Source organism: Scyliorhinus canicula, chromosome 23, assembly GCF_902713615.1.
Source record: "Scyliorhinus canicula chromosome 23, sScyCan1.1, whole genome shotgun sequence".
Lineage (NCBI taxonomy): Eukaryota > Metazoa > Chordata > Chondrichthyes > Carcharhiniformes > Scyliorhinidae > Scyliorhinus > Scyliorhinus canicula.
The window spans coordinates 20083013-20227191 of record NC_052168.1 but is presented as its reverse complement, the minus strand read 5'-3'; the positions used below and the strand labels follow the sequence as shown (position 1 = coordinate 20227191).

Below are 144179 nucleotides of genomic sequence, written 5' to 3'. Positions count from 1 at the left end.
GCAGGCTATACCGCCTGCTACGAGTGGCTACGAGTTTACAGTCCTTTGTGGGATTGGCGAAGAGAGGAGGGGGGGCGGGAATTCGCAGCGTAGCGAGGCTGCAGATAGTGAGTGGGGGCAGGGGCCCGCCGAAGCTGAGGGTGAGGCTCTTAAGGTTACATTGAATGTCTAGGCCTAATAAGAGTGACGCGCAGAGGTCGGGCAAAAGGTAGAGTTTGAATTTTCAGTAGCTAGCGCCTCGGATTGTGAGTGTCGCGGCGGGTGCGTCCCTGGATCTGTACCGAATGGGAGCCTGAAGCGAGCGAGATAGTTTGCCGCACGGGGAAAACGGGGAGCGAACAGCGTCTTACCAGGTCTGGATGTATGAAGCTCTCAGTACTCCCGGAGTCGAAGAGGCATGGCGTTTTGTACCCATTAATTTGGACCTCTGCCATCGAATTTCGCAGATGCTTCGGGCGTGATTGGTCCAGAGTGACTACTGAGTTGCGGGTCGGAGGCGGCTTGATCAGCTGTGCTGGAGTGGCCCCGTGATGACTGCCCTCTGACTTCATAGTCGTACTCTTCCGATGAGTTGTCCGAGCGTGGAGATGCAGGTCGGGCCTGTGAATCGCACGTGGCGGGCGGCGAGGAAGATGGCGTCCAAGATGGCAGCCCCCATGAGTCGCACGTGGCCGGCCGCGTGGTGGAGGTTTGCCAAGATGGCGGCCCCCATGGATTGCACGTGGCGGGAGGGGGCGGAGTCGGGGCATAGGTCGCAGCGTTTCGGGCCCCGCGGACCTGCGAGTGAGGGAAGCGATTACTTCGTGCCGCTGGGGAGTTGGAAGCTGGGGCCCTTTTAGCGAGGCACACTCTTGCGTAGTGGCCTTTCCACCCGCAGCTGCTGCAGGTCGCGTTGCGGGCCGGGCAGTGCTGCCGCGGGTGCTGATTCTGCCCGCAGAAATGGCAGACTGGAGCAGCATGGTGGCTGGCTGGAGCAGCATAGTGGCTGGCTGGAGCAGCATAGTGGCTGGCTGGAGCAGCATAGTGGCTGGCTGGAGCAGCATGGTGGCTAGCTGGGACAGCATAGTGGCTGGGCGGCCGCGTAGCACAGGCCTGGGGGAGTCGCTGGTCGGGGGCCCATGATTGGGTCGTGGAGTCCACGGGGAACGAGTTAAGGCTGCGGAAGGAGACCTCCATCGTGGTCGCAGCTTCCACAGTTGTTTCTAAGTCCTGGGCCCCCTTTTCCAGCAATCGTTGGCGCACATAATTAGACCTGAGGCCCGCTACAAAAACATCGCGTACCGCAAGTTCCCTGTGTTCAGCCGCGGTAACCGCTTTATAACTACAGTCATTTGACAAATTATTGAGTTCCCTTAAAAATTCGGCGAGTGATTCTGTAGGCCGCTGGCGGCGAGTCGTGAACACATGGCGTGCGTAAACTTCGTTAATGGACCTTATTTATATCTTATCGAATACCGCTAGCGCTGCAGTATATGAACTGGCCGAGTTTAGTTGCGTAGAGATTCTGTGGCTCGCCTTGGCGTGCAGTAGACTTAACTTCTGATCCTCTGTAGTTTCGGCTGTGCTCGCTTCGGCCAGGTAGGCCTTAAAGCACCGCAGCCAGTGGGAGAAGATTTATTTTGCCTCTGCATCCTGCGAGTCGAGTTCCAGGTGTCCAGGCTTGAGGGCCAATTCCATGATCGATCTTGACTGTTCATAAGTCGATTAAATTGATGGAACCATCAATTCACCAGACACGTGTTTTCCGATATGAATATAGGCTTTAATCGACTTACTGCAGAGCCAGCCTGTTACCAGTTAATGAACTCTCGGTGAACTGCAGGCTGACTCTGGACAAGGGTATTTATACAGCAGCACAAGGGGGAGGAGTCGTGGGCGGAGCCAAGGGTGGAGCCCTGTACAAGCTCCTGAGCATTCCCAGAGCTCCTCCCCCTAGTGGCCGGATAACGCTACTGCGCTTACAAAGATACAGTGTGAATTACCATGTTACATCCACCACAGTGCCGCTGCTGTTTGTCATTTTTATAAATGACCTGGAGGGCGTAGAAGGATGGGTGAGTAAATTTGCAGATGACACTAAAGTCGGTGGAGTTGTGGACAGTGCAGAAGGATGTTGCAGGGACAGGAATGGTTGTTGCAGGTTCCAGGATTTAGATGTTTCTGTAAAAACAGAGAAGATGGTAAAAGAGTGGGTGGTGTGGCATTGTTAATCAAGGAAAGCATTACGGCGGTAGAAAGGACGTTTGAGGACTCGTCTACTCAGGTAGTATGGGCTGAGGTTAGGAACAGGAGAGGAGAAGTCACCCTGTTGGGAGTTGTCTATAGACCTCCGAATAGTTTCAGAGATGAAGAGGAAAAGATTGCAAAGATGATTCTCGACAGGAGCGAGAGTAACAGGGTAGTTGTTATGGGGGACTATAACTTTCCAAATATTGACTGGAAATACTATAGTTCGAGTACTATAGATGGGTCAGTTTTTGTGCAGTGTGTGCAGGAGGGTTTTCTGACACAGTATGTAGACAGGCCAACAAGGGGCAATGCCACATTTGATTTGGTACTGGGTAATGAACCCGGCCAGGTGTTAGATTTAGATGCAGGTGAGCACTTTGGTGATAGTGATCACAATTTGGTTATGTTTACTTTAGCGATGAGCAGGGATAGGTATATACCGCAAGGCAAGAATTATAGCTGCGGGAAAGGCAATTATGATGCTATTCGGCAAGATTTAGGATGTATAGGATGGGGAAGGAAACTGCAGGTATGGGTACAATCGAAATGTGGAGCTTTTTCAAGGAACAGCTACTGCGTGTCCTTGATAAGTTTGTACCTGTCAGGCAGGGAGGAAGTTGTCGAGCAAGGGAACCGTGGTTTACTAAGGAAGTTGAAGCACTTGTCAAGAGGAAGAAGAAGGCTTATGTTAGGATGAGACATGAAGGCTCAGTTAGGGCACTTGAGAGTTACAAGTTAGCGGGAAGGACCTAAAGGAAGTTAAGAAGAGCGAGGAGAGGACACGAAAAGTCATTGGCGGATAGGATCAAGGAAAACCCTTTCTATAGGTATGTCAGGAACAAAAGAATGACTAGAGTAAGATTAGGGCCAATCAAGGATAGTAGTGGAACGTTGTGTGTGGAATCAGAGGAGATAGGGGAAGCGTTAAATGGATATTTTTCGTCAGTGTTTACACTGGAGAAAGACAATGTTGTCGAGGAGAATACTCAGGTACAGTCGACCAGGCTAGATGGAATTGAGGTTCACAAGGAGGAAGTGTTAGCAATTTTGGAAAGTGTAAAAATAGATAAGTCCCCTGGGCCAGATGGGATTTATCCTAGGATTCTCTGGGAAGCCAGGGAGGAGATTGCAGAGCCTTTGTCCTTGATCTTTATGTCGTCTTTGTCAACAGGAATAGTGCCGGAAGACTGGAGGATAGCAAATGTTGTCCCCTTGTTCAAGAAGGAGACAACCCTGGTAATTATAGACCTGTGAGCCTTACTTCAGTTGTGGGTAAAATGTTGGAAAAGGTTATAAGAGATAGGGTTTATAATCATCTTGAAAAGAATAAGTTGATTAGCGATACTCAACACGGTTTTGTGAAGGGAAGGTCATGCCTCACAAACCTTATTGAGTTTTTTGAGAAGGTGACCAAACAGGTGGATGAGGGTAAAGCGGTTGATGTGGTGGATATGGATTTCAGTAAGGCGTTTGATAAGGTTCCCCACGGTAGGCTATTGCAGAAAATAAGGAACAATGAGATTGAAGGTGATTTAGTGGTTTGGATCAGTAATTGGCTAGCTGAAAGAAGACAGGGTGGTGGTTGATGGAAAATGTGCATCCTGGAGTTCAGTTACTAGTGGTGTACCGCAAGGATCTGTTTTGGGGCCACTGCTGTTTGTCATTTTTATAAATGACCTGGAGGAGGGTGTAGAAGGATGGGTTAGTAAATTTGCAGATGACACAAAGGTCGGTGGAGTTGTGGATAGTGCTGAAGGATGTTATAGGATACAGAGGGACATAGATAAGCTGCAGAGCTGGGCTGAGAGGTGGCAGATGGAGTTTAATGCGGAAAAGTGTGAGGTGGTTCACTTTGGATGGAGTAACAGGAATGCAGAGTACTGGGCTAATGGCAGGATTCTTGGCAGTTTCACCTGAGGAAGGAGCAGTGCTCTGAAAGCTCGTGTTTGAAACAAACCTGTTGGACTTTAACCTGGCGTTGTAAGACTTCTTACAGGATTCTTGGTAGTGTAGATGAACAGAGAGATCTCGGCATCCAGGTACATAATTCCCTGAAAGTTGCCAGCCAGGTTAATAGGGCTATTACGAAGGCATATGGTGTGCTAGCCTTTATAAGCAGGGTGATTGAGTTTTGGAGCCACAAGGTCATGCTGCAGCTGCACATAACTCTGGTGCGGCCGCTCCTGGAGTACTGCGTGCAGTTCTGGTCACCACATTATAGGAAGGATGTGGAAGCTTTGGAAAGGGTTCAGAGGAGATTTACTAGGATGTTGCCTGGTATGGAGGGAAGGTCTTACGAGGAAAGGCTCAGGGACTTGAGGTTGTTTTCGTTAGAGAGGAGAAGGCTGAGAGGTGACTTAATAGAGACATATAAGATAGTCAGAGGGTTAGATAGGGTGGACAGTGAGAGTGTTTTTCCTCAGATGGTGATGACCAACACGAGGAGACATAGCTTTAAATTGAGGGGTGGTAGATATAGGACAGATGTCAGAGGCAGTTTCTTTACTCAGAGAGTAGTAGGGGTGTGGAACGCCCTGCCTGCAACAGTAGTAGACTCGCCAACTTTAAGGGCATTTAAGTGGTCACTGGATAGACATATGGATGAAAATGGAATAGTGTAGGTCAGATATGCTTCAGATGGTTTCACAGGTCGGCGCAACATCGAGGGCCGAAGGGCCCGTACTGCGCTGTAATGTTCTATGTTCTATGTTCTATGTAGATTAGGATTGGTTTCTTTGGAAAGATGGAGGTTGAGGGGGGACCTGATTGAGGTCTACAAAATTATGAGAGGTAAGGACAGGGTGGGTAGCAACAAGCTTTTTCCAAGAGTGGGGGTGTTATTTACAAGGGGTCACGATTTCAAGGTGAGAGGGGGAAAGTTTAAGGGAGATGTCTGTGGGAGGTTTTTTACGCAGAGGGTGGTGGGTGCCTGGAACGCTTTGCCAGCGGATATGGTAGAGGTGGGCACAATAGCATCATTTAAGTTGCGTCTAGACAGATACAGGTGGGGAACAGAGGGAAGTAGTTCCTTGGAAAATAGGTGACAGGTTTAGGATCCCTGAGGCACACCACTAGTCACCTGCTGCCATCCTGAAAAAGACCCCTTTTTGGAGTTATGGGGATAGGGTGGTGTGGGCTTGAGTGGGGTGCTCTTTCCAGTGCAGATTCGATGGGCTGAATGACCTCCTTGTGCACTGTAAATTCTATGATCCTCACCCTCTGCCTTTTGCCAGTCACCCAATCCTCTATCCATGCCAGGATCTTACCCTTAACAATATGGGCTCTTATCTTATTTAGAAGCCTTCTATATGGCACCTTCTGGAATCCAAATAGATCACGTCCACTGGTTCTCCTTTGTGTAACTTCCTCGTTGCCTCCTCAAAGAACTCTAACAGAATTGTCAGACATGACCTCCCCTTGACAAAGCCGTGCTGACTCAGTGCCATTTTATCATGTACTTAATAATAATCACTTATTGTCACGAGTAGGCTTCAATGAAGTTACTGTGAAAAGCCCCTAGTCGCCACATTCCGGCGCCTGTTCGGGGAGGCCGGTAAGGGAATTGAACCCGTGCTGCTGGCCTTGTTCTGCATTACAAGCCAGCTGTTTAGCCCACTGTGTTAAACCAGCCCCTATACTTCTAAGTGCTACACGATCTCATCTTTAATAATGACTGATGACCAAAGTCAGGCCAACCGGCCTATAATTTACCATCTTCTGCCTCCCTCCAGTCCTCTGTGGTGTTACATTAGCCACCTTCCAGTCCTCTGGGACCCTTCCTGCCTCCAGTGATTCCTGAAAGATCATCACCAATGCCTCCACAATCTCCTCAATTATCTCTTTTAGAACCCTGGGGTGTAGTCCATCCGGTTCAGGTGACTTATCCAACTTCAGACCTTTCAGTTTCCCCAGAACCTTCTCCTTAGTAATGGTCAGTGCACTCACCTCTGCCCCCTGATTCTCCTGGAGCTCTGGCATCCCACTGGTGTCTTCCACCGTGAAGACTGATGCAAAGTAACTATTCAGTTCCTCTGCCATTTCTTTGTTTCCTATTATTACTTCACCAGCCACATTTTCCAGTGGTCCAATGTCTATTTTTGCCTCTCCCTTAATTTTCATATATCAAAAAAAAAGTCTTGCAATTTTCTTTTATATCACTAGCTAGCTTACACTCATATTTCATCTTCTCCCCCCTATTGTAAGGGTCGGTCTGCAGGCAGTGACGGGCAAGGAGTCCATGAAATGCAGGACAGTAATCACTTTGTCCGCCTTCGGAGGGTTTGCAGATTCGACCTGCAGGGGAAGACGGCTCAACGCATCACCTTGTCCCTGGTCCCCGGGCAGTGCTCAAAAGAGTATTCAGAAGCAACCAATAACAGCCAATAATCCTTGCTGACGCCATTGGTGGAATTGTCTTGTCTTCACAAAGAGGCCCAGCAATGGCTTGCGATCAGTGACAATAAAATAAATGGAGCAATAGACATATTGATGGAGATGGTGGACGCCGAATACGACAATCAGACCCTCTTTTTCGATTTGGGCATATTTTCTCTAGGCCACAGCCAGTATTTGGACAGTAATGGCCGTTGTCCACTTTTTGGGGCAAAACTGTTGCCCCAGTGTCATACAGTGAAGCATCACAAAGACATACACTGTGTTGGGGAGTCAAAATGTGTCAACACTCCTGAAGAAGCCAACTGTCGCTTCTCCTTGTCAAACACTGCATCCTGGGCTGGGCACCAAGTCCATCGGTGACGCTTTTTCAACAGCAAGTGGAGAGGGGTGAGGATGGCAGCCAAATTCGGAATTAAACGCCCATAATAATTCACTAACCCAAAGAAAGAGCGAAGTTCTGTGTTGTCACATGGAGCAGGGGCCATCTTGATCACTGGAACCTTCTCAGTGACTGGGTATAGGCCATTCCGGTTCACCCAATCTCCCAAATATATCACCTCTTTCGCATGGAACGCACTTCGCACAGCACAGGCAGACCCTGTATTGGGAAAACTGCTCACCGCCTAGGTTCTGCAAATGTTCATGTTCCGTGGCCCCTGTGACTAACGCGTCATCTAAGTAAACGGCAGCAATCTGCGCAGGATGCTTCCCATGACACGGTGGAAGACTGTACTCGCCGAGGAGACTCCGAATGGAACCGGGTGAACTCATAGAGCCCTTTGTGCATATTAATTGTGACGTACATCCGTGAGGATTTGTCGGGCTGCTGCTGCAGATAAGCCTTTCTCATGTCCAATTTCATGAATGTAGAGTGACTGTTGAGCACAGGACGAATGTTGCCCAAATTTTCCAAAGGCCGAAGTTCGATTTTGACTTTCTCCACATAGTAGGAAGTCTTACAACACCGGGTTAGAGTCTACCAGGTCTGTTTCGAATCACTAGCTTTCGGAGCACTGCTCCTTCCTCAGGTGAATGTCTGCTATAGCTTAGGGAACCGGACAGGCATGAAAATCTCGGGGCTGGGCTTCCTGGTCTACCTGGAATTTAGCCAGATTTGATGGTACCAGAATGGTGCTGGAAAACCTACAGGAATATGGTCAGTAGCACTTACAGACCGCCAGAGTGCACTTAGAGGATATGCTGCCAATCCAACAGTAGCTCTTGTACCGATCGCGGCCCCACATTCTTGGCCCCTTTCCTCACACTGAGGGAACGCTCCCTGATTGGTACTAATTAACCATGGCAATGAGGGTGGATGCCATGATATTTAGTCATTCCCCCGTATTAGTGACCAAATGAATTGCCATGTCAAAGTATGCACTCCTTTTAAAAAAAATAAATTTAGAGTACCCAATTCATTATTTTTCCAATTAAGGGGCAATTTAGCGTGGCCAATCCACCTACTCTGCACATCTTTGGGTTGTGGGAGCAAAACCCACGCAAACACAGGGAGAATGTGCAAACTCCACACGGACAGTGACCTAGAGCCAGGATTGAACCTGGGAATTCGGCGCCGTGAGGCATCGGTGCTAACCACTACGCCACTGTACTGCCCTGCACTCCTTATTTGATAAAATTAAAAGGAACGGACACTCCCGTATTCAAAGATAACCCCTAAACTAATACAACACTACCCAATCCTACAAACTGTTCTTTTAAACATCCAAAAGACTTCAACCCTTCAAAAATTGGAGCACAACAGGTTATATTCAATACATTATAGTCTTTGGATTTGCAGAAATCACCAGACCAGCTCGTTTCCTTCCTGCAGCTCTCAGCAAACTAGCCAGGCACTTTTCAGCTGCTCTCTCAAATTGAAACTAAAAACTTCAAAATGGCTGAGCTAAAGCCCAGCTCTACCCACACTCTGACATCACTGCCTTTCTTAAAGGTACATTGCTTAAACATCCAATTCTTAAAGGCACTCTCACATGACAGTAACCAGTGGGGTACTACAGGGATCGGTGCTGGGACCCCAGCTATTCACAATATATATTAATGATTTGGATGAGGGAACAAAATGTAACATTTCAAAGTTTGAAGATGATATCAAGTTGGGTGGGAGGGTGAATTGTGACGAGGATGCAGGGATCCTACAGCAAGATCTGGACAGGTTGGGCGAGTGGGCAAACCAATGGCAGATGCAGTATAATTTGGATAAGTGTGAGGTTATTCACTTTGGAAGCAAAAACAGAAAGGCAGATTACTACCTGAATGTTTGTAAATTGGGAGAGGGGAGTGTGCAGCGGGACCTGGGTGTCCTTGTGCACCATTCGCTGAAGGTAAGCATGCAGGTGCAGCAGGCGGTAAACATAGAACATAGAACATAGAACGATACAGCGCAGTACAGGCCCTTCGGCCCACGATGTTGCACCGACATGGGAAGTCAAAAACTAAAGGCCATCTAACCTACACTATGCCATTATCATCCATATGCTTATCCAATAAACTTTTAAATGCCCTCAATGTTGGCGAGTTCACTACTGTTGCAGGTAGGGCATTCCACGGCCTCACCACTCTTTGCGTAAAAAACCTACCTCTGACCTCTGTCCTATATCTATTACCCCTCAATTTAAGGCTATGTCCCCTCGTGCTAGCCACCTCCATCCGCGGGAGAAGGCTCTCACTGTCCACCCTATCTAACCCTCTGATCATTTTGTGTGCCTCTATTAAGTCACCTCTTAACCTTCTTCTCTCTAACGAAAATAACCTCAAGTCCATCAGCCTTAGAAGGCTAATGGTATATTGGCCTTCATTGCGAGAGGTTTCGAGTATAGAAACAGGGATGTGTTGCTGCAATTGTACAGGGCCTTGGTGAGACCACGCCTGCAGTAATGTGGGAAGTTTTGGTCTCCTTCTCTGAGGAAGGATGTTCTTGCTCTCAAGGGAGAGCAGCCAAGGTTTACCAGACTGATTCCAGGGATGGCGGGACTGTCATATGAGGAGAGATTGACTATCTCTCGCTGGAGTTGAGAAGAATGAAGGGGGGGATCTCATAGAGACTTATACAATTCTAACAGGGCTAGACAGGGAGGATGTTCCTTTGAATCCTCCTTTGATGGTTTGAGCCACACCACAGGTCACATCCTCAGTCTCAGTTGCTTCAATGAGAGTGAGTTCTGCCTTTCTATCACCAGTTTGTACCCTTCCCGATGATGCTCAATCAGCCGTCCAGCAGGAGAGAGGAAAGCATCACTGAGGATATTGCCATCTGTTTGGGTGATGTGACTCCCATGGTTGAATAGCTGGCAGGGTGAGAGCTGTGGCAATGAGGTTTACAGCAATGCTGGCCTGGGGGTGGGGTGAAGCTATCAATGTGAAGTATGATTTGTGAGTGATTGTGAATGTTTCGGGGTTTATAAAATGGAGCAGTGGCTGAGGGTAGCGGTGTAGTTGGTAGGATGTGGCATTTGAAGATGCGTTCACTGACCCTGACCATCGACCTGAGGTCATTAAACGTCTTGCAGCACTGCACCCGGGCCCCTGTTGCTCCATCTCCACCTTACTCAGCAATCCCTCAGGATTGAGGGTGACCGGCTTCCCCTCCAATTCAATGAGTTTTGAGATGGCTGACCTGCAGACTGATTAAAGGGTTGGGTAGGTGGGTTGTTTTCCTGTTCAGTGATAGCAGGAGCCCGCGTTCTGCCAATCTGCTGCCTTTTCTGCATCTAACTCACTGCTGGGATGATCTCCAGCAACTCCTGCACCTGCCCTTTGAGATGCAGGCTGTCTAGAACAGGCGCCAACTCTGCCCATCTTGGAGCTCCCTTGTTGGGGCTGGGCTGTGCACCACAATCACCGCATCACATTGACAGCTACCTGCATCAGAAGGAAGAGGCTCAGGTTCATCGTCAATTCCGATCCCCGTGGCTGGCGGCCGGTCCCCGCACAGTCTTTGCGCTCCACAAATAACGTGGAAAGAGAAATATTTCCAGCATGTAAATTCTCTGTGCGTGAATGCAATCGCAGTCACTTGCAGCTGTGTCATCTCCGGACATGTCTGAGGAGGAAACAGCTCAATCACCTTCCCTCTGGCCGGAGCGTGCAGTGTCACAACATGCAGCCCTGATTGAAAGTGCAAATTGGGCCAAAAAGGGACAAAAAGGGATGTGAAGATGATGAACAATTGCAGAGAGTTGCGGGAGAAAGGAACATGCTGCTCTCCACCTCAGTGGGGGAGAGGGTAAGGGAGAGGAGCAGAATTAACATGATAATTAGACAAGATGCAGAGATTGTACAAATTGCAATTAATTGCCTCAGTGGGTCTGTCACAACCTTATCTCCGCACATTTCCCCTCACACTAATTCCTTTCAATCAGCCACTGATTTTAAATTTCCACCACATTATGTCACAGAATAATACCCAGATGGGATCTGCTGTCCACCTATTCCCTTCTCCTCTGTTCTGTTGCCCTGAGTTTAAAAGGCTTGAACATGGGATTCGATTTCCTGGTGGTTGCTGTTATTGAAACTCTTGGGAGGCTCCAGGATTTTGGACCAGGGTTTTGAGGGTTCCACAATACCCACTCCGCCCAGCTGCAGGATCAGGAGCTCTGGAGTTACGGGAGGGGCCTGCATTTCAGTGAAGAGAGACAGACTTGAATCCTGATTGCGAGAGCCGGTCTGGGGTCTCCAGCTGCCTGTAATAGATACACTTTAAAAAATATTGGCATTACAGACTATTAGTCTAGTTTATTCCCTTATTTCCCTTTTTGACCGTGCATTTCTGATCCATGGATGAATGGTGGACACGTGTTTTTAAGACAGCCTGTCCCTTTAATTCAAACAGAAGGATCAAGAAGGCTGTGTTGTTTTAGACTAACAACACCAGGTTAAAGTCCAACAGGTTTGTTTCAAACACAAGCTTTCGGAGCACGGCTCCTTCTTCAGGTGAAGAAGGAGCCGTGCTCCGAAAGCTCGTGTTTGAAACAAACCTGTTGGACTTTAACCTGGTGTTGTAAGACTTCTTACTGTGCTCACCCCAGTCCAACGCCGGCATCTCCACATCTTGTTTTAGACTGGCAGACATCAGCAATGACTCGGTTTGGTTGATTTGGCCAATGAATTGGTCAAAGGGCTGTGCTCTCCACAGTAACAGGCAGTGATTGGATCTGATCCCGCAGGAATGTTTTCAGAGTCACGAGGATTCCAATTCTGTTTCACTTTTGATTCTGGCAGCCTGGATAGAGGAGTCTAACTAACTCTCTCTCCAAAAGGATCTAACTAATCCTCTCTATAAGTCAACTGTCAGGGTTGTCTCTCTCTCTCTCACTCTACCTCAAGACTGGGTGTCGCTTTCTCTCGAGACTGCAAAGCCTTGAAGTCAAACCACGAGCTCAAGGCGAGGTATGATGTAAATAAAGTGTCTGTACAGAAAGATATAGTCCTGGGTGTGACTGCGAGCTGGAGGCCTAGTTTGATAAGAACTAAAGCATCTCTCCTGAAATCCTGCTGCCTGTCAGGGCTGTATTGAATGAATGACTCAGAGGAAGACCATTACTGCTGTAAACCAGAGAATTTAACCATCACTGCTGTAAACCAGAGAATTTAACCATTACTGCTGTAAACCAGAGAATTTAACCATTACTGCTGTAAACCAGAGAATTTAACCATTACTGCTGTAAACCAGAGAATTTAACCATTACTGCTGTAACCCAGAGAATTTAACCATTACTGCTGTAAACCAGAAAATTTAATCATTACTGCTGTAAACCAGAGAATTTAACCATTACTGCTGTAAACCAGAGAATTTAACCATTACTGCTGTAAACCAGAGAATTTAACCATTACTGCTGTAACCCAGAGAATTTAACCATTACTGCTGTAAACCAGAGAATTTAATCATTACTGCTGTAAACCAGAGAATTTAATCATTACTGCTGTAAACCAGAGAATTTAACCATTACTGCTGTAAACCAGAGAATTTAATCATTACTGCTGTAAACCAGAGAATTTAATCATTACTGCTGTAAACCAGAGAATTTAATCATTACTGCTGTAAACCAGAGAATTTAATCATTACTGCTGTAAACCAGAGAATTTAACCATTACTGCTGTAAACCAGAGAATTTAACCATTACTGCTGTAAACCAGAGAATTTAATCATTACTGCTGTAAACCAGAGAATTTAACCATTACTGCTGTAAACCAGAGAATTTAATCATTACTGCTGTAAACCAGAGAATTTAACCATTACTGCTGTAAACCAGAGAATTTAACCATTACTGCTGTAAACCAGAGAATTTAATCATTACTGCTGTAAACCAGAGAATTTAACCATTACTGCTGTAAACCAGAGAATTTAATCAACCAGCATGAGGAAAACATGCTTAAAAACTACCATTTGAAGTTAATACCATTATCTTTTCACTTTCATCCTTATTATTTTTACCCCTTTCCATCTGCTGTGTTTGTCTGTCTTGTGTGTGAGGGTAGAGGGTGAGACAGTTGAAAGGGGTAGTAGGGTAGCTTGTCATTATCCAGTTGTGGTTACTGCATATTTCATCATCATTCTGGTTATAAATAAACTGTAATCGTGTTTACATTTACAAACCTGGTGATTGCAATTATTGGACAGCTAAAGGGTCAAAGACTTCCTGAATTTTGATAAGAATTATTGGTCAATTCACTTGTGTTGTGACTCCGGGACCTGTGGGGCTGGGACTGACCGTGCGGGGGGGCGTGCGCACCATTATTCCCCACGTTAAACCTTGGCAGGAGAGGGACTGGACTCAGAATGAACTGAGTGAGGCAGGAGATTCTGCAAAGAGCAAATGCGATTGTTAAGGGCAGCACGGTAGCATTGTGGATAGCACAATCGCTTCACAACTCCAGGGTCCCAGGTTCTGTCTGTGTGGAGTCTGCACATCCTCCCCGTGTGTGCGTGGGTTTCCTCCGGGTGCTCCGGTTTCCTCCCACAGTCCAAAGATGTGCAGGTTAGGTGGATTGGCCATGATAAATTGCCTCTAGTGTCCAAAATTTCCCTTAGTGTTGGGTGGGGTTACTGGGTTATGGGGATATGGAGGTGTTAACCTTGGGTGGGGTGCTCTTTCCAGGAGCCGGTGCAGACTCGATGGGTCGAATGGCCGCCTTCTGTACTGTAAATTCTATGAAATCTATTAACAAGGGGCCTGCCAGCTGGGAGAGTGATGCAGCCTCAGGGAGCATCCTTACAACATGCCGTCTGTCAGTCTAATCAGCTCACAAGTGGAGAGCTGCAACTATTCCTGGTAGGAATGATGTGTTCAGCCTCAGGCATTCCCGTCACTTTGATTCAGGATCAGATTTGGTTTCCTGGAGGACTGGGAGCTGGAGGTGGGAGATGTGAGCGACGGGTGAACGTTAGAAAGAAAGCATCTGTCCACTTTTATTTATTCAGTCATGGGGCGTGGATGTGGCTGGCTAGGCCAGGCACTAATTGTACATCACTCATTGCCCAGCGACCTGCACCCTGGGCCAGACAACTATGGACAAGGGGCAGCGGAATGGGACAGACTGGCCCATCTGCTGTAGGAGCCCTGTTGAGGCCCCAGACAACAAACCGAGAGAGTTGGAGAAGCAAACTTTCTGATCAGCTTTTCTCATTAGTTGCAAAGTCCTGGCCTGAGGAAGAGGAAATGTGTGTGTGTGTGTGGGGGGGGGGGGGGGGGGGGGGGGGGGGGGGGGGGCGGGGGGGGGGGGGGGGGGTGTGGGGGGGTGGGGGGGGGGGTTAGCCCTCTTCCCAACAACAATTTCTATGGAATATCTCATGAAGAAACGGCATTGTAATGAGCTTGCTTTCAATAGGAACTCGACAGGCTCCTGGGGAGAATTAAGGAGGGTCTGTTTTAAGAGACAGAATCTTTATAGAGCAGAAGGAGGCCGTTTGACACTCTGAAAGAGCATTCTATCGAGACCCACTTATCCCCGTATCCTTGCACATTCTTTTCAGAGAGCAATCCATCTCCCTGTTTAACACCTCGATCGAAGCTGGCTCCGCCACCCTCTCAGGACGTTTGTTCCAGCCTCAAACCACCCTCTGGGTGAAAACATTTTTCTTCACATCACTTGTCCTCCACTTGCCCATTATTTTCAATCTGTGTCTCTAGTTCTTGGCGTAACCTTGAGAGGGAACAGCTTGTCACTATTCACTCTGTCCAGACCCCTCAGCATCTGGAATGCATCCATCAAGTCTCCTCTCTTTTCTCCAAGGAAAACAGTCCCAACCTCCCCAATGGCCGGGCTAAAGTACGGGGACAGATTGAGTCGGTTAGGATGGTATTCGCTGGAGTTCCGAAGAATGGGATTTCTCATAGAAATCTATAAAATTCCAGCGCGTCCTGGACAGGAGACATGCAGCAAGGATGTTCCCGATGGTGAGGGTTGTCCAGAACCAGGGGTCACAGTCTGAGGATACGGGGTAGACCATTTCGGACAGAGATGAGGAGACATTTCTTCTCAGGATCTCTTCTCAGGCAGGATCAGGCGATTGAGTTGGATGATCAGCCATGATCATAATGAATAGCGGAGCAGGATTGAAGGGCCGAATGGCCTCCCCCTGCTCCTATTTTCTATATTTCTATCATCATCGACTTATCAGTGATAGGCAGCATGGTTTTGTGCAGGGAAGGTCATGTCTTACAAACCTAATAGAATTCTTTGAGGAAGTAATTGAGGGAAGGGCTGTAGATGGCGTTTAATAAGGTTTCCCATGGCAAGTTGATGGCAAAAGTGAAGTCGTATGGGGTTCAGGGTGTACTAGCTAGATGGATAAAGAACTGGCTGGGCAACAGGAGACAGAGAGTAGTGGTGGAAGGGAGTGTCTCAAAATGGAGAAGGGTGACTAGTGGTGTTCCACAGGGATCCGTGCTCGGACCACTGTTGTTTGTGATCTACATAAATGACCTGGAGGAAGGTATAGGTGGTCTGATTAGCAAGTTTCCAGATAATACTAAGATTGGTGGAGCTGCAGATAGCGAGGAGGACTGTCAGAGAATACAACAAAACATAGATAGATTGGAGAGTTGGGCAGAGAAATGGCAGATGGAGTTCAATCCAGGCAAATGCGAGGTGATGCATTTTGGAAGATCAAATTCAAGAGCGGACTATATGGTCAATGGAAGGGTCCTGGGGAAAATTGATGTACAGAGAGATCTGGGAGTTCAGGTCCATTTTACCCTGAAGGTGGCAACACAGGTTGGTAGAGTGGTCAAGAAGGCAAATGGCATGCTTGCCTTCATCGGACGGGGTATTGAGTACAAGAGTAGGCAGGTCATGTAACAGTTGTACAGGACTTTGGTTAGGCCACATTTGGAATACTGCGTGCAGTTCTGGTCGCCACACTACCAGAAGGATGTGGATGCTTTAGAGAGGGTGCAGAGGAGGTTCACCAGGATGTTGCCTGGTATGGAGGGTGCTAGCTATGAAGAAAGGTTGAGTAGATTAGGATTCTTTTCATTGGAAAGACGGAGGTTGAGGGGGGACCAGATTGAGGTCTACAAAATTATGAGAGGTATGGACAGGGTGGATAGCAACAAGCTTTTTCCAAGATTGGGGGTGTCAGTTACAAGGGGTCACGATTTCAAGGTGAGAGGGGGAAAGTTTAAGGGAGATGTGCGTGGAAAGTTTTTTACGCAGAGGGTGGTGGGTGCCTGGAACGCTTTACCAGCGGAGGTGGTAGAGGCGGGCATGATAGCATCATTTAAGAGGCATCTAGACAGGTATATGAATGGGCGGCAACAGAGGGAAGTAGACCTTGGAAAATAGGAGACAGGTTTAGATAAAGGATCTGGATCGGCGCAGGCTGGGAGGGCTGAAGGGCCTGTTCCTGTGCTGTAAATTTCTTTGTTCTTAGTTCTTGTTCTTTATCACCGTGACACCGCCCATCACTGTGACATCGCCCATCACCGTGACACCGCCCATCACCGTGTCACCGCCCATCATTGTGACACCACCCATCACCGTGACACCGCTCATCACCATGACACCACCCATCACCGTGACACCGCCCATCACCGTGACACCGCCCATCACCGTGACATCGCCCATCACCGTGACACCACCCATCACCGTGACATCGCTCATCACCATGACACCACCCATCACCGTGACATTGCCCATCATTGTGACACCACCCATCACCATGGCACCGCCCATCACCGTGACACCGCTCATCACCGTGACACCACCCATCACCGTGACATCGCTCATCACCATGACACCACCCATCACCGTGACACCACCCATCATTGTGACACCACCCATCACCATGACACCGCCCATCACCGTGACACCGCTCATCACCGTGACACCACCCATCACCGTGACACCGCCCATCACCGTGACACCACCCATCACCGTGACACCGCCCATCACCGTGACACCGCCCATCACCGTGACATCGCCCATCACCGTGACGCCGCACATCACCGTGATGCCGCCCATCACCGTGACATTGCCCATCACCGTGATGCCGCCCATCACCGTGACATTGCCCATCACCGTGATGCCGCCCATCACCGTGACATTGCCCATCACCGTCACACCACCCATCACCGTGACACCGCCCATCACCGTGACATCGCCCATCACCGTGACGCCGCCCATCACCGTGATGCCGCCCAACACCGTGACACCGCCCATCACCGTGACATCGCTCATCACCATGACACCACCCATCACCGTGACATTGCCCATCATTGTGACACCACCCATCACCATGGCACCGCCCATCACCGTGACACCGCTCATCACCGTGACACCACCCATCACCGTGACATCGCTCATCACCATGACACCACCCATCACCGTGACACCACCCATCATTGTGACACCACCCATCACCATGACACCGCCCATCACCGTGACACCGCTCATCACCGTGACACCACCCATCACCGTGACACCGCCCATCACCGTGACACCACCCATCACCGTGACACCGCCCATCACCGTGACACCGCCCATCACCGTGACATCGCCCATCACCGTGACGCCGCACATCACCGTGATGCCGCCCATCACCGTGACATTGCCCATCACCGTGATGCCGCCCATTACCGTGACATTGCCCATCACCGTGATGCCGCCCATCACCGTGACATTGCCCATCACCGTCACACCACCCATCACCGTGACACCGCCCATCACCGTGACATCGCCCATCACCGTGACGCCGCCCATCACCGTGATGCCGCCCAACACCGTGACACCGCCCATCACCGTGACATTGTCCATCACCGAGACACCGCCCATCACTGTGACGCCGCCCATCACTGTTACACCGCCCATCACCGTGACGCTGCCCATCACTGTGACACCGCCCATCACTGTGACACCATCCATCACTGTGACACCGCCCATCACTGTGACACCATCCATCACTGTGACACCGCCCATCACCGTGACATCGCCCATCACCGTGATGCCGCCCATCACCGTGACACCGCCCATCACCGTGATGCCGCCCATCACCGTGACACCGCCCATCACCGTGACATCGGCCATCACCGTGACATCGCCCATCACCGTGATGCCGCCCATCACCGTGACGCCGCCCATCACCGTGACATCGACCATCACCGTGACGCCACCCATCACCGTGACGCCGCCCATCACCGTGACACCGCCCATCACTGTGACATCGCCCATCACCGTGACATCGCCCATCACCATGACGCCGCCCATCACCGTGACACCGCCCATCACTGTGACATCGCCCATCACCGTGACATCGCCCATCACCATGACGCCGCCCATCACCGTGTCACCACCCATCACCGTGACACCGCCCATCACCGTGACATCGCCCATCACCATGACATCGCCCATCACCGTGACGCCGCCCATCACCGTGACACCACCCATCACCGTGACACCGCCCATCACCGTGACACCGCCCATCACCGTGACATCGCCCATCACCGTGTCACCACCCATCACCGTGACATCGCCCATCACCAAGACATCGTCCATCACCGTGACACCACCCATCACCGTGACACCGCCCATCACCATGACACCGCCCATCACCGTGACGCCGCCCATCACCGTGACACCGCCCATCACCGTGACACCGCCCATCACCGTGACATCGCCCATCACCGTGATGCCGCCCATCACCATGACATCGCCCATCACCATGACACCGCCCATCACTGTGACATCGTCCATCACCGAGACACCGCCCATCACCGTGACACCGCCCATCACCGTGACACCGCCCATCACCGTGACACCGCCCATCACCGTGACACCGCCCATCACCGTGATGCTGCCCATCACCGTGACACCGCCCATCACCGTGTCACTGTCCATCACCGTGTCACCGCCCATCACCGTGTCACTGCCCATCACCGCGTCACCGCCCATCACCGTGTCACCACCCATCACCGTGACACCGCCCATCACCGTGTCACCGCCCATCACCGTGTCACCGCCCATCACCGTGACACCGCCCATCACCGTGACATCGTCCATCACCGCGACACCGCCCATCACCGTGACACCGCCCATCACCGTGACGCCGCCCATCACCGTGACATCGTCCATCACCGAGACACCGCCCATCACCGTGACACCGCCCATCACCATGACATTGCCCATCACCGTGACGCCGCCCATCACCATGACATTGCCCATCACCGTGACGCCGCCCATCACCGTGACATTGCCCATTACCGTGACACCGCCCATCACCGTGACATCGTCCATCACTGTGACATCGTCCATCACTGTGACACCGCCCATCACTGTGACATCGCCCATCACCGTGACGCCGCCCATCACCGTGACATTGCCCATCACCGTGACGCCGCCCATCACTGTGACATCGCCCATCACCGTGACATCGCCCATCACCGTGACGCCACCCATCACCGTGTCACCACCCATCACAGTGACACCGCCCATCACCGTGACATCGCCCATCACCATGACATCGCCCATCACCGTGACGCCGCCCATCACCGTGACACCACCCATCACCATGACACCGCCCATCACCGTGACACCGCCCATCACCGTGACATCGCCCATCACCGTGTCACCACCCATCACCGTGACATCGCCCATCACCAAGACATCGTCCATCACCGTGACACCGCCCATCACCGTGACACCGCCCATCACCGTGACACCGCCCATCACCGTGACATCGCCCATCACCATGACACCGCCCATCACTGTGACATCGTCCATCACCGAGACACCGCCCATCACCGTGACACCGCCCATCACCGTGACACCGCCCATCACCGTGACGCCGCCCATCACCGTGACACCGCCCATCACCGTGACACCGCCCATCACCGTGACATCGCCCATCACCGTGATGCCACCCATCACCGTGATGCTGCCCATCACCGTGACACCGCCCATCACCGTGATGCTGCCCATCACCGTGACACCGCCCATCACCGTGACACCGCCCATCACCGTGATGCTGCCCATCACCGTGACGCCGCCCATCACCGTGTCACCGCCCATCACCGTGTCACCGCCCATCACCGTGACACCGCCCATCACCGAGACATTGCCCATCACCGTGATGCTGCACATCACCGTGTCACCGCCCATCACCGTGTCACCGCCCATCACCGTGACACCGCCCATCACCGTGACGCCGCCCATCACCGTGACGCCGCCCATCACCGTGACATCGTCCATCACCGAGACACCACCCATCACCGTGACACCGCCCATCACCATGACATTGCCCATCACCGTGACGCCGCCCATCACCATGACATTGCCCATCACCGTGACGCCGCCCATCACCGTGACATCGCCCATCACCGTGTCACCACCCATCACCGTGACATCGCCCATCACCAAGACATCGTCCATCACCGTGACACCGCCCATCACCGTGACACCGCCCATCACCGTGACACCGCCCATCACCGTGACGCCGCCCATCACCGTGACACCGCCCATCACCGTGACACCGCCCATCACCGTGACATCGCCCATCACCGTGATGCCGCCCATCACCATGACATCGCCCATCACCATGACACCGCCCATCACTGTGACATCGTCCATCACCGAGACACCGCCCATCACCGTGACACCGCCCATCACCGTGACACCGCCCATCACCGTGACACCGCCCATCACCGTGACACCGCCCATCACCGTGATGCTGCCGATCACCGTGTCACCGCCCATCACCGTGTCACCGCCCATCACCGTGACACCGCCCATCACCGTGACACCGCCCATCACCGTGACGCCGCACATCACCGTGACATTGCCCATCACCGTGATGCTGCACATCACCGTGACACCGCCCATCACCGTGTCACCGCCCATCACCGTGACACCGCCCATCACCATGATGCTGCCCATCACCGTGTCACCACCCATCACCCTGATGCTGCCCATCACCGTGACACCGCCCATCACCGTGTCACCGCCCATCACCGTGTCACTGCCCATCACCGTGACGCCGCCCATCACCGTGACACCGCCCATCACCGTGTCACCGCCCATCACCGTGACGCCGCCCATCACCGTGACATCGTCCATCACCGAGACACCGCCCATCACCATGACACCGCCCATCACCGTGACATCGTCCATCACCGAGACACCGCCCATCACCGTGACACCGCCCATCACCATGACATTGCCCATCACCGTGACACCGCCCATCACCATGACATTGCCCATCACCGTGACGCCGCCCGTCACCATGACATTGCCCATCACCGTGACGCCGCCCATCACCATGACATTGCCCATCACCGTGACATCGCCCATCACTGTGACATCGTCCATCACCGTGACACCGCCCATCACTGTGACATCGCCCATCACCGTGACGCCGCCCATCACCGTGACATTGCCCATCACCGTGACGCCGCCCATCACTGTGACATCGCCCATCACCGTGACATCGCCCATCACCGTGACGCCACCCATCACCGTGTCACCACCCATCACCATGACACCGCCCATCACCGTGACACCGCCCATCACCGTGACATCGCCCATCACCATGACATCGCCCATCACCGTGACGCCGCCCATCACCGTGACACCACCCATCACCATGACACCGCCCATCACCGTGACACCGCCCATCACCGTGACATCGCCCATCACCGTGTCACCACCCATCACCGTGACATCGCCCATCACCAAGACTTCGTCCATCACCGTGACACCGCCCATCACCGTGACACCGCCCATCACCGTGACACCGCCCATCACCGTGACGCCGCCCATCACCGTGACACCGCCCATTACCGTGACACCGCCCATCACCGTGACATCGCCCATCACCGTGATGCCGCCCATCACCGTGACATCGCCCATCACCATGACACCGCCCATCACTGTGACATCGTCCATCACCGAGACACCGCCCATCACCGTGACACCGCCCATCACCGTGACACCGCCCATCACCGTGACACCGCCCATCACCGTGACACCGCCCATCACCGTGATGCTGCCCATCACCGTGACACCGCCCATCACCGTGTCACCGCCCATCACCGTGTCACCGCCCATCACCGTGACACCGCCCATCACCGTGACACCGCCCATCACCGAGACATTGCCCATCACCGTGACGCAGCCCATCACCGTGTCACTGCCCATCACCGTGTCACCGCCCATCACCGTGTCACCGCCCATCACCGTGACACCGCCCATCACCGTGATGCCGCCCATCACCGTGACACCGCCCATCACCGTGATGCCGCCCATCACCGTGACACCGCCCATCACCGTGATGCTGCCCATCACCGTGTCACCGCCCATCACCGTGTCACTGCCCATCACCGTGTCACCGCCCATCACCGTGTCACTGCCCATCACCGTGACGCCGCCCATCACCGTGACACCGCCCATCACCGTGTCACCGCCCATCACCGTGACGCCGCCCATCACCGTGACATCGTCCATCACCGAGACACCGCCCATCACCGTGACACCGCCCATCACCGTGACGCCGCCCATCACCGTGACATCGTCCATCACCGAGACACCACCCATCACCGTGACACCGCCCATCACCATGACATTGCCCATCACCGTGACGCCGCCCATCACCATGACATTGCCCATCACCGTGACGCCGCCCATCACCGTGACATTGCCCATCACCGTGACACCGCCCATCACCGTGACATCGTCCATCACTGTGACATCGTCCAACACCGTGACACCGCCCATCACTGTGACATCGCCCATCACCGTGACGCCGCCCATCACCGTGACATTGCCCATCACCGTGACGCCGCCCATCACCGTGACATTGCCCATCACCGTGACGCCGCCCATCATTGTGACATCGCCCATCACCGTGACACCGCCCATCACCGTGACACCGCCCATCACCGTGATGTCACCCAGGGCCAGAGGGGCAGGGTACGAGTATCGGGAAAAAGCGAGCAGGATGTTGGCACCAACTGAGGAAGCAGGCAGTGCTGAGAGAGATGAGAAGGATGAGAGATGAGAAAGGCAAGGTGGTGTCTGACCCAGAAGGGCGAATGGGGTGTTTCAGGCCTTTTTAGAAAGTTGAGGCCATCTACAGAAGGGTGTCTCCTGCCCCGCGAGGAAGATACGAGGCGGTTCTTGGATGGGTTGTAGTTCCCAAGGGTGGAGGAGGAGAAGGTGCAGGGGTCTGGGGCCCCGATTGGGCTGAGGAAGTTGATGGACTGCGTAGGCTCAATGCAGGCGGGGAAGGCCCTGGGGCCGGATGAGTTTGCAGCCGAGTTTTACAAGAAGTCTGGAGCAGCGCCGGGGCCTCTGTTAATGGGGATTTACAATGAGTCGAGGGGAAGGGGGGAGCTCCCCCCCTCCACATTGTCGCAGACGTCCATCCATCTCACTGATCTTAAAGAAAGATAAGGACTCAGCGTAGTGTGGGTCATAGCGTCCGATTTTGCTGCTAAATGTGGATGCAAAGCTGTTAGCGTCAGAGATAGAGGACTGAGTGCTGGGGGTGATAGGGGAGGACCAGACGGGGTTTGTGAAGGGGCAGCAGCTGTCGACGAATGTGCACAGGTTGCTCAATGTCATTATGATGCCCTCGGAGGGGCAGGAGGTAGAAGTTGTGGTGGCAATGGATGCGAAGTAGGCTTTTGATTGGGTGGAGTGGGAATATTTATTGGAGGTGATCGGTTGGTTTGGGTTTGGTCAGGGCTTGGTGGATTTGGTTCGGCTGCTGAAGAGGGCGCCGATGGCTAGAGTCTGGATGAATAGGAGTTTGGGGTACTCGGGCTCAATCGGGGTACTCGGCAGGGGTGCCCGCTCCCCCCATTGCCGTTGCCTTGGCGATAGAGCTGTTGGTGATGGCACTAGGGGGCCGAAGGACTGGAGAAGGATTGGGCAGGGTGGGGTTGAGCACCGAATCTCGTTGTATGTGGCGATTTTGGACCTGATGGGCAGCTTTGATAGGATCATGGAGAACCTGAGGGAATTTGGCCATTTTCCTGGGTATAAATTGAACATGGGGAAAAGCAAGGTGTGCCCGATTAATACCAGGGGGCAGGAGAGGGCGAGAGGAGAGCCTTCTAGGTAGTTTAGAGTCAGATAGTCAGATAGTCATAGATGTCTACAGCACGGAAACAGGCCCTTCAGCCCAGCCTGTCCGTGCCGCCCAGTTTCTATCACTCAGCTGGTCCCAATTGCCCGCATTTGGCCCATATCCCTCTATACCCTTCTTACCCATATAACTGTCTAAATGCTTTTAAAAAGACAAAATTGTACCCACCTCTACTACTGCCTCTGGCAGCTCGTCCCAGACACTCACCACCCCCTGTGTGAAATAATTGCCCCTCTGGACCATTTTGTATCTCTCCCCTCTCACCTTAAACCTCTGCCCTATAGTTTTAGACCCTCCTACCTTTGGGAAAAGATGTTGACTATCTACCTTATCTATGTCCCTAATTATTGTGTAGACCTCTTTAAGATCATCCCTGAGCCTCCTACACTCCAGGGAAAAAAGTCCCAACCTCTCCTTTATCTAAATTAAACTCCATCTGCCATTCATCAGCCCACTGGCCCAATTGATCAAGATCCCATTGCAATCCTAGATAACCTTCTTCACTGTCTACAATGCCACCAATCTTGCCTCCTAAATTCTCATCCAAATCATTAATATAAATAAAAAATAACAGTGGACCCAGCACTGATCCCTGAGGCACACCGCTGGTCACAGGCCTCCAGTCTGAAAAAAAACTCTCTACAACCACCCTTTGGCTTCTGTCGCCAAGCTAATTTAGTATCCAATTGGCTACCTCACCCTGGATTCCGTGAGACTTAACCTAATGCAACAACCTACCATGTGGTATCTTGTGAGGGTGTTTTCTGTATCTCAGGCACAGGTGGCGTGGAGCGGGGCACAGCTGCGTAAATTGAATTTGCCAAGACTGGTGCAGGGAATGAAAGCAAATTTTAATTGGTGGGGTGTTGCCACTGTCACTGGCTGGGTGCGTGCAGATGGTTAAATGACGGTGCTGCCCAGGTCAGTGTTCCAGAACCTTTCTATCTTTGTTCCCAAGTCCTTTTTCTGGAAGGTGAATGGGATAATTCCTGGGTTTGTGTGAGCAGGGAAGATCCCGCGGGTGAGGAGGGTGTTCCTGGAGAGAGGACAGGGCCTGGCGTTGCCGAGTTTGATGAACGATTACTGGGCGGCGAATATCGCAATGGTTAGGAAATGGGCAGTGGAGGGGGTTGGTGTGGGAGAGGATGGAGGCTACGTTGTGTAGGGGAAAGGGTTTGAGGGCACTGTTGTTGGTGCCCCTTCCATTCTCGCTGGGCCAGAGTTAATGGAGAGGGAGGAGCTCCGATGGAGCAGATCAGGCACAAATGGGAGCAGGGGTTGGGTGGGGCATTGAGAGTTGGGATGTGGAAGCCCTGTGGAGGGTGATCACGTCCTCATCGTGTGCGAGGTTTAACCAGTTTAAGGCGGTACAAAGGGCCCACACGGCGGTGGTGAGGGTGAGCCGGTTCTTTGCAGGGTGGAGGATAGATGTGGGCGGTGTGAGGGGAGCCCACGAATCACATCCACAAGTTTTGGGGGTGTCCAAAGTTGAGGGGGTTCTGGTGAGATGGTGGTGGTGGTGATGTCTGAGACTCTGGGTGTGGGGGTGGCCCCAAGTCCGGAGGTGGCGATATTTGGAGTGTCAGAGGATCCGGGAATCCAGATGGGTAAAAGGGCTTTGCCTCCCTGATATTCCGGAGTCGGACTTTGCTGAGTTGGCCAGATTCGGAGCGGCTCAAGGTGGGAGTGAGGGTGAGTAACCTGGCATTTGGAAAAGGCCAAGTTCATCTGACAGGGCGGAGTAGGGGTTCATCCGGAGGTGGCAGCCGTTAATCAATTTCTTTAAGGTGTCGGGGTTGGGGGTGGGATTAGGGCTTGTTTTATTGTTTTTGGAGGGGGGGGGATAAGGGAAAAACTCAGGAGGCAGTGTTCTTTGTTCCTGAGGATTTCTGGTTTTCTGATATTTCTATTTATATATGCAATAATAAAAATATTTTTAATAAAAAAATAAAACTGATCGGCAGACAGGGAACAAAGAGTCAGAATTAACGAGTCTTTTTCAATTGGCAGGCAGTGACCAGTGGGGTACCGCAGGGAGGGGTTCTGGAACCCCAGCTATTCACAATATATAGTAATCATAGAATCATATCACAGAATTTACAGTGCAGAAGGAGGCCATTCGGCCCATCGAGTCTGCACCAGCCATTGGAAAGTGCACCATACTTAAGCCCACACCACTACCCTATCTCCGTAACCCCACCTAGCCTTTCTCTTTGGATACTGTTGGGCACTTTATCGCGCCCAATCCACCTAAGCTGCACATCTTTGGGCTGTGGGAGGAAACCGGAGCACCCGGAGGAAACCCACGCACACACGGGGAGGATGTGCAGACTCCGCACAGACAGTGACCCAGCGGGGAATCGAACCTGGGACCCTGGAGCTGTGAAGTCACAGTGCTAACCACTGTGCTACCGTGCAGCTCCATTAATGATTCAGATGAGGGAACAAAATGTAATATCTCCAAATTTGCAGATGACATCAAGGTGGGTGGGAGGGTGAGCTGTGAGGAGGATGCAGAGATCCTTCAGTGTGCTTTGGACAAGTTGAGTGAGTGGGTAAATTAATGGCAAATGCAGTAGGATTTGCAGAAATGCACTTTATCCAGTTTGGCAGCAAAAACAGGAAGGCAGACTATTATCTGAATGGCCATAAATTAGGTGAGGGAAATGTGCAACGAAACCTGGGTGTCCTGGTGCAGCAATCAGTGAAGGTAAGCATGCAGGTTCATCAGGGATGCAAAGAGATAATACCGCATCAAACTAGAGTCTCAGGCCAATGACACTGACCCACGACGATTATGGCAGGGCCTACACAAGATCACAGGCTATAAGGCAAGGCCAAGCGGAATATCTGGGGCTGGAGAATCCCGATCCGATGATCTGAACAAGTTCTATGCCCGCTTTGAGCAGTCAGCCAATGTATCAGTGCCACCCACCCCAACAGCCCTGGACACACCCATACCCACTATTCCAGCCTCAGAGGGAAGAGCTGCCTTCTTGAAAGTGAATCAGCGGAAAGCGAAGGGCCCCGACGGAGTCCCTGGGTGAGCACTCAGAGCCTGCGCAGACCAGCTAGTGAGCGCATTCATAGATTCACCACCTCACTCCTCCGCTGTGAAGTCCCCACCTTCTTCAAGAAGATCACCATAACACCAGCACTAAATGAAAAATGAAATGAAAATCGCTAATTGTAGGCTTCAAATTAAGTTACTGTGAAAAGCCCCTAGTCGCCACATTCCGGCACCTGTTCGGGGAGGCTGTTACGGGAATTGAACCGTGCTGCTGGCCTGCTTGGTCTGCTTTCAAAGCCAGCGAATTAGCCCTGTGCTAAACAGCCTAAAGAAGAACAAGGTAGCCTGCCTCAACGACTACCGACCGGTGGCCCTGATATCTGTTATCATGAAATGCTTCGAGCGGCTAGTCATGACACGGATCACTGCCAGCCTCCCAGACAGTCTCGATCCACTGCCGTTTGCCTATCACCACAACTGATCCACAGCAGGCGCTATCTCCCTGGCTCTACAATCAACACTCGAACACCTCGATGACAAGGACACCTAGGTCAGACTACTGTTCATAGACTACAGCTCCGCCTTCAGCACCATTATCCCAACAAGATTAATAACCAAACTCTGCAATCTTGGACTTGATCCCTGCCTGTGCAGCTGGATCCTCGACTTCCTCACCAACAGACCGCAGTCTATCAGGATAGGCAACAGCACCTCCTCCACAATAGTCCTCAACACCGGAGCCCTGCAAGGAGGTGTGCTCAGTCCTTTACTGTACTCCGTATACACACTGTGTTGCAAGATTTAACGGAGCCGTGGTTTACTAAGGAAGTTGAAGCACTTGTCAAGAGGAAGAAGAAGGCTTATGTTAGGATGAGACATGAAGGCTCAGTTAGGGCACTTGAGAGTTACAAGTTAGCCAGGAAGGACCTAAAGGGAGAGTTAAGAAGAGCGAGGAGAGGACAGGATCAAGGAAAACCCTAAGGCTTTCTATAGGTATATCAGGAACAAAAGAATGACTCGAGTAAGATTAGGGCCAATCAAGGATAGTAGTGGAAAGTTGTGTGTGGAATCAGAGGAGATAGGGGAAGCATTAAATGGATATTTTTCGTCAGTGTTTACACTGGAGAAAGACAATGTTGTCGAGGAGAACACTCAGGTTCAGTCGACCAGGCTAGATGGAATTGAGGTTCAAAAGGAGGAGGTGTTAGCAATTTTAGAAAATGTCAAAATAGATAAGTCCCCTGGGCCAGATGGGATTTATCCTAGGATTCTCTGGGAAGCCAGGGAGGAGATTGCAGAGCCTTTGTCCTTGATATTTATGTTGTCTTTGTCGACAGGAATAGTGCCGGAAGACTGGAGGATACCAAATGTTGTCCCCTTGTTCAAGAAGGGGAGTAGAGACAACCCTGGTAATTATAGACCTGTGAGCCTTACTTCGGTTGTGGGTAAAATGTTGGAAAAGGTTATAAGAGATAGGGTTTATAATCATCTTGAAAAGAACAAGTTGATTAGCGATACTCAACACGGTTTTGTGAAGGGTAGGTCATGTCTCACAAACCTTATTGAGTTTTTTGAGAAGTTGACCAAACAGGTGGATGAGGGTAAAGCTGTTGATGTGGTGTATATGGATTTCAGTAAGGCGTTTGATAAGGTTCCCCACGGTAGGCTATTGCAGAAAATAAGGAAGTATGGAATTGAAGGTGATTTAGCGGTTTGGATCAGTAATTGGCTAGCTGAAAGAAGACAGAGGGTGGTGGTTGATGGCAAATGTTCATCCTGGAGTTCAGTTACTAGTGGTGTACCGCAAGGATCTGTTTTGGGGCCACTGCTGTTTGTCATTTTTATAAATGACCTGGAAGAGGGTGTAGAAGGATGGGTTAGTAAATTTGCAGATGACACGAAGGTCGGTGGAGTTGTGGATAGTGCTGAAGGATGTTATAGGATACAGAGGGACATAGATAAGCTGCAGAGCTGGGCTGAGAGGTGGCAGATGGAGTTTAATGCGGAAAAGTGTGAGGTGGTTCACTTTGGAAGGAGTAACAGGAATGCAGAGTACTGGGCTAATGGCAAGATTCTTGGTAGTGTAGATGAACAGAGAGATCTCGGCATCCAGGTACATAAATCCTTGAAAGTTGCCACCCAGGTTAATAGGGCTGTTAAGAAGGCATATGGTGTGCTAGCCTTTATAAGCAGGGGGATTGAGTTTCGGAACCACAGGGTCATGCTGCAGCTGTACATAACTCTGGTGCGGCCACACCTGGAGTACTGCGTGCAGTTCTGGTCACCACATTATAGGAAGGATGTGGAAGCTTTGGAAAGGGTTCAGAGGAGATTTACTAGGATGTTGCCTGGTATGGAGGGAAGGTCTTACGAGGAAAGGCTCAGGGAATTGAGGTTGTTTTCGTTAGAGAGGAGAAGGCTGAGAGGTGACTTAATAGAGACATATAAGATAGTCAGAGGGTTAGATAGGGTGGACAGTGAGAGTCTTTTTCCTCGGATGGTGATGACCAACACGAGGGGACATAGCTTTAAATTGAGGGGTGATAGATATAGGACAGATGTCAGAGGCAGTTTCTTTACTCAGAGAGTAGTAGGGGTGTGGAACGCCCTGCCTGCAACAGTAGTAGACTCGCCAACTTTAAGGGCATTTAAGTGGTCACTGGATAGATATATGGATGAAAATGGAATAGTGTAGGTCAGATAGGCTTCAGATGGTTTCACAGGTCGGCGCAACATCGAGGGCCGACGGGCCCGTACTGCACTGTAGTGTTCTATGTTCTATGTACTATTCCAACTCAATCTGTAAGTTTGCGGATGATGCCACTGTGGTAGGTCGTATCTCAAACAACGACGAATCAGACGACAGGAGGGAGATAAATCACTTGGTTGCATGGTGTACCGAAAACAACCTCTCTCCAAATGTTGAGACTTCAGGAAGTGCAGCACAACACACCCCCCCCCATCTGCATCAATGGCTCCGACATGGAGATGGTCGATAGCCTGGGGGTCACCATCACCAACAGTCTGTCCTGGTCCACTCATGTTGATGCAACAGTCAATAAAGCCCAACAACGTCTCTACTTCCGACGGAAGCTAAAGAAATTTGGCATGTCTGCATCGACTCTCACAAACTTCTACAGATGTGCGATAGAGAGCATCCTATCCGGCTGCATCACAGCCTGGTATGGCAACTGCTCGGCCCAAGATAGCAAGAAACTACAGAGTGTGGTGAACTCAGTCCAATCCATCACACAAGCTTGCCACCCTCACATTGATTCTGTCTAAACCTCTCGCGGTCTCAGGAAGGCAGACAGCATTATCAGAGACCCCTCCCACCCAGGCATTGCCTTCTTCCAGACCCTTCCATCAGGCAGAAGGTACAGAAGCCTGAAGACCCGCACATCCATAGGAACAGCCTCTTCCCCACAACTACAAGACTCCTCAATGACTCCCCCTCGGACTGATCTGTTCCCTGTAAGAACACTATTCACGATGCCCTCTGCTGCTCTTGCTCTTGTTTGGCCCCTTGTTCCGCAGTGTACCATTTGCCAATGTTCTCTGTTGATTATTCTTGTGTGTACTATGTACATACTGTGTACGTTCTTCGGCCGCAGAAAAATACTTTTCACTGTACTCCGGTACATGTGACAATAAATCAAATCAAATCAAATCAAAAGGTGGTAAAGAAGGCTAATGGTATGTTAGCCTTCATAGCGAGGGGACAGTACAGGAGGGATGTGTTGCTGCAATTGTACAGGGCCTTGGTGAGGCCACACTTGGAGTATCGCAGCAGTTTTGGTCTCCTTATCTACAGAAGGATGTTTTGCTCTCGAGGGAGAGCAGCGAAGGTTTACCAGACTGATTCCAGGGACGGAGGGACTGTCATGTCATACAATTGGAGAATTTACAGTGCAGAAGGAGGCCATTCGCCCCATCAGGTCTGTACCGACCCTTGGAAAGAGCACCCTACTTAAGGCCACACCTCCACCCTATCCCCGTAACCCAGTAACCCCACCCAACACCACGGGCAATTTTGGACACTAAGGGCAATTTATCCTGGCCAATCCACCTCACCTGCATATCTTTGGACTGTGGGAGGAAACCGGAGCACCCGGAGGAAATCCACACAGACACGGGGAGAACGTGCAGACTCCACACAGACAGTGACCAAGCTGGGAATCGAACCTGTGACCCTGGAGCTGTGAAGCAACTGTGCTAACCACTAATCACTAATGGGTAGTAATGAAAGATTTGAAAAGGAAATTGGACGGGCACTTGTGGGAAAGTAATCTTTCAGCAATACCGAGATAGAGTGGAGGAATGGGACTGACTGGATTGCTCCACAGAGAGCCGCCATTAACTCGATGGGCCCTTCTGTGCCGTGATTACTCTATGACTTGCTCAGCTGTACACTGGAGATGTGGACAACACAACTGTCCTTAGGAACATTTGGCTTAGGGAGGAGGAAAACAATCAGCCGGTAGTCTTGAACTAACAGCGTGTGTGGGTGTGTGTTCGGCATGCACAGGATCGGGCTGGACTAAGATACCTCCCACAGTCGAATTGCCTATTGATACTTGCTGCCTGGCCTCACTTGTCAAGAACGGCCTTCAGTGAGGAACCAATTGATGCCAACACCTGTGACATGAGCGCAGGCCAGCGCCTCTGAGGGAGAAAGAGAACGAACATTGATCATAAAATTAGATAAAATAATTCAGCAGGGAAGGATAGTGGGTCCTCAATATCTTTAGAACATCCTTACCTTGCTTCTCCATCATCCCGGACAGCGTTGGGGTAACAACAGGAAGCTCTCCCTTTACATAGTTGCCTTTCATAATGTCAAGACATCCACAAACAACAAAACACTTCTGAAGTGAAGTACAGTCACTCTTGTGATGTAGAGAACACAGTTGCTCATTTGGGCACAGGAAGATCCCACAAAACAGCCTGGAGACGACCAGGCGATCTGTTTTAGTTGGTTCAGGGTTCTGACTCATCCGCCCACTATGGTTGTGTCGTCAGCAAACTTGTAGATGGCGTTGGAGCCAAATTTTGCCACACAGTCGTGTGTGTACAGGGAGTAGAGTAGGGGGCTAAGTACGCAGCCTTGCGGGGGACCGGTATTGAGGACTATTGTAGAGATGTTGTTGTTTATTCTTACTTATTGTGATCTATGTGACCCCCCCCCCCCCCCCCCTCCCCTCACCCCCCCCCCCCCCCCCCCCCAGGTCATGTTCTGGGTGTTTGAAATGGGACGTCTCCCATTTCCCAGCAATTCAGCTGACTGCTTATCAACGCAGTAAGCTCACAGCTGCACCAAAACTATCTGGAGCAGAATGAGCAAATGGAAGCCGGATTTAACACAACTAAATGCACATTCTTAATTACACTGCAAAGTATTCCAGGAAATGGTCCATGTGTTTACTGAAAATAAAATATACTCTGTATTGCCATTTAAATAAGATTAACACACTCCCAACCAAGACGGGTTAGGGAAAGAAAATACCAAAAATGGAGAGTTGCTTCAGTGAGATAAGGTGGGGGGGCTCAACGTTCCAGCTCAAATTTCAAAGATCCTTTTTCTTTATTCAGTTGTGGTGAAGAATGTTGTCTGCAGCATTCGACTTGCTTTTTCACTGTCAGGATGATAGCGCTGGGTCCCTGGCTTTGTGACTCTAGCCTGGTGTGGCACTGCCACCTCCTGGTGAAGCTTGCTGCTTCACTCTCAGCTCCAGGTAACTGCAATTGTTCAGTACACCAGGCTGTTCGATAAACCTCACGGCCAGGGAGGCTGCCTGTAGCCCTCAGAATCGGGAAAGTGGCAGCTGACATGTGACAGCTAACAAGCTCCCAAAAAAAGTGGCAATGGGATTAAATGAACCAACTGACTGTGATGCTGATGGACAGGTAAGTGATATCCGGACCATCACTAATAGAGGTCTTCACAATTATGAAAAGTTTTTGATACAGAATATTTCCTCTTGTTTACTTATTGAAGGAAATTTGTTAATGCGTTGGAAGAATTTCAGAGGCGTACCAGAATAACACCAGGATTGGGTGGGATCTCTTATGAGAATCGAAAGGTCCCCTGCCTTCACCTAAAGAACAGATCAAAGGCTTGTGTTGCTTTTTAAAAATTCATTTACGGGACCTGGGCGTCCCTGGTTAGGCCAGCATTTGTTGCCATCCCTATTTGGTCTTCAAAAGGTGGTGGTGAGTCGCCTTCTTGAACCGCTGTGGTCCCTGAGGTGTAGGTACACCCACAGTGCTGTTAGGGAGGGAGTTCCAGGATGTTGCGCCAGCGACAGCGAAGGAACAGGCAATGTATTGATGTGGTGTATATGGATTTCAGTAAAGCGTTTGATAAGGTTCCCCATGGTAAGTTGTTGCAGAAAATATGGAGGCATGGGATTCAGGGTGAGTTAGCAGTTTGGATCAGAAATTGGCTAGCTGTAAGAAGGTGGTGGTTGATGGGAAATGTTCTGACTGGTGTCCAGTTACTAGTGGTGTACCACAAGGATCTGTTCTGTATAGGATGGGGAAGGAAACTGCAGGGGATGGGTACAATCGAAATGTGGAGCTTTTTCAAGGAACAGCTACTGCGTGTCCTTGATAAGTATGTACCTGTCAGGCAGGGAGGAAGTTGTCGAGTAAGGGAACCGTGGTTTACTAAGGAAGTTGAAGCACTTGTCAAGAGGAAGATGAAGGCTTATGTTAGGATGAGACATGAAGGCTCAGTTAGGGCACTTGAGAGTTACAGGTTAGCCAGGAAGGACCTAAAGGGAGAGTTAAGAAGAGCGAGGAGAGGACACGAAAAGTCGTTGGCAGATAGGATCAAGGAAAATCCTAAGGCTTTCTATAGGTATATCAGGAACAAAAGAATGACCAGAGTCAGATTAGGGCCAATCAAGGATAGTAGTGAAAAGTTGTGTGTGGAATCAGAGGAGATAGGGGAAGTGTTAAATGGATATTTTTCGTCAGTGTTTGCACTGGAGAAAGACAATGTTGTCGAGGAGAACACTCAGGTTCAGTCGACAAGGCTAGATGGAATTGAGGTTCAAAAGGAGGAGGTGTTAGCAATTTTGGAAAATGTCAAAATAGATAAGTCCCCTGGGCCAGGTGGGATTTATCCTAGGATTCTCTGGGAAGCCAGGGAGGAGATTGCAGAGCCTTTGTCCTTGATCTTTATGTCGTCTTTTTCGACAGGAATAGTGCCGGAAGACTGGAGGATAGCAAATGTTGTCCCCTTGTTCAAGAAGGGGAGTAGAGACAACCCTGGTAATTATAGACCTGTGAGCCTTACTTCGGTTGTGGGTAAAATGTTGGAAAAGGTTATAAGAGATAGGGTTTATAATCATCTTGAAAAAAACAAGTTGATTAGCGATAGTCAACACGGTTTTGTGAAGGGTAGGTCATGCCTCACAAACCTTATTGAGTTTTTTGAGAAGGTGACCAAACAGGTGGATCAGGGTAAAGCGGTTGATGTGGTGTATATGGATTTCAGTAAGGCATTTGATAAGGTTCCCCACGGTAGGCTATTGCAGAAAATAAGGAAGTATGGGATTGAAGGTGATTTAGCGGTTTGGATCAGTAATTGGCTAGCTGAAAGAAGACAGAGGGTGGTGGTTGATGGCAAATGTTCATCCTGGAGTTCAGTTACTAGTGGTGTACCGCAAGGATCTGTTTTGGGGCCACTGCTGTTTGTCATTTTTATAAATGACCTGGAAGAGGGTGTAGAAGGATGGGTTAGTAAATTTGCAGATGACACGAAGGTCGGTGGAGTTGTGGATAGTGCTGAAGGATGTTATAGGATACAGAGGGACATAGATAAGCTGCAGAGCTGGGCTGAGAGGTGGCAGATGGAGTTTAATGCGGAAAAGTGTGAGGTGGTTCACTTTGGAAGGAGTAACAGGAATGCAGAGTACTGGGCTAATGGCAAGATTCTTGGTAGTGTAGATGAACAGAGAGATCTCGGCATCCAGGTACATAAATCCCTGAAAGTTGCCACCCAGGTTAATAGGGCTGTTAAGAAGGCATATGGTGTGCTAGCCTTTATAAGCAGGGGGATTGAGTTTCGGAACCACAAGGTCATGCTGCAGCTGTACATAACTCTGGTGCGGCCGCACTTGGAGTACTGCGTGCAGTTCTGGTCACCACATTATAGGAAGGATGTGGAAGCTTTGGAAAGGGTTCAGAGGAGATTTACTAGGATGTTGCCTGGTATGGAGGGAAGGTCTTACGAGGAAAAGCTCAGGGAATTGAGGTTGTTTTCGTTAGAGAGGAGAAGGCTGAGAGGTGACTTAATAGAGACATATAAGATAGTCAGAGGGTTAGATAGGCTGGACAGTGAGAGTCTTTTTCCTCGGATGGTGATGACCAACACAAGGGGATATAGCTTTAAATTGAGGGGTGATAGATATAGGACAGATGTCAGAGGCAGTTTCTTTACTCAGAGAGTAGTAGGGGTGTGGAACGCCCTGCCTGCAACAGTAGTAGACTCGCCAACTTTAAGGGCATTTAAGTGGTCACTGGATAGACATATGGATGAAAATGGAATAGTGTAGGTCAGATAGGCTTCAGATGGCTTCACAGGTCGGCGCAACATCGAGGGCCGACGGGCCCGTACTGCGCTGTAGTGTTCTATGTTCTATGTTCTATGTTTTGGGGCCGCTGCTGTTTGTCATTTTTATAAATGACCTGGAGGAGGGCGCAGAAGGATGGGTGAGTAAATTTGCAGATGACACTAAAGTCGGTGGAGTTGTGGACAGTGCAGAAGGATGTTGCTAGTTACAGAGGGACATAGATAAGCTGCAGAGCTGGGCTGACAGGTGGCAAATGGAGTTTAATGCAGAAACGTGTGAGGTGATTCATTTTGGAAGGAATAACAGGAAGGCATAGTACTGGGCTAATGGTAAGATTCTTGGTAGTGTGGATGAGCAGAGAGATCTCGGTGTCCATGTACATAGATCCCTGAAAGTTGCCACCCAGGTTGATAGTGTTTTTAATAAGGTGTACGGTGTGTTAGCTTTTATTGGTAGAGGAATTGAGTTTCGGAGCCATGAGGTCATGTTGTAGTTGTACAAAACTCTGGTGCGGCCGCATTTGGAGTATTGCATGCAGTTCAGGTCGCCGCATTATAGGAAGGATGTGGAAGCATTGGAAAGGGTGCAGAGGAGATTTACCGGGATGTTGCCTGGTATGGAGGGAAGATCTTATGAGGACTTGAGGCTGTTTTCGTTAGAGAGAAGAAGGTTAAGAGGTGACAATTGAGGCATACAAGATTATCATAGATTATCATAGAATTTACAGTGCAGAAGGAGGCCATTCGGCCCATCGAGTCTGCACCGGCTCTTGGAAAGAGCACCCTACCCAAGGTCAACACCTCCACCCTATCCCCATAACCCAGTAACCCCACCCAACACTAAGGGCAATTTTGGACACTAAGGGCAATTTATCATGGCCAATCCACCTAACCTACACATCTTTGGACTGTGGGAGGAAACCGGAGCACCATGAGGAAACCCACGCACACACAGGGAGGATGTACAGACTCCGCACAGATAGTGACCCAAACCTTAATCGAGCCTGGGACCCTGGAGCTGTGAAGCAATTGTGCTATCCACAATGCTACCGTACTGCCCTACGGCAGAGGATCAGAGGATTAGATCGGGTGGACAGTGAGAGCCTTTTTCCTCGGATGGTGATGGCTAGCACGAGGGGACATAGCTTTAAATTGAGGGGAGATAGATACAGGACAGATGTCAAAGGTAGATTCTTTACTCAGAGAGTAGTAAGGGCGTGGAATAGAATAGAATAGAACAGTACAGCACAGAACAGGCCCTTCGGCCCTCGATGTTGTGCCGAGCAATGATCACCCTACTCAAGTCAACGTATCCACCCTATACCAGTAACCCAACAACCCCCCCCATTAACCTTATTTTTTCGGACACTAAGGGCAATTTAGCATGGCCAATCCTCCTAATCCGCACATCTTTGGACTGTGGGAGGAAACCGGAGCACCCGGAGGAAACCCACGCACACACGGGGAGGACGTGCAGACTCCGCACAGACAGTGACCCAGCCGGGAATCGGGACCCTGGAGCTGTGAAGCATTTATGCTAACTACCATGCTACCGGAATGCCCTGCCTGCAACAGTAGTGGACTCGCCAACACTAAACGCATTCAAATGGTCATTGGATAGGCATATGGACGATAAAGGGATAGTGTAGATGGGCTTTAGAGGGGTTTCACAGGTCGGCGCAACATCGAGGGCCGAAGGGCCTGTACTGCGCTGTAATGTTCTATGTTCTATGATATATTGTAGCCATCTGGAAGGGCCACTTACAAAAGAAATATGGATACTTGCAAAGACTCAAGGGAAATATGGCCAATACAGGATTCAGGCAGACTCAGAGCCTGAATGTATATTTGCTGACAGAGAACCAGACAGTATTGAAACCCCCAGCTGATTCGCATTCTAATGACCCATCTCCCCAGGACAAAGGACAGGTATTTGGGCAGAGAATGTGAAGCGGTTTCCTGAAGGACTCCACGGTCTGCAAAGATATGGGGAGGGTTTGGGGCCAAATCTTCCATTTCAACAATTGGTATTGCCCAAGGCACAGAGGGAAAACTCTCCCAGCTCTTCTCTGAAACAGTGCCACCGGATCTTTTCATCCACCAGATCGGGAAACATCTAATTGGCAAGGACAACAGCGCGGCACTCCCTCAGTACTGCACTGGGAATGTCAGCCTGGATTATCTACCTTGTTAGGATCATTGGCCAGATCCCAAGTTGCTGGCGAGATCTGGTAAGTGACCATAAACATTTTATTTAAAATAGACAAACATTGAGATTTGAAACAGTTGCTCAGTGAATAACACCACAAAATTGGACGGAACATTGGCACAGTGGTTAGCACTGCTGCCTGATAGAGCGAGGGACCTGGGTTCAATTCTGGCCTTGGGTCACCACCTGTGTGGACATTCTCCCCATGTCTGTGTTGGTTTCCTCCAGGTGCTCTGGTTTCCTCACATAGTCCAAAGATTAGGTGAATTCGCCATGAAAAATTTCCACTTAGTGTCCAGGAATGTACAGTTTAGGAGGGGTTATGGTGATAGGACAGGAGAGTTGAGCTAGGCAGGCTACTCTTTCAGAGGGTCGGTGTAGACTCAATGGACTGAATGGCCTCCTTCTGCATTGCAGAGATTGTATGATTCCTCAAGGTCAGAAAGATGGAACAATTTACAATATGTATAGAAGGGTAGCAGGGATAATCCAGGAAATTATAGACCTGTGAGCTTGATGTCAGTGGTAGGTAAACTGTTGGAGAAGATACTGAGGGATAGGTTCTATTCACATTTGGAAGAAAATAGACTTATCAGTGATAGGCAGCATGGTTTTGTGCAGGGAAAGTCATGTCTTACAAACCTAATATAATTCTTTGAGGAAGTGGCAAAGTTAATTGATGAGGGAAGGGCTGTAGATGTCATATACATGGACTTCGGTAAAGCATTTGATAAAGTTTCCCATGGCAGGTTAATGGAAAAAGTGAAGTTGTATGGGGTTCAGGGTGTACTAGTCAGATGGATAAAGAACTGGCTGGGCAACAGGAGACAGAGAGTAGTGGTGGAAGGGAGTGTCTCAAAATGGAGAAGGGTGACTAGTGGTGTTCCACAGGGATCTGTGCTCGGACCACTGTTGTTTGTGATATACATAAATGATCTGGAGGAAGGTATAAGTGGTCTGATGAGCAAGTTTGCAGATGATCCTAAGATTGGTGGAGTTGCAGATAGCGAGGCGGACTGTCAGAGAATACAGCAAAATATAGATACATTGGAGAGTTGGGCAGAGAAATGGCAGATGGAGTTCAATACAGGCAAATGCGAGGTGATGCATTTTGGAAGATCTAACGTAAGAGCAGACTATATAGTCAATGGAAGAGTCCTGGGGAAAATTGATGCACAGAGAGATCTGGGAGTTCAGGTCCATTGTACCCTGAAGGTGGCAACGCAGGTTGATAGAGTGGTCAAGAAGGCATACAGCATGCTTGCCTTCATCGGACGGGGTATTGAGTACAAGAGTCGGCAGGTCATGTTACAGTTGTATAGGACTTTGGTTAGGCCACATTTGGAATACTGTGTGCAGTTCTGGTCGCCACATTACCAGAAGGATGTGGATGCTTTAGAGAGCTTGGTTCCTGGAGGTTCACCAGGATGTTGCCTGGTATGGAGGGTGCTAGCTATGAAGAAAGGTTGAGTAGATTAGGATTGTTTACATTGGAAAGACGGAGGTTGAGGGGAGGCCTGATTGAGGTCTACAAAATTATGAGAGGTATGGACAGGGTGGATAGCAACAAGCTTTTTCCAAGAGTGGGGGTGTCAATTACAAGGGGTCACGATTTCAAGGTGAGAGGGGGAAAGTTTAAGGGAGATGTGCGTGGAAAGTTTTTTACGCAGAGGGTGGTGGGTGCCTGGAATGCTTTGCCAGCGGAGGTGGTAGAGGCGGGCACGATAGCATCATTTAAGATGCATCTGGACAGATATATGAATGGGTGGGGAACAGAGGGAACTAGATCCTTGGAAAATAGGCAACAGGTTTAGATAAAGGATCTGGATCGGTGCAGGCTGGGAGGGCCGAAGGGCCTGTCCCTGTGCTGTAATTTTCTTTGTTCTTGTTCTTTGTATCTTGTACTGTAACATTCAGGGGAAGTATGAGGCATATGTGAATGAACATGCAAATTGTGATCAGACAAACCACACTGCACAATCATACTGGCCGGTTCCGGCACTCCGCACCCTGATTCCCATGCCATTTATCTTCATGCGCAGACACGCTGGGACTGTATCGTATTATGTGGATTAACTATATGTATTGATTATCTACATGTTCATATATACAGTAAAGGTTCACTCTAGGAGCTGTTTCCATGCTCGCTTGTACACATGTCTTTGTCCAGCTTTAGACTGGTCCCCCGATATGGCTAAGGTGCTCTCTTGCATCGCGCGGTGTGTGGGGTATTGTACTCAGTATCACATTAACTCTTTATGTGTGTTACAATCCCATTTGGTGTGAGAACTGGATAGAAGGATCCCAAAATGGAACCCTGGCTTAAAAGACCGGAACATTTAACATAGAACATACAGTGCAGAAGGAGACCATTTGGCCCATCGAGTCTGCACTGACCCACTTGATCCTCCCTTCCACCCTATCCCCGTAACCCAATAACCCCTCCTAACCATTTTTGGACACAAAGGGCAATTTAGCATGGCCAATCCATCTAACATGCACATCATTGGACTGTGGGAGGAAACCGGAGCACCCGGAGGAAACCCACGCACACACGGGGAGGACGTGCAGACTCCGCACAGACAGTGACCCAGCGGGGAATCGAACCTGGGACCCTGGCGATGTGAAGCCACAGTGCTAATCACATGTGTACCATGCTACCCAGCACGGTAAAATTTAAAACATGGAGGTACAACATCTCACGGCTGCTAATGAGTTTTAACAAGGAAAAAATTTATTAAACATGAAATAAATTGGATTACATTATAATATTTATTTAATTCCCCCCTTATTTCAACAGGTTTTAGGATTAACACAATTATAAAGTGCATCTTAATCTACAATGGTCACATTTAAACAAAGTCCCTTTTAAGCAGACAGGATGACTGTGGGTAAATACACTCTCCTCTCCGAACGCTCAGTGAATGTTTGTGGATGGGCCCTCAGGATCCCCCCAGATGAGTGTTTCATGTGGGAGCTTCGAACCTCTACTCCCCAAACACGGTTTAAAGTCTTCTGCAATGATAAGGAAATCAGGGTTACTGGTAGAAGGCAGCAGAACGGGTGTGTGAAATATATCAGCCATGATCGAATGGTGTATCAGACTTGATGGGCTGAATGGCCTAATTCCTATATCATTTGGTCGTATAAGACAGAGATAGCTGGGTTCTTGATTAATTATGCTCTCCCGTAGCCGAAATCCAGACCAGGATTTCCAAAATATATTTTTATACAAAACTTCCACTCCACTTTTAACGGCAAATCTACAGAATCCCTGCAGTGCAGAAGAAGGCTATTCGGCCCATTGCACTGACTCTCCGAAAAAGCACCCTACCTAGGCCACTCCCCGCCCTATCCCCGTAGCCTTGCGTATTGATCATGGCCAAAGCATCAAACATGCACCTTTCGACAGGGAGGAAACCGGAACACACGGAGGAAACTCACGCAGACACAGGGAGAACGTGCAAACTCCACACACAGTCCGGATTCAGTTCCCTGGTGCTGTGAGGCAGCATTGCTAACCACTGTGCCATCCTCGTCTAGTCCAGGATTTTAAGATTTCTTTGCCTCGACTACTGTGCAAACTACTCACTATTGCTTTAACTGCTGATTCACAGATTGTACGTTCTCCCTGTGTCTGCGTGGGTTTCCTCTGGGTGCTCTGGTTTCCTCCCACAGTCCAAACATGTGCAAGTTAGGTGGATTGGTCATGTTAAATTGCCCTTAGTGTCCAAATGGTTAGACAGGGTCACTGGGTTTGGGGGATAGGATGGAGGTGTGATCTTAGGTAGGGGTTTCTTTCAGGGACCGGTGTACTCGATGGGCTGAATGGCCTCCTTCGGCACTGTAAATTCTGTGATTCTAAGGAGCTTTAACCTTTGGCCAGACCTATCATTCTCCATAGCCATATTAAAACTAATGGAATTATGGTCACTGGTCCCAAAGTGATGCCTCATGAACAATTCTGTCACCTGCCCTTCCTTATTCCTCAAGAGGAGGTGAGGTTTTGCTCCCTTTCTGGTCGGCCCATCCACATACTGAATGAGAAATTCCTTATGAATACACTCGACACATTTCTCTCCATCCAAACCCTCAGTGCTATGGGTGTCCCAGTCAATGTTGGGAAGGGTAATGTTCCCAACCATTACCACCCTATTTTCTTGCAGCTATCTGTAATATCCTTACATATTTGTTCCTCAATTTCCCGCTGACCATTTGAGGAGCCTGTAGTATTAATAAAGTGATCTTTCCCTTCTTATTTTTCAGCTCTGCCAAAAAAGACTCAGTGGGTGAACTCTCGGATAGATCCCTCCCCCCCCCCCCCCCCCCCCGGGTACTGCCGTGATATTCTACCTAATCTTTTTTTATTATTCGTTCATGGGACGTGGGCATTGCAGGCTGGGCCAGCATTTATTGTCCATCCCTAAATTGCCCTTGAGGGGGCAGTTAAGAGTCAACCACATTGCTGTGGGTCTGGAGTCACATGTAGGGCCAGACCGGGTAAGGGCAGCAGATTTCCTTCCCTGAAGTACATTAGTGAACCAGATGGGTTTTTATGCAATCAGCAATGGTTTCATGGTCACCATTGAACTTTTAATTCCAGATTTTCATTGAATTCAAATTTCATCATCTGCCTGGCGGGATTCGAATCTGGCTCCCCAGAGCATTACTCTGGGTTTCTGGTTTAGTAGTCCAGCAGCAATACCACTACGCCACTGCCTCCCCTATAAAACACAACTCCCCCCCTCCTCTCTTACCTCCTGTTCTGTCTTTCCGATAACATCTGTACCCTGGAACATTGAGCTGCCAGTCCTGCCCCTATTTTAGTCATGTTTCAGTAATATCCCAGTCCCATGTACCCACCCGTGCCCAGAGTTCATCTGCCTTGCACTGAAATTGAAATAAATGCAGTTTCTTCTGGACTTCCCTTGCTCCTGCCCTGCTTTCTCAGACCATCTGTCCGTTCATGTCTTGTACACTTTCTCTGTGTTTTATTTCTCTCAGCCTCATGGACCCATTCACTGAGTTCTCCACACTCTCTGTACTGTGGCCCTTTTTGATTTTGGTTTCCATGCCTGTCACGTTTCCACTTTCTGCTTTGTTTCTGTCCCCACTTTACTTCCCTCTGACTTACTGCATCGGTTCCCATTCGCCTGCCACATTAGTTTGATCCCTCAACAGGGAGCAGATAGCAGTGATGTATTCGGAGGCTGAATACCTTTATGAGGGAGGAGGGAATAGATGGGTGTGGTGGCAGAGTGGAAAGAGAAAAGAGATCCCACACAATGACAGAATGATACAACACAGGATACAAGGCACACTGTATTGTGCCACCATCCTTCCTACTTATTCCCTTATTTCCACTTTTCTTTACTTTGCTCTGGCACTTTTGATTCAGGGACGATTAATGGACCTGTGTCTTTAAGGCAAGTGACGTGTACCTTTAATTCAAGCAGAAGAATTCAGCAGCGGGAGCGATCGCTGTGCAAGTTTAAACTGGAGGTGTAAACTGACTGGCACCAATGACAGAGATTGGCTGGGACTCATTTTGATTGATTGACTGGTGGCCAATGAATTTGCCCATAAGGCTGTGCTCTGCCGGGTAACAGGTTGTGATTGAATCTGATCCCACTGGAATGTTTTTTGGGGCTCCAAGGGTTGATTTTGGTTTCAGTTTTGATTTTGGCAGCAAGAAGGAGACAAGAACCTCTCCGTTACCCCCAGAAAGGCTGAGTTTGTAAACTGGCAGAGATGCCTGGATGAATCCATGGACAGGCAGAGTCCAGGACCGATTAATTCTCTTTGTTGAACGGCAAAGGCAGAACCGGCCAAGTCTCTCTCCAGATAAACAGAGGCCTGAATGCAAACCTCGAGCTGAAGGCCGGGTTTGACTAAAATGCCTTTTCTGTAGGTTTCCTGCCTGTGAGTGGTGCATTTTCTAAACTACAGGAACCCTGAATGAATGTACTCCGCAAAGAAGACTATTACCGACTGAAAACCAGAGACTTTAATCTGCAAAATTGCTGTGAAGAAAGTGTCCTAAAGAGAACCACCATCTGAAGCAGAGACTCTCACCTTTTGATCTTCATCCTTATTATTTTTGTTCCCCCTTTCTACTCCTCTGTGTTTGTCTGTCTTGGGTGTGTGGGTAGAGGGTGAGACAGTTAAAGTGAGTATTATGGGCAGCACGGTGGCCTAGTGGTTAGCCAAACCGCCTCACGGCGCTGAGGTCCCAGGTTCGATCCCGGCTCTGGGTCACTGTCCGTGTGGAGTTTGCACATTCTGCGTGGGTTTCGCCCCCACAACCCAAAAATGTGCAGAGTAGGTGGATTGGCCATGCTAAATTGCCCCTTAATAGAAAAAATAATTGGGTAATCTAAATTTATTTTTAAAAAAGTCAGTATTATAAGTGGGTAAAGTATTAGCTTGTCGTTAGCCAGTTGTATTTACTGCATTTTTCATGATAGTTATAAATGAACAGTAATTCTGTTTAAATTTACAAACTTGTAATTATTGGGCAGCCAAAGGCTAAAGACTTTTGGTATTTTTATAAGAATTATTGTTGTGACTCCGGGGCCCGTGGGGCTGCAATTGACCGTGCACTAGCCCAGGGTGTCATAACACTATACTGGCATATTGGAGATATCTCATTGTGCTCTTGCTCAGCTGCTCTTTCTTGTGGCTCTGTAACAATTTCCCTTCAAATAATTATCTTATTTGCTTTTGAAAATGATTACGCACTGAATCTGTTTCCACCCTCTGGACATTTCACTCTGTAAAGAGATGTTCACTCCTGCTGTCAAAGCTCTCTATTTGAGGTGGAATCATTGTTGTAACAGCCCATGGAAAGATCACCCTACCTAAGCCCACACCTCCACCCTATCCCCATAGCCCCAGCTAACCATTTCAGGTGCTAAGGGCCATTTATCACGATCATGCTGCTTTCTCCCAAAGCCTTTGATCCCATTCTCCCCAAGTGATGTATCCAGACGCCTCACGAATATATTCAATGTTTTAGCATCCTGTGGTAATGAATTCCACGGGCTCACCACTCTTTGGGTGAAGAAATGTCTCCTGATCTCTGTCCGAAATGGTTTACCCTGAATCCTCAGACTGTGAAATTACAAGGAGGCACAAGTTGAAGGCGAGGTTCAGTGGAGAGGTGCGAGGTACACTTTTTACACAGAGGGTGGTGATGGCCTGGAATGCACTGCCAAGTGAGGTGGTTGAGGCAGATACATTATCCACTTTTAAGACTTATCTGGATAGTCACATGAACAGATAGGGTAAAGAAGGATACAGGCCTGATATTGGTCTGGGGCTGGTTTAGCACAGTGGGCTAAACAGCTGGCTTATAAAGAAGAAAGCCAGCAGTGCGGGTTCAATTCCTGTACCAGCCTCCCCGAACAGGCACCAGAATGTGGCAACTAGGGGCTTTTCACAGTAACTTCATTGAAGCCTACTCGTGACAATAGCGATTTTCATTCATTTTTCATTTTCATATGACATGTGATCTGCGCAGGCTTGGAGGGCCGAACGGCTTGCTCCTGTGCTGTATTGTTCTTTGTGACCCCTAGTTCCAGATACCCACCATCGCGAACATTCTCCCTGCATCTACCCTATCTAGTCCCGTTAGAACTTTAGAAGTCTCTATGAGATCCCCCCTCATTCTTCTGAACTCCAGCGAGAAAAATCCCAACCTAGTCAATCTCTCCTCATATGACATCCCTGGAATCAGTCTGGCAAACCTTCGCTGCACTCCCTCGAGAGCAGGAACATCCTTCCTCAGAGAAAGAGACCAAAACTGCACACAATACTCCAGGTGTGGCCTCACCAAGGCCCTGTACAATTGCAGCAACACATCCCTGCTTCTATACTTGAAACCTCTCGCAATGAAGGCCAACATACCATTAGCCTTCTTTATGCTTGCCTTCAGCGAATGGGACACAAGGACACCCAGGTCCCGCTGCACACTCCTCTCTCCCAATTTACAATTGTTCAAGTAGTAATCTGCCGTCCTATTTTTGCTTCCAAAGTGAATAATCTCACACTTATCCAAATTATACTGTATCTGCCATTGATTTGCCCACTCGCCCCATCTGTCCAGATCTTGTTGTAGGATCCCTGCATCCTCGTCACAGTTCACTCTCCCACCTAATTTGGAATTATCTGCAAACAGAGATGTTACATTTTATATTTATCGACAATTCAGAATAGTGAATCCACCTAACAAGAATATCTTTCGGGACTTGTGGGAGGAAACTTTTTTTTTTAAATGTTTTTTTATTGAGTTTTCATATTTTATATATGACAAATTACAAGTTATTAGAGAGAGAGAAAAAAAAAAGAAAAAGGAAAACACAAAAATTTAACATGAATATTTACAGGTAAGCATCTTCATAACAATAATTGTGGCCGCCCCCTTTAGCCAGCATACATATTTTACATTCCCCAATATGGCCGAGGCACATGTTTATAGGCATTTATTTATAGTTTGGTTTTGGGCCTTGGCTTGCCATCAAACCCCATACCGAGCCCGTAGCCCCCCCCCCCCTCCCTCCCCCCGGCTACCTTCCCCCGATTCCCGTCCATTTTCCCCTGGTTCTTGGCCACCCGACTATTCTTCCTCCTGTACGTTGGCCACAAACAGGTCCCGGAACAATTGCATGAATGGCTCCCACGTTCTGTGGAAGCCGTCGTCCGACCCTCGGATGGCGAATTTGATTTTCTCCATTTGGAGAGATTCCGAGAGGTCGGACAGCCAGTCTGCAGCTCTGGGTGGTGCTGCTGACCGCCAGCCAAACAGGATTCTACGGCGGGCAATCAGGGAGGCAAAGGCAAGGGCGTCCGCCCTCCTCCCCAGGAATAGATCTGGCTGGTCTGAAACCCCGAAGACCGCCACTATCGGGCATGGCTCCACCCTCACCTCCACCACTTTGGACATAGCCTCGAAGAAGGCTGTCCAGTACTCCACAAGTCTGGGGCAAGACCAGAACATGTGGGCGTGGTTGGCCGGGCCTCTCTGGCACCGCTCACATTTGTCCTCCACCTCCGGGAAGAACCTACTCATACGGTTTCTCGTTAAGTGGGCTCTATGTACCACTTTTAGTTGCGTCAGGCTGAGCCTTGCGCACGTGGAGGTGGAGTTGACCCTATGCAGTGCTTCGCTCCAGAGTCCCCACCCTATCTCCATCCCCAGGTCGTCCTCCCATTTCCTTCTTGTTGCGTCCAGTACGGTGTCGTCCCTATCTACCAGTCGGTCATACATGTCACTACAGTTCCCTTTCTGTAGGATACTTGCGTCCAGTAGGTCTTCCAGTAGTGTCCGTCGTGGCGGTTGTGGGTATGTCCTTGTCTCCTTTCGTAGGAAGTTTTTGAGCTGCAGGTACCGTAGCTCGTTCCCCCCAGCTAGCTGAAATTTCTCTGTCAGTTCGTCCAGTGTTGCGATCCTGTCGTCCGTGTATAGGTCCTTGACTGTCAGTGTCCCCCCCGTCCTGCCTCCACCTTTTGAAGGTGGCGTCAGTCAGTGCTGGTGTGAACCTATGGTTGTTGCAGATGGGAGCCTTGTCCGACATTTTGTACAGGCCAAATTGCTGCCGCAGTTGGTTCCAGGATTGGAGGGTGGCCGTCACCACTGGGCTGGTGGAGTGTTTTTTGGGTGGGGATGGGAGTGCTGCCGTGGTGAGGGCCCGGAGGGAGGTTCCCATGCAGGAGGCCTCCTCCGCACACACCCACTCGGCTTCTGGCTCCTGGATCCATCCCCTTACTCGCTCGGCTGTTGCCGCCCAGTGGTAGAATTGTAGATTCGGGAGGGCTAGCCCCCCCCTGGATTTTGTTTTTTGTATGACCTTCTTTGGGATCCTAGCATTTTTACCCCCCCATACGAACGCCATGATATGTTTGTCAGCGCTTTGAAAAAGGCCTTGGGGATGTAGATCGGAATGGATCTAAACAGGAAAAGGAACCTGGGCAGTACGTTCATTTTGATCGTCTGGACTCTCCCCGCGAGGGAGAGCGGGAGTGTGTTCCATCTTTGCAGGTCCTTTTTAACTTCCTCCGTCAGGCTGGTGAGGTTCCATTTGTGGATCCCTTTCCAGTCATGGGCTATTTGGATCCCCAGGTAGCGGAATTTATTTCGGGCTTGTTTGAACGGCAGGCCCTTTAGTGCTGCCCCCCCCCCCCCCCCCCCCCCTTGCGGGTGTACTGGGAAGATCTCACTTTTGCTCATGTTGAGTTTGTAGCCCGAGAAGGCTCCAAACTCTTTCAGGAGCGCTATGATTCCGTCCATGCTGCTTTGTGGGTCCGAGATATAGAGGAGCAGATCATCCGCATAGAGTGAGACTCTGTGCTCTCTACCTCCCCTTCGGATCCCCCTCCAATTTTTTGCTGCCCTGAGCGCGATTGCTAGCGGTTCGATTGCTAGTGCGAACAGCAGCGGGGACAGTGGGCATCCTTGTCTGGTGCCCCTGTGCAGCTGGAAGTATTGGGAGTTGGTATTGTTGGTCCGTACACTCGCCATGGGAGCGTTGTATAGGAGCTTTACCCAAGCGGTGAACCCTGTTCCAAGCCCGAACCGCTCCAGTACCTCTATGAGGTATTTCCATTCGACTCTGTCGAAGGCCTTTTCTACGTCCAGGGAGACGATCACCTCTTGTGTTCTCTCCCCGGAGGGGGTCATTATCACGTTCAGCAGGCGCCTGATGTTCGCGGTAAGCTGTCTACCTTTGACGAAGCCCGTCTGGTCCTCTGTGACCACCTCAGGTACACAGTCTTCTAGCCTTTTGGCTAGGATTTTGGCGTCTGCGTTCAGCAGAGATATGGGTCTGTATGACCCACATTCCGTTGGGTCTTTGTCTTTCTTAGGTATCAGCGAGATTGAGGCCTGTGCTAACGTGGGTGGCAGTGTGCCCCTAGCTAGCGAGTCTGTGAACATCTCCCGCAGGTGCGGGGCCAGCGCTGTCGCGTATTTTTTGTAGAAGTCCGCCGGGAATCCGTCCGGTCCCGGCGCCTTCCCCGGCTGCATGGAGCTAATGCTCTCCATGATCTCTCCCAGTGCTAGTGGTGCTTCCAGATCCCGTTTTCTGCCCTCTCCCACGACTGGTATGTCCAGTCCATCAAGAAACCGGTTCATCTCAGCCTTCCCCGTTGGGGGCTCTGAGGTGTACAGCTCTTGGTAGAAGGCCTTGAAGGTTTCGTTAATCCTCTCTGGTTCTGTTTCCCACGTGCCTCTGGTACCTCTGATTTGCGCAATTTCCCTGCTGGCTGCCTGCTTTCTCAGCTGGTGTGCCAACAGGCGGCTGGCTTTGTCTCCGTGTTCGTACAGGGCCCCGCGTGCCTGGCGGAGTTGGTGTACTGCTTTCCTGGTGGAGAGCAGGTCAAAGTTCCTTTGTAATTCTTTTCTCTCCGCCAGGAGCTCTACGGTTGGGGCCTCGGAGTATTTACGGTCTACCTCCAGTATGGAGTCAACCAGCTTCTGCCTAGCCACCCTTTCCTCCCTATCTCTTTGCGCTTTGTAGGCAATGATTTCCCCTCTTAGTACGGCCTTAAGCGCTTCCCAGAACGTGGAGGATGAGACCTCCCCGTTTTGGTTGTTCTCCGTGTATTCCGCTATGGCCCGCGCTATCCTTTCGCTGAAGGCCTTGTCAGCTAGTAAGGCACCGTCCAGCCTCCATGTGGGACGCTGGGCCCTTCCCGTCTCCAGCCGCACGTCCATGTAGTGTGGGGCGTGGTCTGATATCACAATTGCGGAATATTCCACCTTGTCTATCCCTGGAAGCACCGTTTTCCCCACCACAAAGAAGTCAATTCTGGTGTACACATTGTGTACTGGGGAGAAGAAAGAGAATTCTTTCTCCCCCGGGTGGGCGAATCTCCAGGGGTCCACTGCTCCCATCTGCTCCATATAGTGACTGAGTTCCCTTGCCATGTTTGAGGTTTTCCCCGTTCTGGGGTTTGATCTGTCCGTCTTTGGGTCCTGTACACAGTTGAAGTCCCCCCCCATGATTAGTCGGTGCGTCGCTATGTCCGGGATTTCTGCCATGGTCTTTTGGATGAAGCTCGTGTCGTCCCAGTTGGGCGCGTACACGTTAACTAGAACTACCGGCGCCCCATCCAGGGCCCCGCTGACCATGACATACCGTCCCCCTGGGTCCGTAACCGTCTTTGTCGCCCTAAACATTGTCCTCTTGCCAATCAGGATCGCCACCCCCCTGGCCCTTGCCCCATAGCAGGAATGATAGGTTTGTCCCACCCAGCCCTTTCTTACCCGCAGTTGGTCCTGCTCCCTCAGGTGCGTCTCTTGGAGGAAGACTATGTCGGCCCTCATGTTTCTAAGGTGGGTGAGGACTCTAGATCTCTTCACTGGGCCGTAAGTCCCCTTACGTTCCAGGTGACTATTCTGGTGGGGGGCTTCTGCCCCCTTGCTCCTGTGGGGTTAACCATATTTGTCCGGTGGACGCGCCCCTGCCCTCTGGGGTTTCCCTTTGTTAGGGGGCCGTCCAGGATGTCCACTATCACTGCTCTCCCCATGCGGTCGGGTCCCTGCGCTCCGGGGTTCCCCCTTGTCCCGGGGACACCCGCCATGGCCGTCCACTGTGTGTCCGCCACGCGGGTAGTCCCCTGCACTCCGGGGGGCCCCTTCACACACAGACCGTACTGGGTGGGTGCTTGCAGCGGTTCCCTGTTTCGAGCCCTTGTCCGTGGCACTTTGTGGCCCTATTCCCTTTCTGGCCTCTTTTGTCCCTTCGTCCCTGCATTTCTCCTCCCTGGTCTCTCGCCCCCCGAGTGCCCCCCCCCCCCCCCGCTCTATCCCTTTTCCCCCCTCCCCTGTATACCCCTCCATTGCTCCATTCCTGTCCCCATTTGCTCTCCCACCTTTGATGGGTGATCCCCCCCTCCCCTGCCTGGCGCCTTCCCCCCTGTTGGGGGTGCGCTGCGGCCCTGCTCTGTTGCGCGCCCCCGTCGCTAGCTTTCCTGCTAGCACGGTGGCTCCCCTCTCGGAGGTTGCTGTCCCGCTTCTCCTCTCCCCTCTCCAGTACTCCCGTTCCCTCGTGCCGGGGCCTGGCCTCCCACCTGGAGCGGGCCCGTGGGCATTGGGTTGTTTTTCGTTCTGGGTGTTCCTGCCAGGGGGGAGGGGGCTGGCTTTGCCTCGCCCCTCCCCACCCCCCCGTCGGCATGACGTTTCTCCTTGCCATGGGCCCCTCGTCCCTACTTCCCATGGCGTTTTTCCAGCCCGTGCTCCTCGACGAATCTATTCGCCTCGGCAGGGGCTGTAAAGAAATATTCCTTGTTTTGGTATGTGACCCAGAGTTTTGCTGGGTACAGCATACCAAAACGTACTTTGTTCTTGTAGAGAGCTGCTTTCGCTCTGTTGAACTCCGCCCGTCTCTTAGCTATGTCCGCTCCAAGATCCTCGTAGATTCGGATGGCGTGCCCGTTCCATTCGCAGGCTCTATTCTCCTTGGCCCAGCGCAGGATTGTCTCCCTATCCCGGTACCGGTGCAGTTTGGCTATGACTGCTCTCGGTTGTTCCCCTACCTTGGGCTTCGGGCGCAGTGACCGATGAGCTCTGTCCATTTCCGGTGGGGTGGGAAAAGTTTCCCGCCCCACTAAGGAGCCCAGCATCGCAGCCACGAATGTTGTGGGATTTCTACCCTCGATCCCCTCTGGCAGGCCCACTATCCTAATATTTTGCCTTCTCGAGCTGTTCTCCTGATCGTCTACCCTGCCCTTCAGGCTCCCCTGTGTTGCACTCAGTTTCGCCATTTCCCTCTCCAGGGACATGACCCGGTCGCTCACGTCAGTCGCTGCCTTCTCCAGCTCTTTAATGGTTGCCCCCTGGGCTTCCAGTATCTTCCCTTGGGCATCCACTTTCTCCTCCAATCTGGTCAGAACCTGCTGCACCCCTGACATGGCCCTGGTCACTGCTGCCTGTGCTGCGGCCTCTGCGTCTGCTTTTAACTCTGCCTTGATTGCCTGCAGCTGCTCCCTTACCACCTCGGCAAAGGCTTCCTTCCAATTCACGACCCCCTCTAACCCCAGGGGAGAGGTTGCCCGCCCGTCCAGCTCTTTTGGATGCGGCGATACATCCTTCCCGCTGCTTCGCGTGTTGACTCGTTCGCCCAAGCTGGTTTGCCCTTTGCCCCGTCTACTTCCGGTGCCCCCTTTCTCTTGGCTCCCTTCTGGCATTTTTTTCTCCCCCTTCCCCTTCATCTTTTCTTCTCTCCTTGTTCTTCTTTTCCCCCTTTTCCGCACCCTATTTTTATTTTATTTATTATTATATATATATATATATATATTTTTTTTTAAATAAAAATTTATTTCCCCCCTTCTTTCCTTTACCCCTTTATTTTACCCCTTTTCTCTTTACCAGTTTTCTTTTGGGGTTTTTTTTTTAAAAACAGAAATATAAGTCTCTTTTTTTTCTTTTGTTTTCTCTCCCCACTCACCCAGGAGAGAGAGAGAGTCTCTTTGTCCTTGTCACGTGGTGGTCACTGCAGTTGGGGGGGGGAGGGGCGAGTGGGCCGGTGGTCGCTGCCGGTAAGGGGGGGGGGGGTGTCCCCGCTGCTGGTTGGGGTGGGTCCCCGCTGCTGGTTGGGGGGGGGGTCCCCGCTGCTGGTTGGGGGGGGGGGTCCCCGCTGCTGGTTGGGGGGGGGGGGGGTCCCCGCTGATGGTTGGGGGGGGGTCCCCGCTGCTGGTTGGGGGGGGGGGGTCCCCGCTGATGGTTGGGGGGGGTCCCTGCTGCTGGTTGGGGGGGGGGTCCCCGCTGCTGGTTGGGGGGGGTCCCCGCTGCTGGTTGGGGGGGGGGGTGTCCCCGCTGCTGGTTGGGGGGGTCCCCGCTGCTGGTTGGGGGGGGGGTCCCGCTGCTGGTTGGGGGGGGGTCACCGCTGCTGGTTGGGGGGGGGTCACCGCTGCTGGTTGGGGGGGGGGTCCCCGCTGCTGGTTGGGGGGGGTCCCCGCTGCTGGTTGGGGGGGGTCCCCGCTGCTGGTTTGGGGGGGGGGGGAGAAAAGAGGGCCCGCCGCTGCCGCACTGCTCCCGGCCCGCGTGGGGGGGGGGGGGGGGAGAGAGAAGAGGGCCCGCCGCTGCCGCACCGCTCCTGGCCCGCGTGGGGGGGGGGGGGAGGGAGAGGGGTTGGACCTGCCGCTGTTGGGCTGGGGGTGTCGCCGCCGCTCCTCTGCGTCGCCTCTCCGCCTCCGCTCGCTCCTCCTCCGCTGCCGCTTCTCCTCCGCTCGCTCCTTCTCCTCCGCTGCCGCTTCTCCTCCGCTCGCTCCTTCTCCTCCGCCATCCGGCCTGTCGGGGGGGTTCCTTGTCTGGCGCTTGCGGGAGCCCCTCTCCCTCTGTGGGAGGAAACTGAAGCACCCGGAGGAAACCCACATAGACACGGGGAGAACATGCAGACTCCACACAGACAGTGACCCAGCGGGGAATCGAACCTGGGACCCTGACGCTATGAGGCAGCAGTGCTAACCACTGTGCCACCGGGCTGATTGTGGCGGGGCCTGTGGGGGGGGGGGGCTTCCAGGGGGCAGGGCTCCCAGGGGGCAGGGCTTCCAGGGGTGGGGTTTGCAGGGGGGCAGGGCTCCCAGGGGGCGGGGCTTCCAGGGGCGGGGTTTGCAGGGGGGCAGGGCTCCCAGGGGGCGGGGCTTCCAGGGGCGGGGTTTCCAGGGGGCAGGGCTTCCAGGGGGGGGGGGGGGGCAGGGTTTCTCTGCGGGTGGGGTTTGCAGGGGGCGGGGTTACTGAGGGCGGGGTTTCCAGGGGGCGGGGTTACTGGGGTCAGGATTTCCAGGTGGTGGAGTTTGCAGGGGGCGGGGTTTCCAGGGGCGGGGTTTCCAGATGGGCTGGGTGCTGCCGGTGCGCCTGCGCAGAGCCAGTTGCCGCGAGACTCTGGGAGCGGAAGTCTGAGCTGTGCCGCTCCGCTGACCAGGAACCGCCGCCGTGCGTGAGGCGGCATTTCCTCATCATTGCCATCCGGGCGGGAGGGGAACCCAACTGCGTGCTGCCCGCGGCCCCGTGCGTGCTGCCCGCGGCCCCGTGCGTGCTGCCCGCGGCCCCGTGCGTGCTGCCCGCGGCCCCGTGCGTGCTGTCCGCGGTGCCGCGCAAACACCCCACGGCGCCGTTATCAGCGCATCCGATTGCCCGCTGTCCCCGGTTCTGATTGGTTACCGCGACTGTCAATCGGACTGCCGTTTAAGCCCGCCCACCCCGCTGCTGATTGGTTCCCCGTACCGCTTCCCTTGGCTGTTTCCAAGCGGCACCGCCCACCTTTCGTCTGAATGGCTGCCTGTTTTCCCTCTGTCCAACCTCTGATTGGCTGATGGCTCCTCTCCCGCTGTCAGTCAGGGTGACGCGTGTCCTCTTAAAGGGACCACTCCCTGAGTCCAGAGGACAGTTTCAGCTGGTGCGGGAGAGCTCTGCATCTCTGCCCACACCACCACAACCTCCACCCTCCATCCCAACCCCTCCCTCCACCCCCTCCCCTCCCCTCCCTCCTCCCCTCCCTCCCTCCCTCCACCCCAACTCCCTCCCCTCCCTCCACCCCAACTCCCTCCCTCCACCCCAACCCCCCCCATCCCCTCCCACCCCCCCAAACCCACCCCCACCACTTGTATCCCCATTCAGCCCGTCCCCTTCCCCCCACCCCTTCTCCCCACCTCCACCCCCCCCACCCCTCCACTCCAACCCCCACCACTTGTACCCCCTTCCCTCCCTCCACCCCAACCCCCACCCCTCCACTCCAACCCCCACCACTACCCCATCCCCATTCAGCTCATCCCCCCACCCCCTCACCCCGCTTCCTCCCCCACTCCAACCCCCACCCCCCTCCACTCCAACCCCCACCCCCCTCCACTCCAACCCCCACCCCACTCCACCACTACCCCATCCCCATTCAGCCCGTCCCCACCCCCTTCTCCCCACCACCTTCCCCCTCCACCCTCATCTCCACCCCCCCACCTCCACCCCGTTCCCACTGCCCCCTCCACTCCAACCCCCACCACCTCTATCCTTATTCCCATTCAGCCCTTCCCCCCCACCACCTTCCCCCTCCCTCCCCCCCCCCCCCCCACCTCCATCCCCATTCAGCCCCTCAACTCTGCTCCATTAGTCAGTTAGTTTATGACTAATCGCGTCCTTTTAAAAAAAATCATTGGGTCAAGAGTGACTGAATTATTCTGCTGGGAATTCATTCTGCCACCTGCTCCCCTTGTCTATGTCACATCACCGGGCTAATCCCGTGATCCAGGAATGTCTGTTAATGTGGTGTCTCGTATTTTTACCTGACAGGGCAGTTGGCACTTCCTCCGCAGCAGACATGTCGGATTGGCATTCCCACTTTCGGAATGAATATGAGGACGATCAGGAGGAGGCCGAGGATAATGACGGTAGGGTGAGAGTGAATAAACTCATCCGAAGCCGGAGTGTACCACATGCCAGTCAAGGACAGTAGTGGGAAGTTGTGTGTCGAGTCTGAGGAGATAGGAGAGGTGCTAAATGAGTATTCTTCGTCTATATTCACACAGGAAAAAGACAAAGTTGTCGAGGAGAATACTTAGATACAGGCTACTAGACTAGAAGGGCTTGAGGTTCATGAGGAGGAGGAGGTGTTAGCTATTCTGGAAAGTGTGAAAATAGCTAAGTCCCCTGGGCCGGATGAGATTTATCCGAGGATTCTCTGGGAAGCTAGGGAGGAGATTGCTGAGCCTTTGGCTTTGATCTTTAAGTCATCTTTGTCGACAGGAATAGTGCCAGAAGACTGGAGGATAGCAAATGTTGTCCCCTTGTTCAAGAAGGGGAGTAGAGATAACCCTGGTAACTATAGACCAGTGAGCCTTACTTCTGTTGTGGGAAAAGTCTTGGAAAGGTTTATAATCATCTGGAAAGGAATAATTTGATTTGAGATAGTCAACATGGTTTTGTGAAGGGTAGGTCGTGCCTCACAAACCTCATTGAGTTCTTTGAGAAGGTGACCAAACAGTTGGATGAGGGTAAAGCAGTTGATGTGATGTATATGGATTTCAGTAAAGTGTTTGATAAGGTTCCCCACAGTAGGCTATTGCAGAAAATACAGAGGCATGGGATTCAGGGTGATTTAGCAGTTTGGATCACAATTTGGCTAGCTGATAGAAGACAAAGGGTGGTGGTTGATGGGAAATGTTCTGACTGGTGTCCAGTTACTAGTGGTGTACCACAAGGATCTGTTTTGGGGCCGCTGCTGTTTGTCATTTTTAATTATGACCTGAAGGATGGGTGAGTAAATTTGCAGATAACACTAAAGTCGGTGGAGTTGTGGATAGTGCTGAAGGATGTTGCAAGTTACAGAGGGACATAGATAAGCTGGAGAGCTGGGCTGACAGGTGGCAAATGGAGTTTAATGCAGAAAAGTGTGAGGTGATTCATTTTGGAAGGAATAACAGGAAGACAGTACTGGGCTAATGGTAAGATTCTTGGTAGTGTGGACGAGCAGAGAGATCTCGGTGTCCATGTACATAGATCCCTGAAAGTTGCCACCCAGGTTAATAGGATTGTTAAGAAGGCATACGGTGTTTTAGCTTTTATTGGTAGAGGAATTGAGTTTCGGAGCCATGAGGTCATGTTGCAGTTGTACAAAACTCTGGTGCGGCCACATTTGGAGTATTGCGTGCAGTTCTGGTCGCCGCATTATAGGAAGGATGCGGAAGCATTGGATTTGGATTTGTTTATTGTCACGCGTACCGAGGTACAGTGAAAAGTATTTTTCTGCAGGCAGCTCAACAGATCATTAAGTACATGGGAAGAAAAGGGAAATTAGACAAAATTCAAGAAAATACATAATAGGGCAACACAAGATATATAATGTAACTACATAAGCATTGGCATCGGATGAAGCATACAAGGTGTAGTGTTAATGAGGGCAGTCCATAAGAGGGTCATTTAGGAGTCTGGTGACGGTGGGGAAGAAGCTGTTTTTGAGTCTGTTCCTGCGTGTCCTCAGACTTCTGTGTCTCCTGCCTGATGGAAGAAGTTGGAAAAGTGAGTAAGCCGGGTGGGAGGGATCCTTGATTATGCTGCCCGCTTTCCCCAGGCAATGGGAGGTGTAGACAGAGTCAATGGATGGGAGGCAGGTTCATGTGATGGAGTGGGCGGTGTTCACGACTCTCTAAAGTACCTTGCGGTCCTGGGCCGAGCAGTTGCCATACCAGGCTGTGATGCAGCCAGATAGGATGATTTAGAATATAGAACAGTACTATGGTGCATCTGTAAAAGTTGGTTAGGGTTAATGTGGACATGCCGAATTTCCTTAGTTTCCTGAGGAAGTATCGGCGCTGTTGTGCTTTCTTGGTGATAGCGTCGATGTGAGTGGACCAGGACAGATTATTGGTGATGTGCACTCCAAGGAATTTGAAACTGCTAACCATCTCCACCTCGGCCCCGTTGATGCTGACAGGGGTGTGTACAGTACTTTGCTTCCTGAAGTCAATGACTAGCTCTTTAGTTTTGCTGGCATTGAGGGAGAGATTGTTGTCGCTGCACCACTCCACTAGGTTCTCTATCTCCCTCCTGTATTCTGACTCTTTGTTATTCGAGATCCGGCCCACGATGGTCGTGTGGTCAGCAAATTTGTAGATGGAGTTGGAACGAAGTTTTGCCACGCAGTCGTGTGTCTACAGGGAGTAGAGTAGGGGGCTAAGTATGCAGCCTTGCGGGGCACCGGTATTGAGGACTATTGTGGAGGAGGTGTTGGTGTTCATTCTTACTGACTGTGGTCTGTTGGTCCGAAAATCGAGGATCCAGTTACAGAGTGGAGAGCCAAGTCCTAGGCTTTGGAGCTTTGATATGAGCTTGGCTGGGATTATGGTGTTCAAGGCGGAGCTGTAGTCAATAAATAGGAGCCTGATGTAGGATTCCTTGTTTTCGAGATGCTCTAGGGATGAGTGTAGGGCCAGGGAAATGGCGTCTGATGTGAATCGGTTGCGACGGTATGCGAATTGAAGTTTGTCAAGGTGTTCCGGGAGTATGGAGGTGATGCGCTTCATAATCAGCCTCTCGAAGCACTTCATTACAACTGACGTCAGGGCCACCGGGCGGTAGTCATTGAGGCACGTTGCCTGGTTCTTCTTTGGTACCGGTATGATGGTGGTCTTCTTGAAGCAGGTGGGGACCTCGGAGTAGAGTAGGGACATGTTAAAGATGTCTGTGAATACCTCTGTCAGCTGGTCTGCGCAGGCTCTGAGTGCACGACCAGGGATCCCGTCCGGGCCCGTCGCCTTCCGCGGGTTCACTTTCAGGAAGGCCGATCTGACTTCGGAAACTGTGATGGTGGGTATGGGTGAATTATGGGCTGCTGGGGCCCTCGACAGCAGGTTGTTGGTTACCTGCTCGAACCGAGCATAGAATGCATTGAGTTCATCGGGGAGGGGTGCGCTGCTGCCAGAGATAGTGCTCGGCTTCGCTTTGTAGCCCGTTATGTTGTTTAGTCCTTGCCACAACCGCCGAGAGTCTGTCTGTGACTCTAGCTTAGTTTGATATTCTCTCTTGGCATCTCGGATACAGGGTACAGAGGAGATTTACAAGGATGTTGCCTGGTATGGAGGAAAGATCATATGGGGAAGGCTGAAGGACCTGAGGCTGTTTTCGTTAAGAGAGAAGAAGGTTAAGAGGTGACTTAATTGAGGCATACAAGATGATCAGAGGATTAGATAGGGTGGACAGTGAGAGCCTTTTTCCACGGATGGTGATGTCTGGCACAAGGGGACATAGCTTTAAATTGAGGGGAGATAGATATAGGACAGATGTCAGAGGTAGGTTCTTTACTCAGAGAGTAGTAAGGGCGTGGAATGCCCTGCCTGCAACAGTAGTGGACTCGCCAACACTAAAGGCATATTAGTTGGATAGGCAGATGGACAATAAGGGAATAGTGTAGAGGGACTTTAGAGGGGTTTCACAGGACGGCGCAACATCGAGGGCCGTAGGGCCTGTACTGTTCTATGTTCTATGCCGTTCACCTGTCAGGAATAGGAACATTGACGGCTGAATGGGACAAGTTGTTGATAGAAAAAGGAATCTCGGGTCATAGAGGCAGGAAAGTGGAGACAAGATGACTGCTCCAGCTCATTGGATTGTGGCGGAGGCTCGATGGGCCGAATGGCCTACTCCTATTTTTAAAAATTTAACGTGCCCAATTCTTTTTTTCCTATTAAGGGGCAATTTAGCATGGCCAATCCACCTACCCTGCATATCTTTGGGTTTACATAGAACATACTGTGCAGTAGGAGGCCATTCGGCCCATCGAGTCTGCACCAACCCACTTAAGCCCTCACTTCCACCCTATCGCTATAACTCAATAACTCTCCTAAACGTTTTTGGATACTAAGAGCAATTTAGCATGGCCAAACCACCTAACCTGCACGTCTTTGGTCCGTGGGAGGAAACCCACGCAGACACAGGGAGAATGTGCAAACTCCACACGGACAGCGACCTGGGGCCGTGATTGAGCCCGTATCAACACGCTCTGCACTTGGTGATAATTCAGATCATGACCTAAAATCCGAGCCGCCATCAGCGACAAAGCAGTACTCAGCGGTGCTTCACCCAGATGAATTGGCCAACTCATAGAATTCGTAAAGTGCAGAAGGAGACCATCCGGCCCCAACGAGTCAGCACCGGCCGTTGGAAAGAGCACCCGACTTAATCAGCCAGAGTGTGGTTCTGCCTGAGCAGCTCTGTGTTTCACAGCGATTTCCTCTTGGGTAATGTGTGCTCTCTCTGTTATGATCATCCCCTTGCAACCCCTGGAAAGCATGACAACTGATTTTGTGCTTTCTTCCCTCTCCCTGGAGCCCCAGCTAGTTAGACAGCATCTCCAACATTCCCTGTGGAGCAGAAGAAAACAGAGCAGGAATAGGTGGCTGGGCCTTACAAGCCTTACTCCACCATTCAATAACATCATGGCTGACCTGACTCTGGCCCCAATCGACCACGGGCGAGATTCTCCGATCCCGTGCCGGATCGGAGACTCGCCGGGGGGAGGGGGGCGTGAATCCCGTGATGCTGGCTCGCCGATTCTCTGGAGACTATGTGGCAATGGCGTCGCCGCGACACCGGTCGGGGACATCTCAACCCAGCCCCCCCTCGGTGATTCTCCCTGCGCGATGGGCCGAGTGGCCGCCGAGTTCGGCCGAGTCCTGCCAGCGTCGCTCTCGTGTGGTCCTACCCAGTGGGACCTCGGCGTTGTGGCTGCCTGGTGGGGAAGAGGGGGATCCAACTCCGGGGGAGGCCTGCACGGTGGCCTGGCCCACGATCGGGGCCTATTGATTGGCGGGCGTGCTATTCCGGTGGGGGGGGGCTTATGTTCCTTCGCGCTGGGCCCCTGTAGGTCTCCGCCATGTTGCATCAGCGCCTGCATGGCGTCGGCAACCCACGCGCATGCGCGAACTCGTGCCGGCCGTGCTCGCTTCCATATTGATAGCTGGAGCAGCGTGAAGCGCTCCAGTGCTGTGCTGGCCCCCTGTGCGGTGCAGGATCGCTGACCCTCTGGGCCAGATGACATCAACACTTAGCCCCAGGATCGGAGAATCCCGCCCCAGGTATTTGACACTAATCAGCCGTCAGTCACTTCCATCGAGCAGTCACCGGCGGCAAGATCGTCCAGAGATGAAAAATCTCAAAATCCCACCTCAATAATGACATCCAGCCACTAGAAACACTCTGCCCATTGAGAAGAGACGCAGTTTTCCATTTGACAGGAACTCAAAGTCCAGTGGGGCAGATTAAACAATTTTAATAAAATAACACTCAACTTTTTTATTGGGCAGCACGGTGGCCTAGTGGTTAGCACAACCGCCTCACGGCGCTGAGGTCCCAGGTTCGATCCCGGCTCTGGGTCACTGTCCGTGTGGAGTTTGCACATTCTCCCCGTGTCTGCGTGGGTTTCGCCCCCACAACCCAAAACGTGCAAGCTAGGTGGATTGGCCACGCTAAATTGCCCCTTAATTGGAAAAATGATTGGGTACTCTAAATTTATTTAAATAAATTTACAAAAAAAAAACTTTTTTATTGAATTGAAAATCAGGTGATATGAAAGGGAGTAGTTTTGAACGTGAGGAGTTCCCACTGGTATCTCCTGGTTTACCAGCACAGGGATGCTTCCCCTGGCTAACTCCACAGAACTTGACTGATTGCACTGAATTGCAGCGGCGCCTGGCCTCAGGCAGCCCGTGCTGCCATCTTCCAATACCTTCCGAGACTCCTCCTCTGACCAGAGGAAGCACGGGGCTGAGAAACAGGAGATTTTTATTCATTATTATGGTCACGGTGGGTCAAATGGCCTCCTTCTGCCCCGTAACAATTCTGTTATTGTGTGAAGCCTAAAGAAATCACCCTTCAGATGTTAATGGTAGATTTTCTGAGTGCTCACTCAGGTGAGCTATCTGACCCGTGGCAGGCGAGGATTCGGAATCCCTCCCTCCCCTTCAAGGTGGGTAATGAATAGCCCACCGGAACAGCTAACTGCAGAGAGAATCTGTGTGGGCAAGGATTCCCTTTGCTGGGTTTCCCTTGGCTCTGTGGGTCGCCTGCTTGTCTCTTAAGTCACAAAGTGGTGGGTTTATGCCCCAATCCGGGACTCGGGCTCCTCATCCAGGCTGACACTTACCGAGTATTACATTGTTGGATGAATTGTCACCTGGAGGTGCAGCTCGAGGTGGATGTAAAGGATTCTGTGGCAGTATTGTGAAGAGGGAGGTGGGGGTTGGGGGGGGGGGTTGCTGTAAAGCCAGATGGGAGATCCTGAAGTTGTGAAAGACACTATATAGAACGATGTTACAGAGCTGTTACAGCACAGGAAACCACTCAGCCGATATCACTGCTGACTGCCTGCGAGAGCAGCTCCGCTACTGCCACCCCCCCAACCTTTCCCCAACCTTTCCCCTCACTCTGCAATCCCTGCTACGGCCGCACATAGTCCCTTTTCCCGCACTGAGGGGCTCTGCTCGCCGGAACTCCTTAGTGCAGGAAGAAATCAGGATGTCATTTAAAAATGGCGTCGCGATCTCTCAACCCTCCTAACACCCCCCTCCCAAAGCCCAATTCACCTATAAGGGGGTCCTTCCCACACCCCATGTGCAGGGCACTCCTGGGTCCGATCCACTCCGTGGGAAAAATGCCAGCCTGGTATTCTGACAGTGCAACCTGGGTGGTGACTGCCTGGCACCCAGGTGGCAGTACCAGGCTGCCAGTCTGCCCTGAGGGCAAACAGCTGCAACCTCCGATGCCGAAGGGAGACCTCCTCAACAGCGTCTCCCAAGGTGTCCCAAGTCGAAGGGGTTTGATCCCTCACCTTGGGTAGATCAGGGGAGTGCTTACAGGAGTGAGACTAGCTGTCTCACTCTAATATGCAGCTTTGCGAAATAGTGATTCCACCACGTCTTGCGAGATTGAGTTAGATCTCGCGAGGGGTGGCGAGCTGGGTACATCCCGGGAGTGACATCTCCCGGCCACTCCGCCTTGTGGGCGTAACGCGGACGCAGATCGCGCCTTTAGACCTTTCAACCAAAGAGAATGTATTACACCCACCTCCGTGGTGCCCAGTTGTTGCAAACACCTTTATCCCTCGTAATACAGAGAGGGTGTGGTGGTTGGAGAATAATGCAGTTTCTCAATCTTATCACCTTCCTCACTTTTCCATGAATTAGGGTTGTGACATGTTAATTTGTGTTTCAGAGGACGTTCGATACGTAGGAAGGGACAGCTTAGTCTTCCTCATTGATGCCTCGGAAGCCATGTTTGAAATGAATGATGAAGACATTTCAGCATTTGACATGACTATTCAGGTAAGAGGAGACCAGTGACAGGGCACTGTGCCCATACGGGCAGTAACTGTACAGCTCTGGCAGTGACGGGACCAGTGACCCAGAGGCTGAGAGTTCAAACTCACTCACGATAAGATAATGAACTAAATTCAGTAAATCTGGAGCAGTCCACAGTCAAAGTGTCCACACTGAAGGCTTGCAACTCACTAATGGGATTTAATCAGGACTCTCATATATTGGCAAAGACTTGATGGGCAGTGATGCGCTAACAAACACAAACACAGGGGCTGGTTTAGCTCACTCAGCTAAATCGCTGGCTTTTAAAGCAGACCAAGCAGGCCAGCAGCACGGTTCGATTCCCGTACCAGCCTCCCCAGACAGGCGCCGGAATGTGGCGACTAGGGACTTTTCACAGTAACTTCATTGAAGCCTACTCGTGACAATAAGCAATTTCAATTCAATTTCAATTCAGGTGATGTCCCAGAGGACTGGAGAATAGCCAATGTTGTTCCTTTGTTTAAGAAGTGTAGCAAGGATAATCCAGGGAACTTCAGGCCGGTGAGCCTTACGTCAGTGGTAGGGAAATTCTCGAAGAGAATTCTTCGAGACAGTATCTACTACCATTTGGAAGCAAATGGATGTATTAGCGGGAGGCAGCACGATTTTGTGAGGGGAGGTCGTGCCTCACTAACTTGGTAGAGTTTTTCGAAGAGGTCACAAAGGTGATTGATGCAGGTAGGGCAGTGGATGTTGTCTTCAGTAAGGCCTTGGACAAGGCCCCTCGTGGTAGACTGGTACAAAAGGTGAAGTCACACAGGATCAGAGGTGAGATGGCAAGGTGGATACAGAACTGGCTAGGTCATAGAAGGCAGAGAGTAGCAATGGAAGGGTGGTTTTCTAATTGGAGGGCTGTGACTAGTGGTGTTCCGAAGGGATCAGTGCTGGGGCCTTTGCTGTTCGTAGTATATTGATTTGGAGGAAAATGTAACTGGTCTGATTAGTAAGTTTGCAGACGACACAAAGGTTGGTGGAATTGTGGATAGTGATGAGGACTGTCGGAGGATACAGCAGGATTTAGATTGTTTCGAGACTTGGGCGGAGAGATGGCAGATGGAGTTTAATCCGGACAAATGTGAGGTAATGCATTTTGGAAGGTCTAATGCAGGTAGGGAATATACAGTGAATGGTAGAACCCCCAAGAGTATTGAAAGTCAGAGAGATCTAGGTGTACAGGTCCACAGGTCACTGAAAGGAGCAACACAGGTGGAGAAGGTAGTCAAGAAGGCATACGGCATGCTTGCCTTCATTGGCCGGGGCATTGAGTATAAGAATTGGCAAGTCATGTTGCAGCTGTATAGAACCTTAGTTAGGCCACACTTGGAGTATAGTGTTCAATTCTGGTATCCACACTACCAGAAGGATGTGGAGGCTTTAGAGAGGGTGCAGAAGAGATTTACCAGGATGTTGCCTGGTATGGAGGGCATTAGCTATGAGGAGCGGTTGAATAAACTCGGTTTGATCTCACTGGAACGACGGAGGTTGATGCGCGACATGAATAGGATGGGAATAGAGGGATACAAACCCCGGAAGTGTAGAAGATTTTAGTTTAGACGGGCAGCATGGTCGGCACAGGCTTGGAGGGCCGAAGGGCCTGGAACAGTCCTGTTCTGTACTTTTCTTTGTTCTTTGTTCTCACACACACACACACACACACAGACATATGCACAAACACACACAAATGCACAGACAGGGTAGCACGGTAGCACAGTGGTTAGCACAATTGCTTCACAACTCCAGGGTCCCAGGTTTCGATTCCCGGCTTGGGACACTGTCTGTGCGGAGTCTTCACGTTCTCCTCGTGTCTGCATGGGTTTCTTCCGGGTGCTCCGGTTTCCTCCCGCAGTCTAAAGACGTGCACGTTAGTTGATTGGCCATGCTAAATCTAAAGTGTCCAAAAAGGTTAGATGGCGTTACTGTGTTATGGGTATAGGGTGGCGGTGTGAACTTAGATAGGGTGCTCTTTCCAAGGGCTGGTGCAGACTCGATGGGCTGAATGGCCTCCCTCTGCACTATAAATTCTATGACACACGCAGTCAGACACTCACACACATACAGATGGACAGGCGCACACACCTAGACACACTCATACATACATACACGCATACATACACATACACACACACACACACACAGACAGACACAAACATACACAGAGTCCTTCTTGAAAAACACCTGAGGAAGGAGCAGGGCTCCGAAAGCTAGTGATTTGAAAGAAACCTGTTGGACTTTAACCTGGTGTTGTAAGACTTCTTACTGTGTTAAAAACATTTAAAAGTCATATTTGCCTCAAAAAAAAGTTTTTGAACTTGTACCGTTGTTTTTACAAAAGACTGTGAAGACAATTTACCGTTGAAAAAGTGGTCAGGAACTAAAGAAAGATATCTAATGAGTGAAGCCAATTAATACTGATTCACCAGGGGGAAATGGGTACGCCTTCAGACAAAATCTAAATGAAGTTCAAACTCCCAGAAATAAAAACATGAAATACTGGAAGGATCAGACAGTCTCCATGGAGACTGGGTGTGGACTTAATACACCAGCTGATGGCATTTCATCAGAAACTTTAACCCCACCTTCCACCCGGCACAAGTGCTGCCCTCCCGTGTCACGGAGCATTCCCTCTGTGGTGCTGCCCTCCCGTGTCACGGAGCATTCCCTCTGTGGTCCAGAATTCACCTGCACACCTGCATCGCGCTCTGCTCACCCGGTTCGTGTCGTGGGTGACCTGATTCATGTCAGTGTGCCCTCACACCCAGGTGAATGAACAACCTGAGGGGGGGGGGGGGGGGGGGGGGGTACGATCAGACACAAAGACCTGATAATTATAGGCAAATGCCGTTACCTCATTGGCGGGGAGATGGAGATGATCAGAACAGGAAACGCTGCCTGTATAAATTGCAATTTGGAACTGCCGTGGGAATCCCCAATCCCGCTCCAGAAAATGGGAATGAAAAATCCGGCCCCCGCCCTAAGGGTTTCTCTGCAGTTCAGCCTGTCGAACTAGGAGTGCAAATCTAGAGCACTTTAGTGACAATCCTGATTCTTTTGCTCTCAGTCTGGTCTCAATAAAATTTGAGACGGATTTGCAGGTATCAATTATTGTTTATTTTAACCAGCTAGCTGGGGTGACTCACTCTATTAAAAGCACAGGACACAACCACTGTCTCCTGAATCTTCAACAGTGAGAGAGAGCAAAAAGCACAAAGCTGTACAGATACATTCACGTTGCATCAAGTTTCACATACATACGACCAAATAAGGCAACAGTAAGGAATGCAAGATTCCCATAGGTCATCCCTATACACTTCCTGACCTGGCCACATATCCTGATTGGCTCACTTCGCATTCCTCAACCCTGGGGCCCTCTTTTACCCAGCATTCTTTCCATCACCCTCTGCACGAGGATCTGGTCCTTGAACCGCCCCTCCCCCCTTCCTGGCCATGCTTTGCTCAGTTCCTTTGTTCATTCCCTGATAAACTCATTACCCTACTCTTCGGCTCCTATACCCGGGTCTATCCTCTACATTATCCCAACTAATTATCCCATCTTGTATCACATTCGTTTGTTCAATTCCTCAATATACCACCTTTGACAATTACAGTTTGACCCGTTTACATTAACAGTCTCCATATTACATGGAGGATGAATTTGTTTCGGTATTCGGGGTATAAAATTAGGTGGATATATCGAGATGAGTATTTAGCTCTCATCTGTACACCTGTAACAAAGTTAAAACAATCTGAAAATAAAGGGAAAAAAGTTATTCCGTGATGGCCTTGGGAAAGAGCTGGGATTTGGAATCAGCTGTTGATCTCAAGACCTAATTCGTCAGCTTCCAGTTGATGAGAGGACAGTGAACAACAACATTGGGCTTGAAACCAGAAGACTCTGAATTAGCGACAGACACGATCGAGAGTTCCTGCTCTTATAAAACAGCAGGTTTCTTAGCCTGACCAATGGCGTGGGAAAGCTGTGAGATTTATTTCCTCCTTCATGGCATATGGGCTCATTGGCAAGGCCAGGGTTTGTTACCCATCCCTATTGCCCTTCAGAAGGTGGTGGTGAGCTGCCTTTTGCAACTGCTGAGGTGTCAGCACGCCCACTGTGCTGTTAACGGAGGGAGTTCCAGGCCTTTGGCCCAGCGACAGTGCAGGAATGGCCGATACGTTTCCAAGTTGGGATGGCTGGAGGGGAACCTCCAGGAGGTTGGGTTCCTAGGTAACTGCTGCCCTCCTCCTTCTAGATGGTAGCGGTCATGGGCTTGGAAAGTGCTGTCGAAGGAGCTTTAGTGAGTTGGTGTAGTTCGTCTTGGAGACGGCTGCCACTGTGTGTTGGTGGTGGCGGGAGTGAATGTGTAGGTGGTGGGTTTAGACTGAATGTGGTTTGGTTGGTTGATGAAGCTGTGACCACTGCTGCTGCTGCTGCTGACTGATTGGACACTTTCTGCTTTCAGTGTGTTCACAAGGTCTACACCAGTAAGATTATCAGCAGCGACCGGGATCTTCTGGCTGTCGCGTTCTTCGGGACTGAGAAACACCAGAACTCTGTGGACTTCAAACATGTTTATGTCCTGCATGACTTGGACACGCCAGGCAAGTTTATCTCCCGGACCCGGTGACTGTTTAAACTCGATGTGGAATGTCTCCCTCCAACATTCACAGCTGGGACTTTGCTCTGTGTGATTTGTGATGTTGGATACACAGCAGCAAAGCTGAATAACCCGACAATCTGATTTACTGATGTTGGTTGAGAAGCAACTATTGGCCAGGATTCTGTGCAGGCACTCCAGAAGCATTTCATTGGCTGGAAAGTGATTTGGAATATCTGGGATTGTGAAAGGCAGCACAGTAGCATGGTGGATAGCACAATTGCTTCACAGCTCCAGGGTCCCAGGTTCGATTCTGGCTTGGGTCACTGTCTGTGCGGAGTCTGCACATCCTCCCCATGTGTGCGTGGGTTTCCTCCGGGTGCTCCGGTTTCCTCCCATAGTCCAAAGATGTGCAGGTTAGGTGGATTGGCCATGATAAATTGCCCTTAGTGTCCAAAATTGCCCTTAGTGTTGGGTGGGGTTACTGGGTTATGGGGATAGGGTGGAGGTGTTAACCTTGGGTAGGGTGCTCTTTCCAAGAGCCGGTGCAGACTCGATGGGCCGAATTGCCTCCTTCTGCACTGTAAATTCTATATAAATGCAGTGTTCACATTTCCCCACCCTCTCCTCACTGGATCAGTGTTTTGCAGAGCAGGAAACCGGCACGATGGATAGAATGGCCTCCTTATGGACTGTAAGGTTCAATGGGGGCGATCGAACAGCCACATCGCTCCCGGCTTGGTGACACGACGAGGTTGTTAGCTCTCCCGAGATTAGCGGCATTCGGAACGCCTCACTGGGCAAGATCCCGATTTACATTTTTAAATGTAATCAGCCTTTGGGCTGATTTAAACGTGTGTGCACCAGATTCTCCCCGGCCTCGAGAACGAACATCTGGGCCTGGGAGACCTCGCCATGGCTACATTTAGCCCTCACCAGCGTGGACAAGGTGTAACAGCACCTACATGGGAGAGGGGGGTTCTTCCAGGCCATCGGGGGCCACTGGGTGATCAGGCTCTGGGCAAGGTGGTACCCTGGCACCCCTGCCCCCCCCACTTCCCCTCCCCTGCCCCCCCCACTTCCCCTCCCCTGCCCCCCACTTCCCCCCCCCCTCCCCCCCCAGCCCCCCCCCCCCCCCCCCTCCCCCACCAACTCTCTTGCGACCTCTCCTCTCCTGTGACTTCCATCGTACCTTCACTCGCCTGAGGCCTGGGTCCCTTGCTGAGCCTGGACCTCTGATAGGTGTGTTACTGGCAGCTCCCACCGCTGCTGCCTGGGGTTGGGGCAGGGGGCTGGGGAGTTGGGGGAGTTGCGGTGGGGGGAGTTGGGGTTGGGTTGGGGATTGGGGGGAGTTGGGGTTGGGGTGGGGGATTGGGGTGGGATTGGAGTTGGCGGGGAGGGGATTGGGGGAGTTGGGGGTGATTGGGGTTGGGAGTTGGGGGGGGTTGGGGTGGGGGGGGTTTGGGGGAGCTGGTGGTTCCCACCCTCTGGTTCCTGGTTGGAAAGTGTAAGGAGTATGTTCCTGGAAACCTCTCTCCCAATGAGGTCATCATCTTGTATCTGTGAAAGAGGACAGGCCATTTGTGAGAGAGAGAGAGAAATACAGCACAGAACAGGCCCTTCGGCCCACAATGTTGTGCTTAGGTTAATCATAGAATTTTGGACACGAAGGGCAATTTATCATGGCCAATCCACCAACCTGCACATCTTTGGACTGTGGGAGGAAACCGGAGCACCCGGAGGAAACCCACGCACACACGGGGAGAACGTGCAGACTCTGCACAGACAGTGACCCAAGCCGGAATCGAACTTGGGACCCTGGAGCTGTGAAGCAATTGTGCTATCCACAATGCTACCGTGCTGCCCTTAAGAAGAAATTAATCTACACTCCATTATTCTACCCTAATCCATGTACCTATCCAATAGCCGTTTGAAGGTCCCTAACGTTCCCAACTCAACTACTTCCACAGGCAGTGCATTCCATGCCCCCACTACTCTCTGGGTAAAGAACCTACCTCTGACATCCCCCCTATATCTTCCACCATTTATCTTAAATTTATGTCCCCTTGTAATGGTGTGTTCCACCCGGGGAAAACGTCTCTGACTGTCTACTCTATCTATTCCCCTGAACATCTTATAAACCTCTGTCAAGTCGCCCCTCATCCTTCTCCGTTCTAATGAGAAAAGGCCTAGCTGAATAGGTTGATGTTCTAACCTGACTCCATCTGTCTGGGCACAGGTGCTAAGCGGGTACTGGAGCTGGACCAGTACGAGGGTGAGAAGGGGAACAAGTCCTTCAAGGAGAAGATCGGCCACAGTGCGGACGGTTCACTGAGTGATGCCCTGTGGGTCTGTTCCAATCTCTTCAGTGATGTCAGACTCAAACTGAGTCACAAACGCATCATGCTGTTCACCAACAACGACGACCCACACACCAGAGACAGCAGCAAGGCTCGAATGGCCAGGACTAAGGCCAGTGACCTACGAGAGACAGGTGGGTGAGCCACTGTTACCATACAGCAAGTCAGCAATTGGCTGAAAGAAATGTGACTCACTCGGTCTTCACTTTGAGTTGTAGCTCTGTTCCTGAAAAGTATAACTTTATGTGAAACAACTTTAAACAAATCGGGTTGTCCCATTCAAACTGGTAAAATCTGTATTTCGAATCTGTGGGACATTTCTCAACCTGTGATTGGAAATATTTAACATTGCTCAATTCCTTTATCGGTAAGTAAACTAACGTTTGAAATATATGATGTGGAGATGCTGGCATTGGACTGGGGTGAGCACAGTAAGAAGTCTGACAACACCAGGTTAAAGTCCAACAGGTTTGTTTCAAACACGAGCTTTCGGAGCACTGCTACTTCCTCAGGTGAATGGAGAGGTAGGCTCCAGAAACATATATATAGACAAAGTCAAAGATGCCAGACAATGCTTAGAATTTGAGCATTTGTAAATTTTTACAGATCCAAAGGTAGGGGTAACCCCAGGTTAAAGAGGTGTGAATTGTCTCCAGCCAGGACAGTTGGTAGGATTTCGCAAGCCCAGGCCAGATGGTGGGGGATGAATGTAATGCGACATGAATCCAAGGTTCTGGTTAAGGCCGTACTCACGTGTGCGGAACTTGGCTACAAGTTTCTGCGGCGATTCTGCGTTGTCGCGTGTCCTGAAGGCCACCTTGGAGAACGCTTACCCGGAGATCAGAGGCTGAATGCCCGTGACTGCTGAAGTGTTCCCCGACTGGAAGGGGACATTCCTGCCTGGTGATTGTTGCGCGATGTACGTTCATTCGTTGTTGCAGCGTCTGCATGGTCTCGCCAATGTACCACGCTTCGGGACATCCTTTCCTGCAATGTATGAGGTAGACAACGTTGGCCGAGTCGCACGAGTATGTACTGCGTACCTGGTGGGTGGTGTCCTCGCATGTAATGGTGGTATCCAAGTCGATGATCTGGCACGTCTTGCAGAGATTGCCATGGCAGGGTTTTGTGGTGTCATTGTCACTGTTCTGAAGGGTGGGTAGTTTGCTGCAAACAATGGTTGTTTGAGGTTGCGCGGTTGTTTGAAGACAAGCAATGGGGGTGTGGGGATGACCTTGGCAAGATGTTCATCTTCATTGATGATGTGTTGAAGGCCGTGAAGAAGATGTCGTAGTTTCCCCGCTCCGGGAAACTACTGGACGACGAAGGGCACTCTGTCGGTTGTGTCCCGTGTTCGTCTTCTGAGGAAGTCGGTGCTGTTTGTTGCTGTGGCACGTTGGAACTGTCGATCGATGAGTCGAGCGCCATATCCCGTTCGTACGAGGGCATCCTTCAGCATCTGTAGATGTCTGTTACGCTCCTCCTCGTCTGAGCAGGTCCTGGAGAAGTGGAGCATCGTGAGGTTATCCGTGGGCTTGCGGTAAAGTGAAGTGCTGAGGTGATGTCCTTGATGGAGATGAGTGTGTCCAAGAATGCAACCGATTCTGGAGAGTAGTCCATGGTGAATCTGATGGTGGAATGGAACTTATTGATGTCATCATGTCGTCGTTTCAGTGATTCTTCGCTGTGGGTCCAAAGGAAAAATATGCCATCGATGTATCTGGTGTATAACGTCGGTTGAAGGTCCTGTGCGGTGAGGAGGTCTTGTTCAAACTTGTGCATGAAGATGTTGGCATATTGAGGTGCGAATGTGGTCCCCATGGCTGTTCCGTGTTTCTGGATGAAGAACTTGTTGTCGAAGGTGAAGACGTTATGATCCAGAATGAAGCGGATGAGTTGCAGAATTGTGTCTGGGGAGATTGGCAGTTGTCAGTGTTGAGGACTGAGGCTGTTGCAGCAATGCCGTCGTCATAGGGGATGCTGGTGTAGAGTGCCGAGACATCCATTGTGACGAGGAATGTTCCTGGTTCAACTGGTCCATGGGTGCTGAGTTTCTGTAGGAAGTCCTTCGTGTTGCGACAGAAGCTGGGCGTACCTTGTACGATGGGTTTCAAGATGCCCTCGATGTAGCCAGAGAGGTTCTCACACAGGGTCCCATTGCCTGAAACAATAGGACACCTGGTGTGTTGTCTTTGTGTATTTTCGGGAGGCAGTAGAGATCTCCAGTGCGGGGAGTACGTGGGATGAGAGCACGTAGGGTGCTCTGAAGGTCTGGAACCAAGGTATTGATCAGTCTGTTGAGTTGGTGGGTGTTCCTTGGTTGGATCTGCGGGTAACTGTCTGTAGTGTTCCTGGTTGTTGAGTTGTCGGTATACTTCTTTGCTGTAGTCCGTTCTATTCAGTGCGACGGTGGCCCCTCCTTTGTCTGCTGGTTTGATGACGATGTTGCGGTTGGTTTTGAGAGCGCGGATGGCGTTGGGTTGTGCTTGGGACTCCTGACGGTTGAGCATACATGTAGAGTCTAGGGCAGTGGCCTTCCTGAGGGGTTCAATTTGACTCTTTCCTCTTCGGTTGCCGCACCGCAGATCTCTCGGTCTGCTGTTCCAGTTCATTGGTAGTCTCTCCAACAGGCCAACAGTGAACCCAAGGAGGCCAATGGCCTCAGTACTCAACATCGACAACTGCCAATCTCCAGACGCAATTCTGCAACTCATCTGCTTCATTCTGGATCACAACGTCTTCACCTTCGACAACAAGTTCATCATCCAGACACACGGAACAGCCATGGGGTCACATTCGCACCTCAATATGCCAACATCTTCATGCACAAGTTTAAAGAAGACCTCCTCACCGCACAGGACCTTCAACCGACGTGATACACCAGATACATCGATGACATATTTTTCATTTGGACCCACGGCAAAGAATCACTGAAACGACTACACAATTACATCAATAAGTTCCATCCCACCATCAGATTCACCATAGACTACTCTCCAAAGTCCGTTGCATTCTTGGACACACTCGTCTCCATCAAGGACGGTCACCTCAGCACTTCACTTTACAGCAAGCCCAAGGATAACCTCACGATGCTCCACTTCTCCAGCTTCCACCCTAAACACATTAAAGAAGCCATCCCCTATGGACAAGCCCTCCGTATACACAGGATCTGCTCTGACGAGGGGGAGCATAACAGACATCTACTTACGCTGAAGGATGCCCTCGTGCGAACGGGATATAGTGCTCGACTCATCGATCGACAGTTCCAACGCGCCACAGCAAAAAACCGCACCGACCTCCTCAGAAGACAAACATGGGATACAACCTTCGTCGTCCAGTACCTTCCCGGAGCGGAGAAACTACGACATCTTCGCAACCTTCAATACTTCATCAATGAAGATGAACATCTTGCCAAGGTCATCCCCACACCCCCACTACTTGCCTTCAAACAACCGCGCAACCTCAAACAAACCATTGTTTGCAGCAAACTACCCACCCTTCAGAACAGTGACAATGACACCACAAAACCCTGCCATGGCAATCTCTGCAAGACGTGCCAGATTATTGACATGGATACCACCATACACATGAGAACACCACCCACCAGGTACGTGGTACATACTCGTGCGACTCTGCCAATGTTGTCCACCTCATACGCTGCAGGAAAGGATGTCCCGAAGCGTGGTACATTGGCGAGACCATGCAGACACTGCGACAATGAATGAACGGGCATCGTGCGACAATCACCAGGCAGGAATGTTCCCTTCCAGTCGGGGAACACTTCAGCAGTCAAGGGCATTCAGCCTCTGATCTCCGGGTAAGCGTTCTCCAAGGCGGCCTTCAGGACGCGCGACAACGCAGAATCGCCGAGCAGAAACTTATAGCCAAGTTCCGCACACATGAGTACGGCCTCAACCGGGACCTGGGATTCATGTCTCATTACATTCACCCCCCCAGCATCTAGCCTGGGCTTGCGAAATCCTACCAACTGTCCTGGCTGGAGACAATTCACACCTCTTTAACTTGGGGTTACCCCTACCTTTGGATCTGTAAAGATTTACAAATGCTCAAATTCTAAGCATTGTCTGGCATCTTTGAATTTGTCTGTATATATGTTTCTGGAACATACCTCTTCATTCACCTGAGGAAGGAGCAGTGCTCTGAAAGCTCGTGTTGGAAACAAACATGTTGGTTTGATATATAAATATACTCTTCCCTCGTTTGCTGCCATGACCCTCCCTGTCTGACCCTCAGCTCCCGGCCTCTTCCACTCCCTGACCCATTCTACCACTGCCAACCCACCCGGCTGACGGCTGCTCCTGATCCTTGGCCCTCTGGGCCTCTGCTGACCCTCCCTCAGCTTGTAACATTTACCACTCTCTGGCCGCCCCCTCCCCCTGCTGCCAATCCACCACAAACCAGAGGTTGGCAGTGAGTGTGGGGTCAGGGAGTGTGAGTAGCCTCAGGCCAGAGGGTCAACAGCACAAAAAAAGGTCAAAATGGTCGTGTGGCCCTTTGTCAGACCAAGGATGAAGCAACTTTAAAACAAAACTCTCAATGTTAAATGCAAATGCGGATCCCGTTAACTGACCAAATTTAAAGCAGAGCACTTTGCACAGGGCAGTTTAAAACGGGACTTGTGGTATTGGTGTTTGTGCAGTACTGTTTCTCTGCTTGGGCATTAACAGTAATAATTGGAACTTGTGTAGCACCTTTAACACTGCAAAACATCCAAAAGCTTGACAGGAACGTAACAAAACAAAATTTATTGCTGAGGTGCGGAAGGATAGGCGACTAAAGATTCAGGAAGATTCAATGAAACAGCTTAAGGCAAAAAAGCGAGTTCCGTGGGCAGCACGGTAGCGTAGTGGTTAGCACCGTTGCTTCACAGCTACAGAGTCCCAGGCTCGATTCCCGGCTTGGATCACTGTCTGTGCGGAGTCTGCACGTTCTCCCCGTGTCTGCGTGGTGCTCCGGGTGCTCCGGTTTCCTCCCACAAGCTCTGAAAGACGTGCTGTTAGGTGAATTGGACATTCTGAATTCTCCCTCTGTGTTACCGAACAGGCGCCGGAGTGTGGCAACTAGGGGCTTTTCACAGAAACTTCATTGCAGTGTTAATATAAGCCTACTTGTGACAATAATAAAGATTTTTTTAAAAAGAGGTTCAGGAGGTTATTGGTATTCCAGAGCTGAAGACACAGCTGCAGTAATGAAGCGAAGGAACGGAGTAATGCACAAGAGGCCAGAATATAAGAAATGACTGTGACTAGGTCAGCAATCACAGTGATCACACAGCGTCTCCTGGGTCCTGGAGAACCTTGAAGAGCGCAGAGGTCTCAGAGGGCTGTCGGTCTTCTGGAGATTACAGAGATGGGTAGGGCCAAGGCAACGGAGGGATTTTACAGGATTGAAAATTTGACAAGATTGAAAATTGTGCTTCATACAAACAGGTAGTATTGAGGAATCAGGGGAGCTGCAGAAGGATTTGGGCAGGCTAGGAGAACAATGTGGGAAAGTGTGAGGTTATGCACTTTGGTCGGAAGAATGGAGGCATAGACTATTTTCTAAATAATAATCTTTACAAAGAAAAGTAGAGCACAGTAACAGGCCCTTCGGCCCTCCAAACCTGCACCGACCATGCTGCCCGTCTAAACTAAAATCTTCTACACTTCCTGGGTCCGTATCCCTCTATTCCAATCCTAGTCATGTATTTGTCAAGGTGCCCCTTAAATGTCACTATCGTCCCTGCTTCCACCACCTCCTCCAGCAGCGAGTTCCAGGCACCCACTGCCCTCTGTGTAAAAAAAACTTGCCTGTAAAACATCTCCACTAAACCTTGCCCCTCGCACCTTAAACCTATGCCCCCTAGTAATTGACCCCTCTCCCCTGGGGAAAAGCCTCTGACTATCCACTCTGTCTATGCCCCTCATAATTTTGTAGACGTTTATTATTGTCACAAGTAGGTTCACTCCTCGCCCCCCCATTACCTCCCGATTAATAGCAGTTCCTGGAATGTTCCTTGTACCCTCTATAGTGAATACAGAAGCAAAATATCTCTTCCTTTCATCTTCCATTTTCCTATTATCTCCTATTAGCCCCATTCTCACTCTCCAGGGGACCTGTACTCACTTCTTTAACTCTTTCCCTGTTTAACTACCTACAGAAGCTCTTTGCTGTTTTTAATTTTCTAGCTAGCTTCCTCTCGTACTCTAGTTTCTTTCTCCCGATTAACCTTTTTGTCATCCTCTGCCATTCCTTATGACCAGTCATCTTTGTGCTTTTTCCTTAAGTTTGACACTTTCCTTAACTTCTTTAGTTAACCATGGTTGGCAGGTCCATGTCTGAGACTTTTTCTTTGTTGTAGGAATATTGAGTGTTCTGAAATATCCCCTTAAACTTGTGCCATTGCTTCTCTATTCATCTATCCTGTAGGCAAGTGTGCCAGTTCACTTCAGTTCAACATCCATGCCCCCGTCGTTGCCCATATTTATGTTTAAAAATACTAGTTGTAGACCCACTCTACTCCCTTTTGATTATTTGGTTGGGTTTAAACAGGATTAGACTAGTGTTGTACTGTGTATTGGAGTTTCAGCTAACGTTCCCTTTTCTGCTTCCACTGTCCTGACCCACACACGAAGGCCAGTCCCGTGGAGGTGGCCCAGCATCTGAAACTCAGGGGAACGGACAAACTTGCTGGTCGGTAACGACCTGCCCAATACCGTGACGGTACGACGACCAGAAGTGAACACTTCCCCACCCTGTCCCCACACCCACTAACACAGTCTTGTAATCGAGGTTAACCCAGTGAGCCAATTAAACCCAGCCCAGGGGATCACCGAGAACAGATTTAATCTGGAATCTGATCTTCTGGACATCACAATCTCTCTCCCCACGTCATGAACCAGGGGCTGGATTCTCCACCCCGCCGCGCCACATTTCTGTTTCACCCCGCCGGCGGGACGCTCCATTTTGCCGGCTGGTCAGTGGGGTTTCTCATTGTGGAGCAGCCCCATGCCGTCGGGGAAACCCCCGGGCTGCCGGCAAAATGGAGCAGCCCGCCGGCGGAGAATCCAGCCCCTGATCCGGCTCCACCGCACAGGATCGGAGTAGAGTTGGAGAGAAAATTGTCAGTTCCTTTTGTTATATTGGGCGAGATTGTCTGGCTAATCATGCGGGCGGAATGTTCCGGTCCCACTGAGACGGTGGGTTTCCAGGTGACGTGGGGTGGATTCAGTGAGAAACCCCATTAATAGCGACTGGACCCAGGGGATCCCGCAGGGAGGCCAGGGGATCCCGCAGGGAGGCCAGGGGATCCCGCAGGGAGGCCAGGGGATCCCGCAGGGAGGCCAGGGGATCGTGCCCATTATCTTCACCACAATGTTGTGACTGGATTATCTTTGCCTCTGTCCCTGTCTGCGTGCAGGTATCGTCCTTGATCTCATGAATCTGAAGAAGCCTGGTGGCTTTGACACATCTCTCTTCTACTGTGACATTGTCAGTGTGTCCGAGGATGAAGATGCGCCCGTGCAAAGCAGGGAGTCAGCCAAGTTGGATGATCTGCTTCGGAAGGTGTGGGCCAAGGACTACAAGAAAAGGGCTGTCACCAGGTCAGTGGTCACCAGGAATAGCGCAGTGTCTCCTGTACCAATGAAAACTGGAGTTTCTAATATAGTCCTTCCTGACACATTTTCCCTGTGCACCTTGGCAGACTGGAAGATCCAAGTTCATGTGCGTAACCTGCTCAATGGAGCAAGACGCCTTGGCCTGAGGTTGAAAAGCTAATTATTGGCTGCTGTGAGGAAGAGGGGACAACCCAGCTTCTGTGGAACTGCAGCACGGGCTCCATGGAGCAGCTGGTATTTATATAGATCCCCATCGTGTCTCCGGAAGGATGAGCAGGCTCCTTCTCCCTCTTGTGGAGATCTTTTTAAAATTATAAACGGTGATCATAGAATCGACACAAAGAGCGTGTTTCACTTGCGGGGAACTAGAAACTGTCAACACAAGTCATTGGGCGAAATTCTCCGACCCCCTGCAGGGTCGGGGAATCGCCTGGGGCCGCCGAAAATCCCGCCCCTGCTGTGGCAGAAATTCTCCGGGAATTGGCAGGAGCGGAAATCGTGCCGCTCTGAGCGGCGAGCCCCCTGCGGCGATTCTCCGGCCCGCGATGGGCCGAAGTCCCGCCGCTGGGAGGCCCCTCCTGCCGCCGTGGTTTGAACCACCTCTGGCGGCGGGATTGGCGGCGTGACCGGGCCCCCGGGGTCCTGGGGGGGGCGCAGGGTGATCGGACCCCGGGGGTGCCCCCACGGTGGCCAGGCCCGCGATCGGGGGGCACTCTTTCTTCTGCTGCCGCCACAGCCTCCACCATGACGGATGCGGAAGAGAATCCCCAGCGCGCATGCGCCGGTGGTGACATCAGCGGTAGCGGGTGACGGGCGTCAAAGGCCGCTGGTGCAGGTTTTGGCGCCAGTCGGCGTGGTGCCAACCGCTCCGGCGCGGGCCTAGCCCCTCAATGTGAGGGCTTGGCCCCCAAAGGTGCGGATAATTCCGCAACTTTGGGGAGGCCCGACGCCGGAGTGGTTTGCGCCACTCCGCTACGCCGGGTAGGGGAGAATCCCGCTCATGGAGAGAGAAATCTAGCCGGGAATACAGGAGAAATCTCTTTATCCAGAGAGTGGTGGGAATGTGGGACTGGCTACCACAGGGTTGTAGTGAATTGGGTCGATGCATTTGAAGGGAAGCTCGAAGAGAGAGAAAAATTAGACAGACGCTGATAAAGTTAAGTGAGGAGTGGTGGGAAAAAGCTTGTGTGAAGCATGGAGGTGTAGGGCTCTAAGGCCTGTTTTTCTGCTGCATATCCTATGTTGGGCAGCACGGTGGCACATTGCTGCCTCACACCGCCAGGGACCCGGGTTCGATTCCAGCCTTGGGTGACTGTGTGGAGTTTGCACGTTTTCCCTGTGTCTGCGTCGCTTTCCTCCTCCTCCCACAGTCTAAAGATGTGCAGGTTAGGTGGATTGGCCATGTTAAAATCGTTCCTTAGTGTCCAAAGATGTGCAGCGTAGGTTCCAAGGATAGGCTGGGGGAGTAGGGTGCTCTTTCGGAGGGTTTGTTCAGTCTCGATGGGCCAAATGGCCTCCTTTTGCACTGTTGGGATTCTATGAAACATATCCAGTACGTCCTGTTACTTTGAAGAGAAGCAGCCAAAATGTTAACAAACGTAGCAGCTATTCACTTCCACAGTGGGGTAAATGACCAGTTCTGTTTTTGATGGTTAATTAAGGAACACACGTTCTGACTATACAGGGCTTCCTTGTTCTTCAGGTGGTGCCATGGGATTGTTTCCATCCAGCTGACCAGGTCTTTGGCGGCTTGGCTTAAATCGCGCCCCCACCCCTAAACTCTGGCCTTCTTCAGCCACTTAATGTGCATCAGAATGTCTTCACCTCTGACCCTGTGAACCTCTCTCTGCTCTGGTGCTGATTGCATTTGATGTCCTGTTTTTTGTTTTGTGCAGACTGAGCCTGAAGCTGGGAGAAGGCGTGGAATTTTCAGTCGGAGTTTACAATCTGATCCGCGGTGCCAGGAAACCCAGTGCCATCCGCCTGGACCGGGAAACCAACGAGCCGGTCAAAACTAAAACCCGCTGGTTTAATGGGGATACGGGCAGCCTGCTCCTACCCAGCGACACCAGAAAGGCCCAGGTAAAGAATAGTGAACCGTACTGAACAGAAACATTAACACCGTCATGTCAAAATACTGCCATGCTGGCAATCTGAAATATCCCTCTCTGAATTCACTAACTGCCCTTGAGAAGGTGGTGGTGAGGAAGCTTCTCAAAGCGCTGCACTCTGACAAACAAAGAGCAATACAGCACAGGAACAGGCCCTTCGCCCCTCCCAAGCCTGTACTGAGTCGATGTTTCAACCAATCAGCAACATTTTCTCCTGTCGTATAAATGGTTTTGGTTGTTTGAAATTGGGCATTCTGGCTTTGTCCTGATGAGTGTAAGATGAAAAGTTTTGACAACCTGTGTCTGTTCAGCATTGCTTTTGAAGTTTCTGTGATATAGAAAAGTTTTAATTTACATTTGACTCTCCCTATTTTGCAGATTGATTTGCAATCTTTCCCTTGTCATTTAAAATGAGGGTCAACGTGAGGTACCTTTTTTTTTTTAGTTTCTGCCTAATTTTTGTCACTCTTCAAATGGCTGCCTGTTCCTGAATATATATCAGCCTCGTTTCAGCATCCTGATTATTTTGTACAATCCCACCCAGATCCACGTCCCCAGATTCATTTTCCATTTTTCAACCAGAACTTCACTGGATTCAACTCTGAAGAAGGCATCATACAGACTGGAAAATGTAACTCTCCCTCTGCCAGAGTTTTTCTAGCATTTTCTGTTTGTATCCGCAATATTTTGCTGTGACTTCACTGGATTTATCTACTTAAAAATATCTATAATAATGGGCAGCACGGTGGCTCAGTGCTTAGCACTGCTGCCTCACGGTGCCGAGAACCCGGGTTCGAACCCGGCTCTGGGTCACTGTCCATGTGGAGTTGGCACATTCTCCCCGTGTCTGTGTGGGTTTCACCCCCACAACCCAATGATGTGTAGAGTAGGCGGATTGGCCGCCCTAAATTGCCCCTTAATTGGAAAACAAATTGGGCATTCTAAATTTATTCAAAAAGAATAAATGATGGATTCTTCCATAAAAATGTCTGACCTAATGAGTTATTGTAACGGAGCATGTCTGTGCCTCCCAGTCTTATTTAACAAAAGCACAAACTCAATAAGTAAAGGAACATAGTACAACAGTGGTGGTTAAATCACAGTGTGATATAATCCATCAGAGGACCAATTCTTCTTTTCAGTTGACCTCTGGTCACCATCATACTCATGTCAACTGAAATTCTTTTAACACTCTTCCCCCAGCCTAACTCGCCCCACGCCCCATTCACAGCCCGCCCCACACCCCATTCACAGCTCGCCCCACGCCCCATTCACAGCCCGCCCCACGCCCCATTCACAGCCCGCCCCACGCCCCATTCACAGCTCGCCCCACGCCCCATTCACAGCTCGCCCCACGCCCCATTCACAGCCCGCCCCACGCCCCATTCACAGCTTTCCCCATTCACAGCTCGCCCCACGCCCCATTCACAGCCCGCCCCACGCCCCATTCACAGCCCGCCCCACGCCCCATTCACAGCCCGCCCCACGCCCCATTCACAGCTCGCCCCACGCCCCATTCACAGCCCGCCCCACGCCCCATTCACAGCTTTCCCCATTCACAGCTCGCCCCACGCCCCATTCACAGCCCGCCCCATTCACAGCCCGCCCCACGCCCCATTCACAGCCCGCCCCATTCACAGCCCGCCCCACGCCCCATTCACAGCCCGCCCCACGCCCCATTCACAGCCCGCCCCACGCCCCATTCACAGCCCGCCCCACGCCCCATTCACAGCCCGCCCCACGCCCCATTCACAGCTCGCCCCACGCCCCATTCACAGCCCGCCCCACGCCCCATTCACAGCTCGCCCCACGCCCCATTCACAGCCCGCCCCGCGCCCCATTCACAGCTCGCCCCACGCCCCATTCACAGCTTTCCCCATTCACAGCTCGCCCCACGCCCCATTCACAGCCCGCCCCACGCCCCATTCACAGCTCGCCCCACGCCCCATTCACAGCCCGCCCCGCGCCCCATTCACAGCCCGCCCCGCGCCCCATTCACAGCTCGCCCCGCGCCCCATTCACAGCCCGCCCCACGCCCCATTCACAGCCCGCCCCACGCCCCATTCACAGCCCGCCCCACGCCCCATTCACAGCCCGCCCCACGCCCCATTCACAGCTCGCCCCGCGCCCCATTCACAGCTCGCCCCACACCCCATTCACAGCTTTCCCCATTCACAGCCCACCCCACGCCCCATTCACAGCCCGCCCCGCGCCCCATTCACAGCCCGCCCCGCGCCCCATTCACAGCTCGCCCCGCGCCCCATTCACAGCTCGCCCCGCGCCCCATTCACAGCTCGCTCCGCGCCCCATTCACAGCTCGCCCCGCGCCCCATTCACAGCCCGCCCCACGCCCCATTCACAGCACGCCCCGCGCCCCATTCACAGCTCGCCCCGCGCCCCATTCACAGCTCGCCCCGCGCCCCATTCACAGCCCGCCCCGCGCCCCATTCACAGCTCGCCCCGCGCCCCATTCACAGCCCGCCCCACGCCCCATTCACAGCCCGCCCCACGCCCCATTCACAGCTTTCCCCATTCACAGCTCGCCCCACGCCCCATTCACAGCTTTCCCCATTCACAGCCCGCCCCACGCCCCATTCACAGCCCGCCCCACGCCCCATTCACAGCCCGCCCCATTCACAGCTCGCCCCACGCCCCATTCACAGCTCGCCCCATTCACAGCCCGCCCCGCGCCCCATTCACAGCTCGCCCCATTCACAGCCCGCCCCGCGCCCCATTCACAGCTCGCCCCACGCCCCATTCACAGCTCGCCCCATTCACAGCCCGCCCCGCGCCCCATTCACAGCTCGCCCCATTCACAGCCCGCCCCGCGCCCCATTCACAGCACGCCCCGCGCCCCATTCACAGCTCGCCCCGCGCCCCATTCACAGCTCGCCCCGCGCCCCATTCACAGCCCGCCCCACGCCCCATTCACAGCCCGCCCCACGCCCCATTCACAGCTTTCCCCATTCACAGCTCGCCCCACGCCCCATTCACAGCTTTCCCCATTCACAGCCCGCCCCACGCCCCATTCACAGCCCGCCCCACGCCCCATTCACAGCCCGCCCCATTCACAGCTCGCCCCACGCCCCATTCACAGCTCGCCCCATTCACAGCCCGCCCCGCGCCCCATTCACAGCTCGCCCCATTCACAGCCCGCCCCACACCCCATTCACAGCTCGCCCCATTCACAGCCCGCCCCGCGCCCCATTCACAGCCCGCCCCGCGCCCCATTCACAGCTCGCCCCATTCACAGCTCGCCCCACGCCCCATTCACAGCTCGCCCCATTCACAGCCCGCCCCGCGCCCCATTCACAGCCCGCCCCACGCCCCATTCACAGCCCGCCCCACGCCCCATTCACATTCCTAATTCTGATGTTCCTATGTAACTGAGGGGTTTGCTCGGCCATTTCAGAGGACATTGGGTCTGGAGTCATATCTAGGTCAGACCGGGTAAGGACGGCAGATTCCCTTCCCTGAAGGACATTAGTGGACCAGATAGGTCTTTACGACAATCGATTTGTGGTCACTGAGACTAGCTTTATCATCCTGATTATTTGAATTTAAACCCGACCAGTTTGGGTGAGCATTATCCTTGGCTTCCGGTTTAAGAGTCCAGTGTCATCGCCACTGTTGTAGCACATGGTAATAAGTCAGAGTTCAAACACAACAGTGATTTATTAGCAAAGGAATAACTTCATATTTATAAATCAACACAACTCCAACACGGACTAGACCCCTTGACTCCCGGGATTACCCTGATTGCCCACAGCCAGGGTCTGCACCCAGGCACACGATAGGCCCGGATTCACGCGCTCGATCCCCACAGGGTCCGTGGCCCGCGAAGATCACCCTTAAAGGGGCCACATTATTGTATTCCTCCCCCCTTAAGTTCCCTCATTATTGCACAAAATAAACTATTATATGCAACTGTGTTCAGTAAGAAAGCCAATGGGCAGAGTTCACAAGTTCAGTGTGTCTGGGCACTTACGGACTCTTGCTGAGCGCCGGAAGGCAGCCGCCGGTTTCTCCAGGCTGGAGGCTGCAACAGGGGCAGGAAAATCCACCTACTCCGAAGGTGAGGTAGTGCCGACACCCTCCTCAGCGCCTTCTGGCGGCAAACGAGATTCCCCCTTGGCAAGACCTTGGTTCGACCTCCGCCGACTGTGTGGCTGTTGAACATGAACACGATTGGTGACTACCACTGGGTCCACCCGCCTCGCTGTGGGAGTGACAGCCTCCCACCTTCTCACACGATCTACATGCTTCCACAGCCCTGCAGGTCAACAACATGGACACTACGCTAGTCTTTGCAATAATGTTCCCGGATCGCAGCCTGATTCCCCTCCAAAATTCGGAAAATCACACCACTATGCCAGCGCGTCCCCTGTGTTGAGCTGTGTGATGTTTTGCTATGTTAAAAGTGTTTTATAAAGAGAAGTTTATTTTCTTTATTCATTCATAGGGTGTGGACATTGCTGGCTAGACCCAGCATTTGTTTTCCACCCCTAGTTGCCCCTTGAGAAGGTGGGGGTGAGCTGCCTTCTTGAACTGCAGTAGTCCATATGGTGTAGGTACACCCACTGTGCTGGTTTTTTTTAGAATTAGAACAGTACAGCACAGAACAGGCCCTTCGGCCCTCAATGTTGTGCCGAGCAATGATCACCCTACTCAAGCCCACGTATCCACCCTATACCTTAACCCAACAACCCCCATTAACATTAATGTTAGGGAGGGAGTTCCAGGATGTTGCCCCAGTGACAGTGAAGGAATGGCAATATATTTCCAAGTCAGGGTGGTGAGAGACTTGGAGGGGAACCTCCAGGTGGTGGGGTTCCCAGGTATCTGCTGCTCTTGTCCTTCTAGATGGTAGAGGTCGTGGGTTTGGAAGGTGCTGTTTAAGGAACCTTAGTGAGTTACTGCAGTGCATCTTGTAGATGGTACACACGGCTGCCACTGTTCATCAGTGATGGAGGGAGGGAATGTTTGTGGATGGGAACCTGATCAAGCAGGGCTGCTTTTTCCTGGATGGTGTTGAGCTTCTTGAGTGTTAGAGCTGCAGTCATCCAGGCAAGTGGAGAATATTCCATCACACTCCTGACTTGTGCCTTGTAGATGGCGGACAGGCTATGGAGGGGTCAGGAGGTGAGTTACTGGAAAGATGTTGCTCTTTAACATGAACTTTGTCCTTGTTTATTGTGGTTTCCAGGTTTATGGACACAAGCAGATAGTTCTGGAGAAAGAAGAAACTGAGGAACTGAAGAGATTTGATAACCCAGGCTTGGTCCTCATTGGTTTCAAGCCATTGTCGCTCTTAAAGAAACACCACCACATCAGACCCTCACAGTTCATTTACCCAGAGGAGACCCTGATAACAGGTAATCCTCGACCACTGTTACTGCTGTCCATGAACCAAATGAGCATGTCACAGCCCAGTGTGGTTTTCAGGGTCCAGAGTTCCTTTACCATTTTCCTCAATTAGTTGATGATTCAAATGACAAATCCACGCAGAGAGATGATGGGATAGGCCGCAGTGGCAGGGTGTAGTGTCAAAATATTAACTGTTAATGTTCCAGCAGGTTACATGTTAATCCGACTGGGGAGTGAGATAGTGATGTATATATTTACATTATATAATATTTACAAGATATAATAATATTTACATTATATATATATTTACATTATATATATTTAGTGCTGCCATGCGAGAGAACAGATTCAAATCTGTCATTGTATAGAATATCTCTACCCTAGAACATCCTGAATAAAGCACCCCTTGCCTAGAATACCCTAAGTAAAATAAACCATCCCGAGAATACCCTAAATAGAATACACTGCCCCTAGAATACTCTAAATAGAAAACACTGCCCGCAGAATATAATAAATACAATACACCATCCCGAGAATACCCTAAATAGTATACACCATCCCTACAATACCCTAATAGAATACCACATCCCTAGAATACCATAAATAGAATACACCATCCCTAGAATACCAGAAATAGAATACACCATCCCTAGAATATCCTAAATAGAATACTCCATCCCTAGAATATCCTAAATAGAATACTCCATCCCTAGAATACCATAAATAGAATACACCATCCCTAGAATACCAGAAATAGAATACACCATCCCTAGAATACCCTAAATAGAATACTCCATCCCTAGAATACCCTAAATAGAATACACCATCCCTAGAGTACACCAAATAGAATACTCCATCCCTAGAATACCCTAAATAGAATACACCATCCCTAGAATACCCTAAATAGAATACACCATCCCTAGAATATCCTAAATAGAATACACCATCCCTAGAATATCCTAAATAGAATACTCCATCCCTAGAATACTCTAAATGGAATACACCATCCCTAGAATACCCTAAATAGAATACACCATCCCTAGAATACCCTAAATAGAATACTCCATCCCTAGAATACCGTAAATAGAATACACCATCCCTAGAATACCCTAAATAGAATACTCCATCCCTAGAATACTCTGAATAGAATACACCATCCCTAGAATACCGTAAATAGAATACACCATCCCTAGAATACACCATCCCTAGAGTACTCTAAATAGAATACACCATCCCTAGAATACCCTAAATAGAATACACCATCCCTAGAATATCCTAAATAGAATACACCATCCCTAGAATATCCTAAATAGAATACTCCATCCCTAGAATACTCTAAATGGAATACACCATCCCTAGAATACCCTAAATAGAATACACCATCCCTAGAATACCCTAAATAGAATACTCCATCCCTAGAATACCGTAAATAGAATACACCATCCCTAGAATACCCTAAATAGAATACTCCATCCCTAGAATACTCTGAATAGAATACACCATCCCTAGAATACCGTAAATAGAATACACCATCCCTAGAATACACCATCCCTAGAATACCAGAAATAGAATACACCATCCCTAGAATACTCTAAATAGAATACACCATCCCTAGAATACCCTAAATAGAATACACCATCCCTAGAATACCCTAAATAGAATACACCATCCCTAGAATACCAGAAATAGAATACACCATCCCTAGAATACCAGAAATAGAATACACCATCCCTAGAATACTCTAAATAGAATACACCATCCCTAGAATACTCTAAATAGAATACACCATCCCTAGAATACCATAAATAGAATACACCATCCCTAGAATACCCTAAATAGAATACTCCATCCCTAGAATACCCTAAATAGAATACACCATCCCTAGAATACCCTAACTAGAATACTCCATCCCTAGAATACCATAAATAGAATACACCATCCCTAGAATACCATAAATAGAATACACCATCCCTAGAATACCAGAAATAGAATACACCATCCCTGGAATACCATAAATAGAATACTCCATCCCTAGAATACCCTAAATAGAATACACCATCCCTAGAATACCATAAATAGAATACACCATCCCTAGAATACCCTAAATAGAATACTCCATCCCTAGAATACCCTAAATAGAATACACCATCCCTAGAATACCCTAAATAGAATACACCATCCCTAGAATACCCTAACTAGAATACTCCATCCCTAGAATACCATAAATAGAATACACCATCCCTAGAATACCATAAATAGAATACACCATCCCTAGAATACCAGAAATAGAATACACCATCCCTGGAATACCATAAATAGAATACTCCATCCCTAGAATACCCTAAATAGAATACACCATCCCTAGAATACTCTAAATAGAAAACACCATTCCTAGAATACCCTAAATGAATACCCCCAACCGCGATTACCCAAAATAGAATACCCCTAACCGAGAATACGCAGAATAGAATACCTCTAACCGAGAATACCCAGAATAGAATACCCCCAACCAGAATACCCAGAATAGAATACCCCATACCGAGTATACCCAAAATAGAATACCCCATACCGAGTATACCCAGAATAGAATACCCCTAACCGAGAATACCCAGAATAGAATACCCAGAACTGAGAATACCCAGAATATAATACCCTTCGACGAGGGAGCTGTGTCACTGATTGTTTGATGTTCCACCAGAATTATGATGAAAAGGTGGTTTTGAGCTCCTTGTGCCTGGTCCGTGGGCAGCACGGTAGCATAGTGGTTAGCGCAATTGCTTCACTGCTCTAGGGTCCCAGGTTTGATTCCTGGCTTGGGTCACTGTCTGTGTGGAGTCTGCATGTTCTCCCCCGTGTGTGAGTGGGTTTCCTCCGGGTGCTCCGGTTTCCTCCCGCAGTCCAAAGATGTGCAGGTTAGGGAATAGGCCATGATAAATTGCCCTTAGTGTCCAGAATTGCCCATTGTGTTGGGTGGGGTTACAAAAAACAAAGACAAAGAAAATTACAGCACAGGAACAGGCCCTTCGGCTCTCCCAGCCTGCGTGATCCAGATTCTTTATCTAAATCGGTCTCCTATTTTCCAAGGTCTACTTCCCTCTGTTCCCCGCCCGTTCATATATCTGTCTAGATGCATCTTAAACAATGCTATCGTGCCCGCTTCTACCACCTCCGCTGGCAAAGCGTTCCAGGCACCCACCACCCTCTGCGTAAAAAACTTTCCACACACATCTCCCTTAAACTTTCCCCCCCTCACCTTGAAATCGTGACCCCTTGTTATTGACACCCCCACTCTTGGAAAAAGCTTTTTGCTATCTACCCTGTCCATACCTCTCAATTTTGTAGACCTCAATCAGGTCCCCTCTCAACCTCCGTCTTTCCAACGAAAACAACCCCAATCTACTCAACCTTTCTTAATAGCTAGCACCCTCCATACCAGGCAACATCCTGGTGAACCTCCTCTGCACCGTCTCTAAAGCATCCACATCCTTCTGGTAATGTGGCGACCAGAACTGCATGCAGTATTCCAAATGTGGCCTCACCAAAGTCCTATACAACTGTAACGTGACCTGCCGACTCTTGTACTCAGTACTCCGTCCGATGAAGGCAAGCATGCCGTATGCCTTCTTGACCACTCTGTCAACCTGCGTTGCCACCTTCAGGGTACAATGGACCTGAACTCCCAGATCTTTCTGTACATCAATTTTCCCCAGGACTCTTCCATTGACCATATAGTCCGCTCTTGAATTAGATCTTCCAAAATGCAACACCTCGCATTTGCCTGGATTGAATTCCATCTGCCATTTCTCTCCCCAACTCTCCAATCTATCTATATTTTGCTATATTCTCTGACATTCCTCCTCGCTATCTGCAACTCCACCAATCTTAGTATCATCTGCAAACTTGCTAATCAGACTACCTATACCTTCCTCCAGATCATTTATGTATATCACAAACAAGAGTTGTCCGAGCATGGATCCCTGTGGAACACCACTAGTCACCCTTCTCCATTTTGAGACACTCCCTTCCACCACTACTCTCTGTCTCCTGTTGCCCAGCCAGTTCTTTATCCATCTAGCTAGTACACCCTGAACCCCATACGACTTCACTTTTTCCATCAACCTGCCATGGGAAACTTTATCAAACGCCTTACTGAAGTCCATGTATATGACATCTACAGCCCTTCCCTCATCAATTAACTTTGTCACTTCCTCAAAGAATTATATTAGGTTTATAAGACATGACCTTCCCTGCACAAACCATGCTGCCTATCACTGATAAGTCTATTTTCTTCCAGATGTGAATAGATCCTATCCCTCAGTATCTTCTCCAACAGTTTGCCTACCAAGCTCGCAGATCTATAATTCCCTGCATTATCCCTGCTACCCTTCTTAAACAAAGGGACAACATTAGCAATTCTCCAGTCCTCCGGGACCTCACCCGTGCTCAAGGATGCTACAAAGATATCTGTTAAGGCCCCAGCTATTTCGATTCTCACTTCCCTCAGAAACCTGGGATAGATCCCATCCGGTCCTGGGGACTTGTCCACCTTAATGTCTTTTAGAATACCCAAAACTTCCCCCTTCCATATGACGACTTGACCTTGAGTACTTAAACATCCATCCCTAGCCTCAACATCCGTCATGTCCCTCTCCTTTGTGAATACCGATGAAAAGTACTCATTAAGGATCTCACCCATTTCCTCTGAGCCCACGCATAAATTCCCTCTCTTGTCTTTGAGTGGGCCAATCCTTTCTCTAGTTATCCTCTTGCTCCTTATATATGAATAAAAGGCTTTGGGATTTTCCTTAACCCTGTTAGCCAAAGATATTTCATGACTCCTTTTAGCCCTCTTTATTGCGCGTTTGAGATTCGTCCTACTTTCCCGATATTCCTCCAAAGCTTCATCAGTTTTGAGTTGCCTCGATCTTGTGTATGCTTCCTTTTTCATCTTAGCTAGTCTCACAATTTCACCCGTCATCCATGGTTCCCTAATCTTGCCATTTCTATCCCTCATTTTCACAGGGACATGTCTGTCCTGGTTATTGGGTTATGGGGATAGGGTGGAGATGTGGGCCAGGATAGGGTGCTCTCAGAGCCTGAGCAGACTCGATGGGCCGAATGGCCTCCTTCTGTACTTTATATTCTATGGTCCGCTCCCTCCCATTGCAGCATCCAGTTACACGTTGAATGGGGCTCATGTTTTCTCTCCGCTACTCTGGCTGAGAGGTCACTCCAAAGGTTTGTCACACTTCGAATTAAGGTGTCAGGTTAGATGCACACACACTCTAGTTAGATATTAAATAACAGTTTGATTTTATCTTCCCCTCTTGCCAAGCAGCTCAGAGAGTTCTATCCCTCTGCCCGTCCTTTCCAACAGCCTTGAGGCCACCTCTGGTGCCAGGCCCGAAGCTGTTTGTTGTTCTGAGCTGTGTTTATTCTCACATTCCCAACAGGAAGCACCACTTTATTCAGCGCACTGCTCACCAAGTGCCTGGAGAAGGAAGTGTTTGCTGTTTGCCGATACACTCCCCGGCGGAACACCCCACCCCGATTCGTGGCGATGTCCCCACAAGAGGAGGAGCTGGATGATCAGAAAGTACAAACCATCCCTTCAGGTCAGTGACTGTCTCCGCCCTCAAACAGCCCACTGTTGGGTGAGTACGTTTGATTTACAATTTTCTTCCCCCAATCTCCTCCCCTTCAGAGAATAGAATCGGAGAATTCCTACAGTGGAGAAGGAGGCCATTCAGCCCATCGAGTCTGCACTGACCCCCTCAAAAGAGCCATCCTACCAAGGCCTACTCACCCAGCCCTAACCCGTAACCCCACTCACCTGCAACTTTTGGACACTAAGGGCAATTTATCACGGCCAATCCACCTAACCTGCACATCTTTAAACTGTGGGAGGAAACCGGAGCACCCGGAGGAAACCCACTCAGACACGGGGAGAACGTACACACGACCATACACACCACCGCACACACTACCGCACACATCTCCGCGGCCACCACCGTACACTAGACTGCACACTCCACCGCGCACACCACCATACACACCAGCGTACACACCACCGCACATACCACCATACACAAGACCGTACACACCACTGCACACTCTACCGTGCACACCACCGCGCACACCACTGTGCACACCACCGCACATGCACAAGACCGCACACACCACCCCCGCACACACCACTATACACAGCAAGGTCAACAGAGGAAAAGTGACATCCTTGGGAAAATCAGGGAAATCCCCTTCTCTATCTCAATCAATGGGACCTCTGATTGTGCTGCGGAGAAACTACTCTTCCTATCAGTGTCCGGTTCTTTGACACAGATGTGAACTGGGTGATCAGTGTGCTGCTTGAAATAGCAACAACAGAAGAGATCGAGCAGCAAAAACATTTTCTAAATTCTGAACAATGTTCTGAGAGAAAGCATCATTCCTTGGAAAAACATGATGTGCTCTTCTGCCGACAATGCAGCAGTGATGATGGGAACCCACAATTGTGTCGCTTCCTTTGTGAGGAAAGAAAACCCAGATTATTTTCATTCTTGGATATCCATGCGACCTTCTTCATCTGGCTGCAGAGAAAGGGGCAAATCAGTTGCCATTCTCTCCAGTGGACTTGCTTGTACCTGTCTATTGGTACCTTCAGAAGTCTAACAAGCGCCACAAAGAGTTCAAGGAAATATAAACATTGAACAATTTAGAAAGTCACAGAATACTCAAACATGTCTGCATGAGATAGTTGTCCTCAGAAAGAGCACCAGACAGATTTCTGGATCAATGGTCAGCATTACAAGAGTACTTCTCCGAAGAAGCAGAATCTGAGAAAGGGGATTGAAAGAATGAAGGGGGCTTGAGAGACGCTAAGCGACTGAAGGTTGACATTTCTGGAAAGACGTCGACCAAATTCCCAGCGGCAGAGACCAAGGAGAATGCTCAACCTCCCCACACACACATACATATACACACATGCACATATATGCACACGCACACACATACATATACACACATGCACATATATGCACACACACACACATACACACACAAGGTAGTGTTACATGTACCACATCATCTACAACAAGAATATTGTTTGCAGGAACTAAAACTAAAATTGATGTTGTGAAAGCAGAGAGTGGTTGCCTGGTTTCAGCTGCTGTCAGGAAACAGACCCCTGCAACAGTCAGGCCCAAAAAGACCAGTACAGGATCTGATGAGAAAACAAGAACTTGTGCATTGCAGTAAGACTGACAATAGTAAATGAGATGGAAAAAGCAGTAGTTCATGTGCTTGAAGCAAGAAGGAGTCTCCCACAACGAGCACCCCTGTTACTAATACAACACGACAGCCATCTCAAGGCAAAGCTGCCGGGTTTCACGCGAAGTTTAGTGACAGAAACAAGCTATTGTGTCTTTCTTCAATATACACTTCCTGTGTTCAACAGGTTCAATTTAGAGCTCAGAGAAGAAGCTGCCAAGATACAGAATCTGCATCAGAAGTTGTTTGACTTTCTTCAGGACCTGCTTCTTCGCTTTGTGAAACCTGCTCCAATTGCCAGGGTTACATTGCCAGCAAGCTGCATGCACAAGGACAATTGCAATCTGAAGTCTGATGAAGGCCTCATCATTGGTGGACAAGCCAGACAGTTTCTCAAGACGGGACACCACCTCACACGATAGGAGTAAGTTCTACTCATCAGTCCGAAAGTACTATGTTGCAGTGTGTGACCATGTCCCCACCATACCTCCCCTCAGGACAAATTGCAGCCAAAAGCAAGAGTGGGAAATCCAAGGGGGAGGATGGAGGGAAACTTTACATTAGTTTGTTACTTTGCAAAATGATTCCATGTCATGGAAGATGTACCGGGTGATTAGAAAGTGAAATTTGCTCAATTTCAGGTTGACACATTGGAAGGTATTGAATCAGACAGGACGATCAGATGAAGCTGAGGGGAAATCCACCGGTGAGCTGAAGTATCGTCACCTTCAATAAATCATGCTGGCGGTCTCGTCGATCGCACATAGTAACGACGAAGATGAATGAATCGTCAGTCTGATCAGGAAGAACTCCACTGAGTTTCGGCCCAGTTTAGGAACCGAGACACTTTCTGATTTATTAACCCAGAAAGTCGTGGCTGCAGCCAAAGGATAGTGCTGACGTAAAATGCAATTCAATGGAAAACTGTTTGATAAGTGGAGAAGAGCTACATGTGCATCCCTAAGTTAGCCCGAGATAAATCCTAAAATAAAGATGAAAGGTGATTGCAGCATTGTCGTGACAAATGGAAAAGAGTTGCCTCAGTAAGGTTCAACTGAGTCTAATACCGGTGGAAGGACAATTCTCAACTTCATGTAAAAAGGCGAATGTGTGTTCACATTTTTCATTCTTGGATTTACTGAATGTTTGAAATTGAATTTGAAAACACCCACCCATGATGATGTACGTGTGTGGAAAAGCATTGGATTTGCATTTTCCATTTGTGTTCCAGATTTATGTGACAAAGGTGTAAAGCCGTACTTCAGATTCATGGGCATTTTTCCTTTGAAATTAAAATCCGAATTTTACTGCCAAAATACTGATTTTTGGGATCTGGAATATTGATCTCCTTAGGAAAGGTTGGCAGCTCTGTGAAAAGTATAAGGGGCGGCACAGTGGTTAGCACTGCTGATTCACGGCGTCGAGGACCCGGGTTCGATCCCGGCCCAGGGTCACTGTCGGAGGTTGCACATTCTCCCCATGTCTGCGTGGGCCTCACCCCCTCAACCCAAAGATGTGCAGGGTATGTGGATTGTCCATGATAAATTATCCCTTAATTGGAAAAAAAGAATTGGATACGCTACATTTTTGTTTTTAAAAAATCTGAAAAGCATGAATGTACCGGAAGGCTCCAGCCCCTCCCCCAGACGCAGGAGCGGTTTGCGGGTGGTAATTGGAGAGACCCAATTACTGCTGCAGCTTAGACCAGATTTTGGCGGAAATGCAAATGTTTATCCCAGGACATCCTATCAAACAAATTAGGCACACTTGCAATATCGTGTTCAATTCTGGTCGCCACACAACCAGAAGGATGTGGAGGCTTTAGAGAGGGTGCAGAGGAGGTTTACCGGGATGATGCCTGGTATGGAGGGCATTAGCTATAAGGAGAGGTTGGTTAAAAGAACAAAGAGAGGTACAGCACAGGAACAGGTCCTTCGGCCCTCCAAGCCTGTGCCGATCATGGTGCTCGAACTCACAAAGAATCTTCTGCCCTTATTCGGTCCGTGTCTCTCTATTTCCTCCCTATTCATGGTCCCGCCCCAATGCCTCTTAAATGTTGCTAATGTGCCTGTTTCCACCATATCCTTTGGCAGCGCGTTCCAGGCACCCACCACTCTGTGTGAAAATCTCATCCGCACCTCTCCCTTAAACCTTCCCCCTCTCATCTTGAATCTGTGTCCCTTTGTAATTGACTGAACTAAACTGTCTGTTCTCACTGGAACGACGGAGGTTGAAGGGCGACCTGATAGAAGTCAGCAAGATTATAAGGGGCACGGACAGAGTGGATAGTCAGAGGCTTTTTCCCAGGGTGGAAGAGTCAATTACTGGGAGACATGGGTTTAAGGTGCGATGGTCAAAGTTTAGAGGAGATGTACGAGGCAAGTTTTTTTACACAGAGGGTAGTGGGTGCCTGGAACTCTCTGCCGGAGGAGGTGGTGGAAGCAGGGACGATAGTGACGTTTAAGGGGCATCTTGACAAATACATGAATAGTATGGGAATAGAGGGATACGGACCCAGGAAGTGCAGAAGGTTTTAGTTTAGACAGGCAGCAGCATGACCGGCGCAGGCTTGGAGGGCCGAAGGGCCTGTTCCTGTGCCGTACTTTTCTTTTTCAAATGCAACTCGACTTGGGCAGAGTGTTGGTGTGAAATGTTCGCCAATTTCTGGTGAAAATAAATCCTTTCCATTGTTTTCCCACCAGGATTCCACCTGATTTTCTTGCCTTATGCCGATGATATCAGGTCAATCCCCTTTACGGAGAAGCGAATGGCCAACGAGGATCAGATCGAGAAGATGAAGTCGGTGGTGCAGAAACTCCGGTTTAAATACAGGTCAGTCAAAGGTTGATGTATATTTTCAGCACCGTGAGAGTTTGTAGATTTCCTCATTGCCACAATGAGGATGGCTTTTGCCGCAGCAGTTGGAGAGATTGAAACCCCTGAACTCATACAAAACAAAGGCATGTAACACCTTTCAGCTTATTAAAGGCCCTCACTGACAACGTTATAAATACAGGTCCCTCTACGGGTACACCATGACTAGCTTCTGAGTGAGTTGAGAGCAGGTGGTGCCCAATGAAGCTTGTACTGAAGAGACGGGTCTTTCCCCAGTTGCCAAGGCTTCTGGACAGGGAGAGGATCCAGAGGGAAGAGTGTAAACCATTGTTTGTGCCAAACTTTACCATCACAACAAAACAGTTGTGAATCATCACAATATTTGCTGCTGACTAATTTGGTAAAGGGATATTCATCCGTAGAACACGCAGGTGTCTTACAAGAGCATGATCAGATGAAATTTGATTCCAAGTAGTTCCTAAGGCAGGAGACCAGAAGCTTTGCTCTAGATGGAGGTGTTAAGGAGCATCTTAAAAGAGGAGTTTAAGATGCAGTTTCAGAGCTCAAGACCGAGGAAGCTAAAGGCAAGAGGAGCAATGGAGGAGTAATGGAGGGGTTCCAATGCCTTTGGGGAGAGGGATCCCAACTCTCATGGTCTGAGTGAAAGTTTCCTCCTTGACACTTATGTTATGGGAGCGGCGTTTTCAGAACCCCAAAATGTATCATGGAGTTCAACCAACCTCTCCCTTTAATGTATTGTTGCTTTTCCAGCACACGGCTTGGTCTCCAGGTCTGGTATTACAATTATGGACACGTGGGTCTTTAAACACAATGTTTATTCCATGAATTCAACTTAACCTTTTCAAATAAATATTGAATCCCTTCACACCCCTTATTTAAAATACAATACTAAATAATCCCTCAAAATGTTCCTTCAAACCTCCAAAAGACTTAACACCCTTAAACAGAAACACATCAGGTTAAAGACATGACTATTATGAGTTTAAATCACCCAAATGATTCAGAGATAGTCTTTCCTGGCAGAGATCACAGCAGATCCAGCTTACTGCAAACACAGACACACCCAAGCTCTTTTTCCTCAAAACTGGCTTTTCCTTTCAAACAGCTCACAGCAAACCAACCAGACACTTTTCAGCTGCTTTCTCAAACTGAAACTAAAAGCAGAAGTGATCTCAGCTCAGCTCCCCGCTCTGACATCACTTCAGTAATATGAGCTGCTCTATTTCTTAAAGGTACATTGCTTAAACATCCATTTCTTAAAGGTACTCTCACATGCACCTCCCCCCCCCCCCCCCCAAGAAAAGAAAAACCCATCAACTTCAAGATGGTTTCATTTTTCACTTTTGCACCATCCGCTAAGAAATGTACACAGTCAACAAACCTTTTTGTTTTAAAAAAAAACAACACACTCAAACAGGTTTAATAATATACTCCAAGTAATAATCCACGGGAGGCAGGAGTTCCGTCACCACACCAATATTTATTTACAATAACGATATTACAGGAGCAGCTACAAACAGTGCTGCTAGCAGTCCAGTCAATTTAAGACTGGCTCACAAAGCCTACACAGGTGATTATATGGGCCCCCTCAATGAGCTATCATTGAGGGAGCTCATACTCCAATTGGCCAACCAATAAAGCCAATTGGAGTTCATTACACTCCATTTTTCTTTCTCCAACCGAAACCTTCTCCATTGATGGTCTCTTTGAACAAGAAAGTCTCTGCACGATCCATCCATTCCTCTACTCCTCGGCATTTCTCTTTAGAATCAGATACTTTAGTTCAATCTGACCACAGAGCCCCTTGCAATTCTCCAATACAGGAGCATCGGTGAACGTTGAAAGTCCGCTGTCCATTGAAATTTTTTACGTTTCCTTAGCAAGTCCATCAATGGAGTAATCACGCCACAAAACCTTTGCACAAAGGTTCAATCAAATCCACTCATGCTAAGAAATCGCATTATTTCCCTTCGTCTTGAGGGTATCGGAAACTCCTCAAGGAAATTGATTCAGGCTTCTCCAAATTCACTTTCGGCTAGGTTCATCACCAAACCCGCCTCCTGAAGTCGATCGAAGAACTCCATACAATGTTTTAAATGTTCTTTCCCCGTCTGGAAGTTGGAAATAAAAGCAGATTGTCCCACTTTCTCAATGCAATCCTTCAAACATGGGATAGGGTAAGAGTCCGTTCTTGTAACTGCATTCACCTTTCGATAGTCCACACACAACCGTTGGGTACCGTCTGGTTTAGGTACCATCACTATGGGTGAGCTCCATTGGCTGGAACCCACTTCAATTATGCCATTTGTAAGTATACTCTCAATCTCTTTGTTAACCTGTGCCAATTTTAAAGGATTAAGTCCATATAGATGTTGTTTAATAGGAACAGCATTTCCCACATCTACATCATGTATAGCCATTTTAGTACTTCCCAATTTATCTCTACAAACTTGCCCACGTGATATCAATAACTCTTTCAGGTCAGTTTGTTTTTCCTCTGCAAGGTAACTTAACAATTCATCCAAATTTTTAAGAACATCCTCGTTTTCCAATTTAATTTGAGGTATGTCAAATTCACAGTCATCTGGATTTGATTCATCACTTTGAGTTAGAATCATTAAAACCTTTTTCTCTCCTTCCCTTTCAAAGTACCTTTTAAGCATATTCACATGACATACATGGTGAGTGTTCCTTCTATCTGGTGTTTTTACCACATAATTCACCTACTTAATTTCCTTTCAATCTGATACGGTCCACAAAACCTAGCTTTTAAAGGCTCCCTTACAACTGGTAACAACACTAAAACTTTATCCCCACTGACAAAACTACGAACTTTGGATTTCTTGTCCGCTACCCGTTTCATCACATTTTGTGCAACTTTCAAATGTTGTCTCGCCAATTCACCTGCTCTATTTAATTGTTCCCTAAAATTTGACCAAAAAGTAATTCAAAAGGACTAAATTTGGTCGATTCATTAGGTGCATCCCTAATTGCAAACAATACGAATGGAATTCCTTTATCCCAATCCTCTGGATGATCTTGACAACACACCCTCAACATTGTCTTTAATGTCTGATGCCACCTTTCTAATGCTCCCTGCGATTCTGGATGGTACGCAGTTAATTTATATTGTTTTATTCTTAAGCTATCCATAACTTCTTTGAATAACTTTCAAGTAAAATTCGATCCTTGATCCGATTGAGTTTCTGTGGGTAGTCCATATCTAGTAAAGAATTTAAGTAACTCCTCCACAATTCTTTTCGCTGTAATATTACGTACTGGAATGGCGTCTGGAAACCTAGTAGACACATCCATTATAGTCAAAAGATATTGATTCCCACTTTTTGTTTTAGGAAGCGGTCCTACACAATTAATTAGGACCCTTGTAAAAGATTCCTCAAATGCTGGAATGGGTATTAAGGGCGCTGGACACATTGCCCTTGGTCCCCAACTCCAAATCATCTATGTAAATTGTGAACAATTGTGGGCCCAACACGGATCCCTGAGGGACACCACTAGCTACTGATTGCCAACCAGAGAAACACCCATTAATCCCCACTCTTTGCTTTCGATTAATTAACCAATCCTCTCTCCATGCTACTACTTTACCCTTAATGCCATACATCTTTATCTTATGCAGCAACCTTTTGTGTGGCACCTTGTCAAAGGCTGTCTGGAAATCCAGATATACCACATCCATCGGCTCCCCGTTATCTACTGCACTGGTAATGTCCTCAAAAAATTTCACTAAATTAGTTAGGCATGACCTGCCCTTTATGAACCCATGCTGCGTCTGCCCAATGGGACAATTTCTATCCAGATGCCTCGCTATTTCTTCCTTGATGATAGATTCCAGCATCTTCCCTACTACCGAAGTTAAGCTCACTGGCCTATAATTTCCTACTTTCTGCCTACCTCCTTTTTTAAACAGTGGTGTCACGTTTCCTAATTTCCAATCCACCGGGACCACCCCAGAGTCTAGTGAATTTCGGTAAATTATCACTAGTGCATCTGCAATTTCCCTAGCCATCTCTTTTAGCATTCTGGGATGCATTCCATCAAGGCCAGGAGACTTGTCTACCTTTAGCCCCATTACCTTATATAATGGAATGCTACTCCTCTCACCTTGCATTCCACATATCACCACCTTTCTGGCAACATTCTTCTCAAACTACATAATTCCTCATCTCTTATCATTAAAGATTGACTAGCCCCTGTATCTCTTAAAATTGTGACTTCTTTACCTGCTCCTCCTGATACACATGAGTAAACTTTACCCACACAAGTAAATTCTTTAAAGACATCTGGCACCTTCTTAACAATTATAGAATCATAGAATTTACAGTGCAGAAGGAGGCCATTCGGCCCATCGAGTCTGCACCGGCTCTTGGAAAGAGCACCCTACCCAAGGTCAACACCTCCACCCTATCCCCATAACCCAGTAACCCCACCCAACACTAAGGGCATTTTGGACACTAAGGGCAATTTATCATGGCCAATCCACCCTAACCCGCACATCTTTGGACTGTGGGAGGAAACCGGAGCACCCGGAGGAAACCCACGCACTCACGGGGAGGATGTGCAGACTCCGCACAGACAGTGACCCAGCGGGGAATCGAACCCGGGACCCTGGAGCTGTGAAGCGATTGTGCTATCCACAATGCTACCGTGCTGCCCTCTTGAACAAGCTGTACAATAGTTTGCACCGCCTTCACTTCCCTTGGGCTTTCCTTTACCACTCCAACAAACCCCACTGTCGTCTTATCCTGTTTTACCACATCAGCCTTCCCAGTGCTTTTCTTCAACCACCAACACTGTGACTTTATATGGCCTAGTTTATTACAGTGAAAACATTTGAAACTTTTCATCTCTTTTCCACCCTCCTGGATTTATTTTTTAATCTGAGATACACTCTCTTTATTGCCTCCCATCAGATCACCTTTATCTTTGCCACTTGAGTATTTCTCATGTCCCCAGTTTCTATCCCTCACAGGCTGAAACTGATGTCGGAAACCAGTCTTTGATTTATGAACTAATTCATAATCATCTGCCATTTCTGCTGCTAATCTCGCAGTTTTAACCCTCTGTTCTTCCACATGAGTTCTGACTACATCAGGAATTGAATTTTTAAACTCCTCCAAAAGTATAATTTCTCTGAGAGCTTCATATGTTTGGTCTATTTTCAAAGCCCTTATCCACCAATCAAAATTACTCTGTTTGAGCCTTTCAAACTCCATGTATGTTTGACCAAATTCTTTCCTTAAATTTCTAAACCTTTGTCTGTAAGCATCAGGCACTAGCTCAGATGCACTTAAGATGGATTTCTTCACCTCCTCATACATTCCAGATACCTCCTCCGGTAGTGATGCAAACACTTCACAAGCTCTACCTACCAGCTTTGTTTGAATCAGTGACACCCACATGTCGTGTGGCCATTTCATTTGTTCAGCTCAATTGAAATGAAAAAGGCTTCCACTTCCTTCTCGTCAAACTTTGACAATACTTGGACATATTTAAATAGATTCCCACCAAGCCTTCGACTATGACACTCTTTCTCACTATCCTCATCATTATCATCCAACTGTACGTTTCCCTTTACGTCTGCCAATTTTAACTGATTGCCATGTTTCATGGCCATTTTCTGAAGTTCAAACTCCCTCTCTTTATCTTTTTTCCTGATCTGTATCTCCCTTTCTTTTTCTTCTCTCGCTTTCTTTTTTCTCCCTCTCTCTCTTTCGTATTCAAGCCGCTTTAATTCTCTCATGTTCCATTTGTTTAATTTGCAACTGAATTTTTGCCATTTCCAATGAGTCAGACTCTATCTCAGGCAACTTTAAATACTTCACCACCACCATAATTACCTCATCTTTTTGCATTTTGTCAGGTAATGTTAACTGCAATGTTTTTGCCAAATCTAACAGTCTGCTTTTCGTCTCTGTCCGTAAGGTACTGCGTGTGACATTCTCCACCCCAAAAAACTTCTGAGCCTCTGAAAGAGCCATTGTTCACAACACACTCCCACTTAAACTAAAATACCAAACCGGAAAAGCAACAATCCTTCACTGTCTTTAAGTTCACAAAAGCCAATCCAATAGATAGACTTTTATCCCCCTCGAGCCCCAAATTGTTATGGGAGCGGCATTTTCAGAACCCCAAAATGTATCACGGAGTTCAACCAACCTCTCCCTTTAATGTATTGTTGCTTTTTAAGCACACGGCTTGGTCTCCAGGTGTGGTATTACAATTATGGACACATGGGTTTTTAAACACAAAACAATGTTTATTCCATGAATTCAACTTAACCTTAAATAAACATTGGATCCCTTAACACCCCTTACTTCAAAGATAACCCCGAAAATAATACAACACTAAATAATCCCTCAAAATGTTCCTTCAAACCTCCAAAAGACTTAACACCCTTAAACAGAAACACATCAGGTTAAAGAAATTACTCTTGAGTTTAAGTCACCCAAATGATTCACAGATAGTCTTTCCTGGCAGAGGTCACAGCAGATCCAGCTCACTGCAAACACAGACACACCCAAGCTCTTTTCCTCAAAACTGGCTTTCCCTATCAAACAGCTCACAGCAAACCAGCCAGGCACTTTTCAGCTGCTCTCTCTCAAACTGAAACTAACAAAACTGTGCAAAATGGCTGAGCTAAAAACCCAGCTCCACCCACCCTCTGACATCACTTCAGTAATATGAGCTGCTCTATTTCTTAAAGGTACATTGCTTAAACATCAATTTCTTAAAGATACTCTCACATGACACTTACAGGACGGAATTAGTTGAAGAATTTACAAGTTAATTTGTGGCGGGTGTTTCAGGGAGTTTCCCGCCAGCTCTGCTGCCGAGTTCCCCACCGCTATCCAATGACACTTTGTCACTGTCCTGGGCTCTGGGGAGCTTCTCACCGTTTTAGCCGCAAAGAATTTCCTTCAGCACTGGAGAGCTGAACACCCAGATCGGGCCGCCATTTTGAAAGTGCGCCCCGATCTCTAAGTGAGCTTGTGGGTCCCCCATAACCCCCACCCATGGGCAGTGTCACCCCTCTCACATGGACACTACCCCCCCCCCCCCCCCCCGCCCTCCCCCCATTCCACCTTACGGGCCCTCCACCCATTACAGCCCCCTCTAAAACCTCCCAGAGGCCCCTACTTACCTAACCTGCACCCCCCAACCTTCACACACTCCCACCCTCCTTTTCATGAGCATGGCCCACCTCATGCCCTGACCTTTGGCAGTGCCACCTGGGGACCTTGACCCTGTCAGTGCTCCTGCCAGCTCGGCAGTGCCACCCAGGTGCCTTGGTAGTGACATGGTCCAGGAGGAGGGCCAGGGAGCCACCCTGCACTACCCCTGACCACCCAGGGGGCTCCGATGGACCAGGTGACCCCACCCCCCTCTGGGTGCCGCTCCGCATGGTTCATATCTGTGGGGACCAGTACTGGACGGTGCCTGGCTGCAGCCTCACTCAGGAGGCTGGTACTTAGAACACTACCCCCCCCCCCCACCCCCCGCCCCAATTGAGCAGCACAGTCGTTAGTACAGTTGCTTCACAGCACCAGGGTCGGTTCCCGGCTGGGTCTCTGTCTGTGCAGAGTCTGCACGTTCTCCCCGTGTCTGCGTGGGTTTCTTCCGGGTGCTCCGGTTTCCTCCCACAGTCCAAAGATGTGCCGGTTAGGTGAATTGGCCATGCTAAATTGCCCTTAGTGTTCAAAAAATGTTAAGTGGGGGGTTACTGGGTTACCGGGATGGGGTAGATACGTGGGCATGAATAGGGTGCTCTTTGTAAGGGTCGGTGCAGGCTCGATGGGCCGAATGGCATCCTTCTGCACTGTAAATTCTAAGATTCTATGTAGTGAGAGTAGTGGTGTAAGGGAGTGTCTCAAAATGGAGAAAGGTGACTAGTGGTGTTCCACAAGGATCCGTGCTCGGACCACTGTTGTTTGTGATCTACATAAATGATCTGGACGAAGGTATAGGTGGTCTGATTAGCAAGTTTACAGATGATACTAAGATTGGTGGAGTTGAAGATAGCGAGGAGGAATGTCAGAGAATACAACAAAATATAGATAGATTGGAGAGTTGGGCAGAGAAATGGCAGATGGAGTTCAATCCAGGCAAATGCGAGGTGATGCATTTTGGAAGATTTAATTCAAGAACGGACTGCATGGTCAATAGAAGAGACTTGGGGAAAATTGATGTACAGAGAAATCTGGGAGTTCAGGTCCATTGTACCCTGAAGGTGGCAACGCAGGTCGATAGAGTGGTCAAGAAGGCATACGGCATGCTTGCCTTCATTGGACGAGGTATTGAGTGCAAGAGTTGGCAGGTCATGTTACAGTTGTATAGGACTTTGGTTCGGCCACATTTGGAATACTGAGTGCAGTTCCGGTCGCCACATTACCAGAAGGATGTGGATGCTTTAGAGAGGGTGCAGAGGAGGTTCACCAGGATGTTGCCTGGTATGGAGGGTGCTAGCTATTAAGAAAGGTTGAGTAGATTAGGATTGTTTTCATTGGAAAGACGGAGGTTGAGGGGTGACCTGATTGAGGGCTACAAAATTATGAGAGGTATGGACAGGGTGGATAGCAACAAGCTTTTCCCAAGAGTGGGGGTGTCAGTTACAAGGGGTCACAATTTCAAGGTGAGAGGGGGAAAGTTTAAGGAAGATGTGCGTGGAAAGTTTTTTACGCAGAGGGTGGTGGGTGCCTGGAACGCTTTACCAGCGGAGGTGGTAGAGGCGGGCACGATAGCATCATTTAAGATGCATCTGGACAGATATATGAACGGGTGGGGAACAGAGGGAACTAGATCCTTGCAAAATAGGCGACAGGTTTAGATAAAGTCAGAGTCAGCATGGATTTATGAAGGGAAAATCATGCTTGACAAATCTGTTGGAATTATAGAACATAGAACATCCAGTTCAGAAGGAGGCCATTCGGTCCAGAAGAGTCAGCACTGACCCACATTAAGCCCTCACTTCCACCCTATCCCTGTAACCCAATAACCCCTCCTAACCTTTTAGAACATGGAACTTTACAGCGCAGTTGTATGTTGTGCCAACCTGTGAAACCCCTCTGAAGCCTATCTATACTATTCCCTTATCGTCCATATGTTTATCCATTGCCCATTTGAATGCCCTTAGTGTTGGCGAGTCCACTACTGTTGCAAGCAGGGCATTCCACACCCTTACTACTCTGAGTAAAGAACCTATCTCTGACATCTGTCCTACATCTATCTCCCCTCAATTTAAAGCAATGTCCCCTCATGCTGGACATCACCATCCGAGGAAAAAGGCTCTCACTGTCCACCCTATCTAATCCATTGATCATCTTGTATGCCTCAATTAAGTCACCTTTTAACCTTCTTCTCTCTAACTAAAATAGCCTCAAGTCCTTCAGCCTTTCCTCGTAAGATCTTCCCTCCATACCAGGCAACATCCTTGTAAATCTCCTCTGTACCCTTTGCAATGCTTCCACATCCTTCCTATAATGCGGCGACCAGAACTGCACGCAATACTCCAAATGCGGCCGCACCAGAGTTTTGTACAACTGCAACATGACCTCATGGCTCCGAGTTGTGGTCACTGTCACCAAAATGCTCTCCCACGGAGACATCTGGGGCGAAATTCTCCGACCACCCGCAGGGTCAGAGAATCGTCCGGGGCGGGCGAAAATACCACCCCCGCCATAGCAGAAATTCTCCGCCACCCGGGAATTGGCGGGGGCGGGAATCAAGCCCCGCCGATTGGCGAGCCCCCCCGCGGTGATTCTCCGGCCCGCGATGGGCCGAGGTCCCGTCGCTGAGAGGCCTTTCCCGCCGCCGTGGTTTCAACCACCTCTGGTGGCGGCGGGATTGGTGGCGCGAGTGGGCCCCCAGGGTCCTGGGGGGGCCGCGGGGCGTTCGGACCCCGGGGGTGCCCCCACGGTGTCCAGGCCCACCGATCAGCGGGCGGGCCAGTGCCGTGGGGGCACTCTTTTTCTTCGGGTCCGCCACGGCCTCCACCATGGCGGAGGTGGAAGAGAATCCCCAGGACGCATGTGCCGGTGGTGACTTCGGCGGCAGCTGACACACCGGCACATGCGTGAACCGGCGAAGGTGTTTCGGGCAGCCCAGGCGGCGGGCATAAACTGCCGCTGGTGCCGGTTTTGGCGCCAGTCGGCGTGGCGCCAACCACTCCGACGCAGGCCTAGCCCCCAAAGGTGCGGAGAATTCCACACCTTTGGGGAGGCCCGACGCCGGAGTGGTTGGCGCCACTCCGCTACGCCGGGACCCCCTGCCCCGCCGGGGAGAATCCCGGCCCTGATACCTGGCCTGGTTGACACCAGTGGAAGTTCGCCCAAGTCGCTTAGGATTGCCGAGCTGCCCCACCGGCTCTGATTTGGTGTGATATATAATCCTGGTGCTAACACTGGGTCAAGTCACTGATGCTGGGGTGGTACACTCAGTGTGTGGTCCCGGCAGACGACAACCCGAGGTCTCTGGAGGCTGAGATTAGCAAATGTTGGAAAATACGACCCACAGTTTACATTGTCACCAAAAAAAAACACATTCCCCTGTGCAGCTGAACAAGAAATTTCTGCAATTTTTCCTGAAAACACAGTGGTGACAGTTTCTATTCCTCCTGTAACAGGCCTGAGAGCTTTGAGAATCCTGTTATTCAGCGGCATTTCCGCAGTCTGGAGGCTTTGGCACTTGATTTGAAGGAGCCCGAGGAAATGGAAGACTTGACATGTGAGCATCCTGTTTTATCCCTCCTACCGACTGCCTCGCGTTAAAGTTATTGTGATACTGGTCTGACAGATTATAAAGCCAGTTTCCACCTGCAGTCTGTAACAGAATAGGATGATTGGAATATTTGCTGACTGAATTCTGGGCTCCTGAGCGCGAATGAATGTTGGGTGACTGCTGAGTCCAGCTGTGATGCCCCTTGTGGGTCGGAGCGGGGTTTCTGGAGGCATGAAGAGGGGAGCGAGGCGATGGAAGTGGGGGTGCGTGGAGGAGGAGCTGAGGGTGATGGTGGAGAAAAGGAGCTGGAGCTTGTGGGTGGGGGGGGGTGCGGACGGAAAGGGGTGTCAATGGGTCAGTGTATCTACAAGTGCAGGCTTTGGCAATGACATTGTTAAGCTAATTGCCTTGTATTGATACTGGTTATTGATACAGCTACTGGTTATTGGCTCAACCTCGAGGGAACGGAGATGGGGAGCTGGGGAGGGGGGGCAAAGAGATGGAATGAGAAAGGAACGTAATGGAGTAAATAATCTTTTTCCCCCACACAGTGCCAAAGAATGATGTTATGGACAAGAGAATTGGACATCTGGCCGAGGAATTCAATGAGCTGGTTTACCCTCCTGACTATAACCCAGATGCAAAGAGCCACCAGAAGAGGAAGCTCGGTGAGTGTTCAGGAGAGAGGAGCAAATTAAACGTGGTGTCAGTAATTACATTTACGAAGAAGTGACGGACATGATTGATGAAGGTGGGGCAGTGGATGTCGCCTACATGAACTTCAGTAAGGCCTTTGACAAGGGCCCTGATTGCAGACTGATGTAGAAGGTGAAGTCACACGGGATCAGAGGTGAGCTGGCAAGATGGATACAGAATTGGCGAGGTCATAGAAGGCAGAGAGTAGCAATGGAAGGGTGCGTTTCTAATTGGAGGGCTGTGACTAGTGGTGTTCCTCAGGGATCAGTGCTGGGACCTTTGCTGTTAGTAATACATATAAATGATTTGGGACAGCATGATGGCACAGTGGTTAGCATTGCTGCCTCACGGTGCCTAGGTCCCGGGTTCAATCCCGGCTCTGGGTCACTGTCCGTGTGGAGTTTGCACATTCTCCCAGTGTTTGCGTGTGTTTCGCCCCCACAACCCAAAGATGTGCAGGGTAGGTGGATTGGCCACGCTAAATTATCCCTTAATTGGAAAAATTAATTGGGTACTCTAAATTTATTATTTTTCAAAATGATTTGGAGGAAATGTTTGGTGTTGTGGACTTCTATCAGGTTTGATTAGTAGGTTTGCGGACAACACAAATGTTTGTGGAATTGCGGATAGCGATGAGGACTGTCAGAGGATACAGCAGGATATAGGTCGGTTGGAGACTTGGGCGGAGAGATGGCAGATGGAGTTTAATCCGGACAAATGTGAGGTAATGCATTTTGGACGGTCTAATACAGGTAGGGAATATACAGCAAATGAAATGAAAATTGCTTATTGTCACGAGTAGGCTTCAATGAAGTTACTGTGAAAAGCCCCTAGTCGCCACATTCCGGCGCCTGTCCGGGGAGGCTGGTACGGGAATCGAACCGTGCTGCTGGCCTGCTTGAAAAGCCAGCGATTTAGCCGAGTGAGCTAAACCAGCCCAAATGACAGAAACCTTAAGAGTATTGACAGTCAGAGGGATCTGGGTGTACAGGTCCACAGGTGATTGAAAGTGGCAACGCAGGTGGAGAAAGTAGTCAAGAAGGCATATGGCATACTTGCCTTCATTGGCCAGGGCATCGAGTTCAAAGATTGGCAAGTCATATTGCAGCTGTATAGAACCTTAGTTAGGTAGCACTTGAAATATAGTGTTCAATTCTGGGCACCTCACTACCAGAATGATAGTAAGAAGTCTTACAACACGAGGTTAAAGTCCAACAGTTTGTTTCAAATCACTAGTATTTTGGAGCACTGCTCCTTCCTCGGGTGAATCAGGTGCTCTGAAAGCTAGTGATTTGAAACAAACCTGGTGGACTTTAACCTGGTGTTGTAAGACTTCTTACTGTGCTCACCCCAGTCCAACGCCGGCATCTCCACATCATGGCTACCAGAAGGATGTGGAGGCTTTGGAGAGGGTACAGAAAAGATTTACCAGGATGTTGCCTGGTATGGAGGGCATTAGCTATGAGGAGAGGTTGGATAAACTTGATCTGTTCTCACTGGAACGACGGAGGTTGAGGGGCGACCTGACAGAAGTTTACAAAATTATGAAGATCATGGACAGAGTGGATAGTCAGAAGCTTTTTCCCAGGGTTGGAGAGTCAATTACTCGGGGATATAGGTTTAAGTTGCAAGGGGCAAAGTTTAGAGGAGATGTTCAAGGGAAGTTTTTTTACACAAAGGGTAGTGGGTGCCTGGAACTCGCTGCTGGAGGAGGTGGAGGAAGCAGGGACGATAGTGACGTTTAAGGGGCATCTCGAAAAATGCATGAATAGGATGGGAATAGAGGGATATGGACCCCGGAAGTGTAGACGGTTTTAGGTTAGAGCATGGCAGCATGGTCAGTGCAGGCTTGGAGGGCTGAAGGGCCTGTTCCTGTGCTGTCCGCTTCTTTGTTGCTTGTAAATTGCATCTCTCAGGCTAGAACTGAGTCACACAGACAAACCCTGCCCAATTCTCTGACAGAACTGACTGAGCTGCTCCTGAGAAGAAGGAAGCACGGGGCAGCACGGTAGCATTGTGGATAGCACAATCGCTTCACAACTCCAGGGTCCCAGGTTCGATTCCGGCTTGGGTCACTGTCTGTGTGGAGTCTGCACATCCTCCCAGTGTGTGTGTGGGTTTCCTCCGGGTGCTCCGGTTTCCTCCCACAGTCCAAAGATGTGCAGGTTACGTGGATTGGCCATGATAAATTGCCCTTAGTGTCCAAAATTGCCCTTAGTGTTGGGTGGGGTTACTGGGTTATGGGGATAGGGTGGAGTTGTTGACCTTGGGTAGGATGCTCTTTCCAAGAACTGGTACAGACTCGATGAGCTGAATGGCCTCCTTCTGCACTGTAAATTCTATGAAAGAATTGCATTTCTTTGGAGTGTTTCCTCAGGACACTGAAAAACAGGTGAAGTGAGCGGCTGTTGAAGTTTGTTACAGTTACAGGAGCGGTTGAATAAACTCGGTTTGTTCTCACTGGAACGACGGAGGTTGAGGGCCGACCTGATAGAGGTCTACAAAATTATGAGGGGCACAGACAGAGTGGATAGTCAGAGGCTTTTTCCCAGGGTAGAGGGTCAATTACTAGGGGGCATAGGTTTAAGGTGCGAGGGGCAAGGTTTAGAGTAGATGTGAGAGTTTTTTTTACACAGAGGGTAGTGGGTGCCTGGAACTCGCTGCCGGAGAAGGGGGTGGAAGCAGGGACGATAGTGACATTTAAGGAGCATCTTGACAAATACATGAATAGGATGGGAATATAGGGATACGGACCCAGGAAGTGTAGAAGATTGTAGTTTAGTCGGGCAGCATGGTCGGCACAGGCTTGGAGGGCCGAAGGGCCTGTTCCTGTGCTGTACTTTTCTTTGTTCTTTGTTCCTCTTGGGGGCATTTGAAGAGATAATTAACTGACAGACAGATTTTTAAATTAAGAACAAACTTTATTGTGCATTAGAATTAAACATAGCAACTTAACATTATAGTTTGTAATTAATGATGCTATGAACATAGTTCAACTGTGTACTTCCCAAGAATTCCTAATACATTCCAAGAATATTGAAAGTTCACTCATTTCCCCAGGGACCAACCCGCACAGTCTGCCACAACCCCCAAAATTCACTTTATTTCTCCTCAGTGTTAGTTATTTTCTGAGGTAAGTGACCCTCCAACCTTCAGTTAACACCTCACAACTGTGGAGGCTCAGCCCCCAAAGGGGATTAGCGGTTATGGGGAGGAGGCAGGAGAATGGGGATGAGAAACATATCAGCCATGATTGAATGCTGGAGCAGACTCAATGGGCGGTGTGGCCTATTTCTGCTCCTATGTCTTATAAAATTTACAATGCAGATGGAGGCCACTCGGCCCATCGAGTCTGCGCTGGAAACAGTGCCCCACCCAAGCCCACACCTCCACCCCATCCCCGTAACCCAGTAACTTCACCCAACCTTTTATTTGGGCACTAAAGGCAACCTATCATGCCCAATCCACCAAACCAGCACATCCCTGGACAGTGGGAGGAAACCGGACCACCCGGAGGAAACCCACGCAGACACGGGGAGAACATGCAGATTCCAGACAGACAGTGACCCAAGCCGGGAATCAAACCTGTGACCCTGGAGCTGTGAAGCAACTGTGCCCCTGTGCTGTCCATTTAGTGTGGAGGGTAAGACTCCCGTTAGGTTCTTCAAGGACCAACTGCCACGTTTTCTCAAGCTGGATGTGAAGCCTGGGCGTTTCAAATTATAAAGGGTGCATCGGTCTTTGAGGCCGAGGGATGGTTTTCATCCCAGGCCTGTAATCATTCGCCTCCACAACTTGAAAGAATGTCCTGGAGAGGGAACGGCGAGGTAGCACCTGGCCCCAGGAAGGAGTGAGGATTTACTTCTTCCAGGACTTTTCGGCAGCAACACAAACAAAGCGTCGAGGCTTCAATGAAATTCAAAGGCAGCTCAAGCCTGTGGGGAGTAAATTACGTCATGCTTTATCCTGAGACCCGCAAAATGGTATCCAACAACTCCGTCAAGTCTTTCAATAATCCAACTATTGCCTTGGCCTTCATTAAATCCGTGAAGGGCCAGGATCTGAAGGGATGGTTTGCAGCTCGGACTAACTCAGGTTCTAATCTGGACTCTTTCCCTGTCATGGTGTTGTCTGAATTTCAGAATCACAGAAATACACATAGGGACAGGAGTAGGCCATTCAGCCCCTCAAGTCTGTCCTGCCATTTAATGGTCTTATGGTCTTGTTCTAGCTGCTGGCAGGTACTCAACTACTCCTCAGAGCCTCCAAGCTACTCTGTTGACTGCTTTCTGCCTCAAGGTTCTGGAGGGACCCACTATAGATTTCTTGCACTAGCTACAAGCTGAGAAAATCTTCCAGATGCTTTTTCCCTCACCAGCTGCAAACTAAGCAGTGGATGATTAAGTTAGTATTTCTCTGCTTAAAATGCAGGGGTGATTTTAGTTGAGGGATTAATATTTTTCAGGACATTGGAGAAATCTCCTCTGTTCTTCTTCAAAATAATTTCCAATACAGCTCACCTTAGCCAGGGCAGTGATTGGAATGTAGTGTTGTGGCCGTGTTACTGGACTAGGTAAACCAGGGACCAAATTGCATGGGCAGGTAGCAGAGGGATACAGATCCTTAGAAAATAGGCGACAGTTTTAGATAGAGGATCTGGATCGGCGCAGGCTTGGAGGGCCGAAGGGCCTGTTTCTGTGCTGTAATTTTTCTTTGTTCTTCTTTATAACTTGAGCATTGCTTTTCAGCCGACACACATCAGGACAGATGGTAGAATATCAAATTTCAAAGAGCGCAACAATTTAATATCAGTCTGGCTGCAATGTGGCCTGTTTATACTTGCTGGAAGCTACATATATTCAAATGCAGGAACCTGTATTCTGCAGGCAGAAGGAACATGCGCAAGTACTCTTGCCTTTTTCTGATTAAATAATAATAATCTTTATTATTGTCACAAGTAGGCTTACATTAACACTGCAATGAAGTTACTGTGAAAATCCCCTAGTCGTCACATTCCGGCGTCTGTTCGGGTACACCGAGGGAGAATTCAGAATGTCCAATTCATCTATCAGCACGTCTTTCGGGACTTGTGGGAGGAAACCGGAGCCCCCGGAGGAAATCCACGCAGACTCCGCACAGACAGTGACCCAAGCCGGGAATCGAACCTGGGACCCTGGAGCTGTGAAGCAACTGTGCTGACCACTGCTATCGTGCCACCCTGATAGAAGCACAGTGAGGGGGGGGGGGGGGGGGGGGATAGTTCCCTGACACATTCTCCATGGCAATACCTCACCCAATCAAAACTGACAAGCTAACCAATCAGCACATTCTTTTTCATGGACTATAGATTGTTGCTGCCTTTGAAATTTGGCACTCGTGTGTCTGTCCTGATGTGTAGAGGATGAAAAACATCGAGATGAGGAGAAATTTCTTCACCCAGAGAGCGGGGAATCTGTGGAATTCACTCCTACAGAAAGTAGTTGAGAAAACGTTGTGTAATTTCATGAAGGAATTCGATACAGCTCTTGGGGCTAAAGGGATCGGGGGATATGGGGGGGGGGGGGGGGGGGGGGGGGGGGATCAGGATATTGAACTTGACGATCAGCCATCATCATAATGAATGGTGGAGCAGGCTCGAAGGGCCGAATGGCCTCCTCCTGCTTCTATGTATCTCCAGAATGATTATTCTTTCACTGTCCCTTAAAAACAATTAGCGGGGGGGGCCACGGCGGCGCATTGGTTAGCATTGCTGCCTCACGGTGCCGAGGACCCGGGTTTGAATCCCGGCTCCGGGTCACTGTCGGTGTGGAATTTGCACATTCTCTCCGTGTCTGCATGGATCTCACCCCCACAACCCAAAAAATGTGCAGGGTAAGTGGATTGGCCACACTAAATTGCCCCTTAATTGGAAAAAAAGAATTGGGTACTCTAAATTTATTTTTCAAAAAACAATTAGCCGATGTAATTGTCTGAAGTGGTGGCGGTACTTCTTGTTCGTGGAATATTCAAATTCATTGTAGATCTTCAGTACGAAGAATTTTCACACTGACTGTCTAAAGAATAAAAGTGGGAATTTCTGTTCTCTCCATGACCAGGCGAAGCAGCGGGAGGAGCAGCCAAGAAACCCAAAGTGGAGTTATCGCTGGGGGAGGATGAGGTCAGGCAGTACCTGCAGAGTGGGACGCTGGGCAAGCTGACTGTGCCGGTGCTCAAGGACGTCTGTAAACAGTACGGGCTGAGGGGCAGCAAGAAGCAGGAGCTCATCGATGCCATCACCGGTCACTTTGCGAAGAACTGACCAAGGCTGAGTTTAGGCAGAAGGACCGGGGGGGAGGGGGGAGGCGGCGGTAGCCCAGGGTGGGGGGAGGGGGGGGGGGCAGCGGAGACCGGGGTTTAGCTGGCGAAACGCTCACCCGATCATCTCCACCGAACTGAAGCACTGAAATTGCAGAAACGTTAAACCTACAACCCGAGCAGGCAGCCAGGCCACCAAATCGGCACTGATGCAAACGTAACAGAGCCAAGACTCGCTCTGACAAGCCTCTGTGACTACGACCATCCCGGCCCCTCTGCTGAATGACGGAAGCCCAGGCACCCCTTCTGAGATCTCCAGGATGTGTCGGCCCTTGCTGACAAGAAACTCAGAAATCTGCACAGGTTATTTTTGTACCTCCTGAATTTTTCACAAGTTTATTTTATATTTCATATTGTACAAGCCGCCTGTAACCTACTGATCTGTAACAAAACCCAGTATTGGGGACATCTTTGCCGTGTCTGAATTTTATTTTCCTACTGATTATTTTTACCGGGGTTTGTGGGGTGGTGCGGAACCTTGGAAATTAATTCCAGCAGCATTATCTTGTTAACAACCTTTGCTTGAGGCTGAGATAATGAATCTTGGCTGCTCTCTTTACTCAGAAACACTTGTAGTTTCAGTGAGCATGGAGGAAGAAGCGGCCGCTGCAGTTAGATGCAACAAGACGGTGTCGCAATGGTTAATCTAAACATCTTGAACAAAAGTACAAAGTAATAAGGAGGTTTTGGGATCTCGCCCCCATTGGTTGCAGCGAATGACCAGTGAACCATCCTCTCCATTTTTGGCAGCTCCACCAAGATTAAAAACAGAAAATGCTGGGAATAGGCAGTGTCGGTGAAGAGAGAAACAGTTAACGTATTAGGCTTGTGATCTCTCAGGGCAGCATGGTGGCTCAGTGGTTAGCACTGCTGCCTCACGGTGCCGAGGTCCTCGGTTCGATCCCGGCTCTGGGTCACTGTCCGTGTGGAGTTTGCACATTCTCCCCGTGTTTGTGTGGGTTTCACCCCACAACCCAAAGATGTGCTGGGTAGGTGGGTTGGCCACGCTTAAATTGCCCCATAATTGGAAAAAAATTATTTCATACTCTAAATTTATTTTTAAAAGGCAGGTTAATGATCTCTCACCAGAAACTGAAGAATTCAGCCCCTTGAGCCTGTTCTGGGTGAAAGCAGTTTGTGTTGCTCTGAGGTTAAGAATTCATGGGGCAATCAAATGCAAACCATCTCTGATCGCACTTACTCAGCACGCTAACTAACCTCCAATCCTTATTTTGGGTGTCCGTACTTTTCATTGCCTGTCTGTTTTTCTTTCGGAAACTCTAAATTTTCCATCTTCCTCTCTCGGATTCACGCTGCAGCTTCCTCAGAGTTCCACATCGCCATCTTCGGATACCCACCGCAGCTCACTCATTGCTTAATAGCACCATGCTCAAAACATTTTTGTAGCTGCCTTAGAGCTCCATCACAGCTGCCTTGAGTTCTACAGCACCACCCCAGCTCCCGCGCAGCACCACCCCAGCTCCCCGCGCAGCACCACCCCAGCTCCCGCGCAGCACCACCCCAGCTCCCATAGTAATGGTGTTCCCCTCCAATATGGAGGGCAAGACATGCAGCCATCTGAGATTATACCTGAGACAGGTATGGCTCCCAAGATGTTTTTCTAATACAACTAACTTTCTTGAAAGAAGTGGTTGGTACAGATCAGGGTCTGGGACTTGGAGAAGGTAAAATAGTCACGGTTTCAGATAGATTTCTTGTAAAAGTAAAATAGTTGAAAATCTGATGCTGCATAATCAAAGATGCCATTCCTCTAAAGGAGCATCAAACTCTTTGTCCATTGCCGTTTCGGGAAAATTAAGATCCGTGACACAATCCAAACACAGTTACGCACAGTTGTACATAATTTAGGGAGTGATAAGTGAGTTAACAGCAGGATGCAAATTGTAACAAAATGGAGATTTATTCAGCATAAAGGCTGGCTTAATAAGATAGGCAGTTACTAACACAGGTTTATATCTCCCTGTTTTAGCTGTGGACAGCAGCACACACAGAAACCTGGACTGCTCTTGTCTGGAGATTTCTATTTTGGACATTTTAAACTCTTGTAGTCTCATAAATTCATAAGATATAGGAGCGCAATATGGACCATTTGTCCCATCGAGTCTGCTCTGCCATTCGATCATGGCTGATCCTGTTCTGTCCTTAACTCCATCGTCCTGCTGGTTCTCGATAACCCTTCAAGCTATGACCAATTAAAAATCTGTCCAACTCTTCCTTAAAGTTACTTCCTGTCCCAGCATCCACCACATTCTGGGGTAGCGAATTCTACAGATTCACAACCCTTTGGGAGAAGTAGTTTCTCCTCAAATCTGTTTTAAATTGGCTCCATCTTATTCTACGATTATAACCTCTCGTTCTAGAAAGCTCCACAAGAGGAAGCATCCACTCCACGTCTACTTTATCCATACCTTTTATCATCTTGTACACTTCAATTAGATCTCCCCTCATTCTTCTGAACTCTAACTGCTCAATCTCTCCTCATACGACAAACCCCTCATCTCTGGAATCAATCCAGTGAATCCAGCCTGCAATGCCACTCCATCCAGCAGAGGGCAGTTGAGCGGAGCTGCTGATTGGCTGTTGCGGGAAAAATTTGCATCAGTGCATTGCGGTCACCTAATCTTGAAGGTGGTTTGTGGAGAAGCTGTTGTCAAGTGATAGTTGAACCGTGACGTCACAGCCTGCAGTAAGTGATTGGCTGGTGACTGGTAAGTAGTTTTTCTTTTCCCTGGGGTGTTCTGGTGCGGGGCGCAGTGGTTGCTGAGTGAGTGCTTGCTGAGAAGGGGAGTAAATTTTTTAAGACCTTACTGTTGGGAGTTTCCATCTGAATCCGGCCGGAGTGAGGACAGAGTGACTGCTGGGTAAGTAGTAAAGATTTAATTTGTTTGCGCAGGCCCATAACTGCTGATTACTGTTATCGTACGGGGCGCAGTGGTTGCTGGTTAAGTGTTTTATTTTTACCTGTATTTAAGTAGGGCAGTTCCTAAACCCTAGACACTACACTTGTAATGTCCCCCACCCTTCCACCTACTCTAACCTAAGGGGTAGAGTGAATAACAGATCAGCTCTTTCTTGTTTTATCTGGAGGGAATGGCAGGGAAGGCAGTGCAATGTTCCCCCTGCAGAATGTTTGAGGTGAGGGACGCCGTCAGTGTCCCTGCTGATTCCACCTGTGGAAAGTGCGCCCATCTCCAGCTCCACAGAAACCGTGTTAGGGAAATGGAGCTGGATGAACTTCGGATCATTCGGGAGGCAGAGGTGGTCATAGATAGTAGCTTCAGGGATATAGTTACTCCGAAGGATCAAGACAGATGTGTGATGGTGAGAGAGGCTGGGAGGAAGCAGTCAGTGCAGGGATCCTCTGCGGTCATTTCCCTTAGTAACAAGTATACCGCTTTGGATACTGTTGTGGGGGACGACCTACCAGGGGTAAGCCACGGTGAACGGATCTCTAGCACTGAGTCTGTCCCTGTGGCTCAGAAGGGAAGGAGGGAGAGCAGGAGAGCAATAGTTATTGGGGACTCGTTAGTTAGAAGGACAGATAGACGGTTCTGTGGCAACGAAAGGGACTCACGGATGGTATGTTGCATCCCGGGTGCCAGGGTCCGTGACGTCTCGGACTGTGTTTTCAGAATCCTTAAGGGGGAGGGGGAACAGTCACAAGTCATGGTACACATAAATACCAACGACATAGGTAAGAGAAGGGACGGGTATATAAAACAGGAATTTAGGGAGCTAGGGTGGAAGCTGAGAGCCAGGACAAACCATGTTGTCATCTCTGGTTTGTTGCCGATGCCACGTGCTAGTGAGGTGAGGAACAGGGAGAGAGTGCAAATAAACACGTGGCTGCAGGGATGGTGTAGGAGGGAGGGTTTCAGGTACGTGGATAATTGGAGCACATTCTGGGGAAGGTGGGACCTGTACAGACAGGACAGTTTGCATCTGAACCAGAGGGGCGCCAATGTCCTGGGAGGGAAATTTGCTATGGCTCTTTGGGGGGGGTTTAAACTAATTTGTCAGGGGGATGGGAAAACGAGCTGTAGTCCAGAAGCCAGTGTTGAGAGTAGTGAGGTACTGAGGAGGGTATCAAGGTTGCAGGAGTGTACCAGCAGACAGAAAGGTGGGTTGAAGTGTGTCTACTTTAATGCAAGGAGCATCTGGAATAAGGTAGGTGAACTTGGAGTGTGGATTGCTACTTGGGACTACGATGTTGTGGCCATTACGGAGACATGGTTAGAACAGGGACAGGAATGGTTGTTGGAAGTTCCGGGGTATAGATGTTTCAGTAAGAGTAGGGAAGGTGGTAAAAGAGGTGGAGGAGTATCATTGTTAATCAAGGATATTTAATGGCTGCAGAAAGGCAGTTCGAAGGGGATCTGCCTACTGAGGTAATATGGGCCGAAGTTAGAAATAGGAAAGGAGCGGTCACATTGTTAGGAGTTTTCGTTAGGCCCCCAAATAGTAATAGAGATGTGGAGGAAGAAATTACAAAACAGATTACAGATAGGTGTGGAGGTCTCAGGGTAGTTGTCATGGGTGACTTTAACTTTCCAAATATTGATTGGAACCTCTATATGTCGAACAGTTCGGATGGGGCAGTTTTTGTACAGTGTATGCAGGAGGGTTTCCTGACACAATATGTGGATAGGCCGACAAGAGGGGGGGGCACATTGAGATGTGAGCACGGAGATGCCGATCGGGCCCGTGGATCGCAAGTGGCGGGCAGCGAGGAAGATGGCGGCCCCCATGAGTCGCACGTGGCCGGCCGCGTGGTGGAGGTTTTCCAAGATGGCGGCCCCCGTGGATCGCACGTGGCTGGAGGGGGCGGAGTCGGGGCATAGGCCGCAGCGTTTCGGGCCCCGCGGGCCTGCGAGCGGGGAGAGCGATTACTTCGAGTCGCTGGGGAATTGGAAGCTGGGGCCCTTTTAGCGAGGCACACTCTAGCGTAATGGCCTTTTCGCCCGCAGCTGCTGCAGGTCGCGTTGCGGGCCGGGCAGTGCTGCCGCGGGTGCTGGTTCTGGCCGCAGAAATGGCAGGCTGGAGCAGCATAGTGGCCGGCTGGAGCAGCATAGTGGCTGGCTGGAGCAGCATAGTGGCTAGCTGGGACAGCATGGTGGCTGGGTGGCCGCGTAGCACAGGCCTGGGGGAGTCGCTGGTCGGGGGCCCATGATTGGGCCGCGGGGAACAAGGTAAGGCTGCAGAAGGAGACCTCCATCGTGGTAGCAGCTTCCACAGTTGTTTCTAAGTCCTGGGCCACCTTTTCCAGCAGTCGGCGCACATAGTTAGGTGCAGAGGTCTCAGGGTAGTTGTCATTGGTGACTTTAACTTTCCAAATATTGATTGGAACCTCTACATGCCGAACAGTTCGGATGGGGCAGTTTTTGTACAGTGTATGCAGGAGATTTCCTGACACAATATGTGGATAGGCCGACAAGAGGGGGGGGCACATTGGATTTGGTACTGGGTAATGAACCGAGCACTTTAGAGATAGTGACCAAAATTTGGTGTCTTTCACTTTGCAATGGATAGGGATAGGGCCATACAGCAGAGTAAGGTTTATAATTGGGGGAGGGGTAATTATTATGCGATTAGGCAAGAATTAGGGAGCATAAGATGGGAACAGAAACTGTCAGGGAAAGGCACAAATGAAAAGTGGAGCTTGTTCAAGGAACAAATACTGCGTGTCCTTGATAGGTATGTCCCTGTCAGGCAGGGAGGAAATGGCCATGTGAGGGAACCATGGTTCACAAAAGAGGTTGAATGTCTTGTCAAGAGGAAAAAGGAAGAGTATGTAAGGATGAGAAAACAAGGATCAGTTGGGTCGCTTGATGGTTGCAAGGAAGGCTATAAAAAAAAAGGGCTCAGGAGAGCTAGGAGGGGGCATGAGAAGTCCTTGGCGAGTCAGATCAAGGAAAACCCCAAGGTTCTCTCTGTGAGAAATAAAAGAATGACCAGGATGAGGGTAGGGCCGGTCAAGGACAGCAGTGGGAACTTGTGCATGGAGTCAGAAGAAATAGGAGAGGCGTTAAATGAATGCTTTTCTTCAGTGTTCACCAAGGATGTTTTTGAGGATGTGTGTGTGATACAGGCTGGAGAAGGTAGATGTTCTGAGGAAGGATGTTTTAGCAATTTTGAAAAATCGGAGGGTCAACAAGTCCCCTGGGCCAGATGGGATATATCCAAGGATTCTTTGGGAGGCAAGGGGTGAGATTGCAGAGCCTTTGATCTTTGTGTCCTCACTGTCCACAGGGTAGTGCCAGCGGACTGGAGAGTGGCGAATGTTGTTCCTCTACAAGATAGGGAATTATAGGCCAGTTAGTCTTACTTCGGTGGTCAGTAAGTTAATGGAAAAGGTCCCGAAGGATAGGATTTATGAACATTTGGAAAGATGCAGCTTAATCCAGGATAGTCAACACGGATTTGTGAAGGGTAAGTCTTGCCTCACGAATTTGATTGAATTCTTTGAGGAGGTAACTAAGTGTGTAGATGAAGGTAGAGCAGTTGATGTCATATACATGGATTTTAGTAAGGTGTTTGATAAGGTTCCCCATGGTCAGCTCATGAAGAAAGTAAGGTGTGGGATAGAGGGAAATTTGGCCAATTGGATAAGTAACTGGCTATCACATAGAAGACAGAGGGTGGTGGTGGATGGAAAATTTTCAGACTGGAGACCAGTTACCAACAGTGTACCACAGGGATCAGTGCTGGGTCCTCTGCTATTTGTGATTTTTATCAATGACTTGCAGGAGGGGGCTGAAGGGTGGATCAGTAAATTTGCTGATGACACCAAGATTGGTGGAGTAGTGGATGAGGTGAGGGCTGTTGTAGGCTGCAAAGAGACATTGATAGGATGCAGAGCTGGGCCGAAAAATTATAGATGGAGTTTAACCCTGATAAGTGCGAGGTGATTCATTTGGGTAGAAAAAATTTGAATGCAGATTACAGGGTCAACGGCAGGGTTCTGAGGAATGTGGAGGAACAGAGAGATCTTGGGGTTCATGTCCACAGATCTCTGAAGGTTGCCACTCAAATGGGTAGAGCCGTGAAGAAGGCCTATAGTGTGTTAGCGTTTATTAACAGGGGGCTTGAGTTTAAGAGCTGCGGGGTTATGCTGCAACTATACATGACCCTAATGAGACCACATTTGGAGTATTGTTTGCAGTTCTGGTCACCTGATTATAGTGTCATGGGAGCGGCGTTTTCAGAACCCCAAAATGTATCATGGAGTTCACCCAACCTCTCCCTTTAATGTATTGTTGCTTTTGAAGCTCACGGCTTGGTCTCCAGGTGTGGTATTACAATTATGGACACGTGGGTTTTTAAACACAAAACAATGTTTATTCCATGAATACAACTTCACCTTTTTAAATAAACATTGGATCCCTTAACACCCCTTCCTTCAAAGATAACCCCGAAAATAATACAACACTTCATAATCCCTCAAAATGTTCCTTCAAACCTCCAAAACACTTAACACTTTTAAACAGAAACACATCAGGTTAAAGACATTACTATTATGAGTTTAAATCATCCAAATGATTCAAAGATAGTCTTTCCTGGCAGAGATCACAGCAGATCCAGCTCACTGCAAAAACACAGACACACCCAAGCACTTTTTCTCAAAACTGGCTTTTCCTTTCAAACAGCTCACAGCAAACCAGCCAGGCACTTTTCAGCTGCTCTCTCTCAAACTGAAACTAAAAAAGCTGTGCAAAATGGCTGATTGAACCATCAATTCACCAGACACGTGTTTCCGATATGAATCTATGCTTTAATCAACTTACTTCAGAGCAGCCTGTTAACCGTTGATGAACTCTTAGTGAACTCAGGCTGACTCTGGACAAGGGTATTTATACAGCTGCACTAGGGGGAGGAGTTGTGGGCAGAGCCAAGAGTGGACCCCAGTACAAGTTCCTGAGCATTCCCGGAGCTACTCCCCCTAGTGGAAGGATAGCGCTACTGCGCGCTTACAAAGACAGTGTGAATTATCATATATATATATATTACATTCACCACATTCGCCCCCTGCAAAAAAATCAAGTCGGGCGGGGGTGGTGGTCTACAACGTCAGTCTGTCCGGTGGTCGAATTGTCCGCTGTGATCTGCGGAGCACCGGGGTTGCAGCCTCTGGCGGTGGCTGGATGGGTGTTGTGTGCTGGGGTACAATGGCGGACTCCAGGGAGGGTTGTATCCGAGCTTCATACTCTCCTAGTTCGACCGGGGACTGACAGGGCGCTGGGGGCTGGCCGGCGTGGGTGCGCGGAACTGGTGGAGCGGGCTCGGGAGCGCGAGGGGGCGGCAGCATGGGGTGTAGGGTGAGAGATCCTTCTGTGGGGGTAGAGGAGGCGCTGGATCCAGCGGGTGCCAGATCCCAGAGGGAAACCGTGTCCTGACGGCCGTCAGGGAACTCGACGAATGCGTACTGGGGGTTGGAGTGGAGCAGGCGCACCTTTTCAACAAGGGGGTCGGTTTTGTGCACCCTGACGTGTTTCCTCAGAAGTACGTGGCCCGGCGTCCTCAGCCATGCCGGAAGTGAGACTCCCGTGGTAGTGCCCCTGGAAAAAATGAAGAGCCTCTCGTGAGGGGTCTGGTTGGTCGCCGTGCACAAAAGGGACCTAATAGCGTGGAGCGTGTCTGGGAGGACTTCCTGCCACTGGGAGACTTGGAGCTTTCTAGACCGGAGGGTCAGTAGGACCGTCTTCCAGACCATCGCGTTCTCCCTTTCCACCTGCCTGTTCCCCCTGGGGTTGTAGCTGGTAGCCCTACTCGAGGCAATGCCCTTGTCGAGCAGGTACTGACGCAGCTCGTTGCTCATGAAGTACGTAGCTGGGGAAACCAAACAGAGTGAAGATGCTATGCAGGGCCCTAATGACTGTGTGGGAGGTCATGTTGGGGCACGGGATAGCAAATGGGAAACGGGAGAACTCGTCTACGACGTTTAAAAAGTAAACGTTCTTGTTAGTTGAGGGGAGTGGCCCTTTGAAATCAATCGCGAGGCGTTCAAAGGGCCGAGAAGCCTTGACCAGGTGGGCCCTGTCTGGTCTATAGAAGTGCAGTTTGCACTCCGCACAGATCGGGCAATCCCTGGTGACGGCTTTTACCTCCTCGTTGGAGAAAGTCAGGTTTCGGGCTCTGATGTAGTGGGCGAGCCGGGAGACCCCTGGGTGGCAGAGGTCATTGTGGATGACTTTTAATTGGTCGATCTGCGTGCTGGCGCATGTCCCGTGGAATAGGGCATCCGGAGGCTCGTTGAGCTTCCCGGGTCGATATTTGATATCGTAATTGTAGGTGGAGAGTTCGATCCTCCACCTCAGAATTTTGTCGTTTTTAATTTTACCCCTTTGCGAGTTGTCGAACATGAAGGCAACCGATCTTTGGTCGGTGATGAGGGTGAACCTCCTACCTGCGAGGTAGTGCCTCCAGTGACGGATAGCCTCCACAATGGCTTGTGTTTCTTTCTCGACTGAAGAGTGTCGGAGTTCTGAAGCGGAGAGGGTACGGGAGAAAAATGCAACTGGTCTCCCTGCCTGATTTAACGTGGCTGCAAGAGCTACCTCTGAGGCGTCGCTCTCTACCTGAAATGGAGTGGATTCATCCACCGCCTGCATGGCCACTTTGGCGATGTCCTCCTTGATGCCGTCGAAGGCCTGGCGAGCCTCGGCTGACAGGGGAAATCGTGTGGCCCTAAAGAGTGGGCGGCCTTTGTTCGCATATTGAGGGACCCACTGGGCGTAGTAGGAAAAGAAGACCAAGTACCGTTTGAGGGCCTTGGGGCAATGGGGGAGGGGGAGTTCTAAGAGGGGCGCATACGGTCCAGGTCTGGGCCCAGGACTCCATTTTCCATGACAGAGCCGAGGATGGCTAGTCTGGTTGTGCGGAAGACGCATTTCTCCTTGTTATACGTGAGGTTCAGTTTCTGGCCGTCTGGAGAAAACGGTGGAGGTTGGCGTCGTGGTCCTGCTGGTCATAGCCGCAGATGGTGACATTGTCCAAGTACGGAAACGTGGCCCGCAGCCCGCAGTCCACCATTCGGTCCATTGTTCGTTGGAACACCGAGACCCCATTAGTGACGCCGAAAGGGACCCGGAAGAAATGGAAGAGGCGGCCATGGGCCTCGAATGCCATGTAGTGGCGGTCCTCTGGGCGGATTGGGAGCTGGTGGTATGCAGACTTCAGATCCACCGTGGAAAAGAGCCGGTACTGGGCGATCTGGTTTACCATGTCTGCAATCCTGGGGAGGGGATACGCGTCGAGGAGCGTAAATCTATTTATGGCCTGACTGTAGTCGACCACCATACGGAACTTTTCCCTGGTCTTAACGACCACCACCTGAGCTCTCCAGGGACTATTGCCGGCCTCTATAACCCCCTCACTGAGTAGCCTTCGGACCTCTGCTCTGACAAATACCCTATCCTGCAGGCTATACCGCCTGCTACGAGTAGCTACGGGTTTACAGTCCTTTGTGAGATTGGCAAAGAGAGGAGGGGGGGGGGATTCGCAGCGTAGCAAGGCTGCAGATAGTGAGTGGGGGCAGGGGCCCGCCGAAGCTGAGGGTGAGGCTCTTGAGGTTACATTGGAAGTCTAGGCCTAATAAGAGTGACGCGCAGAGTTCGGGCAAAACGTAGAGTTTGAATTTCGAGTAGCTAGCGCCTCGGATTGTGAGTGTCGCGGCGGTGCGCCCCTGGATCTGGACTGAATGGGAGCCTGAAGCGAGCGAGATAGTTTGCTGCATGGGGAAAACGGGGAGCGAACAGCGTCTTTCCAGGTCTGGATGTCTGAAGCTCTCCGTGCTCCCGGAGTCGAAGAGGCATGGCGTTTTGTACCCGTTGATATGGACTCTGCCATCGAGTTTCGTAGATTCTTTGGTCGTGATTGGTCCAGGGTGACCGCGCTGAATTGCAGTTAGTCGGCGGCTTGATCAGCTGTGCTGGAGTGGCCCCGTGGTGACTGCCCTCTGAGTTCATAGTCAAATTTGAATTCTTCCGCAGAGTTGTACGAGCACGGAGATGCCGATCGGGCCCGTGGATCGCACGTGGCGGGTGGCGAGGAAGATGGCGTCCAAGATGACGGCCCCCATGGATCGCACGTGGCTGGAGGGGGCGGAGTCGGGGCATAGGCCGCAGCGTTTCGGGCCCCGCGGGCCTGCGAGTGAGGAGAGCGATTACTTTGAGTCGCTGGGGAGTTGGAAGCTGGGGCCCTTTTAGCGAGGCACAGTCTAGCGTAATGGCCTTTTCGCCTGCAGCTGCTGCAGGTCGTGTTGCGGGCCGGGCAGTGCTGCCGCGGGTGCTGGTTCTGGCCGCAGAAATGGCAGGCTGGAGCAGCATAGTGGCTGGCTGGAGCAGCATAGTGGCTGGCTGGGGCAGCATGGTGGCTGGGTGGCCGCGTAGCACAGGCCTGAGGGAGTCACTGGTCAGGGGCCTATGATTGGGTCGCGGGGTCCGCGGGGAACGAGTTAAGGCTGCGGAAGGAGACCTCCATCGTGGTAGCAGATTCCACAGTTGTTTCTAAGTCCTGGGCCACCTTTTCCAGCAGTCGTTGGCGCACATAGTTAGACCTGAGGCCCGCTACAGAAACATCGCGTACCGCAAGTTCCCTGTGTTCAGCCGCGGTAACCGCTTGGTAATTACAGTCATTGGACAAATTATTGAGTTCCCTTAGAAATTCGGCGAGTGATTCTGTAGACCGCTGGAGGCGAGCCGTGAATACATGGCGAGCGTAAACTTCATTAATAGGCCTTACATAAATTTTATCGAGAACTGCTAGCGCCGCAGTATATGAACTGGCCGAGTTTATCTGCGTAGAGATTCTGTGGCTCGCCCTCGCGTGCAGTAGACTTAGCTTCTGATCCTCTGTCGTTTCGGCTGTGCTCGCTTCTGCCAGGTAGGCCTTGAAGCACTGGATCCAGTGGGAGATTTCTTTAGCCTCTGCATCCTGCGGGTCGAGTTCCAGGCGCCCAGGCTTGAGGGCCGATTCCATAATCGATCTTTACTGTTCTTAAGTCGATTAAATTGATGGAACCATCAATTCACCAGACATGTGTTTCCGATATGAATCTAGGCTTTAATCGACTTACTTCAGAGCCAGCCTGTTACCCGTTGATGAACTCTTAGTGAACTCGGGCTGACTCTGGACAAGGGTATTTATACAGCTGCACTCGGGGGAGGAGTCGTGGGCGGAGCCAAAGGTGGAGCCCAGTACAAGTTCCTGAGTGCTCCCAGCGCTACTCCCCCTAGTGGTAGGATAGCACTACTGTGCTTACAAAGACAATGTGAATTATCATATATACATATATATATCACATTCACCACATGACACACACAACTTGTCACGTAGTGAACAAGGGGCCAAACATTTGGGAATGTTTACTGGGAGATTTTTGCACATCCTTGGACTGTGGGAGGAAATCGGAGCCAGAGGAAGCCCACGCAGACACGGGGAGAACGTACTAACTCCAACATCGGAATCGAACACTGGTCCCTGCCGCTGTGAGGCGTCAAAAAACAATACAGCACAGGAACAGGTTCTTCGGCCCTCCAAGCCTGTACCGGTCAGGCTTCCAACCCTGGCCAAAACCCTCAGTACTTCCTTGTGCCTTATCCCTCTATACCCATCCTATCCATGTATTTGTCAAGATGCCTTTTGAATGCCGTTAATGTATCTGCTTCCACAACCTCCCCTGGCAACACGTTCCAGGCACTCACCACCCTCTGTGTAAAAAAACCTGCCTCACACATCTCCTCTAAACTTTACCCCATGGACCTTAAACCTATGCCCCCCTTGTAACTGACCCCTCCATCCTGGGAAAGAGTGCCTGCCCATCCATACCCCTCATAATTCTGCACACAACACTCCTGGATCCAGGTATTTGTGCAGATAGTCAAAGGCTTGGTCAAAGGGATAGGTTGAAACGGTTAGATGTTTAGGGAGGGAGTTTCAAAGCTGAGGGTCCAGATAGATGAAGGCATGACTGTTGAGTGAGAGTTGGAGCAGCGCAGATATTTCGGAGGGATGTCGGAAGGAGATTTACAGACAGCAAGGCATTTTAAAATTAGGTTGAGGATTTTATCATCGCGGGGTTGCTTGACCATGTTAGCACAGGCGTTGTTGGGTTAAGATGGGTCTGAGGATACGGGGTAGATGATTTGGGACAGAGACGAGGAGACATTTCCCCACCCAGAGAGTAGTCAGCCTGTGGGATTCGTTACCACAGGAAGTAGTTCAGTCTAAAACAGGCAATGGGACTCAAAGGATATGAGTGGCGGAGCGGGCTTGAAGGGCCGAATGGCGGATCGGGTTCGAAGGGCCGAATGGCGGATCGGGCTCGAAGGGCCGAATGGCGGATCGGGTTCGAAGGGCCGAATGGCGGATCGGGTTCGAAGGGCCGAATGGCGGATCGGGCTCGAAGGGCCGAATGGCGGATCGGGCTCGAAGGGCCGAATGGCGGATCGGGCTCGAAGGGCCGAATGGCGGATCGGGCTCGAAGGGCCGAATGGCGGATCGGGCTCGAAGGGCCGAATGGTGGATCGGGCTCGAAGGGCCGAATGGCGGATAGGGTTCGAATGGCAGATCGGGCTCGAAGGGCCGAATGGCAGATCGGGCTCGAAGGGCCGAATGGCCTCTTCCTGCTCCACTTTTCTGTGTTTATATAGTAAAGCATTCTATTCAGGTCACCGCCACAAAGCTGTCAACAGAAAAGTGGCCTTCCCCTTTAAGAGTATTTTTGCCGACCAATAAACATTCCCCTTTAAACCAATCCAGGGCCCCGCCCCTCCAGGGCCCCGCCCCTCCAGGGCCCCGCCCCCTCACAGGCCTCGTCCCCTCACAAACCCCGCCCCCTCTCGGGCCCCGCCCCATACCGGGCCTCTCCCTTCACAAACCCCGCCCCTGCCTGGCCCCGCCCCACAGGCACGGCCCCGCCTTGGACCTGCGATGTTGCTCTCAGGCTGTGGCCGCCTCCTGGGCCGCGGAGCGGTGGGTCTGGGATTCCAAACTTCAAAATAAACCGGGGGGAGGGGGGGTGAAAGCACCTGTCAGCTGGGGGAGGGGCCTGAGACTGGGGGAGCGGATTGAGACTGGGGGAGGGGCCTAAGACTGTGGGTGGGGCCTGACTAGGGATAGGGCCCTGAGACTGGGGGAGGGGCCTGAGACTGGGGGAGGAGACTGAGACGGGGAGGAGACTGGGGGTGGGGCCTGACTAGGGGGTGGGGCCCTGAGACTGGGGGAGGAGCCTGATACTGGGGAGGGGCCTGAGAATGGGGAGGGGGCCTGAGACTGGGGGAGGGGGCCTGACTGGGGGAGGGGCCCTGAGACTGGGGGCGGGACCTGAGACTGGGTGGGGCCTTGAGACTGGGGGAGGGGCCTGAGACTGGGGGAGGGGCCTGAGACTGGGGGAGGGACCCTGAGACTGGGGGAGGGACCCTGAGACTGGGGGAGCGGCCCTGAGACTGGGGGAGCGGCCCTGAGACTGGGGGAGCGGCCCTGAGACTGGGGGAGCGGCCCTGTGACTGGGGGAGCGGCCCTGTGACTGGGGGAGCGGCCCTGAGACTGGGGGAGCGGCCCTGTGACTGGGGGAGCGGACCTGAGACTGGGGAGGGGCCTGACTGGGAGAGGGGTCTGAGACTGGGGGTGAGGCCCTGAGACTGGGGAGGGGCCTGAGACTGGGGGTGGGTCCCTGAGACTGGGGAGGGGCCTGAGACTGGGGGAGCGGCCTGAGACTGGGGGTGGGTCCCTGAGACTGGGGGTGGGTCCCTGAGACTGGGGGAGGAGACTGGGAGAGTCGCCTGAGACTGGGGGAGGGACCATGAGACTGGGGGAGGGGCCCTGATACTGGGGGAGGAGCCCTGATACTGGGGGAGGAGCCCTGATACTGGGGGAGCCCTGAGACAGGTGGTGGGGCCCTGAGACAGGTGGTGGGGCCCTGAGACTGGGGGAGGAGACTGGGAGTGCGGCCTGAGACTGGGGGAGGGACCATGAGACTGGGGGTGGGGCCCTGAGGCGGGATGGGGCCCTGAGACTGGGGGTGGGGCCCTGAGACTGGGGGAGGAGCCTAAGACTGGGGGAGGAGCCTAAGACTGAGGGAGGAGACTGGGTGCGGCCTGAGACTGGGGGAGGGACCATGAGACTGGGGGTGGGGCCCTGAGGCGGGATGGGGCCCTGAGACTGGGGATGGGGCCCTGAGACTGGGGAGGGGCCTGGGACTGGGGGAAGGGCCTGAGACTGGGGGGGCGGAGCCTGAGACTGGAGGAGGGGCCTGAGACTGGTGTCGTGGCCTTGAGACTGGGGGAGGAGGAGCCTGTGACTGGGGTAGGGGCCTGAGATTGGGGGAGACTGGGGGTGGGGCCTGACTAGGGGTGGGGCCTTGAGACTGGGGGAGGGGCCTGAGACTGGGGGAGGGACCCTGAGACTGGGGGAGGGACCCTGAGACTGGGGGAGTGGCCTGAGACTGGGGGTGGGGCCCTGAGACTGGGAAGGGGCCTGAGACTGGGGGAGGGACCCTGAGGCTGGGGGAGCGACCCTGAGACTGGGGGAGCGTCCCTGAGACTGGGGGAGCGTCCCTGAGACTGGGGGAGCGTCCCTGAGACAGGGATCAGCCTGAGATTGGGGGAGGGGCCCTGAGATTGGGGAGGGGCCCTGAGACTGGGGGAGGAGCCTGAGTCTGTGGTCGGGGCCTGTCTGGTGGGAGGTGCCTGGGACTGGGGGGCAGAGCCTGACTGGAGGAGGTGCCTGAGACTGATGTTGTGGCCTTGAGACTGGGGGAGGGGCCTGTGACTGGGGTAGGGGCCTGAGATTCAGGAGGGGCTGGGACTGAGGGATGAGCATGAGATTGGGGGGGTCCTGTTCCTGGGGGAGGAGACTGACTCTGGGAGCATGAGACTGGGGGAGGTGCCTGACTGAGGGAGGGCCTGAGACTGGGGGAGGGGCCTGAGACTGGGGAGGGGCCAGAGACTGGGGGAATGGGTCTGAGATTGGGGGAGGGGTCTGAGACTGGGGAAGGAGCCTCAGACTGGAGGTGGGGCCTGTGACTGGGGTTGGAGCTCGACTGGGGTTGGAGCTCGACTGGGAGGAGCCTGAGACTGGGCGAGAGGTCTGAGACTTGGGGACAAGCTTGACTGGGGGAGGGACCTCAGACGGTGAGGTGCCTGAGCCTAGGGGAGGGGCCTGAGACTAAGGGAGTGGCCTGAGAGTGGGGATGGGCCTGAGTCTGGGAGAGAGGCCTGAGACTGGGAGAGAGTCCTGAGACTGGGGGAGAGGCCTGTGACTGGGAGTGGAGCTTGACTAGGGGTGGAGCTCGACTGGGGGAGGTGCCTGAGACTGGGGGAGGGGCCTGAGAGCAGGAGAGGAGCCTGAAACTGCAGAGGGGCCTGAGACTGGGGTATTGGCCTGAGACTGAGGAAGTTGCCTGAGACTGGGGGCGGGGCCTGAGACTGGGGGCGGAGCCTGAGACTGGGGGAGGAGGGGCCTGTGACTGGGGAGGGACCTGAGATTGGGTAGGGGCTGGGACTGGTGAAGGGGCCTGAGATTGGGGAGGGGCCTGAGACTGGGAGATGGGCCTGAGACTGGGGGAGAGGCCTGAGACTGGGGGAGAGGCCTGTGACTGGGGGTGGAGCGTGACTGGGGGAGGAGCCTGAGACTGGGGAGGGGCCTGAGACTGGGGGAGGGGCCTGAGGGGATGGGCCTGAGACTGGGGGAGGGGCCTGAGACTAGGGGAGCCTGAGACTGGGGGAGGGGCCTGAGACTGGGTAAGGAGCCTGAGACTGGGGGAGGGGCCTGAGAGTGAGGATGGGCCTGAGACTGGGGGAGGGGCCTGAGACTAGGAGAGGGGCCTGAGAGTGGGGGAGGGGCCTGAGAGTGGGGATGGGCCTGAGACTGGGAGAGACCTGAGACGGGGAGAAGCCTGAGACTGGGGGAGAGGCCTGAGACTGGGGGAGAGGCCTGAGACTGGGGGAGAGGCCTGAGACTGGGGGAGAGGTTTGAGACTGGGGGAGAGGCCTGAGACTGGGGGAGAGGCCTGTGACTGGGGGAGAGGCCTGTGACTGGGGGAGAGGCCTGTGACTGGGGGTGGAGCTTGACTGGGGGCGGAGCTCGACTGGGGGAGGAGCCTGAGACTGAGGGAGGGGCCTAAGACTGGGGGAGGGGCCTGAGAGCAGGGGAGGAGCCTGAGACTACGGAGGGGCCTGAGACTGAGGGAGGGGCCTAAGACTGGGGGAGGGGCCTGAGAGCAGGGGAGGAGCCTGAGACTACGGAGGGGCCTGAGACTGGGGAGGGGCCTGCGACTGGGGGAGGGGCCTGAGACTGGGGTAGTGGCCTGAGACTGAGGAAGGGCCTGAGACTGGGGGAGGGGCCTGAGACTGGGGGCAGAGCCTGAGACTGGAGGAGGGACCTGAGACTGGTGTCATGGCCTTGAGACTGGGAGAGGGACCTGAGATTGGGGAGAGGCTGCGACTGGGGAAGGGCCTGAGATTGGGGAATGGCCTGAGTCTGGTGGAGTGGCCCTGAGAGTGGGGGAGAAGCCTGAGATGTGGGGGAGGGGCCCTGAGACTGGGGGTGGGTTCTGAGACTGGGGGAGGGATCTGAGACTGGGGAGGAGCTTGACTGGGGGAGGAGCCTGTGACTGGGGGAGGAGCCTGACTGGGAGAGGAGCCTGAGATAGGGGCGGTGCCTGTGACTGGTGGAGGGGCCCAGACACTGGGGGAGAGGCCTGAGACTGGGGGAGGGGCCTGAGACTGGGGGAAGGGCCTGACACTGGGGGAGGGGCCCAGACAGTGGGGGAGAGGCCTGAGACTGGGGGAGGGGCCTGAGACTCGGGGAGGGGCCTGAGACTGGGGGAGGAGACTGAGACTGGGAGAAGGGCCTGTGACTGATTGAGTGACCTGAGACTGGGGGAGGGGCCTGAGGTGGGCCACAGATCAGCCATGAACTCATTGAATGGTGTGACAGGCTCAAGGGGCTGAATGACCTACTCTTTCGTATTCCCGTAGTTATCACAGTACGGGGATGATTCTCAAATCTGGGAACTGTCTTTTTTCCTAGTGCTACAAACATATTTTAAAATTGCAGTTATAAAGGTTTTGTGCACTGCCCCTGCTCTGAGACGTATAAGCTTGTTTGCTGTAAACTTGGCCTTCAGGCTTGGTGGCTGGAAACTGGCCTGACCAGGATGGTAACTGCCTCCCTGGCTTCTCAAGGTTTGGGCAATTATACCTTCGTTATTCTTTGATTATGCCGTCTGTGTGCACATCAGTCTGCCGCTGTCAACCTCCTTGGTTGGGGTATATCTCAGGGACCTTCCCAATCGCCTGTAATCTGTTTAACCTCCATAAACTATTCACACTTGTTTATTACCTAAACTGCTGGTTTAAACTGGTTACCGGGACAACGCAGACTAATTGAGACCCTTTGAATATTGACAGCTGCTGTCTCGTGGCAGATTGGTGACATGTTCGAGCAATGATCTGTGCTCATTATTCCTGTTGTGCTTTCAGAGCCGATGTTATTCTGTGCACACCACTCCCCTCACGCAGCCACTTAAACATGTGAAGAGGTCAGCGGCTTCCAAAAAACTTGAACCTCAGGATATTCAGGTAGGGACTGTACCTACCTCTGACATCTCCCCTATACCTTCCTCCAATCACCTTAAAATTATGTCCCCTCGTGACAGCTATTTCCACCCTGGGGAAAAGTCTCTGGCTATCCACTCTATCCAGCCTCTCATCACTTTGTACACCTCTATCAAGTCACCTCTCTGCTTTTTTCGCTCCAGTGATAAAAGCCCTAGCTCCCTCAACCTTTCTTCATAAGACATGCCCTCCAGTCCAGGCAGCATCCTGGTAAATCTCCTCTGTACCCTCTCCAAAGCATCCACATCCTTACTATAATGAGGCGACCAGAACTGGACACAATGGGCGCGATTCTCCCAACGGGAGACTGAGTGCCGGCGCCGGAGTGAAACCCGGAGTGTTTCACTCCGGCGTCGGAGGCTGCTACTCGCCCCCTATTCTCCACCCCCCCCGGGCGGCTAAGTGCGGCGGCGCGTGAATTCCGAGCGCCCGGCCTTGACGCTTGTGTCAAAACGGCGGGCCGGGAATGACGCGGCCGGCAGCGCCGAAGTGACGTCAGCCGCGCATGCACAGGTTGGCCGGCTCCAACCCGCGCATGCTCGGTTGCCGTCTACCCCTCCGCTGCCCCGCAAGACATGGCGGCTTGATCTTGCGGGGCAGCGGAGGGAAAGTGTGTCGTTTACAGACGCCGGCCCGATGATCGGTGGCCACCGATCACGGGCCAAACATCTGAGCATGCCCGTGGTGCTCGATCCTCCCTCCGCCCCCCACAGGCCCCACACTCACCTGTCGCGCGCTGTTCACGCCGGCAGCGACCAGGTGTGGTTGGCGCCGGCGTGAACCAGTCAGGTTCGGCAGGCCGCTCGGCCCATCCGGGCCGGAGAATCGCCGGTCGCCATGAGAAACGGCGAGTGGCGATTCTCGAGCAGCCTTTCGAAAAACGCGACACGCCATTTTTGGGGGGTGGGAGAATCGCGGCGGGTGCCAGGGCGGTGTGGCGTGATTCGCCCGGCCCTCCCGTGATTCTCCCACCTGGCGTGGGGTGCGGAGAATCGCGCCCAATATTCCAAGTGTGGTCTAACTAGAGTTTTATAAAGCTGCAGCAAAACCTTGCGGCTCTTAAACTCAATCACGTTGTTAATGAAAGCTAACACACCAGACGCCTTCTTAACAACCCTATCAACCTGGGTGGCAACTTTGAGGGATCTATGTACGTGGATCCCAAGATCCCTCTGTTCCTCCACACTTCCAAGAATCCTGCCTTTAACCCTGTATTCAGCATTCAAATTCAACCTTCCAAAATGAATCACTTCACATTTATCAAGGTTGAACTCCCTCTGCCCCTTCTCAGCCCAGCTCTGCACCTGCAACAACCCTCAACACTATCTACAACTCCTCCAACCTTTGTGTCATCGGCAAACTGACTAACCCACCCTTACATTTCCTCATCAAAGTCATTTATAAAAACCACAAAGAGCAGAGGTTCCAGAACAGATCCTTGCGGGACACCACTGGTCACCGACCTCCAGGCGGAATACTTTCCATCCACTACCACTCACTGTCTTCTTTCGGCCAGCCAAATGTGTGCAGACAGCCAAATTTCCCTGTGAAAATGAAAATCACTTATTGTCACAAGTAGGCTTCAAATGAAGTTACTGTGAAAAGCCCCTAGTCGCCACATTCCGGCGCCTGTTTGGAGAAGCTGTATTCCATGCCCCCTAACTTTCTGAATGAGCCTGCCATGGGGAACTTGTGGCTAAATAAGAAAGTTAAGGTTCGTATTGAATTGAAATTCAGGGGGGCACGGCAGCACAATTGTTAGCACAGTTGCTTCACAGCTCCAGGATCCCAGGTTTGATTCCCTGTTTGGGTCACTGTCTGTGCGGAGTCTGCACATTCTCTCCCCGTGTCTGCGTGGGTTTCCTCCGGGTGCTCCGGTTTCCTCCGACAGTCCAAAGATGTGCAGGTTAGGTGAATTGGCCATGATAAATTGCTCTTAGTGTCCAAAAAGGTTGGCTGGTGTTACGGCTCTTTTCAGGGGCCGGTGTCGACTCGATGGGCTGAATGGCCTACTTCTGCACTGTAAATTCTGTGATTCGATGAAAGAAACAAGAAATACTAAAAAGGACAAGAGAAATTCGAACATGAGAGAAAGCGAGCTAGAAATATAAAAACAGATAGAAAGAGTTTCTCCAGGTATTTAAAAAGAGTGTTGGTCCTCCAGAGAGTGGGCAGCACGGTAGCACAGTGCCTCACAGCCCCAGGGACCTGGGTTAAGTTCTGGCCTCGGTTGACTGTCTGTGTGGAGTTTGCACGTTCTCCCCGTGTCTGTGTTGGTTTCCTCCGGGTGCTCCGGTTTCCTCCCATAGTCAAAAGATGTGCAGATTAGGTGGATTGGCCATGCTAAAAATTGTCCCTCAGGCTGGGGTTTCAGGGCAGGGAGTTGGGTGGTCTTTCGAAGTGTCTGTGCAGACTTGATGGGCCAAATGGCCTCTTTCTGCACTGTAGGGGTTCGATGATTCTATGAGTCTGGGGAATTAACAATAGAAAACAAGGAAATGGTGGAAGGATTAAACAGCAATTTTGACCTGGTGTCCATCCTCTATGCTGGTGGGGAAGTTGAGAAAATCCCCAGATCGTCCACCCAGCGTTGGAGAAAGTGCCTGCCAAAGCAGACTCTTCATTGCTTCTGTTCTAAGTGACCCACTGTACACGTTCTCGAAGCAATGAACACCCCAACCTAAAATGGAATACGTAAAAAAAGCTTTGGAAAAAGTGTAATCCCTGTGGAGAAAACTGGTTAATAGAAGTGTCAATCATTCATGTCCTTTGGTGTTTCTAAAACCATAGAGTTTTACAGGACGGATAGAGGCCCTTCGGCCCATCGAGTCCGTACAGGCCATCAAGCACCTATCTATTCTAATCCCATCTTCCAGCCCTTGGCCCATAGCTGTATATGCTATGGCATTTCATATAAATATTACTTAAAAATTGTGGGTGTCCCGGCCTCTACCACCCTTTCAGGCAGTGAAAAAAAACACATGAAACCACCTGAATTTTATAACAAACATAGTGAAATTAACTGCAGTCAGAGAGCCTGTGGTGTCAATCAGTTTCCTCTGGGAAGCAGGTGTTCTGATAGTCTAATGGATGTCTGGGCTCTCAGCCAAACACACATAATAAGGTCAATTGGTATGGAATTGCCAGAGCTTGGCACAGGGCGCATGACCGGCCTGAGAGGGTGGGTGGAAAGGGGACATATGGTGTGGATGGGGGGAGTGAACTTGGCATAGGGGTCATGAGAGGGACCTTTTGAACTTAGCGGTATAAAAGTACCCTCATGTAGACTCCTCTGATGAGCTGTGAACCACGATTCTTTAAAAACCTGTATCAACATGAAGAACTCAAATTCTAAGAGAAAAACTTGGAACAGAAGCAGAAAGTGGGGGATTAATAACTGTGCCAGAGGAGGTGGTGACTGGCACTGGTGGGAACCGGGGGTCTGGTGGCTTTGAACTTGGTTCTCATATTTTATAGCACTATGTTTCCTGATATGGTCCTCCTGAAATATCACTTCAATGTGTCGCATGTCATGATGACAGCTTTCTCTACCTCATAGCAAATTGATCTTACCATCAAGTTTGAGCCCTTCCTTCTTTTTCACTGAGTTAGCATGTCTGGTCATAATTGCAACTCATTCCCCAGAAGGTAGAGAGAAGCTCAGCTGAATAGAAACAGTGCAAGTGAGGTTAATCCTTCGCCTAATTCTGCTGAGTGCTTTATCTCCCTTCCCAGATAAGTAAGCTTCGCAATGGGCTTGTGATCGCTTCCCTGGAGAACTACAGTCCAGTGTCCAAAGTGGGCATCTTTGTGAAAGCTGGGAGCAGATACGAAGGCCCTGGGAACCTGGGCATCACACACTGCCTCAGGGTGGCTGCCAACATGGTGAGTAGCCTCTTTGCAAGAGAAGGTGGGTGCGAGGAATTTCAGGCTGTATCCTCGCTGACTGTTAAAGCCAACCTTGCTGTTATGGTGCTGAGGTGTACGAGGGGATTGCATCAGGTGCTGTGTGAGTGGGAGACCAGTGTGAGTGGGAGCAGACCAAGATGACAAATTAATAATGCCACACATCAGACCAGAAGACTTAGAAGTAGAATTAGGCCATTGGGCCATCGAGTCTGCTCCGTCATTCAATCATGGCTGATATTTTCGCATCCCCATTCTCCTGCCTTCTCCCCATAACCCCTGATCCCCTTATTAATCAAGTCACAACTGGTATGAGGTTATCTTTAAAGAAGAGAGTAACTAAAGTGAATACTGGTCCATTGGAGGATCAGAGCAGGATGTTAATAGCAGGGAACATTATTGGCGGAGGGGCTAAAGCTATGGGCGGGATTCTCCGAGCCCGCCACGCCGCTCCGATGCTGGGCCGCCGATTCTCCGGCGACCAGAGAATAGACGGCAATCGCGCCGACGCAGTCATAATGGCGCCGGTCGGGGTCCGTTGAAAGCGGCCCCCACGGCGATTCTCCGCACTTGAAGTGCCGAGTGCCCGAGTCCCACCGGCGTTGTTCGCGTATGGTCCTATCTGGCGGGACCTCGGTGTTTTAGCTTCGGGGGCTATCCTTGTGGAGGAGCGAGGGGGGGGGGGGGGTGGTTGAACGGACTCGGGGGGGGGGGGGGGGGGGGGGAGGCCTGCACGGTGGCGAGTTCATTTGGGGGGGCCCTGTAGGGCTCTGCCATGTTGCCCGGGATGCCGGTGCGGAGACGACCGTGGCGTGTATGTGCGGATCTGTGCTGGTCGCGTCGGGCCGGTTTTCTGCGCTGGAGCAGCACACAGCACACCGCCGCTGTGCTAGCCCTCGAGGAAGGGGAGAATGACTGGGCCTGGAGGCCCATTGATGCCGGCGTCACTCGCTCTGGTTATGACACCGGCGTCAACAGTTCGCCGGGATTTCAGAGAATCCTGGCCAATATTTTCCCTTAGTTTTCACGGTAGAGGTAATAGAAGGGGAGGAATTTAGAGCAACATCATTGGTAGGGAAAAAGTACAGTACAAACTATTGGGATCGAAGGCAGACAAGTCTCCACGGCCCAATGGCCTACGTCCTGCACACTGGTTTTAAATGAAATAGCAATGGAGATTGTGGATCCATTGGTTACAATATTCCAAAATTTCCTCAATGCGGGAAAGGTTCCACTGGTTTGGAAAAATGCTAATGTAACGCCCTTTTATTCAAAAAGGGAGGGAGGCAGAATGTAGGAAATTACAGACCAATTAGTTTAACATTTGTCGAGAAATTGTGAGAATCCATTATTAAGGAAGTAACATTGGGATATTCGGAAAGTCAAACACAATCCATCAGAGTCAGCATGGTTTTGTGAAGGGTAAATCATGTTTTACTAATTTGCCAGAGTTGTTCGAGGATGTACCAAATAAAGTGGATAGTGACGATCCTGTAGATGTAGTTGTGGTAGTCGGTATTAGGTGTATTACGGTACCCAGGTTGAGGCTGTAAGACCATTGGTGTGGGAGGTACCTGAGACCGCAAGATCATTGGTGAAGCCTGCCTGCTGGTTCCGCACAGTAAGGCGGAGTATAAGAGTTGTGTTTCCTCAGCTGCTGCATTCTGTACCTGCGCTGGAGGGGGGGAAACATTGCAGGAACGATTCGGCATTGCAGGAACGATTCGGCATTGCAGGAACGATTCGGCATTTCGGGAAGGACTCGGCATTGCAGGAAGGACTCGGCATTGCAGGAACGATTCGGCATTTCGGGAAGGACTCGGCATTGCAGGAACGATTCGGCATTGCACGAACGATTCGGCATTGCAGGAACGATTCGGAATTGCAGGAACGATTCGGCATTGCAGGAACGATTCGGCATTTCGGGAAGGACTCGGTATTGCAGGAAGGACTCGGCATTGCAGGAACGATTCGGCATTTCGGGAAGGACTCGGCATTGCAGGAACGATTCGGCATTGCAGGAACAGTTCGGAATTGCAGGAACGATTCGGCATTGCAGAAACGATTCGGAATTGCAGGAACGATTCGGAATTGCAGGAAGGACTCGGCATTGCAGGAAGGACTCGGCATTGCAGGAAGGACTCGGCATTGCAGGAACGATCCGGCATTGTAGGAATGATTCGGCATTGCAGGAACGACTCGGCATTGCAGGAACGACTCGTCATTGCAGGAACGATTCGGCACTGCAGGAAGAACTCGGCATTGCAGGAACGATTCGGCATTGCAGGAACGATTTGGCATTGCAGGAAGGGCTCAACATTGCAGGAAGGACTCGGCACTGCAGGAACGATTTGACATTGCAGGAAGGACTCGGCATTGCAGGAACGGTCGGCATTGCAGGAACGATTCGGCATTGCAGGAAGGGCTCAACATTGCAGGAAGGACTCAGCATTGCAGGAACGATTCGGCATTGCAGGAAGGACTCGGCATTGCAGGAAGGACTCGGCATTGCAGGAACGATACGGCATTGCAGGAACGATTCGGCATTGCAGGAACGATTCGGCATTTCGGGAAGGACTCGGCATTGCAGGAACGATTCGGCAGTTCGGGAAGGACTCGGCATTGCAGGAATGATTCGGCATTGCAGGAACGGTTCGGAATTGCAGGAACGATTCGGCATTGCAGAAACGATTCGGCATTGCAGGAACGACTCGTCATTGCAGGAACGATTCGGCATTGCAGGAAGAACTCGGCATTGCAGGAAGGATACGGCATTGCAGGAACGATTCGGCATTACAGTAACGTTTCGGCATTGCAAGGAGGACTCGGCATTGCAGGAACGATTCGGCATTGCAGGAACGATTCGGCATTGCAGGAAGGACTCGGCATTGCAGGAAGGACTCGGCATTGCAGGAACGACTCGGCATTGCAGGAACAATTCGGCATTGCAGGAAGGACTCGGCATTGCAGCAAGGACTCGGCATTGCAGGAACGATTCGGCATTGCAGGAAGGACTCGGCATTGCAGGAACAATTCGGCATTGCAGGAAGGACTCGGCATTGCAGGAACGTTTCGGCATTGCAGGAAGGGCTCGTCATTGCAGGAAGGACTTGGCATTGCAGGAAAGACTCGGCATTGCTGGAAGGATTCGGCATTGCAGGAAGGAATCGGCAATGCAGGAAGGACTCGGCATTGCAGGAACAATTCTGAATTGCAGGAACGATTCGGAATTGCAGGAAGACTCGCCATTGCTGGAACGATTCGGAACTGCAGGAACGATTTAGCATTGCTGGAACGATTCGGAATTTCAGGAACGATTTTGCATTGCTGGAACGATTCGGAATTGCAGGAACGATTCGGCATTGCAGGAAGGACTTGGCATTGCAGGAAGGACTCGGCATTGCAGGAAGGATTCGGCATTGGAGGACGGACTCGGCATTGCAGGAACGATTCGGCATTGCAGGAACGATTCGGAATTGCAGGAACGATTCGGAATGGCAGGAACGATTCGGAATTGCAGGAACGATTCGGCATTGCAGGAACGATTCGGCATTACAGGAAGGACTTGTCATTGCAGGAAGGACTCGGCATTGCTGGAAGGACTTGACATTGCAGGAACGATTCGGCATTGCAGGAACGTTACGGCATTGCAGGAAGGACTCTGCATTGCAGGAAGGACTCGGAATTTCAGGAACGATTCCGCATTGCAAGAGCGACTCGGCATTGCAGGAACAATTCATCATTGCAGGAACGATTCGGCATTGCTAGTCAAGGACAGTATTACGGTGGCGGAAAGGATGCTAGATGGGGACTCTTCTTCTGAGGTAGTATGGGCTGAGGTTAGAAACAGGAAAGGAGAGGTCACCCTGTTGGGAGTTTTCTATAGGCCACCTAATAGTTCTAGGGATGTAGAAGAAAGGATGGCGCAGATGATTCTGGAAAAGAGCGAAAGTAACAGGGTAGTTGTTATGGGAGACTTTAACTTTCCAAATATTGACTGGAAAAGATATAGTTCGAGTACATTAGATGGGTCATTCTTTGTACAATGTGTGCAGGAGGGTTTCCTGACACAATATGTTGACAGGCCAACAAGAGGAGAGGCCACATTGGATTTGGTTTTGGGTAATAAACCAGATCTGGAGGTAGGTGAGCACTTTGGAAACAGTGACCACAATTCGGTGACCTTTACGTTAGTGATGGAAAGGGATAAGTATACCCCGCAGGGCAAGAGTTATAGCTGGGGGAAGGGCAATTATGATGCCATTAGACATGACTTAGGATGTGTTGGTTGGAGAAGTAGGCTGCAAGGGTTGGGCACACTGGATATGTGGAGCTTGTTCAAGGAACAGCTATTGCATGTTCTTGATAAGTACGTACCAGTCAGGCAGGGAGGAAGGGGTCGAGCGAGGGAACCGTGGTTTACCAAAGAAGTGGAATCTCTTGTTAAGAGGAAGAAGGAGGCCTATGTGAAGATGAGGCGTGAAGTTTCAGTTGGGGCGCTTGATAGTTACAAGGAAGCGAGGAAGGATCTAAAGAGAGAGCTGAGACGAGCAAGGAGGGGACATGAGAAGTCTTTGGCAGGTAGGATCAAGGAAAACCCAAAAGCTTTCTATAGGTATGTCAGGAATAAAAGAATGACTAGGGTAAGAGTAGGGCCAGTCAAGGACAGTGGTGGGAAGTTGTGTGTGGAGGCTGAGGAGATAAGCGAGATACTAAATGAATACTTTTCGTCAGTATTCACTCAAGAAAAAGATAATATTGTGGAGGAGAATGCTGAGACCCAGGCTATTAGAATAGATGGCATTGAGGTGCGTAGGGAAGAAGTGTTGGCAATTCTGGACAAGGTGAAAATAGATAAGTCCCCGGGGCCGGATGGGATTTATCCTAGGATTCTCTGGGAAGCCAGGGAAGAGATTGCTGAGCCTTTGGCTTTGATTTTTAGGTCATCATTGGCTACAGGAATAGTGCCAGAGGACTGGAGGATAGCAAATGTGGTCCCTTTGTTCAAGAAGGGGAGTAGAGATAACCCCGGTAACTATAGGCCGGTGAGCCTAACGTCTGTGGTGGGTAAAGTCTTGGAGAGGATTATAAAAGATACGATTTATAATCATCTAGATAGGAATAATATGATTACGGACAGTCAGCATGGTTTTGTGAAGGGTAGGTCATGCCTCACAAACCTTATCGAGTTCTTTGAGAAGGTGACTGAACAGGTAGACGAGGGTAGAGCAGTTGGTGTGGTGTATATGGATTTCAGTAAAGCGTTTGATAAGGTTCCCCACGGTCGGCTATTGCAGAAAATACGGAGGCTGGGGATTGAGGGTGATTTAGAGATGTGGATCAGAAATTGGCTAGTTGAAAGAAGACAGAGAGTGGTAGTTGATGGGAAATGTTCAGAATGGAGTTCAGTTACGAGTGGCGTACCACAAGGATCTGTTCTGGGGCCGTTGCTGTTTGTCAGTTTTATAAATGACCTAGAGGAGGGCGCAGAAGGATGGGTGAGTAAATTTGCAGACGACACTAAAGTCGGTGGAGTTGTAGACAGTGCGGAAGGATGTTGCAGGTTACAGAGGGACATAGATAAGCTGCAGAGCTGGGCTGAGAGGTGGCAAATGGAGTTTAATGTGGAGAAGTGTGAGGTGATTCACTTTGGAAAGAATAACAGAAATGCGGAATATTTGGCTAATGGTAAAATTCTTGGTAGTGTGGATGAGCAGAGGGATCTCGGTGTCCATGTACATAGATCCCTGAAAGTTGCCACCCAGGTTGATAGGGTTGTGAAGAAGGCCTATGGTGTGTTGGCCTTGATTGGTAGAGGGATTGAGTTCCGGAGCCATGAGGTCATGTTGCAGTTGTACAAAACTCTAGTACGGCCGCATTTGGAGTATTGCGTACAGTCCTGGTCGCCTCATTATAGGAAGGACGTGGAAGCTTTGGAACGGGTGCACAGGAGATTTACCAGGATGTTGCCTGGTATGGAGGGAAAATCTTATGAGGAAAGGCTGATGGACTTGAGGTTGTTTTCGTTAGAGAGAAGAAGGTTAAGATGTGACTTAATAGAGGCATACAAAATGATCAGAGGGTTAGATAGGGTGGACAGCGAGAGCCTTCTCCCGCGGATGGAGGTGGCTAGCACGAGGGGACATAGCATTAAATTGAGGGGTAATAGATATAGGACAGAGGTCAGAGGTGGGTTTTTTACGCAAAGAGTGGTGAGGCCGTGGAATGCCCTACCTGCAACAGTAGTGAACTCGCCAACATTGAGGGCATTAAAAAATTTATTGGATAAGCATATGGATGATAAGGGCATAGTGTAGGTTAGATGGCCTTTAGATTTTTTCCATGTCGGTGCAACATCGAGGGCCGAAGGGCCTGTACTGCGCTGTATCGTTCTATGTTCTATGTTCTATGATTCAGAATTGCAGGAAGGACTCGACATTGCTGGAAGGACTTGGCATTGCAGGAACGATTCGGCATTGCAGGAACGATTCGGCATTGCAGGAAGGACTCGGCATTGCAGGAAGGACTCGGCATTGCAGGAACAATTCGGCATTGCAGAAAGGAATCGGCAATGCAGGAAGGACTCGGCATTGCGGGAAGGACTCGGCATTGCAGGAAGGACTCGGCATTGCAGGAACAATTCTGAATTGCAGGAACGATTCGGAATTGCAGGAAGACTCGCCATTGCTGGAACGATTCGGAATTGCAGGAACGATTTAGCATTGCTGGAACGATTCGGAATTGCAGGAACGATTCGGCATTGCAGGAAGGAGTTGGCATTGCAGGAAGGACTCGGCATTGCAGGAAGGATTCGGCATTGGAGGACGGACTCGGCATTGCAGGAACGATTCGGCATTGCAGGAACGATTCGGAATTGCAGGAACGATTCGGAATTGCAGGAACGATTCGGAATTGCAGGAACGATTTGGCATTACAGGAAGGACTTGTCATTGCAGGAAGGACTCGGCATTGCTGGAAGGACTTGACATTGCAGGAAGGACTCGGCATTGCTGGAACGATTCGGCATTTCGGGAAGGACTCGGCATTGCAGGAACGATTCGGCATTGCAGGAAGGACTGGGCATTGCAGGAACAATTCGGCATTGCAGGAACGTTTCGGCATTGCAGGAAGGACTCTGCATTGCAGGAAGGACTGGGCATTGCAGGAACAATTCGGCATTGCAGGAAGGATTCGGCATTGCAGGAAGGACTCGGCATTGCAGGAAGGACTCGGCATTGCAGGAACAATTCGGCATTGCAGAAAGGAATCGGCATTGCAGGAAGGACTCGGCATTGCAGGAAGGACTCGGCATTGCAGGAAGGACTCGGCATTGCAGGAAGGACTCGGCATTGCAGGAACAATTCTGAATTGCAGGAACGATTCGGAATTGCAGGAAGACTCGCCATTGCTGGAACGATTCGGAATTGCAGGAACGATTTAGCATTGCTGGAACGATTCGGAATTGCAGGAACGATTCGGCATTGCAGGAAGGAGTTGGCATTGCAGGAAGGACTCGGCATTGCAGGAAGGATTCGGCATTGGAGGACGGACTCGGCATTGCAGGAACGATTCGGCATTGCAGGAACGATTCGGAATTGCAGGAACGATTCGGAATTGCAGGAACGATTTGGAATTGCAGGAACGATTCGGAATTGCAGGAACGATTCGGCATTACAGGAAGGACTTGTCATTGCAGGAAGGACTCGGCATTGCTGGAAGGACTTGACATTGCAGGAAGGACTCGGCATTGCAGGAACGATTCGGCATTGCAGGAACGATTCGGCATTGCAGGAAGGACTCGGCATTGCAGGAAGGACTCGGCATTGCAGCAAGGACTCGGCATTGCAGGAACAATTCGGCATTGCAGGAAGGACTCGGCATTGCAGGAACGTTTCGGCATTGATTGAAGGACTCGGCATTGCAGGAACGTTTCGGCATTGATTGAAGGACTCGGCATTGCAGGAACGTTTCGGCATTGCAGGAAGGGCTCGTCATTGCAGGAAGGACTCGGCATTGCAGGAAGGACTCGGCATTGCAGGAAAGACTCGGCATTGCAGGAAGGATTCGGCATTGCAGGAAGGACTCGGCATTGCAGGAACGTTTCGGCATTGCAGGTAGGACTCGGCATTCTTGGAACGACTCGGCATTGCAGGAAGGATTCGGCATTGCAGGAACGATTCGGCACTGCAGGAAGGACTCAGCATTGCAGGAAGGACTCGGCATTGTAGGAACGTTTCGGCATTGCAGGAAGGACTCGGCATTGCAGGAACGTTTCAGCATTGCAGGAAGGGCTAGTCATTGCAGGAAGAACGTGGCATTGCAGGAACAATTCGGAATTCCAGGAAGGACTCGGCATTGCAGGAACGATTCGGCATTGCAGGAAGGATTCGGCATTGCAGGAATGACTCGGCATTGCAGGAACGATTCTGCATTGCAGGAACGTTTCGGCATTGCAGGAAGGACTTTGCATTGCAGGAAGGACTCGGAATATCAGGAACGATTCCACATTGCAAGAACGACTCGGCATTGCAGGAACAATTCGGCATTGCAGGAACGATTCGGCATTGCAGGAACGATTCGGAATTGCAGGAAGGACTCGACATTACAGGAAGGACTTGGCATTGCAGGAACGATACGGCATTGCAGGAACGATTTGGCATTGCAGGAAGGACTCGGCATTGCAGGAAGGACTCGGCATTGCAGGAAGGACTCGGCATTGCAGGAAGGATTTGGCATTGCAGAAAGGATTCGGCATTGCAGGAAGGATTCGGCATGGCAGGAACGATTCGGCATTACAGGAAGGACTCGGCA

General features: G+C 50.6%; 2 protein-coding genes across 7 annotated transcripts in view; both read left to right on the top strand.

Moving 5' to 3' along the window:
* Positions 1-53866: 53866 nt before the first annotated feature.
* xrcc6 (X-ray repair complementing defective repair in Chinese hamster cells 6) lies at positions 53867-112812 on the top strand. 6 transcript variants are annotated; one of them, XM_038783703.1, is made up of 13 exons: positions 53867-53957; positions 55305-55402; positions 62718-62827; positions 67321-67459; positions 69695-69949; positions 77239-77422; positions 79333-79519; positions 84755-84923; positions 90369-90530; positions 94884-95013; positions 105680-105780; positions 106326-106442; positions 112566-112812. In XM_038783703.1, the coding sequence occupies exons 2-13, from the start codon at positions 55333-55335 to the stop codon at positions 112766-112768; spliced, it is 1827 nt and encodes a 608-aa protein (XP_038639631.1). In that variant the 5' UTR covers positions 53867-53957; positions 55305-55332; the 3' UTR covers positions 112769-112812. The 6 variants fall into 6 exon arrangements, with proteins under 6 accessions (XP_038639631.1, XP_038639632.1, XP_038639634.1 ...); XM_038783704.1 differs by having other exon boundaries at positions 53926-53961; XM_038783706.1 differs by lacking the exon at positions 53867-53957 and adding an exon at positions 54162-54180.
* Positions 112813-126738: 13926 nt separating this feature from the next.
* Positions 126739-144179, top strand: part of LOC119956635 (cytochrome b-c1 complex subunit 2, mitochondrial-like) — a 185365-nt gene continuing 167924 nt past the window's right edge. Inside the window, exons 1-3 of the mRNA XM_038783975.1 lie at positions 126739-126816; positions 131328-131426; positions 135198-135347. Of these exons, the coding sequence (XP_038639903.1) occupies positions 126775-126816; positions 131328-131426; positions 135198-135347 (291 nt within the window). The 5' untranslated portion in view covers positions 126739-126774. The remainder of the gene's footprint in view (positions 126817-131327; positions 131427-135197; positions 135348-144179) is intronic.

What these genes read in the sequence shown, in the direction of transcription:
- xrcc6 (XM_038783702.1), top strand. Translation starts at nt 55,231, where the DNA reads ATGTCACATCACCGGGCTAATCCCGTGATCCAGGAATGTCTGTTAATG. An exon ending in GGAGGCCGAGGATAATGACG is followed by an intron (nt 55,403 to 62,717) that starts GTAGGGTGAGAG and finishes TTTGTGTTTCAG; the next exon opens with AGGACGTTCGATACGTAGGA. An exon ending in AAGAAAAGGGCTGTCACCAG is followed by an intron (nt 77,423 to 79,332) that starts GTCAGTGGTCAC and finishes TGTTTTGTGCAG; the next exon opens with ACTGAGCCTGAAGCTGGGAG.